The 121,896-nt window shown below is 37.1% G+C and overlaps 5 protein-coding genes across 8 annotated transcripts; 3 read left to right on the top strand and 2 right to left on the bottom strand.

The window, feature by feature from the left end:
* The first annotated feature begins 7,145 nt into the window (after positions 1 to 7,145).
* On the top strand, positions 7,146 to 32,954 carry Eb1 (microtubule-associated protein RP/EB family member 1). 3 transcript variants are annotated; one of them, XM_071587228.1, is made up of 7 exons: positions 7,146 to 7,264; positions 8,609 to 8,790; positions 8,873 to 8,979; positions 23,476 to 23,779; positions 25,619 to 25,707; positions 25,795 to 25,953; positions 31,491 to 32,954. In XM_071587228.1, exons 2-7 carry the CDS (start codon positions 8,628 to 8,630, stop codon positions 31,557 to 31,559), a joined length of 891 nt encoding a protein of 296 aa, XP_071443329.1. In that variant the 5' UTR covers positions 7,146 to 7,264; positions 8,609 to 8,627; the 3' UTR covers positions 31,560 to 32,954. The 3 variants fall into 3 exon arrangements, with proteins under 3 accessions (XP_071443329.1, XP_071443327.1, XP_071443328.1); XM_071587226.1 differs by lacking the exon at positions 23,476 to 23,779 and adding an exon at positions 15,634 to 15,946; XM_071587227.1 differs by lacking the exons at positions 7,146 to 7,264; positions 23,476 to 23,779 and adding exons at positions 7,392 to 7,433; positions 15,634 to 15,946.
* A 3,433-nt stretch (positions 32,955 to 36,387) lies between these two features.
* Positions 36,388 to 45,632, bottom strand: LOC139690377 (ribosome assembly protein METTL17, mitochondrial). The gene is made up of 10 exons (XM_071587807.1): positions 45,522 to 45,632; positions 45,196 to 45,340; positions 41,805 to 41,936; positions 41,418 to 41,688; positions 40,720 to 40,882; positions 40,473 to 40,616; positions 38,518 to 38,604; positions 37,095 to 37,230; positions 36,831 to 36,969; positions 36,388 to 36,604 (listed from the first exon to the last, which is right to left on the bottom strand). Exons 1-10 carry the CDS (start codon positions 45,603 to 45,605, stop codon positions 36,523 to 36,525), a joined length of 1,383 nt encoding a protein of 460 aa, XP_071443908.1. The 5' UTR covers positions 45,606 to 45,632; the 3' UTR covers positions 36,388 to 36,522.
* Positions 45,633 to 45,660: 28 nt separating this feature from the next.
* Positions 45,661 to 61,188, top strand: Mvd (mevalonate diphosphate decarboxylase). Its single transcript, XM_071587808.1, has 10 exons — positions 45,661 to 45,869; positions 45,970 to 46,040; positions 48,853 to 48,920; positions 55,187 to 55,236; positions 55,319 to 55,453; positions 55,765 to 55,973; positions 57,733 to 57,855; positions 60,150 to 60,320; positions 60,395 to 60,550; positions 60,679 to 61,188. Exons 1-10 carry the CDS (start codon positions 45,818 to 45,820, stop codon positions 60,817 to 60,819), a joined length of 1,176 nt encoding a protein of 391 aa, XP_071443909.1. The 5' UTR covers positions 45,661 to 45,817; the 3' UTR covers positions 60,820 to 61,188.
* A 5-nt stretch (positions 61,189 to 61,193) lies between these two features.
* On the bottom strand, positions 61,194 to 62,591 carry LOC139690379 (protein stunted-like). Of its 2 annotated transcripts, XM_071587809.1 has the most exons (4): positions 62,467 to 62,591; positions 62,255 to 62,385; positions 62,078 to 62,152; positions 61,194 to 61,302 (listed from the first exon to the last, which is right to left on the bottom strand). In XM_071587809.1, exons 1-3 carry the CDS (start codon positions 62,493 to 62,495, stop codon positions 62,124 to 62,126), a joined length of 189 nt encoding a protein of 62 aa, XP_071443910.1. In that variant the 5' UTR covers positions 62,496 to 62,591; the 3' UTR covers positions 61,194 to 61,302; positions 62,078 to 62,123. The 2 variants fall into 2 exon arrangements, with proteins under 2 accessions (XP_071443910.1, XP_071443911.1); XM_071587810.1 differs by lacking the exon at positions 62,078 to 62,152.
* Positions 62,592 to 86,629: 24,038 nt separating this feature from the next.
* LOC139690422 (UNC93-like protein) lies at positions 86,630 to 108,715 on the top strand. The gene is made up of 5 exons (XM_071587872.1): positions 86,630 to 87,575; positions 96,227 to 96,461; positions 100,163 to 100,328; positions 103,662 to 103,929; positions 108,306 to 108,715. Exons 1-5 carry the CDS (start codon positions 86,630 to 86,632, stop codon positions 108,713 to 108,715), a joined length of 2,025 nt encoding a protein of 674 aa, XP_071443973.1.
* The last annotated feature ends 13,181 nt before the right edge of the window (positions 108,716 to 121,896 follow it).

Below are 121,896 nucleotides of genomic sequence, written 5' to 3'. Positions count from 1 at the left end.
TAGCCATGTCCATCCAAAACCTACCTTAACGGGTAGATTGCAGATAAATTGTAATAATAATTCAATGTAGCTTTTTAGAATGTTCTTAAGTTGATTTGAATAAAGCAACGCTCATATATGTTTTATCTAATAGTTCGGTGTTTGTCAGAGGATCACGGTGTAATAGTGGAAGCGAAATGCTACAAGGCATACATATCTAATCTAATCAAACGCCAATAACATACGGAAAGGAATATTAAATAAAATTTCAGCTTTTGAGGCAACGTCATAATCACAGAAGTGCTCCGCGGAAATCAAAAGCATCGTCATTTGTTGACGGGAAAAAACATCCGAAAAGCATTAACAACAGTAGGGGCTGCATCTGTTTTGCAAGTTTTTTAAATTCATTTTGTGCTCAAATGTTTTTCAATTCAGGTTGTGAAAAAATTTGTGGTTGTACATTATGCAAAATAACCATTGCTGTCGGCCCAGAAACAAAATCTCAATTTCTACTAATACTGTTCCAGTAGCGTGGTGGTCCAGTCTTAGAGCCCTAGGCTGCTAGTTGAAAGGTTTAATTCCAGGTGATGCCTCGGTGCCCCTAAGTTGTGTGAAATTTCGGGTAGAGGATCATCCATAGGCGGCGCAGGGGAGACCTCCCTATCCCGATGTGTGAAATTCACACGTCGTTGCGCTTAGAAATAGGTGAGCTCTACCCACAACCTATTAAACCAACCTTCGGGTTGAATACTCTGACAATGGAAAATAATTGCTGTACAGGGATGCAATTAAGGAAGTTTGTGAACCCTCCAGATTAAAAGCGTCGCTGCAACATGTTTAACGATTAGACCCCTTTGTAAGCATATTTGGCAATAAAACTGACCCCTCCTGCCCATGAATCTCATAAAAACCAGCATACAATAAATTAGTCATCACCAAGGAATGTAGCCACTATTCTTCCCATTTCTTTCTCATATTTTCTCTTAAGACATTTAATTTTCTCCGATTTATTTTGCCGTCGGAGCCACGTTGTACTTCTATTATTCCTAGTTGCATCCGTATATTAGGGTTTGGTACCGGTACATAGATATCGAGAAATGGCCAGGAGTATTGCCCTAGGTTCCAGGACCGTTAACCAATGGTCTTTCTCTGTGTGCCAATCCCGTGTTTGTGCAGTCATTTATCCGTCCACTTATTTTCCACTTGTTGGAGAACTTGTAGGACGTTGCGGTATCCTTGTGGGTGCAGTGTTCGGCCACTTATCGAAGGACCTAGAGGTTGTCTCATGAATCTGGTAATCCCTCTGGACGCTCCCTTGACTCCCCGAATCGTGGTTTTTCTTAGCACCAAAACTTTATGTGATATCCCAAAAAGGAACGGAATTTCACACACATCGCAGTGGGGCTTCGGACCACTTGAGTTCTACCCTCAAGTAGTATTGATTGAGGAGTTTGATGGTACGGAGGAAAATTTAATTTTGATGTCTACATGAGAGACCTACCTTCCTGATCACGTCAGTATTCATTTTCTCATGATGGTGCAAATCTTTTTCCTGTGGCATATCCAATGATAGGGATTTTGTTTTCATTCCGAGAGTAAAGTTAATTTATCGTCGAAAGATCTGAAATGTAATTTTAATGAAAATGCCACCTTAAGATATTTATCTGGGGGTGTTGTGTTGTGATGTTATTGAATGTTGTCTTGAGACTGTGCGGTGTATCGCAAACCATTCAGTTGCTGGTACGAAAGCCAACCCCAATCCTGGCAGACAGTCTGCCAGGAAAATATCCCAGACTCCCTCGACGTCTCGTAGTGAAAAGAACCTTCGGCGCATGTGACACTGAATTCTTTGCTCATCAGCCGGATTTACACCAAACGCCTTCGGTTATATGCTGTGGAGTATGACGGAAGGTAGTCGACCGCAATCAATTCCCGGCGTAATTGCCTCCTGCTGCTATCACACCACCCAAATGGCTTCCAAGTCACGCACTTTCTGGCGTTCGTTTTCACATTCGCTTTGAGCTGAAAATTTTCTTTCTGCATGCCTGGAAAACCCAATATTGAGTAGCAGTGATTAAATCGTTTTATCAGCTCGGAATCCAACGGAGAAAGTGTAACTTCCAATTGGGAATTTTGTGAGCTCGCGTTATTGATTATGGATAATTTTCTATGCCCTATAATCAATTCTTGAATTGAAATAAATTGACAATATTGCAGTCACATTCATTTCGTAATACTAGTGTAAATATGTTGGGCTACGTAAATATTATATTAAATAAAATGATGAAATGTGCGCGTTGCATTTACCGAAGAAAGTACTAAAAGGAAACACGTTTCACATAAGTGAAATAATGAATCCTATAGATTCGATTGTTGGTTTCATTTTAAATATAATACATGGAATTTTAATCGAATTAATGTAGAATCGTATCGATTGGGCCAGTATTCTCATGGATATTAATGGATATCTTTAAGAATTTAATGTTTTTTTCATACCAAGATCGTGTTATATTCCGACCTTTCTGCCTCAGTGTTCTACCAATCAATGCCGACGTTTTAGTAGGTGAAGAACCTTGCGTGTTTGGGCAGTTCTTGTCCTATATATGTGAATTACCATTAGGGATTCAGGTCAAGTTGTCGATCGGCCCGATTGAGCAGGGGCAATGGTCTCACAGTTTTCAGAAGTTAGTTCCTGGAATACCATTCCCTTAAAAGTTTAAACTAATATTCATCTCTGCGTAAACGCGTATTTAGCCATGAAACACCCACGAACCAACCTAAAATGGTATTTTTTCCACCTACGCGCAAAGGTTGCATGGGCATGCGAATAATAAGGGAAGTTATTAGCGGCAACGTTTTTATGAACTCATTACTCTGCCAATCCTCTGAAATTTAACCGTCGCCAGCGAAATATAACGGTTTACTCGGAGCTTGGTTCTGCTCGAAAACGCTTGGGTGGCATATAACGGGTTTCATTGGCTCTTAGTGGTGGGAGACGTCGCTCCTAGTTCAGTGATTCCAAGATGCGTTTTCCGAAAATCTTCCTTCAGTCCAGCGCGTGAGCAACCCGCAGTTCGCTGGCGGATAATTTTTTTTAGAAACTCGAATCACCCCCCCACTCCATTGACCTTCGATTCAGAGGTGTTCTCTCCTTATTAGACGTCAAGCTGTAGGGCATTTTTTTATTTTCTTTTCGGCGAGTTTGCTCTTCATTTCGTTCGTGTAATTTTGCCTAATCACATTTGGGTGAACTATCTGACTGCAAGGCTGACGTTCGACGGTGCAATAGTTGGAGACAACTCATCGTGGCATTCGCGCAGCCAAGATTTCATTCCGATATAAATAGACAGAGCGAAGAACAGATAGGTACACGTACAACTTGCGAACTATTACTTTTTTAAATTTAAGGACCCGAGAGAAATTACGTTTTATTGATGACTCCCCTGGATAATGAGCAAGGAATTATAGTTGATGACACGTTAATTTAGGTTCTTCAAATTATCAAGAAACTGATTTAGTGCTGCCCTTTTGATTAGAAGAAAATTATCATAAGTGTATCTTAATATTTGGCTTGTTTCCCCAACTAAAAGTATTTTTGTTGGAATGAATATAATGTGCATATAATCTCTTGAAAGTTTTCTATGTTCAACGACCTTTATAGCCTTCTCTTGATAACGTTTCTGTTCTTGATCCAGGATACTCTTTAGGTCTATTTTTCAACGAAGATTCTACCGGAGGCATGGAATGAAAAATTCAAGAAAACACCTCAAACGCGGAGGAACATCAGGAAACTAATTGCAATCCAGCTATGAAACTAGCCGACGTCCAAATACCCACACCGCTGGTGGAACTTAAAAAGAGTACTATACACGTTTATCTGCCAGGTGAATTGTAATGAGAGTGATGTGAGCTTTGTTCCGGTCTTCCTCATGCTTCTATCATCCTTCAAATATTCTTTTTCACATTTTCACTTTGGGCATCACCTTATCTCACAAATTAAATGAGAATATTCAAATCAAGGAATCATTTTCTTCTAGGATAGTGGTCCTATTCTTAGCCTCATTCTTATATGCAGTTATTTGCGAAGACGGTCGACAGCTTAAGTCATTTGCGCCATCCGAATATGTGGGACATTGGTTAGTAGTGTCAGTTTAACGTACAATCCAACGGCCAGAGTACTCCACTCGAAGTGCTCCCCACATACATGTAGCTCCTCAAGTAGGAATCAGGGTACCACAGAAAAATCCTACCTCCTCCTGGATTCGAACCCAGGCCCTCATGGGTCAAATGGGGTGGCAGAATTGAGTCATTCACTCGACACATCCACCCTCTTCCCATTCCCTACCCAAATTACCACTCTTGGGTGTTCCATGGGCACGTGGCTTCACTGTAAAGGCCTAGATTAAAGCGACAATTATCAAGTTATATAACGAATAGGACTTCAAAAATGATGATCACGAACCCGTGACCTCTGGACCATCAGATGAGCGTACTAGAAAACTGACAAAACTCATGTCATAAGGTCATGTGTTTTTTAATTTAAAGCAATTATCGGTTTAAAAAAGTAAGCAGTAAGTAATTGCTGTCGTCTTTCGTAGAAGCGACTAAGCTTTCTATTGAAGTCTGTCAAGTCTGCAAAGATACTGTTACTCCAATGCCAGAAAAGTTTTAATGGATTCTTCTTGAATCTTAACGTTAGAGGAAATGCACATTCAGAAAAAACCATCTACAGAAGATCATGGAGGTAAGAGGATTACAAAACTAAAGCATGCGTGCACATCCAAATATATATGCAATTTCGCCTTCTCTTGTACCATTTCCTCCACGTAGACTATCCATGCCTCTTTTAAAAGAGGTATGGGTAGCCAATTTTGATACATCGAACATCTAAGGAGAAGGTGATTAGGTACGTGTGCCATATTTCATTACGTGATAAAAAAAGGCGGTATATGTGCATGCATCCTCAGCGTTTTATATTTCTTTGACACCCCACCGTGAACCCCAGGGACACCTGAGCCATTATGTCCCTCCTGATACGCGAATACACCAAGAAGTAACAACCATGATCTTTTCATCATTCGGAAACGCAGCTTATCCTGGCTGTGCCAATGTACACTAGTAATAGTTATCAGTAGCTGCTGGATTTAAGTGCAGTATTTTCGGATTATCCAGTTCGTTCACTGCCGACCGGACAGAATGGATCTTGCTGGATTTGACCAATATATAGTATATCACCATTCTCAATCCGCCTTCCTGATGCAACGAATTAAATGAAAAACCTTGAAACTTAATGAAATTCCACCTGCTCTGTGAGTTTGTATTACACGAGGCTCACATTCCCGACCTGAATGTAAAAGTACAATGGCGTAAGGCTTACAATATTTTTTAGTTAGAAGGTTCGTACCATCAGCATCAACAGCGTGTCTTTTGTCATCTTGAGGAATCAATCTCTAACTATACCGTCAAGTATGATGCGGACGCCTTTTCCTGCAACATTTGAAGCAGAATCATTATCATCGTGGGAATAAACCTTCATGAGGCGTTTTTGTGGGAGTAAAAAATATTCTCCATGTCCTACGAAAAAGAAAAATTAAGAATTCACGGAGCATATATTCGCGATCCCTTGTCATGTAGACTGTTTAAATTCGGAATTCTATCATGGATATAGGAGACACCATTAAGTGGATAGATTTCCGTCGTGACAGCAGCAGAGATGAAGGTCCAAAATATGCGATACGTACATTAATTTCCGATCGCAATGATTTGCATCTTGGATGTGAAACATAATTGGATTCGTGAGTATGGTGGGATTTAACCCTGTCCATTTTTTCCGTGCTCGGAACTATAGGCAATCGAGAAAAAGGGCCAATTGGACTCAGGTTCATATGCGTGCGCCTTCACATCCCAACTATTTTTCTCTCGGTGTGGGTGGGATCGGTGGCTACCGGCTTCCCAACCTGAGTCTCCGGGTTGGAATTCGGGCGATGGCAGAATATTTTTTAAATAATTTTGTAGTGGCTGTTCACCTTAAATTATTTAGCTTTTTAAGCCTTATCCAGGCTTTAGTGGGCTAATTAAGTTCGACTTTTACTACTTCTAAAATTACCCTCTATTAATGATTAAATATTTGATAATCTATAACCATCAAGTCTTAAAGAGCCCCAGAAAGCGATTATTATTAAATAAGACGAATTTACTATCAGACGAAGGTATAATCAAGCAAGCGGATGAGTGGGTTTCTTTTGGCTCTAATCGAATAACTTAGTTCCAAGAGCAAATGATAATATGTGATTTGCCATAGCCTTAGATAGGCACCATTACATAAGACTTAGGATAAAAAATAATTTAACTTTATATTTCTAAGAAATAGATGTACTTCTACATACCGATATTTAGAGATTACGGCGATTTTTCAGAGGGTACGGATACAATCGGCTTTGCTACAGGATATTAGCCAATGTTCATGAGCATGGCAAATATTAAACAATAAAACGAAATAATTATTAATATACTGGGAAAATAAACTTAGTGAAATTAATTCATCAGGGCTTCATGATATGATAAATGAAAATGAATTCGAGAAGAAAAGCACAAATATAATATTTGCTTAGTAGAATTATTTCAATTTATGTAGGTAATTTAGATTTGATTTGAAAAATGGGGAATAACGGGAAAAAAGTTAAGATAGATATTATTCGCGTTACTGTTGGTTTGCTGGGCCTCTGTACTTTTTTGACATAGGCGCTCCAGTCGTTTGAAAAATGTATGAAAAACATAATGGTAGAGTGTTCACTACTAAAGATAAGCGTATTATTAATTTACTCTGTCGTAGGATCTAATTGTTTCTCTATGTATCATAAAGTGAACTTTGTAATGATATTCATTTTAAATTGATTCTAAATTTTAACTTACGTTACATTCATAACGCAACTATTTGCATTATGTACTTTAATACTCCTCTTTTGCGCCTTGCCCCATTGTTCTTTATATTTTTCATACTTAAGTATTATATTGCTTCCTTTCGTTTCATTCGGATAACTATATTGATACTTTTTCATGATAGAATAATTAATTTAAATATTTTATAAATATTTATTTGGGGTCAATGAGGTAATTTCAGGGCAAATAAATCTACAGTGGGCGCCGTAGCTGTACTACACCCATCGGCATGCATGCATGGTTCACCATGGGCCAATAGGAATTAAGGATTTTTCATACCAGTTGCTCCGGTACGACTGGTCGTCTTTGTCTACGTTAATTGCGAAAGGAAAACGTTAGCTAGCAGGTATGATTACTTATTATAACAAGAAGTTCTTTGTTACATTAATAATTAAAATGGCTAATATTATTGGATACGATCGAGAAACGGTATGTGTTGTTTTACATGTAGTCGTTTTCCACTGTTCAAATGTGCTTGACGGAAGTGATTGGTGGTTTGGAGATTAGTTTAAATAGTAGATATCCTCTAAAAATGAACTTATTTCATGTTAATTTATTTGTTTTTTGGGATATTTTTGTTATTTATAAATATTGTAAATTGTATAATTTTACTAACATCGACATGTAGTATTACGAGGTGATTGGTATCGGCAATTTGAACCATGCTAATATTAATATTAGAAGTGGTTGCAACGTAGTTATTGGACATAATCCATATCTAATGTTATGAATTGTCAGTTAGAGCTGAACTAATGCATAAGAAACCGTTATTAGTTGCATTTCTCTCTCTCAATACCGTTATAGATAGTCAATTTTTCCTTAAGTAGGTTAACAACATGTTCTTCACATTCTACCCTGGGTGACTATATTAGGCTAAATGAATGAGTTCAATGCAATGTGAAAACTCTACATTATATTTTGAGGCATGCATACATTTCATTCAACTTCCCAAGGTTTAACGGTTTCCTGGCAATAAGATTTTTATTTATTTTTATAGTTGGATATACCTGTGTTTCAAGATAGACTTGCAGGAAAAAATATTTAATGAAAAAACTACGTCTATTGGTAATTTGTGTTAGTGTTGTCGAGGGTGAGTTAGTTAGTGTAGATTTCACCCAGCGTCATCGTTACTGCTTTTTGAATGTAAGAAGTTAACATCCATTGAACCATTATTTTAATAAATCAAATGGAAATAGCCACAGATTGACAATATTGAATGATTTGGCCGATTAAGTAGTACTAATAATTACCTTTTTGATTTTAGGCGTGTCTAGTGCGTATGAAAGATACGACACTTGACAATAGTACTGATTAAACCAAATAATCGAACGTCATTGTGTTAATAGGTTTAACTATTTGAAATGAATGCATGGAAACTATTATAGTGGTTGTACCCCACTGAGAAATGCAAGCACTGCCAGTTATAAGCTAGGTGACATTTCACAAGTACTCTTGGATTACTTGTACGACGTAATGAGAAAACGTCCGTCGGAAAATAATTGGCCGCCTTTTTTATAGCATGTGGCCAAGAAATTATTTTCTTGATTTATGAAATCATTTTCAGATGACTCTTAAACCAACCAGTAGCTTGGAACTAAGCTGATGAGAACTCACGATTGTAATGAGAGTTGTGATTGTGTCTTGTAGGGTAATCGTAATGTGCTATAGTGTTAAATATTTTTAATTTCAGATAATTAGTGTCTCCCACAATGCAAGCTGTAAATGTTTATTCAACTAATGTCACGTCAGAAAACCTTAGCAGGCATGACATGCTGGCATGGGTTAATGACTGCTTGCAGTCTAATTTCGGAAAAATAGAGGAGCTGTGTACCGGTGCCGCATATTGCCAGTTCATGGATATGTTATTCACAGGTAGGGCATTTGTTTTGATTTAACATACAATATCGTAGTTGAAATCCATTTTACACCCACTGACATTTTTTTTAAATTTTAGGCAGCATAAATCTGAAGAAGGTGAAATTTAAAACAAACCTGGAACACGAATATATACAGAACTTCAAAATTCTTCAGGCCTCATTTAAAAAGATGGGAGTTGATAAGGTAAACATCTGTCTCCTTGGTTTAGCTGCAGACATTTATCTAATGTCTGCAAGAATTAAAATATAGATAGCTAGGTATTCTTTACAATAAGTTATTATTACTGAGATTCGTCTCAGCGGATACATTTATTTTACTCGGAGTAATTAAATGAAATGCTGCAGTTGGTGTGATGACAAGTACTTTTTTGCTCTAGTTACTTCTGCGGTGCACATACCTCGTTATCATACCAGTGTGATACTTTTGGCACCCTTATTTCAAGACCCGGAAGCACCTTTGTAATATTTTTCTTAGAGCAGAATGGATAATAGCTAACAGTACAATCTCCAAAAGTCAACATGGCATTTGAGTTATGTTCTTTGAAAAATTGTTTCCAGCCATGCCCTGGCACTACAACAGTCATATTTGATGAATGATTAAATGAACTAAATTATAGGTCCGTAATATGTAATACCATCAATTTTAATTGACCTTTCATTGATTGGTTGGAATGGATGTGAAGGTTTCCATAGTGAAGATCTGGGGTAAATACCAAATTTCCAAATTGTCATATTGTTGAGAAGCATTTTAAGACTTTAAAAATGGAAAATCTAGCAATAATGAGAGAGAGGTTATTTCACAAAAGGGTCTGATAGGAATGGAAAAGTTAGTACTGTGACATGCTTTAGTGATGGAGGTTCCAAAGAAATTTTAGTTGTGCCTCTAAGCTGATTGGGGATTTATAGGCCAGCACAGATGAAGCAGGACCATTATTTCATCAGCATTAGACAATTGACATGGAAATCCGAATTCCAAGCAAAAATATAACCGAATCGTGGTGAAATGTCTTTCTAGCAAAACTATTACTTCTCTTTGCAATTTCCAAGGTATTTTTGGGAAATCTATTATATGATCCAGCCCTTCGCCCTTCACTATGAAGAAGTGGTTCAGAGGGGTAAAATTATAGAATGGTTAAACCTTAAGGGAAGCAAGAGCCCTTCATAAACAAGTAATCTTGTTGGATTGCAGGTACAACAAACTAAGTGGAGTGAGGAGGTGGTAATACCACCCATTCCTTACTGCTACCATAAGTGTTATGCAAATTTTTACTCAATTTTTTCCAATTATTCTCTAACAAAATATTATTGTTGATACATATTGCAGTTATTTTTACAAACCTTAGTTTGTAGCATCTTGTTCTTGTGAAATCATTGTTAAATTGAAGTAAGTAATTTTTGTTTGTATTTTTATTATCTTGTAATGATTCAATTTACATCTTAAACATTTGTAATTTAATAGATTCATCATATAGTTGAATTTCCTTGAGAAAGTGATAATTGTACAGCTTGTCTGTCGGCAACATCATTTGAAATCATCTGTTGCAGTATGTAGTGGGTGGAAATCTATGATAGTCTTTGATGTAATACCTGTAAATGATAGCCTGTGATGCAGTTAGAATAATATCAATGTATTTGGTTTAGGGGTTTTTCTTTAAATATGTGCATTCATGAAAATAAATTCCTGGAAGAACCCTGGGATGATTATTGGCCACTGACCCAATAGCCTGGTTTCAAATCTGTCTAGTACCTCTTGACATCTTAAGCTTCATTTGAGCTTGAATTTTTTGGCACCAGGTTCTTCCTGGGTTCCCCCTACCTGGATGTATAAATTTCACATAACACTTCTTAAATATGAGGCGAGATCTACTATCGATTATCAAACCACTTTTCTGGTTTATTATTGTGAGAGAAAGGTTCCGCAATTAATATCCCAGAAAAATGTTTTATCTTGAAGTCATCATCTCAGCTGTCACAAATGCAATTGGCAGCATAGGTTCACCAATGAGAAGCTGTGTAGTGGTCCCTTAACAAAGTTCACCTAGGGAGAGTAGCATAGTTGCAAATATGCTCATTATTTCTCTCTTTCTCTCTGCCCATTGAGCATCTACAAGTGGACTTTGTGAGCTCATACTTGAATACACGTATGTTGTTTTTGAGATTGTACTGTGGTTGGTTTCACTGTTGTGAAATCCATTGTGGTCTTGCCGTATGATATGAAGTTGATAGTGAAGTTCTGTTAAGTGGGACAGTCATAAAAACCCATTTTGATTTTTTGGCTCCGTATAACTGTGCCGTCAGGTGCAATAATCATGATTAATCACATTGATTGCTTGGTCATTGAATTTTAGTTTAACTACGGATCTTAAAGCGGTTAATACCCTTTCGCAGTGAATTAAAGCCAGATTTTATGAGACTGCAATTTTTCATGCTGCTTAGAGCTCAATTAATTTACCTAGTTTGAAGGGTGCTCTCAGTTCTTGATTATTACTTCATTTCCCTTTAATTTTCAATCCTTTTCACTTATCCAAAACTTATTAATTACTGATTGTAGCTCCTGGTTTGATGTTATTTTTGTGACTTGCCAGTTAGCAGAAATGAGTGAACATGACATGCACCCTCATAGGCTTGTGAGAGATTTGCTATTGTAATATTTTATCTGAACAGACAGGGTTGTTAATTTAATAGATAATTAGTTAGAAAATGTTTCAAGTTGTTTTTGGCCCATGTTTTCTTCAAATGACATTGATTTTATGATCTCACTCCAAACACTTAACTGGTTTTACTGGATTTTTGTCATTATTTCAAGTGCTAAATTATAATTGATGCACATTAAAATTTTACAAAATTAAATTTTCCACAATATTGCCTTGGAGTCTCCAGTTAAAATTCTCTAGTTTTAATGGAAAAATTCACTGTAAAAGATAATTCAATGGTTAATTGATGTACAAAATGTATTAAATATAATCATTTTCATTTCAGAATTATTTGTTTTAAGTTTTATTAAGTACATATTTATGTTTATGTAAACAAAATATCATGCATGAAGTGCTCAATATTGAAATATATTGTCCCATTTTTAATAAAAATGTACCTGATATTTGTTTATGCCTGTAATGGGAAATGTTTTAGTACCATCTGGTTAGGGCTTCGTTTTTTATGCACTATAATAATTTTATCAGCATTGAAAAAATGTAAAAGTTTCATCTTCAGGTAAATTACACCAAGTGTTTCTTCTGTTCTATTCCTTTGAAGTAGCAAAAAACATTATGCCACATACTGTTTATAATTGAATTAAAATTAGAAACAATATGTTATTGGAGCCTCTTCTGGAGAAATAGTTTGATTTTGTCAGTTTTCACTTTGTCAGCCGTAGTTTACTGGGAAGGCATCAGAAAGGTAAAAAATGTTAATAAAGTATGGATGCTATATAAAGGTAATTAATAGTATGCAGCATCAAAATTTTTCATCGCACCTTGAAGTTATTTTGACATCTAATACATGAAATTGATAGATTTGAATTGCAATTGAAATCATGGATTTTCAAAATATTGGAGAGAATGAAAAGAGATGTCTTGGTGAAGGAATTGGTAGGATTGGTAGAATTAGCAGGCAAAAGAATATTCAACTACTAAGTTAAGTAGAAAATGGGGAGAGTGTGTATTTTAGATTACACCAAGGACATTTGGAAAATTGAGTGACAACAGACAAGTAAATTTTGTGGCTTAATTCTTATTTGGTTGAAATAATCTGATTTATTCAAGTTAATATATCATTAAGGAATCAAATGATTGTGGAAAAACTTCATTACCAAAAAGTGAGCTGGGATACTTATTGGAGATTAATATTATTCAAATGGGCCAGGTTACGGTAGATTTCAACTGATGGATTTAAAAATTTATGAATATGTTGTAAAGGACATCATGTAAGGGTAATGTAAAATCTTCTTGTTGAAAAGTTGAATCAGCGTTTAGTCACTCCTTTTAAGGATAGCATTAAATAGAAAGTCACAAAGTATTGTGTATTCCAACATGGTATAGTTTTCCACTTAGACGTTCATAAGTTAAGTTGTATGAAAAAGGAAATTCAATTAAATGACTGGAGTGAATATGTTCTTAACTTTTCTATAGTTGAAGTGATGTGTAATAAAGATGCTTTTTGCCTTTATAAGAATCGCTGATGCTGAAATAGATTTTGCATATGGGTTAAGTAGGTAAAGAGGATCTCAGGCTTACCTAATTAGTACTTTCATCTGCTTGTCATCAGACAAAATAGTATCCAATAGTATTCATATTGCCTTTATTTGTGCTGATTGGACTTGTGTGGTAGAATTTTAGGAAATTTTCAGTCTGCTATAGTATACCTACCTTAATTTCTCTATCAATTTTAGTTTTATCTCAAGATAGTTTGAAGGCATAAATGACTTTATAAAATTATGTAATTGATGAAAGTTTTCATAAAAATTTACTGGAATTAATACTTACTGTGATTGATATGCAAATATATTTTACCATTTGGTTTCAGTAAAATTTGTAAACTGAAAATGACTATACAAGAACCTTTGCTAGTAGTTCAATTTTAGCTTCATGTCAGTAGCTATTTGAGATATCCTCTGAATGGTTAATTTAATTTTTTTAAATAGTAGCAAAGGACATAATGAAGGACTGTGTGTCAATCAAATTTTAATTTATTTTTAAATTAAAATTTTCCTTTAAGTTGATAATCAACTATAGCTTTATATACTATTGAAATCAATAATTGCTATTCCATTGCCGAGTACTAATGGTTAAAGCAAAAGGTTTTTTGCACTTTCAATTCATGCGTGTGTACAAACAAGCTATAGCGTGTGATTTTTTTATATTTGGGCAGAGAATTAGTGAATATGAAGTTAAACAAATATGTGATCGTAATTTTAGTCAAACTCCATTAGCAGGATTTTAGGTAGTTAATTGTGTATATGTTATGCATAGTCATGCTTGGTAGTTAGTATCTTATATTGCTATAAATATATTTGTAGATACCACAGTGCCGTAGTTAATTTTGTTTGAAGATTTTTGCTGGAGCCTTTTTTTTAGTTAGGGTGAAAATATATATTTGTTTAACTCATAGGTGGTGTTTCTGGGAGCTTGGGCTTAAGGTAAATTGAGTTTCTGGATGAAGTAGTTGTGTTATAGGAAGGAAATGTGAGCCCTAGGTTCTGCCAAGTGACTGGTTAATCCTCTTGGAGTGATTTTGCTGAATTTGATATTGTTCATCAGGATGTAGCCTTGCTTGTCAAAAGCAAAATTTCAAGTTAAAAAAAAAGTGCTGAAGATTTAAACCTAGCAAGTTGATAAGGTGACTGGAGTGAATAATTGACAAAACTGCCATAAATATGGAATTTTCACTACAGTCTGACAATTTGACCTCTTCAATTTAGGTAATAAGATTTAATCATTTTAAAACAAATTGCCGAATTGCTTGTCAAAAGTGCTGATTAGTTACAATGAAATTTGAATCACCCCTGTGATGTTGAAATCTATTCCTATAGCAACTAATTATTCTGAGATCATATACAGGTATACATTAATTTAGGGTTATTTTAAAATGGAAAGCCTGGAACATTATGGTTATCCTTGAAATATGTTTGCATTGAATCTTATAATTGAAAATATAAATTTGTTGCTAAGAAACAGTAATTTCCAATATTTCTGAGCAAAGACATTTCCAATGATTTGTTCATTTCATGTGATGGAACCAATGAGACAAATGTTGTGGACAAATGAGTTTTTCCATTTTTATGATGTTGATATTATAAGTTTTTCTATAAAAATGATGAATATATTGCAAATATATAAAGGTAAAGGTTAGTAAAAAATATATTTTTTCTTAATGTAAACTTTCCTTTTATGAGAGGCAGTGCACAGTTCAGTTGTTTTGTCTCTCCAGAAATATAGAATTCATATATTTTGGTGTCTGGCCAAATTCATGTTTCTAATGGTTTTTTTCAGTTTCTTTCGTCGTCTCTTGTCATTGTGGTATGGAGTTCCTTACTATTTAATTTCAATAAAATTACTTTCAAGAGCACAAGTTTTGCTCAGTACATCTTAATGGTTTTTTATGCTATTGTTAGCTTACTCTAAAAAATTGAGTTCAAACTCCTCATAAAAAATAGCGTAAGCAAACAGGCTTCTGAATAAATGGTGCCAAATGGTCATAAGGAACAACATTTATTCTGCAAAGTCTGTTAGTTATAAATGGCAATGTTAGTTATAAATGGCAAAGTCTGTTAGTTATAAATGAAAAATGCTTTGCTGAAGATTTATTTAGATAATGATTTTGAAGATTTTGTTTTATCACTTTTTAAGAAGTTTTATTTATTAACTATAGTGTATTAAAAATCTTATTTAATTGCATGGTATCAATATTTTCGGTGATCATACAATTTTTTTCAATCACTCTTCATTAGAGTGGGGAAATATGTAAAAATACGCTGTAATAATAAAATTTAATTGTTTTTTATTGTGTGCATTTAGGTTCAGTATCAGTGAGTGAAGTACCATCTTTGGTCTGGGATTCTTTGTGCAGTTTAAAAACAATTTTTCCAAGGTTAAAGAATGGTATTAATCTGCAAAATACTTTTTATCCACGTATTATATTAAGTTTAGAGTAAATAATTTCTATGCTAGGCTTGACCCAGCACTGATACCCTTGTCTTTTTTACCTTAAGCACAGTGTGTTCATTATTGACAATATACACTTCTTTTTTAATGCTGGTTGCCTCTGTTCGACTTCCTCTGGCTTCTTTATTCCATTTGCAATGCACGCTGGTGCTCTACCTCGCACCTGATCAACACTGTAGGTTATACCTGTGGATAAACTGATCAAGGGGCGCTTCCAAGACAACTTTGAGTTCCTGCAATGGTTTAAGAAGTTCTTTGATGCCAACTATGATGGACGTGATTATGAGGCATATGAATGTCGTGGGGGTCTACAACTGGGGCAGGGTGCTCATCAGCACCTCCAGGCATCGGCACTCCCATCGTCAACGACTACCAGGAAGCCAATGCCAACTGCCCCCGCAACATATGCACCCATTCAAGTGCCCCCCACAACTGTGGTGCAGCCAGTGTCCTTGCCTCCTGTGGCACGAACTGCACCCATAAGGCAGGCTGGTAAATGACCCAAGACTTCATTGCCATTCACATATTGCTTCCAGTTACTTGTTTTTGACTGTTGTCACTCATAGTGGTCTTTGAAAGTTTTTATGTGGCATAAGTGGAAAAATGTTTTACCTGTTATGAGATTGATGGGAATGGATGTTGGTGCCCATTTGCAAGTTAGGCATGTTTTATGTGATCCTAATGATATCTAATAAGAGAGAGTGTTTCATGTGTTTCTTTGACCAACTACTTAGAGGCTATTTGAATTTTTTAGGATATTGTTTATACTCAGCAAATCATTCATTTAATAGAGTTAAACTTGGTAATTAAATCAAGTGAAAATTACGAACGTCGGAAAAGATTGAGCTACCGTTCTTGTAGAATGTTTTATAATTTACAAGAAATTTTAGTTGTTTTGTTAACTCAAGTATCAAGAAATTTTATTTTTTCGGAAATTTTTAAATTTTCTAAAAAAATCTAGTGTTAACTCATTTAACTTACATTGATATTATAGTTTAAAAGTGAATGATTCCGAAGCCATTGTAAAAAAAATTACTTGTTGTAATTGACTAATATCGTGAATTAGCTCGGTAATATAATTTTGTAATTCTTATCATATTTTATGCATAATTATAATTTTATATGGTAAATAATTTATCACAATTGGTAAATTTTGAATATGATAATAAGGTTATAGTGTACACAGTGAGTATATGAGCTACTTGTTTGCCGTCGAAAAACCTACTTGTTTTATATAATACCCATGTTGTTTTATGTGTCAATGTATAGTTCACAATTGCGGGCAGTTAGTATAAGTATTCTTATGCATTTGTGCCATTTAGGTGTTGTTTTCTGTAAATTTCTAATGGTTGATTGATGAAGTCAGCACCAACACACAGTTGCCTAACTAAACGTTGACTTCATCCGACGGCATCTTTGCAGTGAATTAGTGAACTTTTTCTTTGGTCTAGCCTCTTGCTTATTTCAAAAGGTATTTGGTCAACTCTCTCACTGCTTAAGGGCCACTTATATTTCTGTAACAAGAAGTTCAAACAAAAGATATCATGGTGCTGCTCAGTGAATGCAACCTGTTAAATATTGCAGGCAGTCTTACAGGTACCTCCTTTCAATGAGATAATTTACTGCTGAGAAATTAAGATGTCGATGTTCACAGTATCCCAATTTTTCATTCCTTAGCCTAAAACTTAGCCAATGTTTGCACCAAAATTCATTTTGTTAAAAATTCAGACTAATAATGCATGCTGCTGTTCAGATGGGATATTATCACTGTTCTTCACAACAACCAATGATAAGACTCAGCAAACTGAATGTTTTAAATCTTGAGGATAAATGTATTACTATGAAGATAAATGGAAAGTGGGAAATGATTTATTGTTGTAGGATTGTATGTTGTTAAAGTCATAAGTTCATTTCAGGAATTGATTTATTCTTGCAGTGATGAGTTTTCAGAAAGGACTGGTACTATATGGGACTTGGGGGAGTGGCTGTTTAGTGGAATTTACAACTCAACCCATTACTGTCATTACTTTTGGGTGCATAGGTAGAGTTTAAAAATTCTTAAGTCTGAAAATAGCCAACCAAATGGGTTTGAAATCTTATTTGCAAATCTCATAGTCAAATTTTGTTTGCTACATCCATGCCCCTCATGCTTGACTTAAAGATGGCTGTTTTTGTATTCCCAGGTGGACTAATTGGTTTCTCAGCATTCCATAATTCAATTCTTACTAAACTAGTCATAAATTGGAAATGTTCAATTAGGTTTCCTGCTTAGTGAATTCTTGATGACAATTAATGTTTTTTCTCAGCTTTTACGAAGACTTGAGTGATGAAAGAAGATACTTGGCATTACTTTTCCACATAAAAAGTTATTTACGACCTAGGTGTCATTACAGGGCCACATCTTCTGGTATGCTGTAGTGAAACATAGGTCGTAAATAAACTAAATGTGGGAAAGTCAAGTGTCTTCGTGAAGGATTTCCACCATGTTATGCTAGGAATTATTAAGTGATGGCTGAGAGTTTTTCATGCAGCTATGTTAAATGATTGGTGGAAACATCCAACTGCATTGTTGAAAATTTGTATTTACATATTTGCAGGTATTAGGATATCCATTATAAATGTCTAAGTGGTCGTGTGCACCCTTCGTCTTAATATGCTACTCAAGCAATTCTTAAATGGGATCTTCCTGAAACAGGAACTTTGAGTGAACGTTTTTCAATTTGAATTCTATAGAAAGTATTAGATTCAGTATTCTGCACAGAAGTGAGTAGTACTTGGTCTGTAGTTAGTCGTGAATCCCTGCCAATTACCACAAATTTTATTTGGCGTTTTGTTGCAAGTAATTTCCTTACTGTGTTGTGGATCTATTATCGATGGAATGGCTCCAAATTTGTGCTTGTGAATTTAGGAAACTCGAAAAATAAATTTTTTCATCAAGCTATGAAATTTTGGTGTTGCCAGAAGGTTTTCATCATTCAACTGCACTACATATTTGGTGTTAATGATTTATTTGAAAGTATTGTGGATAAAACTTTCATGACATTTAATAAATTAGAACTTATGACTGGAATTTGGTAGCATATAATTCACATTTTTTGAATTTCCCCCACGTCTAGGTTGGCTATTTTCAAGTTTAGTGAATCTCATCACACACACTTATTTTGCATGAAGTGTTGTTTACCACTTTTTTTTAATTTGAGTGTTCATGAAAAATAAAAATTAATAGTCCTTTCTAATTAGTCTTAAGTCAAAAATTTGTTTTAAGGGGAGTGGAAGAGTTAGTTCTAGCTGTAGCAATTACTGTTCTTAATAAATTAATGTTTAGCCGTATTTAAGGGATTTTCACATGTTCTCCTCATAATTTCATTATTTATCAACTATCATATGCTGTTAACACTTGGCAATACATTTTTTACCTCATCATTTTATCTCTGTTCCTTTTCCTTAATTATATTCAAAACTTGGTCCACAACAAGGTCCACATGTTTTTTATATCCTTTTTCGAAATTTTTCTCCTTCTAACTGCAGTACTAATTTTTTTATGAATGTACATCTTCTTCAGTGATGCCCAGTTAATATCTATCAAAAACTTGCCTTTAAGTGTAGACTACTGATGATAAGAATATCTTCTATTGCTCAAACACTAATTTTATCTGTTACTCCATCATACTCTCTCTAGCACCTCGACTTTTTTCTTTGGCTTTTCTACCTATTAATGATTCTTCAAAGTTCTTATCACTCATTTATGCTCATTGATCATTTCTTCATTAACAAATTGTGGAGGTTGGCGCTGGAAAAAATGTAGCATTCTTTTCTTCCATACCAGTTCCTAGTAGTTTTGTTTGAGATTTTCCTATCTAGTTACTAGTAATGACCTATAGATATCATTTTTGACCCTGGTACCAGTATTTTCTTAAATTTGATTTGTTTTGGGCCATTATTACACAACCATTTGTAATACATATTATCAATATATTTTACATTCACTACCCTGCAGCTTAATATTCTTCCTGTTCTGGTATGCAGGATTCCTGACCTGGTAAGATAACTATTTTTGTTTCCATTACTTCAGTGAACATACCTAGAATTAATGGTCTAGTTGATGATAACTAGGTATATTTAACTGAAAATGTGATTAATGACATCTTTGTCAGTTCCACTGATTTTTATTTTAAAAAACAACTGGTTTCATTGAATGGTCGACATCTTCAGGTACAATATACAGGACCATTTGACAGTTATATATGCATGGATGTAGTAAGAGGGGGTTTTGGGTGGATGGTAGGTGTGGTGAATAGGTGGGGTGAGGATAGTGACCAACCAAGAAAGTGGGAGGAATGGGAGAGGGAATAGATTGAAGTGTATAGAGCAGCAGCCATGACCGGTTGAGATGACTCACTGTGAGGGGTTGATGGTGATGCTAGGTAGAGGAGAGGTGAATAAGAGATGAGGGGGGCCAATGAATTTGATGGCTTTCAGCTTTCAGGTTAGGTGGTTCAGAAAATTAACCTCCACAGACCAAGTAATCCACTACAGTTCACATAATCACATCTTTCAGAAGCTAGTTGCCGTTCATTCAGTGATAAGGAGACTGATAAACATCCCCCTCTCTGTGAACATTACAATCGGAAATTTAAAGACTTAACTAAAACCATGAAAATCATTGCATCCAACATCATCTACATACCTGAACTCTTAGACGTTTTACACAAAAAGGGCACTTTGTACACACATTCAATTATTTATAACGGGGGTGGATACGGAGAAAAAAAGGAAACAAAATGGTGTTAACTGACATTTTTAGAGGAAATTTCCCATTGAGTGGCCAGTGCTTTTCCTAAGGATCAGTGTGCAGTGGCTTTATACAACAAAAGAAATTTGAAGAATTTACTAACCAAAACAAAAGACCCAGTTAAACAAAATGAAAAAAGTTGTTTATAAATTGAAATGTAAAGACTGAAACACTATTTGTACAGGACAGAGGGAAGATCATTTAAGGTTATAAGTGAAGACCACAAAGTGTTTCCTCAAGGCAAATATTTCACAATCCTACTTTGCCGAACACTTGTGGGAAGGGGAGGATACATGAGTGATTTTACCCCCCCCCCCCCGAAGTCCTCCATAATGAAAGCAAGGGCTGAAGAATGATGTATCAGAACAACTGGAGATGAGGAAAAACTGAAATGGGATTCCTGGTCAATAATAATGTTTTCCCCTTACATCCCCTCTCCTTGATGTTCCTTAAACCTAGTGTGTTTTCCCAAATGTCTCGCCCCCCCCCCTCTCATCTCCTGTTCATCTCCCCTCTACCTAGCACCACCATCAACCACCTGCAGAGGGTCAACTCAACCGTTTGTTGCTGCCGCTCTACTCTTCATCTATTCCCATTCCCCCCCACTTCCTTGGTTGGTCACTATCCTCCCCCCCACCTCTTTACCACACCTACCATCCACCCAAAACCCCCTCTTACTACATCCATGCATATATTAATGTCAAATAGTCCGGTATATTGCACCTGAAGATGTTGACCATTTGATGAAACCAGTTGTTTTTAAATTAAAAATCAGTGAAACTTGCAAAATTGTTATTATTCACTTTTCATCATGAGTGAATCAAGTTGAGTCGCAAACCATGGAGTATATTTAACTAGTTGTCATGTTCTAGGTACCAATCACTGTCAAAGTCATCTGCTGGGTACCTCTTGCAAACTGCTGTTTGAAGTACTTTTTTCACCATATTATTATAAACATTGTATCTTCTGTCTAATAACATCTCCATTAGGCTTTGTTGATAATTAATTCCAAGCAATGTGTTCAGCATAGCTAGGCCTTATTGGGAACAGAGTCCTAGTAGTCATTTGTTCTGCTTACTCAATCCATATTTTCTCATCTCTTCTTCTTGTTATTCACTCTAATTCCAATCTCTTTGAATGACATTTTATTCTCTTTTGATTTTCTTTACCATTTCTGCTATTCATTTGAAAGAATCCACCAATTCATTCCCATCATAGCCTCATGTACTGCTATTCTAATCATACAAAGCATAGATAAAAATCCCGTTTCCTGCAGATAGTATTTGCTATCTTTTTCATAATTTCTTTGCTTTTTAAATTTTTGTGTTGGTATGGTAACTCGATGAAACTGAATATTGCAGGCTGGTGTGTACTGAAGCAAATTGGGGCAGTGCTTCTGAATATCCTTGAGTTCTATAATTAGTCTTCTGGATGTAATATTTTTTAAGTTACGGACAGGATGGAATGGAATTAAGTATATTCTACTCTGTTTTCCTTTGGGTCATACATATTCTCTTTTATGAGATTACTAATATGGCAAGCCTAAATGGTTTTTGTATGCAAGATGCCGACATTAACCTATATTGAAACGTGTGGGTGCAGTTTGTAGTCTGTAATTCAAGGCATTCTGCCAAAAAAATTGTCCATAGGATGCTACCTTTAACCTCTACCTTCAAATCAGTTTTCCCATACTCTATTTGAAAATATCTGAACTTTGGATGTTCATATATTAAATATAATTCATGTAAAGAGAAGTTTTTCCCAAACCAAATAATTCTCCTTGTTGCCTCTCCAGAAAGTATTCATCTTCAGAAAACTTAATTGTTAAGTTCAGAATGGTACAGAAGTTAGGTATTTTCCTGGCTTAATATGATAAGGGAATAGGCTCGAACTCGGGAAGTGCCATATTTTTCAGATGTGATTGAGATGTGGTTGTCTGTGGGTAACCTTAAAATGTGGGATTCAAGGCACCTTTGATTAAAATTAGGCCAATACCAATGTCAAGGTTCTTTCTACCCTTAGCATATATAATAAGTATTCTAGTGGTACAACCTGGTGAAATGTCCCCCATGGTCTTAGAATTGCTTGTGAATTAATGTCTTATTTATATATTTGAATGTTTCAATTCATTAGGTGAGTTCTGCCTCTTTTATCTAGTAAAAAAAAAATCCTACAAATTTTGCAAGTTTTGTTTATTGGAAAAGTGTGTTTTGAATGGCAAAGGCTGTGTAAAATTTTACAGCAAGGTCTTCCACTCCCAATGATGGTTATGGTATTTTTGTTATGGTACAGCATAGTTCCCCTGTGCTATAAGTTAGTATATGTTTTTTACTCATTTCAATGTGTGGTGGATTATTGGATATTATGTTTTATTGTATATAATGACAGCATAAAACTTCAAATGTCTCACTTCAAACTATTGACAATTACACTAACTGCTCCCAGTTGCACTGGAATTGTTTGATTTTGACAACACACGACTAGGAGTGAATTAATAATAGTGCATTTCAGCTGTGATTGCACAATTATTGCCTTTGTCATGCATACACTATATTGTTTTGTGCACACATTTAGTGTGTGCTGTATTTTCTTTTACCGAGGCACAGTAGAACCCATGTTGCCAGTGGCAATCACCGTTTTTGTTCACCTTTTTTGCATTTAGGCATTTGTGGAATTGTTATGCTGTATTTTAATGCAAAGTTTCATAGTAATTACTACTTTGAAAGCTATGGCTTGATGTCTGCTTGGTGAAAACATCAAAAACCTTCATTTTTTTAGCCTGCTTAGTAAAATATATTGTATGCATCTAGTGTGGGCTGTGTTTGGTGATAAGATTTGTATGTAATCCTGTTGTCAGGGATGTATTAATTTTTCCCCCTACCTGTTATATGTTTTTGTGTGTATATATATTTATATATACAACTTGTATTTTCTTCAGCTTGGTTCTTATATTTTTTGTGATTTTTATTCATAATCTCTTATATTGTTAGACACCTTACGTAATCCCAGTGTTTACAGTTATTACCATTGTGCTCTCCTGATGTCATTTGTAAATATTTCAATATTTCTGTATTGTTGATTGGTTATGTCCATGGCTTTTAATTATTTTGTTTATTTCATGAATTTTTTAATTGGTGGCATATTTGCATGGAAGATTTGGTGCACTGATTATTCTCTTGCTTTGAAACACCATGCCTGACCCCTCCCCTCCTGTCATATCACCTCTCAGATAGTGCCAATTGACCGGCTGGTGAAAGGGCGTTTCCAAGACAACTTTGAGTTCCTTCAGTGGTTCAAGAAGTTCTTTGATGCCAACTACAGCGGAGTGGATTATGATGCAATGGCGATGCGAAACAGTGAGATTCTAGGGGGAGGTGGGGCATCGGCTCCCAAAGGCCATAATCATTCTGGTGTCAAGAAAGCATTGGCTTCAGGGAACAGGGAGACCAACTCAACCTTCAGTTGTGGTTCAGTTACTTCTGCAGGAAATGTTGCCACCGTGCCACCCATGTCACGTCCAACATCACGAGCGGGTGAATTTTCATGATATATATATATATATTTGAAAGTATTATTGTTTTGGGGATAATTTGTTTGGAGTAATTTAGTTTGATTCTGTAATATTCCTAAGAAGGGTTTATTAATGCTATAGGTTGAGGTGTCCAATCTTGATTGAGATGATATTTGCATCTTGGTTTCTACTCTTAATTTGCAGAAAATATTTTCAGTATCTTGCACTTTAATGTGCTAGTAATGTGTTGCTTACTCATTGACTTCATTTAATGAACTTTTGTTTTTAAATTGGAGTATTTTATTTGAATGACAGGATACTCCAGCTCAGTAATCCCACTGAATTTGATTCATAAGAGTAAATAGGTTAATTGTGCTCCAATTGAGATAATCTTCATACTCCGCATATTTTGGAGAAATTAATTATTCTGGAATGTTAACTAAATGTCAATTTCATAGAATTACTCATTCTCTTAAAAGTCTCATGACTGATAAAAAAACTGCATGATTTTAAATGGATGTATGCATAGAGCTAGTTTATGAAAAAATATTATTATTAAACTTTACTAAAAAGCTTCTGAGCAGTTTTATGATACTTTTTAGAATACTTGTTGCTTTTGTCTGCATATATTATCCTAATCACATCTTTTTCTGATATATGATGGTTCATGTCCTTTCTGCTATTTAAGAATTATACTAAATTGCAGGAGTACATGACATTTTTGTCATTTTTTATTATCATTGTAATTATATTTGCTGAGGAATATTAATGTATGGTTTTAGCAAAAAATGCTGCAAGTGCTCTTAAGATGGCACTGTAAGAAGGGAGGTTAAGGGTGAAATAAACATTAAACTCTGTGGTATGTCTTAGGATAACAATTATTATACGAATATGATGAAAAGTAACCATGATGGTTAATTTCTTAACCATTAGTAAAGTAAATTACCAGGCTCTTTTAATTTCCTTTAAGTTCTGTTATATTATTGCATCATGCTTATTTTGCTGTTCATGGAAAAACAGAAATAATGAAGGCAAATCAGTTTTAGACTTGTAAAATTTGTGTTTGGGGATATTAATGATATATTATTTCTCTATGGTCTGTATAAAGTCAGTCGTGCCCATCTTAACCTAATCAGTTTGTTCTGATTTTATGTCCGCAAGGAGTGCCTTTTCTGGTGAAAGTGTATATTTTAAAATTGCTGGACTTCATTCGAATGATTTTTGTTATTCTGTGCTGCCAATTTTGACTCCTTTAAATTTCATATAAAGTTTAATGCAGCAACTGTGAAGTTAATTTGCCTAAAGTAGTGGTTATTGCTACTTTTTACTGCTTATTGTGCGTGGAAGGCCTAAGAATTAGTTATCCTAAAGTAATGTGGGTTAATAATTTATATCTGTGGAGGAATTAATGCTCTCCTTTAGTGGTTACGTAAGCCTTAATGCATATGATTCAATTTAATGGTTGCTTGCTATTAAGCAAAGGTCAGCAAGTGCTTGATGGAAATGTTTTGCCATTTGGCTATGTTCCCAGCATTTATTTTATTAGTGATAGGTTTGCCATTGTTGTAGTGGAGCATTACTTGTTGCATGTGAAGCACTAACATTGCATGTACGTGATGAATGTGATAAGTCAATAATTTTTTAATTACATTCATTTCAATTTTCACCTGGGGTTTTGTGCTAAACATTCCCGTGAGAATTATTGTGGGGTGATCGTTTGAAGTTTATGCTGAATATTTCATGGTGATCAGTTTATGCTAAATATTACCAAATATTTGTATCTCACAACTGTTAACTATCTTAATTCACAGGTACTGACACATTCATGTATTCAATTGCATTTCTTTCCATTTTAATGTAGTACCAAAGGCACAGGCAAATCCTCGAGCTAACCCCATGCGATCCAACCAGAAGGGAGATAATGGGAGAGTGGAAGAATTGGCAGCCGAGGTAAAAAATAAAAATACTGTTGATGCAAAAAATATTTCTTCTCGACCTTATGTTTATTTTGTCGCAAAATATCCATTTCTCTTTCAGCTGCTGGATATGAAGCTGACTGTTGAAGGCTTAGAAAAGGAAAGAGATTTTTATTTCGGTAAGCTGAGAGACATAGAAGTTATGTGCCAGGAGAGTGAAGTGCAAGGAGCTGATAATGGATTGGTGGCAAAGATTCTTGATATTCTTTATGCAACTGAAGTAAGTAGTACAACTGCTTATTTTGAAAATGGTTGATGCAGTTATAATGTGCTTTTTCACAACAGTCTTGTGTTCAGAAAATTAGGTCATCGTTAATTCATTCATTCTTCATATTTTCATTGCATCATATTATTTTTAGTCATGACATCTTAATTTCCTAAGGTTACTAATTTTATCAATAAAGTGGTGATTGCATGAATAACTAATTTGAGTAAATAATATTCAGTAATAGTAACTTGAATGAAGTTAAAAAGTTGCTTATAAAAGACATTGCCCATTTTACTACCAAAAAAATACTTGAGTACATGCATTCATGTAGACATAAAATTTAAAATGTTGTTTATTTCTTATGAAGACTGCTCAGTTGGATTGAAAAAATACAAATGTCAAATATTGCTATTTTATATAACTCTTGCTTTGTCCAATAGGTACAGAGAAACCTCAAGTGTACAGACCCCAAGTTTACTTAATACTCTAGTTTACTTAATTTTTTTAAGGATTCGGAGAGATCTCCAAATCAGTACCATTAAAACCTCAAATTTAACCTGTATACTCCTAAAACCTTGAAATTACCTGAAATCTCCGTACTCCAAAGAGTGGAGCAAATTTTCACTAGTTTTTTCTCAGTTTTCATTTTAATGTTTGCTTTTATTATTTTTCTTTTTTATATTGATTCTTTAAAATAGTTTACTTAAATTTACCAATGTGGTATAACTCTCTATTTTTGAAATGACCAGTCTGCTGGCTGGCTGGCACAGTGATCTGAACCATTCAAAGGTGAGGCTTTTCCTTTTCCAACAACATCAGGTTTTGTAACACACTCAAAATAACATCACAGCTATTGAGTTGACCGTGGTTACGTGTTATTTAATTATAATATTGATTATTTTTATTTTGAAAAGGTTGAAAGAAAATTTAAAAATTGAAAATAAAGCAGGAGCTGGAAATTCTTTCAAAAATTACACGGGTCATGCAATAAGTCCTTAGGAGAAAATTCAGTAACGTTTTTTTGGGTAGATTATTTTTATTTTTCAACATAATCTTCTTTTAGCCCAATACACTTTTCCCAGCGATCTCCAGCTTTTTTAGGCCACCCAGTAAGTACAATTTTAGAAGATCCTCATTATAGGCATCTGTGTTGGCAATGACCTTGTTGGCTGTGAATTACATTGGACCATTTTTTCATGTTTGGAAAGAAAAGTAGTACTTGGGGCGAGCAAGTCAGGTATAAACAGTGGATGTTGTATTGATGCAAACTTTAATTCCATAATTTTTGCCATCGAAACTTAGCAGATATGTCTTAATGGAAGAGAATGTTTTCCTTTGCTAAATGAGGACTTTTTCTTGATTTTTTAGTTCATCCAATGCAATAAAAATACGTAATACTCTGCATTTATTGTTTGCCCTTTTTGCAAGTTGTCAATGTAGGTGATAGTATTAAGTTATTTGTTTAGAGATTTGGTGTATATTCATGCACACAAATATAGAACGCAACCAGTGTGTAAATTATATTTTTTTAAAATTGCAAAATATGTGTATACATTTAGATACATTTACGTACATACAACCATATACATACTATATTAACATATTGTCAAATTTGGTTTAGTTTGAATTGATGTGGAGTGACAATATCAGAAATCCATTTACAGAATAGAACGGGTTATTTTTTAATAGTTTGAACCGAGTTTTCTTAAAAATGTATTTTTGTTTCATATTTGATTTCATGGGGAATTAATTGAACAACCTTAAACCCATAGCTTTGGGCTTGTGAGCAGCATTGAGTGTTGTGACAAATGGCCGTTGTAGGTCATTGCTGGTCGTTGTGTTGGACCTCTACTGAGAGATTTTACCCTTTCCCATGCAAGATGACAGAAAAATATATACAGGGTACGGCAGTTAAATCCAGGCAAAGGAAACTTTTGTTTGAAGGCTAATGTATTTAATAAAATGCAAATGAAAATCCTATTACATACAAGTAGTCGTATCTGTCAGGAGTGACATGACTCAATTTAAACTCCTTCAGCTGCAATGACCGCCTCCAATCTGGTCCTGAATCGATCGCACCCACTCTTTAAAACAGAGCTGTCCTTATTCGCGAATGCTGCTACGATAGCGGTGCGTAGATAAGTGGCATTAGGGTGCTTCGTCTTATTGGTAACTCTTTCACCTGTGCTGCAAACATAATAGTTGAGGGGGTTCAAGTCCGGGCTATTCCGGGGCCAGAACTCCTTTGACTAGAACATGTCAATGTTATCCGAAAGCCAGTTTTGGACTAAATGGCTGGTATGAGCTGGTGCACCGTCCTGTTGAAAGAAATATTGTCTCCCCAAGGCCACAGTTACCATCCACAGTTTCATGACATTCTTCAAAATTTGCAAATTCGCAACATTTTGCAAAATTCCTCTGAAATCATCACCTGAGTGTTTCCTCGAATGACATTTCCTCACCGGGTCTGCGAAACCTGCCTCAGACTTCTCCAAAGCATTATACTTAGCCATAATATTGTAAACAGCTGATCTGGGGTACCCAAAGAATTGAACTATTTCACTGGGTGAACGCTCAGCGCGAACACTTTCAATAATACTGGCTCTTCAATTGTATACAACACTTGTGCATAACATCTCGGCCATTTTGAGGTTATAACTGTTTACTAGATGCCTATTGCTTTTAAGAAGGCCAATCGCGACCTCCAGGGGAACTGCGACACGGCAGGAAATTCAAATTGATATTTGTTTGGTGATAACTTCACCACCCTGTATCTAAGGTACTGGTAATAAACCATGTCATTTGAAAAGAGGTCTACATGTTTTATCACAAGGGACATTGCGCTTAACATATTTTCACATGGCGAGAGGAACCCCAAAAGAGAATATTAAAAGTAACACGAGAATAAAATTCAGTGAGATAAATGGATGAAAGGACCTCAGAATGCATAGAATGTCTAATATTTCTTATATTGAAGTCGAGGGAACCTGTGTTCCTACCAAGACATGTTTTTGTGCAGGTTAACACTAAGGAAGTGGGTACTGGAATTCTGGGGAATGCGTTTACACCTACTGCATCCATTAAGATTGCAACAGAAACTTTGTTTTTATTAGTGAAGGAATGAAGTAATCGGAAAGGCTAACTTTATTTATGAAAGCATAATAGAATCCAAATAAATAGTTTATTATTTATGATAGTTACCTAATTCCTTTTTTCTAGAAAACTATCTAGAGGCATTTATTTTCGCTATCACTTCAATATTTTGTAAAAATGTGACTGAATTGTCATTAAATAAATTTCTGGCATGCATCACCACTTCCTTATTTGGGTGATTCTTCATGTGCATGGTATGATGCAACAGCCTCCTGTGATCTCCATATCGCATTTAGCTTGCTGTTTTGGACTTGACACTTCTAGAAGGCTCATTAATTTTCTGAATAACAAACAAGTAAGGGTTTAATTTCCATATCACTTCCTGCATATTTGCAAAATAGTAGCATGAGATGGCCTTTCGTTGGCTTGTGACAAGATCTCCTGCTGCAGAGAGTTCTTCTACATGACTTTTATTGCATTGTAAAATGACATTAAGGGGTAGAGGTGTAGCATTGATTGAGGGGGTAGCACACTGACTTTTTGAGATCAGAATATCCTGCACTACTAAGTTTAAACTGACCGGAGTTTGGTTTTTCAGAAGCAAAATCTTTCTCGGGGTTGAGTTTTACAGTAATAGCAAAATTAGATATTCCCTTCCATAGATTAACCTTTTTTGCTGTGAGAGAATCTTTTAAAATTAATATTTCCTGTTTTAGAACCTCGATATTAGATGCCATGTCTGGGTAGTGTGAATTACTTGGCACTGCAGGAAAAGTGTTTTAAAAAAAATATACCTGCATTCAAATATGGCTTTTAAGAATGGATCATTCAGATTATTGCATTTAGAATGAAAAATGCGTGGACATAATTCTCAATTAACTTGTTCTGTAGGATTAAAGGAAGTATTACAGGAGCTACACTGGCTTGTACAATAACTGGCCACCTTCTTGTAGTATGACTCCATGTGCATCCCTAAAAACCATGGCCATCACTTTGTTGGCTGATTTCACCGTATTCACCTTCTTCAGAATTGGATAACCTTTTATAAACTCACTGTTTTGACTCACTCTTTGTCTTTGCAGTGTGGTAGTGTATCACTGTTTGTCCACAGCTATGTATTGATGCAGCGACTTGTCATAATTGTGATGATAAAGTGCCAAAACAGCCTATTGCAATATTGGCCACACTATTGCCTTTATTTTCCACTGAGAGCAAACAGTGCTTATCTTGCCGAGATTGTTGCGCAGTCAATTTTGTGTTCTCAATATTGTACAGTTTCTTGTACAATATTGAGAACACTGTACTTTGTGATATACCTTGTGCATTAACTATTTTTCAAACTTTGATTCGTTGATCACTCAAAACCATGCTGTGTCATTTGTCAATCATTTCCAAGAAAGTCACTTCCACTGGATGTTTCTAGCAATGTTCATCATTTGTGAATGCACAACCATGTTTAAACTCATTTGCCCAATTGTAAACAGTTGCAAACACAGGAGCAGATGTGCCATGAACTACCAACATCCAATTCAGCTTTGATCTCTTTCAATGTTAAGCTTTTTAAATGCATTGTTTGTCCACCACAGGTAAACAATTTTTCTTTTCATTTTTTTAATTGAACAAGTATTAGTTGTTTCAATTGACTATTAAATTAAACCACACAATGGATGTAGCTGAAACTTGAACAGCAGTCTATTAGGAGTTGAGGCTTACTAAAAGCAAACCTTTTCTGATGCTGCAAATGCCATCTCTTGGATTCTCTAAGGAGTAGTTGAAAGACCCACTTTATGCAAGTATGGGAAACCTTAGGGTTTATAAGTCTTCATATGAAGAATTTTAACTTCAAAAGTTTCCATGGTTGGCCTTTTTCATTTACATTTATAAACCTGATTGTGTTAAAATTGTTGTTCATATGATTTATTTTATTGTAATCCTGCAAGGTATTTCAGGAAAGATTTAAAAAAACACAAATGTAAACTTTTAATGTATCCTAACCTGAAGCCTCACTTTTAAAGGCTTCATGTGTACATTGTGGAAGAGTACCAATATATTTAAATTACTCTTGTACTTCCAAATTTGCTGACTGCGTCTACTTAACTGGATAAACTTGCGAGACCACTTTCCATGTAAAACTGCATATTTACTGGAAGTACCCAATACATCGTCAAACTCGAAGAAGTAGACACAAATGGTTGTCTTGTTTGCTTTGTCAAGATGTGGAAGGCAATGAAGTCAATTTTTTCACTAGTTTCAATGTGTGTTCAATCTTTAACAAAAATAGGGATGTTTCAATTTGGACCTAGTGTGCGCTTGCTCATGTAGATCATTCTAAAACTTCCTACCAGAAAAGCATTGCAACGGCATATGCAGCTGATGCTGCAAATTAATAATTCATATGTATATCATGCTTAGTATTTTGTTTGGTACATTAGTAAATAATGGAATCTTCCTTCCAGGATGGATTTGCTGCACCCGAGGACGATGTTGATGTGGCGAATCAACCAAATGATGAAGAGGAGTATTGAAATATCTGCAAGCTGTAAAAAATTGTTCATTATGAGCTCTCTCTTCTCCAGCCCATGTCCACTCCACACCTGAGTGGTGTCAAGAAAAGGAAAGATTTCAGAAATTCTGCCCAGTGGGAAGATGGGCAGTTGCTTCTGTTATGAGTTATTGTGATGCACACCATTCACTAATTACTTGTGCTGCAAAGACCACCTTTTAACACAAAGATATAACCTGTAGATGAGCATTCATTTTAATATTTTAATGCCTTCTTTGTTCACATTCCGGGCTTTCTATGTTCGTGAGGAAGTTCAGTCACTAATGGTTAATTGAAAGGTTTAGTTTCATTGAATTTTGTTTTACCACATGGTCCTAGTTACAGAAGGTCCATCTGTTTAAAATATTTATAACTATCTCCTATATCATAATTCAGTATGCACCCAATTATTACTTTCCTTTGACACATTTGCTCTCCCCTCTTTTTGTGTATTAACAAAATTGATATGCATCTTGATAATTATGGAGAACATGGGTATACATCTTTCTGTACTCTTTTTAATCTCCATTAGTATTAAGAATTAAGGTAAGGTTTGTTTCTTGCTGTGCTGAATATATTATTCAAGATATTTTATTTAAGCCTTGTGTGCTAAGAAGTTGTACATTTTGAACCACAATTCGAAACATATGGTGCAGTGTTAAGTGCATATGTACTTTTTGTGACAAATATAGTGATTAATTTTTATAGTGTTGCAAATGTTATTATGATGGAGTTAATTGTTATTGACTATTATGTTCCCTCCAGTTTGCTACTAAATTTGAGACTGGCTACAGTGAAGTGTAGCAGTATGGATGATTTATAATTTAACGAGTTTGAAAATATTTATCATTATCAAGATTGTGTGAAATTTTTCTTTGTTTTTAAAAGCTGTGCGCTTCAATAATATTTGCTTATTATTCCTAGGGTTTAGACTTTCTGCATTTTAACCAAACCTTTGCATTCATTAGGTTTTTATCTTTGCATGGAAATGCCTATCATTGATATAACATTTAGTGTAAAACATTTTTATCCTGCGATATTTTTTATTTTAGTATTGCTTAAGATGAAGTATTCCTGAAAATGGTATATGAAAGCATCCAACTTGTAATGTTAAAATGCTAATATTTATTTACCATTGCTATACTTGGACCCAGAGATGATTTACCCTTCAAATGAGTCAACTATCTTGTATTAATGAAATTCCTCATGATAGAAAAATTATTAGTTAAAACATTGAAGTATTGTAACCTGTCATTTTTACTTAATTTTACCCTGAAAGATGTTGCAATAATTTGTCAGCTCAAAACAGTGTAAATAACAACAAAAATGTTTATTATAAGCTTGCAGTAATTTAAATAAAAAAATTTCAATTTGGAAATACAGCATTTTTAATAGCATCTTCTGACCATTCACCATGCTGTTTCTTCCCACTTTCCTGATTGTCCACGTTTCATGAATAATAAACGATTTGATGCAATTTCTCTAGTCTCTAGGATTATATAGTTATTAACTAATAAGTTCTTGTTATGCCAGGACTATTCTTATCTTGATCACATATTTTTGTTAATAATTCTTACTCCCTGGGTAAAAATTTTCAAACTAATCCAAGGGAGTGTCTATTTTTGTCAGTTTTGACATTTTCACTATATTTTCTATTACCATTCTTTAGTTTTTCTGTTGATTTTGGTTCGGTTAAAACTCTTCTAGGTCTTTGTTCAGTATTTTGAGCATTTTTATTTGTATTCTCCAAAATCTTTTGGATAACCATCACAGAGTTACTAAATATTTTTAATTAATTGAGGCTATTGGAAAGTATTCTAGCACACTTTCATAAGTGCACAAGAGAATTAAGGGTGTAACATTTTACTTAGGGTAAAATGTAGTCTTTCTATAATTGTAAGGGAATGGATATATTTAACTGATAGTGACAAAATGATGGAATTTGTGAAATATGTAAATAGCTGAAGGAATTCAGCCTTTCTAGAGCTCCAAGATTCAGACCAATTCTTCATTGATTTTTGAAGAAATGATTTTTGTAGGTTCAAACGGGAAATGAAACTTGGTATTGTACGTACATTAATGAGCAACTTGTGACAGTGTGTGCACAGACCGCTCAGTCTTTAAGCGCATCTATATTTTAATATAAGTAGGGATTATATTTATTGATATTCTACTGTTTAAGGTAGGTGTTTGATGTACACAAACTATATAATGATACCTTTCTTTGCCTCTTTGTCAAAATAGAACTTGATATCTGATACTACAAAACCACTACTTTGACTTTCTTCCTTCCTCTCTACATGCCTCTCCTATTCCTACCCCTTCCTTCCTTGCTTGACATCCTCTATTCCTCTCTATCCAATTCACCCTATTCTCAATGTCAAAGTTTTAATGTCTTTTCTTAACATTGCCTAACAGTTATTTGTCCATCATACTTTGACACTCTTAGTCCAAATAATTTCCAAGAAAAGTTAACTTCCACTTGCTGTAGTTATAATCCATTTAAATATTTAAGTTAGATTTTCTCCTTGAATATCATATAACCTTTGTGTTGTTAACATTGATTCTCATCCCATACCTATCGCATTGACTTTTAAAGTGTTCAGAAATGTTAGCAACATCTTGACTGGCAAACTGATTTTATAGATTATCTCATGAATTTCATTCCTTTTCCTGTTCGTCCATGCCTATTATACTATTTCTTCCATATATATACTAAAAAGCTCTTATTCCTCTTCTAACACTGACTATCCTGACAGCCCATCTTGTTCTACAGATGTGAACTAACACTTATGTAACAATCTTCTGGCCAAATTCTTCCATCATTCATTCATAAATGTTACATATTTGTCCATAAAAACTCTACCTTCCATGTTTTCTCAATGCATTAAACAGTACAAACGGAATGTTATCTATCCCAATGGCCTTATTTTATTTCAATTCCCTTAATGCCTTCAAGTATTTATGGACCTAAGCTATAGTAATGGATGTTACATAAGCTATTGTAATTGATGTCTAAGGTTTATGGTCGACTTGAACACCCAGATACTAAGTATATTCTTTCCTAGTTAAATTAATACTTTTCCTAATGTATCTTTGGTAGATTGCACATATTTTCCTTTATTACTTCCAGGCAGTGATTTCACCTCCCTGTTCTGTGTACCATATGACCCCTTCCTTTGTAAACGTTCTGTATCTTCTCGCTGCTTCTTTTGCCTTATTAATTTCCTGCCTCAGATTATTATTCAAGTCCTTATACTTCTTTCTACCAAAATCTGTATTTAAACTCTTCCATTTCCTTCTCTTGTAAATCTTTCTAATCATCTCATCTGTGACCCATGGTTTCCCATCCTTTTCCTATTTACTTTTTCAACACTTATTTCATGGCTTTCAATATCCATTTTTGGTATGTTCTCATTTTTCTTCTATTGTTCTCATCCCCTTTCCTAACTTCCTCTACAGCCTGCTGATGCTCCTTTCTTATTGTTTCGGGTGTATGCTTCTTTCTATATTCTATTTCCTCAATTGTCTTCTCTATTTTATCCTCTTGCATTTGACTGCACACTTCATGAGCACTAAATTATGATCTGAATTCACTTCAGCTTCCATGAAAATGTGAATTAATCATGCTTTTCCTAAGTCTGTGCCTAACTAGAATTTTGTAACATATCTTTCTGAATCCCTGGGCATTTTCCATTTATACATATATGTCCTTTGCTATGTAAACCAAATGCTCGTTATAATTAAATACTTTCTCCTGCAGATCTCAATCACCTTCTCCCCTTGGTCATTCTTTGCTCCTAAACCATAATCCCATACCTCACTACCATCCTCTCCCTTCCTGATGTTGGATTCCAACCCCATGACACCATCAAATACTTTTCCAGTACAAATACCTTCCAGTACCCAATATAAGTTTATTTCTCCTAATTTATCATGTATCCTATCATCAACTTCCTCCTTCCTATGATTGCTTGTGAAATGTGAACCTGAACAATGACCCAGTTCATTGATTCAACTTTTACCTCTACTAATAATATTTTATCACTCGCTTAATCTATTTTTACTATGCTTTTTCGAACCTTTTTGTTCAATGATGTTGCCACTACTTGCCATCTCTCTTCCCCTCCATTACATAGTACTCCAGTATTCCCCACTATCCTCCTATCTCACCTCACACAGCCCTAAAAATATCTATATTTCCTCTATATTTCTTGCTACATATTTTCTAATTTCTCTGTCCTTAACATGTTTCTGACTTTCCAAGTTCCTATTCTAACTGGTTAGGTCGTCTTCTGTGATGCTGCTGTTTATTTCTCCTTGCAAGCATTAGGTGAGATGACAACCACGCAAACCTTGCCACTCTCACTGTCAGGGCTGCCATGCAACCTATTAGGCCAAATCTCATGGTAGCCTGAACTTATACTCTGGTCTATGTCTGTCCTTCTAGCATGGAATAATAATGGAGTTGTTTTTTTGTTGCCTTCCTCAATTGTGCTCTTAAAGTGATACCACACTACTACTCAAATGGCTGTCCCATAGGGATCAGATACCCGAGTGAACTATCTTTCATCTGGACCCTACCCTTGAGTCTATCTTGCCTGGATGACCCTACCAGGAGAAATTATCATTGCTCTTGCCAATACAGCTCTAGGAGTCATCAGAATGCACATTGCGTTTTACTTTATCAAGGTTGTAGTCCATGGAGAATTGCAGTCATGAGATATGATTATAGTGTTACATACAAAATTCCCATGTTTTGGGCAGTTGCTTTACGCATACAGGAACATTTAGTATTGCAGTGATCTCATTTCAGTATCTAAACAAATTTTCATGTATTGATCCAAGTTTATTTACAAATCATAGGGCGAGACAAAAAATTCTTTGAATCAAATCAAAACTAGTTGGACTGCCAAGACAAGATTTATCGTTCATTATTTACAGCTTTACTCTTCTGATGTACTATCGGACAACTTAACTGGTAACAAATCACCCCAATGGCTAGCACGAGCACAGTGGTAAGTAAACCTGGAAAGAGAAATTCACATAAAACATTAGTTCACATTTTCCAATTCATATGCCTAAAAGCAAGTGATAAAATAGTCCAAATAAAACAGACTGTGGGGACATCTTAGTTTCACATGTTTAATTTTCATCCAACTTGACTGATTGATCATATATAACTGACAGTTCAACACTACTTAATGGCAATATACAATGCAAATCAAGTAATCCAAAATTCAGGCAAACATACTTTCCATGTTTTGAAGAAGTGAAGATAATTTCTTCAATTTGCCCATTGGAGCAGCACAATCTGCAGATGGTATGCTTTGACCTTGTCAGAACGGGTTGCACTAGCCTTGGCCAATCTAAGCTGTCCTCAGATCTTACCCCTATGAAAGAAATCTTGACATGTGAATATGGGTCAATTGTTTTCATTTTAATTTACATTCTGTACATGCATTCCAGGATAATGATAACAAATATTTTAATGAAAAATATATATTGAGAAAAATACCCTTTTTCAGCACTACATAGGAGTATAATGCTGTCCTAGACTCTTCTCTACCTTCCAGTGGAATCGTTAAATATTTGACTGGAAAACTGCATGGTTTTTTGGTTTTAATCTTAGGACAGGGAAGGTCATGCGGACACTGAAAAATGATGCATAAGATTTGAGAATAGGAGAATTTACACGTTGCCTTAAAATGAATGAATGTCTTAACAATCTAGTACACTACTAATTAATCAATAAAAACTATGAGAATAGCAAAAACAGCTACTTCAATGTCATCCGCTGATGTGCCCTGAAAAGTGAGAATTTATTGTATAACTAGACCTTCATTACCTTTAGCTAAATACTTGTTTAATACAAGCATAATGAGAAATTTCAGACTGCTGAATTACCCATGCAATTTAAAATTCAATCTAAATTCATTCATTTTATCTCAATATCTAAATATGAATTTCATCGATTTTTCATACTGATGACCTTTAATGATGAAAGCAAGTTTATGGTAGAAAAGGCTTAGATTTTGCAAGCCTGGGCACCATCCATATTTCACTCAGGTCTAATGTTCATTTGCACAAATGGTGAAGGAATTTGGTGGTCTACCAGGGTTGCTCACAAGTTACAGAGACAGGTAATATTTAGAGATCTTCCTAAAAACAGCTGCTGACTAATGTCCAGGGTACCTCTATCATAGAGGGCTGATAAAAATATTCTTGAGACATTTTTATTCCATTAATTTTAGCAAATTTAAACTGGTATCAGGATTTCAGTTGAATGTTGATACATAGTTGCAGTTGTCATTAGTACACTTAAATACAGAGATTATCAATGAACAAGCCTGAAAATTGTTGCCTCAATGCAGGGATTGAATCATCACTATCCCAATGCTAGCTACACTAGCTTGGAAAATAATTCGGTAATTAAAAGCTTGCACACATTCACAATAAGGAGAAAACTGTTATCAGGGCCCTGATTTCCCTCAGAATCTTGGAAAATTTCTGTGCTAACAGATATGAGGCCTGTAAGGTGCATGATAATGACCAAAAGCAGTCATGTAATGCCATTCATCCCTCTATTTAAACCATAAAGAAGCTTTTGTAAAAAATGTTCAAACAGTAAGTGTGCTATCCTAAAAATCCATATAATATGAACACTGTAAATTGTGGACCCAATGCAAAATATTGAGGTTTATTTGCATTTCCATGGTATTTTCAAACTATTGTTTCTGCTGATTTTTCTCTAACACATCATCATCTAAATGACCTCATGCTGAACAGTACAGTTTGACCACCTTGTAGAATGTTAGCAGTTAAAGAGAGGGATTATACTTTTAACTACATTGCCAAATGAAGTGCTCGAATTATAAATTTCATGGGCTCATTTTCCATAAAATCTAAGTATTAGTCAAATCTTAAAATGTCAAACTTACAGGGGCAACAACATGAGCTGCAACATTTGCAATATTCTTTGAACTACTGCCAAACTCCAAAATGAAATCACGAGCTTCATTCAGCACCTTGAATAAAAGAAACAACTTCATTATAATTTGGATTTTTAAGGAGGTATTTGAATTATTAACCCAAATAAGATCCGTGTGAATTTATTTCATATTAACATGAAAATGTAGACAAAATATACTACATGCATTGACTAATAATTTCCCATTATTGCATTTCATGGGAAACGTTTTGGATAAGGTTCAGGGAATGACTAGGCTGATTTTTAAATAAATGGACCACCAAAAATTAGCAACATTTGGCCATATATCTATGCTCAGATTTTATACCAAATGCAATACATGAGTATGCTCATTGTTATTCCATTATGGGTCGTGATAGTCAAGGGGTAGAGCGTTGGACTACTGACTGGAGGGCCCAGGTTCAATCACTGGGCCAGCCTCCCAGGGCACCATCAGCTCAACCCAAGCTATGTGATTTTTCGAGTACCAGATCTTCCTGGGAAACCATAACCGGCACAGGGAAAGGAACTGGCCCCCCTACCCTGAAGTGTGAATTTCACATGCCACCAGGCTTAGTACTGGGTGAACTCTACTATCACCTACCAAACCGACCTTCGGTATTGGCATTGGATTTGGCAGGCATAAAAAACCATAAACACAGTAATCACTGTGTTTATGGTTATTCCATTATGTGTCCATTATATTTTCTGGGATAACTTATTAAGGTACTTTCCCATTGCTATCCCCAATTGTGCTTTTAAAATGAAAACAACACTGACATGTGGCCAGATGGGTCACATGTCCTTGCAGCAGCCTCACTGAGGAACAGCTGTGTGGACTTCCTCTCTTCTGGCTCCTACCCTTTGACCTATCTGGCTTGGGTGACCCTACTAGGAGTAACAACTGCGAGCACAGCTCCAGGAGTCACCAGAATGCACAAGCCCTTACATCACATCAGTAGTAATCCATGGGAAGGCCATTAAGGGTATTGAAATCAAATAAGGCCATGGAGATTGGTAACATTCCCAAGGAGATTTCATGCAAGGAAGAGCTTTTATGGACTGATTCATAGCATTCATGAGGGAGGAATTTAGGCAGAAGATTTTGTTAGGTCAGTGTTAGTTCCCATCCCAGTATGCAAAGGTAGCCCACATGTGAGGACTATAGAACAATAAGTTTGATTTCACATGCAGTTAAAGTGGCACTTAGGATCATTAATAGAAGGATGAAAAAATAAATTTTTAAATGAATTACTTAAAATACTGAAATGGGATGTCTGACTAAAAGCTATGGAAGTTTAACTACGCAGACTTGAAATCACTTAAAGTCCAACAGTTCTAATACATATGAGTCTAATCTGAAGGATTATCTGGTAGATACAGACAGCACTTAATATGAACTGAGTGTTTGAAGAAGTATTTCAGAATGATGGTAAAACTACAAATACAGCTAGAGAAGGCACAGGGAAGTCAATATAACTAGTGACTGCACTATAATGAAATATGATTCCAATTTATTTGAGTTAACAAAATTGCAAAAGGACATCATTAAAAAGGGTTTAAAATGAGTAACAACAGGTGAAAAAAGAGTGGGCATTATGGACCAAAGTCTTATTCCATGAAGATTAAGTACATAAGACTAATTCATTAGTTATTTTTACTGGCTGAAGTTACATGAATTTTGCCAAATATTTGTAACCTATACAGACCTCTTTGGGTATGTTTCTTTTTTAAAGAATAGGAAATTAATTTTCACAGTAAATTCGGGACTCCCAAGTGGATAAATTGATTTTGTTGCACATGGTGACTAGTGAAAACAAATGGAGAAATTCATTACAATCATGAACAAGACTTGAATTCATAGAACCAGCAGGCACTGAATGACTGGATCTTGTCCATGCATATTTAATTTACATTAATTCTTACCTTATAACCAGCTAATGTGCCATCTTCAATTAAAACTAAATAGCCGCTGGTTTTGTTCCATAAGTTCATAATTGTTTGTAGCCTATTTTGTGATGTAGGAAGGTCCACAAGAGAAAAGGCACTGACAACTAGGTCATATTTTAACTGGAAAAGATAAATTACTTGTGAAAGTCTTAATATCTGCAATAGTAAATGGATCACCATAGGTCACTAAAATAAATGACTAGATAAAAGATAAGAACCTTACAGTTTGGGCAGATGGCAGAAACTGCCGAAAAAAATATCCAGGAGAAGGAAGTTCATTGTTTATGTTTCCATCTCGAAGAATTAAATCTGCCAGATCATTCATATGACTAGATTTATCTACACAAAAATATTCTATGACTTTATCCCATGAGTTTCTAACAGCCCTAAAAAGTAAAATGGAACACAAAAGCATTATTTTCCCCATTCCTGATTTTTAGGATTCAATTTCAGAGGTTTTTGTCATCAAGGGTGTCAGTTCACTATCTTTTGCACTTTTCCCACAAATGCATATATCTTTTCATTATCTACCCAATTTTTTATTCCCAATGTGCATTTTGATGTTTTTGAATTTCATATTTTCCCATAATCACTGAAAAAACTTTCCCTCTCTTAGTCGTAATGATTGGTTGAAGACGTTTTATTATTATCAATAATGATGATTTAGATCTTCCCCAAAGAAAACACTTTTAATTTTTAACCATACACTTGATTCATTAATAAAATATGAAATAATTATTGGATGAAATGATTTTTCTTTCAATTTTATTATGTAAAAGGAAAATGTTTTTATCTCACAGTTAGAGGAAAAAATAACTACAGGTCTTCTGAATTCAGGTATTCTGAATCAAATTAACTCAAGCTCAATGACAGTTAACTAATTAAATGTGAGGGAAGAAACTTACAAATATACTTCCTCACCATATCACTGTTCCTACTCCTGAGCCAAAATCAAGTAATGTTTTAGGAGAGAAAGTGGGGTCCTTTATTTTCAATTCATTAAAAACTTTCATGAGAACGGCATAATTTGATGCACTTCTTGCAAGTAGATATACTTTGGATTTATATTCATCATAATCAATACTTTTCCAACAGTATATTCTTTGGCCAATTAAACTTTTCAATTTTGCTGCTCTCACTTCCATCAAATGACTTCTTTCTTCCTCACCCAATAAATTTTCATCAATTCCATCTGCAATGAAATAATTAAAGGTTTCAATGAGTTCATGAGAAAAGATAACTTTTTCAGTCAGTTGAAAAAAAGGCAAATTTAGCTATTTGCATTAAAAATCTTTTTTTATTACTAACCTTCTGATCGTATTTGTTTTTCCAACTCGGATACACGTGCTTTCATTTCCAATGATTCAATTGGTGCATGGCGAGAATGCAAATATTGCCTTAACATTTTAGCATCTTTTACCAGAGTTTTGATCGGCTGATCTAGAGAACATAAAAAATTATAATAATTGAACAAAAAGGAATGATAAAAATAGTAGAATAATGAATGTGCATGATGGAAATCAAACAAGCTCCTGGAATGGTAAAGGTTTACACCCCATTTTAACTAATCAAACCGCTGTGTTCAACCCGAAGTTTGGTTTGACATATATGAATAGCTCACCTCATATCAACTGTAAGCCCTACCCTGCGCGAAACCCATACATTAAAGGAGGAATAGATTAGCTCATTTTTCCTGAGCAACCTGCCTTTTCCCAGGAAGATGTAGATCCCAAAATAAATCCAGACCCTCCAGACCATAGCCAAACTCTCAACCCACTATATCTCAGGCTACCATGCCCCTCCTTATCATTCCAGGGAATTCGTTTATGTAAAGAAAGAGAACTTTAGAAATACAAAGACTTTAAAGCCTGGAAACCTTTATTCTATACTAAGATTTTCCCATCATCATCAGTGCCATGCACCATGGCTCTATGCATAAAATACAAAATCCATATACTCCATAAATACTCTAAAAACAACTTTTCAATGCCCAAAGATCAAAGTCTTTGGAGATTACAAGCATGCAATCACATTATCAAATGTGTATACAACATTTTTCAAGCATAATAAAATATAAAAAATATACCTAGTATTAAGGAAAAAGTTCCTTCGCAGAGTGGTACCAGAGGCCTCTGACATACTTGTTCTGTGATGATTTATGTGTGCTACAGGAATAGATATCACTCTAATAATAACTTAAAATTATTAAATAAAACAGTTTCTGGCGTGATTTGGTGGAAAATTTTCATATTGAAATTGAAAAATAAACAACTAGGCTTTTCCACATAAAAATTTTCATTTATGACCTAGGTCTCGTCATTTCATGGCATAAAATTTTCAGGTAAACCTGAAAATTTCATTCATGGCATAACATTTTCAGGTAAACCTGAAAATTTCATTTCATGGCATAAAATTTTCAGGTAAACCTGAAAATTTTCTACCATGTTAATATAAAACCAATATAAAATGTTATATAAAATATTTGTAAAGGCTATGTATATGCAAATAGTGTTTTATTTTGAAAAGAATTTCTTACTCTCCAATTCTTAGCATTGATTTAGATCTGAAAGATCTACAATGACTGCCATTTATTAGACAATTGACAGCATACTTAACTCATTGAATGCGTACCACAAAACTCATGGAACGTTTTTTGATTTGTCAAAGGATTTTGATCATGCTAACCCAGATAGACTTCTAATTAAACCAAATAGAATAGTAATTAGAGGCATCCCTTTAAATTGGATGAAATCTTATCTCCAAGATCAAACTAAGAAGGTAATACTCTCAGTAGATGGGTTAAGACTTTCATCCTAAGTATGCCATGTTTCCAAAGGCATACCTCAAGCTTTAATCCTGGGGCCACTCATTTTTCTGGTATACGTTCATGACCTACCTAACTACTTATAGGGTTATGAAGCAATAGTACCAGTTTTGTATGCTGATGACACTAATGTAATATTATCAACAAACAGTCATTCCAGCCTTGTGGAAATCTCAAGGTCTGTTACAATTTCAATAAACAAGTGGCGTACTGATAACTATCTAAACTTGAATGTATGTTCAATGGTGTACTTTTCACGCAATAAGTCTGGTGGTAAAAATTAATGACCAATCAATTGAGCAAGAGATGGAATGTAAATTTTTCGGTATTTCCTTCCATGTAAATATTCTTGTGATACACATGTAAAAGCCCCAGAGCACAAGCTAGGTTCCACTTGCTATTTATTATTAATACATCTGCACGAGACTTCAAGTAAAACAGAACTTAATATATATTATAGGGAAATCTATTCAAATATAACCTATAGTATAATAATTTGGAGCTCAGCTGCCATTTCTCGAGCCATATTTATAATGCAAAAGAAAGCCATCAGAATAATCACTGGGAACATCATAATCCTTCATTGAGGCCAATATTCCAGGAATTAAATCAACTATTACTTCCATGTATATGTATATTTTGATTTTAATTCTGTATTTAAAAAACAACAGCAGCAACTATTCCCTTAACTCCGAATATTATCATCATTACACCAGAGAAAGACACAACATCCATTATGGCATAATTAGAACTAAAGCATTAATTTGAACAATAGGAAATGGGCATCAGATTACATAACAAATTAACAAAAAGTATAAAGGAAACTAATGGAACTACCACTTTCATACATATATAAATAACAGTTCTACTCTGTAGATGAATATCTCAATATTCCTGATCATTTAGCCCCTACTCCCTACTTTTAGTTGATAGCAATGTTCTTAGTCTAGTTTACATTACTGCTCTTCGATTTTCATGGATATTGTTGACTATGTTACTTTTAATGTGTGTGCGAGCTATATTTAATGTCACTGTTGGGGATATATTTTGTATCCTAATTGAGCATGTATGCACTGTACTCCATTACTTTGACATGCCTTATATTATGTACATACACCAGCCACCATGTATTTTTGTAAGATGATCTTTGGCCAAAAAAATGTATTTTTATTTCATGGAAACCAAATCATTATTTAAGAGCCATATGCTTTAAAATATGGCTAATATATAAGTTATGAATCATAAGACTTAACAAAATTGGATTACCTCAAAGGAGAATTATAATTGTGAGATTAAGTTATCTGTAGCCTTCTGTAACCATAGCATATACACCAAATGATTTGATAAAATGAGAAAATTTAATCTTAAAGTTTGAATTCAATTGCAGGTTGTATTCACATCAAGGCAAGCTGACACTTCTGGCAGCAAGTAGAAGACAGTTGTACATGCATATAATTACTTTGCAACCCAACTTAAGATAAAATTTTCCAGTGAAGATGCAAAAGGACACCACCATCAACAAAATGCGAGGATATTAGATGATTAAAATTACTCCAAAATATGTGTTTTGCGCCTTTCCTTAACAATAACTAATTTTTCCACGATATACCTGTCGAATATTTAAGTAAAATGATGGCTTACCTAAGTTGGGAAACATTCTGGATCTGAGATCATTATCATTGCAACGGGTTAACAATTAGAAACTAAAAAACTGAGCTCGTCTCAGGAGGAGAAGAAAGTTGTTTTTCAATATATGGGGGATAGTTTCGACAAATTATGTGAAACAACTTAGAGGGCGAATTAAGTCAATTTATCACCTTCGAAGTAATGAAACAAAAATTTGAAGATTATTGCTCGAACAGGCGCTTTACTCACCTTTTAATACACTACTTATTGTATTTATGAGTTTCTTCGGCAATGCTACAGAGGGGAATTTAAAAATGCCTGGATGATGCTTTGGGTTGATATCTTCTTTCACTCTCTCGTCCAAAACTGCCTTAACTTTCGTTTCTGACGCAAACTAAAATAAACATTAGGTGATAGAGGAGGGTCATGAGTCAGTTTCATTGGTACATAACTGTCTCGTTAGTTTTTTCATTGAGATCTATGGAAGCATGCAAGGCAATTACTTAAATTAATTACGCACGCAAAATGTCAAGCGGTCACAAAGTACTTGTTCAGTGCATCTAAATAGGTCATACCTTTTTCAGGATTTCCAAATAAATAACTTGTTTCACTTTTACATTCTTTCGGTGACATAATAGTATTCTTCTCAGGGTACCCATTTTTCTGTGACTTTTTTGAATCGTTGCGCTTGCTGCTTTCGGTCTAAAAAAACAAGCATTTTCACTAGCGCAATGTTCAAATCGTTTAAATTTTGTTTGGGTACATTTATGAACTCCTGAAACGGTTGAAACTTTTCCTTCATTTTCCGACAGAAGTTCGGGTAGCGTTGTTTATTGGATTGGCAATCAATATCGAGTGAAAATATTTGAACATGAATATCGTGACGTGCATTGCCCCTGTAAATATTGCTGTCATCAAGTATTGTGAGTTTTCAGTAATGATTTCCGGGTATTTAAATTTGTTTAAATTGTGTATGAAAATTCACTTTATCATTTGATTTTTATTTTGAAACCATTTACGCAGGGGGAAAGCGAAATGAAGATCTCATACTGCCGCTGAATGATTCTATAAGTGCTACACTTAGTATGGACCAGGTAATAGAAACTCCACGAAAGAATACATAATGAATTACCTACCAAATTCAAAGAATTAACATTGAAGTTTAACACTGAATATTGAAGGATGATATGTATAATGTTATCCACCGATATATTCGTAGTTTACGTGGATGTTAGTAAAATGCTAATTATATATATTGTTTACATTGCCAAGTTGGCAGTTTTCGTGTTAGGGGAATTACTGCAGTGTGATTTAAAGGATGGCTGTCGATGTTAGCATGCCACATTAATGGAGATATTGAAAGTATTGCCTGCAATGGCGAGCCTGTTCGTTTTTTTATGGAAAGAGGAGAAATATCCTAAATTATTTTTGGTTTTGTCAGAATTTGCATAAGGAATTCAAAATGGAGCTGGGCTCGGCTCCCTACGTAAATATTCGTATCCTTATTTCCACTACTGTAAATAGCTATGTAAATGAAATGATGACCTCGAAATGGTAGCAGGTAAATTAACGGTAGAGTTGCAACTTCAGCTAAATACCTCCATTGCGTTGCTGGATTGTATTGCACGAGATATATTTTAACTATACAGTATTTACGGAACGTCATGCACATTTGCCTATCAATACAAGATATTTTTGTCGCTGAATCTTTGAAAATTCTTTATTTACTCTTGAAGCAAGTTTTATTGCTGTCGTTTGTATAATCATATAGGAATGGAATTTATTGAAAATGTTTTAAAAATTTTTTTTGCCAGATAAGACTTTAATTCCAATGTCAATGAGAAATGGAAAGTTTATTGGGAGTATTTCATGAGAAAATATTCAGAAGTCTCCTCTTTTCCATATTTTGGAGATTTTAATTCTGTGCTTGATTGGTGAGCCCTGAAAAGTTTTTGATAAAGGTATATAAATCAAGAAACCATATTATTGGCAACCTTTTTCTGGTGATAGGTGTAGAGCAAATACATGCATGGGCCTCCTTTTTATTGAAGCTAATAATTACCTGAACCAATCTGGCTCTTTTTTCTCTCCTTGACTCGGTTCTTAAAAAAAACCTGCAATTGATAACTTAATTCTGTGAAGGCTGAGCCTGTAACATCAATCCTCTCTGGCAGGATACTAACACAACAGCGCCCACTACAGTGGTGCGAATCAAACCTGAAACGTTTAAGATGTAAAGAATGTTGGATTTACAACTCATAACTCTTGGGCTCCCTTCATCTTTGAACTCTAGTTGTATTCTCCTTTTGATCACAGCGGTTAGAATTATTCCAGACCTCTGTCACCCTTGGCGCACATCTGGAATAATTTTGCTTAATTATGGCCCTTGCGACTGACGTAGATCCTGATTGTGCTTTTTACTTGCCATCATGAGCTTTGACAGCTGTATTGTCTGCATGTATTGCCTGAGCTAAACTATAAGTGAGCAGTGAATATCAGGCACTGCTAGTGCTAGCTTATGTCCAGGTAGGCTAATTTGGCTGGCCATTTTGAGTAATTCAATAATTCAATGTCTAATATTTAATTAGGTAAAATTTGCAGTGAGAGGTTAAAATAGTGCATATGCATGGAGAATTTGTAGTTAATTGCAATTAATTAAAACGAGTTAATGAGGAACTATGAAACAGGACTTATACAACAATTTGAATAAAATGAAAATATTAAGTAAATATGGTGATAGTCAATACATTTAATCACAGAGCTTAGAATAAAGTAAATTCGATCTAGTTGCATTCTGTTAATAGTAGAAAGATGTGTAAATTGAATTATCTACCAATACAGAACTAGGATCAGAAGTTCGGTCATTTACGGAATCCCTTTTATCTACTTCCAGTACCCCTCATGATATAATTTCCGTTAGTATATGCCTTATGTCATTTGTTCAATGTAATTTGAATTATGGTGTTGAGTTATGGGGTCATTCCCCACACGTTAAACAAATTTTTCTACTACAAAAGAGAGCTATTCGCTCTCTTGCTAATATACCACCACATGATTCCGGCAAACCTTTTTCATTAGGTATGGAATCATGACTATATTTAGTTTATTTATCTTTAAGGCTCTGATTCATGTGAAAGTAAATCTAGAAACTTACCAATTAAGATCTAACATCCATAACTACCATACAAGAGGTAAATCAAATCTTAATACTACTTATTGTAGATTGCCATCAACTTAAAACACATTTCATAATATGAACATACGACTGTATAACTATCTGCCTACTCAGTTGAAATGAGACGGTATCCAGAGCTTCAAGAATAGGGTATATACCTGGTTACTTGCTTACCCACTTTACTCATTGGATGAATTCTTTTGTGATAATCTTCTTCGCATTTAAGAACTTATTTTTATATGTTAAATAATATTGATATTGACAACATTTAATATGGTTGTACCATTTTTCAAAATGAATAAAGTATTATTATTTTTATGAGTTAAAGTGATGCTTTTAGTATCATCTGCCCATGAGCATATATTTCAGAGAGCTCCAGGAAATAGATAACATACAAATACAGTTTGCCTACGTCAAAAGTGCTAATTTTAAGAAGGAATTCTTCAAATGAGTAATCCTATCACCTAGTCAATTTTGGCTAGGTTGATTATCTCTCATTCAGGTAATGTGATAGTATCTCAGTCAACTCAAAGTTAGTCAAGTGGAATGGTTGCTACATTGCCATTTTAGATTAAAATATACATTTAATGTGGGCCATTTAAGCAGTTCTAAAACAGGAGCACTTTTAATGTGTGTTCTAAGTATAATATGCTTTTCTTTATAATGCAGGTAAAATGTTTCCATCATGTGGAGTTTGATATTTGAACATTGCAAACTTTTACATGTTTCAGATGCGGGCCACTACTACAGTAATGGCAAGTCCAGATTTTGCTGAAGACAAGATTTGGCTGAATGGAAAGTAAGCTTAAATTTCTCCATTAAAACTAATTTAATTTTGCTCCACTTAAATTTATCCTAAACTGAGAGAAATTAAGGTTTTTTTTCTGGGGAATTAGTAAAAGTAATATAATTAATAGATACATACAAGTGCACTTTCTATATATGGAGTTCATAACTTTGCACTGATGGTTTATGTGTCATTCATGGGTTGGTGGCTGTTGTTGAGGAATCACTACATTTTCTCGACATCATTTTTATGTGGAAGAAGTCTCTCATGTGTGCCTCTATGTGTAGATTTTCTACAGCATAATTTAGAATGTTGGAGGTAAAACCGTTAATGATAGTGCAACATTCTAAAAGTGAAGTTCCAGGTTATGATTTGGGTACATCCTGAAAAGTTAAGATTTCTAACCAGCCTGGAAAAAAAATTTTATGGTTCATGACATTTGAAATGCAGTTTCACCATGGTGAGTTTAAGGGGAGAGTTTCAGGTTGGCACCCAAACAACTATGGGCATAGATCAGAAATTGTACGATGGAATTTGACTGTGGTAAGGACATTTGCCCCATGGGCTCTGGAGAGATAGTATGACTAAAAAATTGCGCTGTGTCCAGTAATTGCCAAAATACTATCATTTACTAGCCATGAGGAATAAGGAATCTTCAAGGAGAAATTTGCTGATGATTTGTGTTTACTATCAAGTTGGCTTGCATGCTGGAACACTTAGTTTGGAATTTTTGAAAAACGAAACCAGAGACAGTTTGTAGTGTGCTCTTAGTTAGGCTTTGAAGTACTTAGTAATGCCATAATCCTCACTGAAGTGATTTCTTTTCCCTGTCACCGATGGTTTCCCAGAAAATTTCGCATCCTAAAAATCACTCTCCAGCTTTTCAAATACGTCCATTTTGCATCCTTTTCCAAAATAGTGTAGGATTTCGGGGGTGAAGTCACTTGTGTGTCCCTCCTCTAGCAGATGGTTCGAAAAGTGGGAGTGGGATGGCTTCCTGTGAAGGAAAATTCTCCTGTGTTTCGTCACTCTCGTTTGGAAGGATCTCCCAATCTTCCCCACATCCCCTCGTACATTCCGGCTCTCAGCATCACAATCATTATATTTCAGCTTGTTCAATCCTCTTTTTTCGAATCTTATCAGTCCTATCTTTTGTTCCGTTAAAAATAAATCTTAGATTTTTTATACATATTGTAGTAGGCAACCCTAAGTTGTTCTTTTGGAAAGACTTTTCCTATTTTTAGGGAAATCTCTCAGTTGAGCAGTAATTTGCACCACTTTTGGGATGTATCCATCTCTTCAGTAGGGTGGTAAAGGAGTGAACTGTTTTTTTCCTCAATTTTTTCTAGCATTGAGTCTATAAACCTGCTGTTGTATCCATTTAAAAAAAAATCCATGTTATGGTATTAAGTTTGCAGATGTAATTGTCTCTAGAGAGTGGTATATTGAGAAGCCAGTTCAACATAATATGAAATGTGAACATTTTCTGTGAAAATTGATGGCAGGAGTTAAGTATGATGTGATCTGTAGCAGTATCTTTGCAGAATATTGAAATTTAAAAACCTATAGTTCATTTTAAAATCAGCCCTATGAAGCGGATTACTATGGTTAAGCAAGGGCCCACTGTATGCTTTTTCAAAGTTGTTTTATGTTGCCATATTGGAGTTTAGTCCATGTATAACATATTCTAGAATGTTTAACCTTATTTTTGTTGCGATTTAAAATTTTGTCATGGGAAACTTCAAGGTATTGAGGTATAAAAACTGAGGTACTCTGTCATTTATTTTTTCTTGTTCCTTTTAGCTTTGCAGCTATTTTTTTTTTAAGGTAATCTACCGGTTAAGATAGGTTTTTGGATGGACACAACTACCAAACAAATATTTTATTACTCCTACAAAACACAAAATCCATCATCCTACCCTATAGCAGGTCCCTCTTCATCTCTGAGTACTTTCTTCCTCCCTTCATCCCGTCCAACATCCCTATCCTGTTCCTTCCCTTTCCTCTTTTGCCCAACATTCTTCCCTCTATCACAGTCTTCAACATCCCACTGCCGGTCAGCACCCCCTTCATCCACTTTTCCTGCCTCCATAGGATTGCTCCCAACAAACCCCTCTCTTCGCCCACCATACCAAGTACTTCCTCGTTTGTTTTCTTTTCTGTCCATTTCACCTTCTCCATTTTTCTCCACACCCACATTTCAAAAGCCTCCAATCTACGTCTATCCTCCTGCTTCAATGACCACGTTTCCGCACCGTACATAGCTACGCTCCATATCAAAGTTTTTACGAGTCTTTTCTTAACATCCTTACTCAAAGTCCCTGTCATCAACTCCCTCCTCCTTGTGAAGGCCTCTTTGCCTAGCGCAATTCTTCTCCTTACGTCCCTACTACTTTGACCGTGTTGGTCCAAAACACTACCGAGATACGTAAACTGTTCTACCTGCTCTAGTTTTTGCCCTCCTACTTTAATGTTAAGCTTAGCCTTTTTCTTTCTAGAACATCGCATAACCTTTGTTTTATTAATATTGATTCTCATCCCATACCTGTCACACTGAATTTCCAATTCACTCAGCAATGCTTGCAGCCCCTTGGCTGACTGACAAACTAAAGCTTGGTCATCAGCAAACCTAACTGATTTTATGAATTCCCCGCCCACTTTCATTCCTACCTCCAGTTCTTCCCATGCCTCTTTAATCATTTCCTCTGCATACAGGTTGAACAGCAATGGTGATAATGGGCAACCCTGCCTTACACCTCTTCCTAAGACTTCCCAACCGGACTCCCCGTTCCCCACTCGCACCTGAGCAGTCTGAGACATGTACAGGTTGCGGATTAGCCTCCTTTCCCTCCAATCTATTCCTATTTTCTGCAGAATACTCATTAGTTTTTCCCAATTCACTCTATCAAACGCTTTTTCGAAATCTACGAAACAGGCAAATACCTCCTGGTTGTGTTCTATATTCCTCTCGATTAATAATCTCATTACTGCAATGGCATCACGTGTACCTCTCCCCTTCCTGGACCCAAACTGATCATCCCCTAAGTAATCATTTGCCCTACTCTCTATCCTTTTGTTTATGATCCTGAGAACAACTTTAGGTGCGTAGGATATCAAACTTATCTTCCTGTAGTCCTCACATGATGTAGCCTTTACCTTTTTCGGAATAGTAACTAAAACTGATCTCACAAAGTCTTCCGGCCAGATTCCCTCCTCATAAATACTACGGATCAGCCCATATAGCCTCTTCCTCCCACATTTTCCTAAGCATTTTAAAAGTTCCACGGGAATGTTATCTACCCCCATGGCCTTATTTTGTTTCATCTCCCTTAATGCCCTTTCTATCTCATTGTCTAGTATGCCTGGACCTAAGTTGTCCTCCTCTACGTCATTTTCTTTTTCAATGTTTAACTTTGTTGGTCTGAGTTCTTTACCATACAGCTCTTCTATATACTCCTTCCATCTCTCTTGGATCTTTCCTGCGTCAACTATTACCTTACCCGCCATATCTCTAACTGTTAGCATAGCTCTTCCTTTCTTACTTCCCGATAACGATTTAACTTTGCTGTACAGCGCACCAATTTCACCCTTCCTCTTCAGACTTTCCATATCCTCGCACTGCGTCTTCCACCATGCTTCTTTTGCTTTATTTGTTGCCCGCCTCAATTTATTGTTCAATTCTTTGTACTTCATTTTGCCTAATTCTGTATTTATATTCTTCCATTTTCGCCGTTCATCCATCTTTGTAATCATCTCATCCGTGATCCATGGTTTCCTAGTCCTTTTAGCGTTAACGGTTCCAATAGTGTCTTTTGCGGCTTTAGACAACCCTTTCTTGATCATTTCCCATTTTTCTTCGATAGTACTAAGCCCTTTACCATCCTCCATGATTTTCTCTACCACCTGTTTGTATTCCTTCCTTTTCAACCCATTTAATGCTTCTACATTCCATTTTCTAACTCGCCGCCCCTGCCTTATCTTTTTGAAACGTACGCTACATTTCATAACAACTAAATTGTGGTCTGAGTCCGCATCCGCTCCCGGGAAGCTGTGGGAATTTATCACACTGTTCCTAAACCTGTGTCTAACCAGGATATAATCTAGCTGATATCTTCCTGAGTCACCTGGCATTTTCCATGTATACCTGTGTCTTTTGTGGTGTCTAAACCAAGTGTTGGTGATGACTAGCCCCTGTCTCCTGCAGAACTCAACTACTTTCTCCCCGCAGTCATTCCTCGTGCCTAAACCGTAGTCCCCGACCTCGTCACCATCTCTTCCTTCGCCTACCGTCGCATTCCAATCCCCCATCACTATGAAATGTTTCCCTGCAGGAACACATGCGATTATGTCCTCTAACTGATCGTACATCCTATCGACCTCTTCTTCCTTATGGTTGCTCGGTGGCATGTATACCTGAATAATAACTAAGTTCATCGCTTCTGCTTTTATCTCTACTAGTAGTATTCTATCTGTTACCTGCTCTATGTTGACTACGCTTCTTCCTACCTCTTCATTTAATACTATGGCAAGCCCTCATTGGCTCTCGTCCCCACCGCTGTATATTATTCTATACTTATCACTCCAGTAATCCCCGCTATCTTTCCATCTCACCTCGCATAGACCTAAAATATCTATATTTCCCCTTTCCATCTCTCGCTTAACATTCTCCAATTTCCCTGTCCTCATCATTGTCCTAACATTCCACGTTCCTATTCTAACTAATGTGGTCTTCTTCTCCTGCGTCTTCTGCCCTGCTGCTGCTGGTTTTCCCTTGCAAGGGTTTCGTTGGATGACGACTGCGGAAGCCTTGCCTCCCCCGCTGCCGGGCACGACATACGGCCGATTGGGCCGAGCCCCGTAGTTGCCAGGACTCCAAATATCTGTATAGTCCATCATATTTTTCTTGGGAATGATAATTGAGGTGGTTTCCCGTTGCCTTCCTCAATAGTGTTTTTAACGTGACACCATCACTTACTGGCCGCCCCACTGGGGTCAGATGCCATTGCAGCCGCCTCACTGAGGAACAGACGCTGCGTGGACTACCTTTCATCTGGCTCCTAACCTGCGACCTATCTGGCATGGGTGACCCTACCAGGAGCAATTTTTATTGCTCCCGCCAGCACAGCTCTAGGGGTCATCGGAACGCACAAGCCCTTCCACCACGTCAAGGTTGTAGTCCGGGGAGGGTTTGCAGCTATATGAGCTTTTAAATGAGGCAGTATCAGAGTAGAGAAAGTAAACCTGAAAAATATTATTTTGGTTGGGTTAAATTAAGGATCTTTTCATCTAAGTTAAATTGAATGTTACAGCCTAAATAAATTAATTTTAATATGTTAAATCAGAAGTAACTTTTTAGTTAATTGTAGACTGAATTTAACAAAATGATTTTTACTCCCATGATTACTCATGTGAACAATTGTGTCAATTTGCAAAATCAAACAATGGATCGTCATTGATGATGAACAGTTGCATTTCTGTGAATATGGCAAAGGTGCCATGTTCAAGTCCTTGTTCTCTCTCCCTCCTTTTTCCTCACATTGGTATTGACCCAAAATAATTGTTATGAGGATTCCCTTTCAACTGAGGAGTTCATGTCTATTTTTTGTAATGAAATAAATGCATCATGTCCAAAATTTATAGGAAAATAAATTATTTAGTGTAATGAGTTTCTAAAAAATTGACTTTTTAACTTAACATATGACTGTTTAATGTATTACCATCCAAGTCTGCGCACTAATTCATGTGAATTTTGATTATTTTGAAATGGTCAAAATTTCAACCAAGCACCAGCTCATGGCCTTATGTGGTGGTACTTAGCTTGAGGAACATGAGGAAACCCTAGTCTCTTAGACATTTAAACTGGGCATTCAGTCATGAGCTGAAGACATTTTTAAGGGCCAGCTGGGCTCCATCGAATTAAACATATGAAATAATTTTACTCTGTACCATAAGGAAGTGATTGAGGCATCCTTTCCTTGAAAATTAAATCAAAGAGAATACTTCTGGTATTTTTCCATGCAAAAAAGATATTTCTCATCAGGCCACCTTTCCAAAATTACATTTTAGGGAAATGTTCTGATTTCCATACAGTCAGCTGTAAAACTGACCTTTGAACTCAGCTTTGGTCAAATGATGTTCAAGAATTCCCTCCCATAGACTTTCTGTATATATTTTATGTGGTAACAATATGTATTTATTTCGTTTTACATAATTGTACATATGTTGCATACCACTTTAGATTATTGCAATTAATCAATATTAATTGACTATCTTTTCAGACAGGAAGCATTTTCTACAAACATCAGGCTAATTAATTGTGTTAGAGAAAGTGAGTCACTCAACTGTGATTGCATATTAGTATATATTTGGTATTTGTTTCCCTACTGTCTTATAATGAATTTTCATTGCAGTAAAGAAAAGAGCAAAAAGTAATGGAGGAGATGGGGAAAATAAAATCTTAGATTGGCACATTCACATATGCTCTGAGAATAATTTTCCAACTGCTGCAGGGCTGGCATCCTCTGCAGCTGGTTATGCTTGTTTGGGTGAGTTTCTCAGAAATGTTAACTTGCTTATGACTTTATTGCTATTCCTGTAATCTGTTCTGGGCATGAGAAGGGCATTAGTCCCAAGCCTACCAACTTATCATATCAAGAGGTACTACTGATTTCGATATCGAACTTTAACTAATTGCCATATATATGCAGTGTGCAAATCACCGAATTTTAAATGTAAATTACTCAAAATATTTGTAAATTTTTTCTCCAGTATTCTCAATTAATTAATGCTAATTTATCATAAGATAGGGACTTGAAATTCTGATTTGGCCATGATCTTTTACATTTTCATCCACCAGTGTATGCTTTGGCACAATTGTATGGAGTAAAAGGTGACATATCTAACTTGGCACGTCAAGGATCTGGAAGTGCATGCCGAAGTGTTTATGGAGGTTTTGTTCAGTGGCATCGTGGAATCGAAGGTGATACTGAAGAAACTAGAGGTTCTGTGGCTGAGCAGCTTGTGAATGAATTTCATTGGCCTGAACTTAGGATAGTAATTTTAGTTGTAAGTTAACATGAACCCAGCCTAAATTAATTATTCCTTGGACATTGCATGCCTTTCACTTGTGCTATTGTTTCTTGCCTTTGAAAGAGCTTGCAAATATCTTCCTTTATCATGTATGAAAATCTTTTTCTCGAAACTCTTCTGGATGGAATTTTTTTTCTTGTCCCTGTAGTGAAATATCACAGAAAAGCACTTGGGTTAATTTTGTGTTTTTGCTGTGCTCAAATAGCTACTAATTAATGATCAATCAATTATGTGTAGTCATTGGATTTCAAACCAAACCAAATCTGGAAACCTATTCCAAGCCACCCAGTTCTGCAAACTCAGATGATGAATCCTTTGCTTTGAATCCAAACTAGTTTAAAAATCTGTCCTGCATTCTTGAAATATGGGTATCTCAGTGTATGATGCCCACAGCTTAAATGTGTATTCTAGGGGTCACCGTCAGTTAATTAGGTAGTTCAAATGAGCATGGTACAGTTTACATCTGGTTGCCAAGAAAATGCTCTGCAATCGCTAAGTGTATGTTGTGTTTGATGAAGTAGGTATGAGTTTATTAGAATGAGATTGTATGTGGCTGATGCAGGAAGGAAACACTTGGTTGCACCCATCACATGATGAGGATTGTTTGCCATTGATCAGAGATCCCACGCCTGACATTATTATTATTGAGATTACTAGAAAGAGCATCACAGTGTCTTTCTTTATTTACATCTCAATAAGATGATTGCGCAATCAGCAAATAAATTGATGTTGCTGGTTACTAGTTGCATTTAATGTCAATGATGTGAATTAGAGAAAGGAGGAGACTGATATAGCTTCCCTGACAGAAGCCAAAGGCTAATTTCACGACATTTGAACTGTGACCCAATTAATTATTACTTTTAGTTTTTGCACCCCAATAGATAGTTGATAACATTACCCTTTTGTCATTAATTCCTCTTAATGAAGTTGAGAATGTATTGGTTTCACAGACTTATATAAATTGGCTATCTTGTGGTGAAGTACTCATGTGATTATTTGTGTTTTAAGCTGAACCACAAGTTTCACTTACAGCTCATGATCACATTTGTTATGAAATGAAAGTTTCATTTGATTGAGCAACAGATGAAGTTTGGTTATTCAGATATGCTAGCATTTTAGACTGATACTGAATTTTCATGGTGTGAGCTTATATTTTTAAGGAAAGCATCTGAAAATATTTGAAGCGAATAATAAAATTCAAGCCCTCAAGTGAAAAATAGAATTTTAAACATCTTTCTCGAAGCATGAGCTTGATATATTCTGAATACACTCTAAAAATGCTGTTCTTATGAGATCAGTGAGGTAGTTGATTAATATGACTTGTCAATGCTGCATCATAAAATCATTCAACGTGTTGTTTTTGTGCCATGTAAAAATGTGTATAAATATCCCAAATTAATTGGAAAAGGTTCCTCCTTCCATAAACTTCATGGATATAGCAAGCATTGCTCTAAGCACAAGATGAATGAAGATTACCTTAGCACAAATACGATGATCTCGAATTTGTCTTGTTTGGCAATTATGAAACCCACATTCAAATAAGGTCACTTGTACCAGCAAGACCATTTTCATCAAAACAGTCCTTAAGTTATCGCTTATGATGTGATATGAAGTTTGTCTTTGAGTGGATATTTGTTGAAAAGTTTGAATAGATGTTTATGTTGGACTAGCCAATATATATAACATTAATAATTACTCTGGAAACCTGAATTGAAATGTATGACTGCTTTTTTAGGTGAATGATGTGAAGAAGAAGACAAGCAGTTCCATAGGAATGAAGAGAAGTATGGATACAAGTGAGCTACTCAAATACCGGGTGCAAATATGTGTTCCACGTAGGGTGGAGGCTATGAAGAAGGTAAAAGACTTAAATTTAATCAGCTCTTGATCAAATAAAACAGTATACTAGTGTTCATTTAGTAAATATAGTTACTGGGAATGAACAACTGGAATGAATCAATGTGTATTAACTGGTTCCTTTATTTTAATTACCTATGCTGGCTTCCTCTCTTTTCCCTCCCTTTGGGCCCCTTCTTCCATCCCTATGTCTCGGCATTTGAAATTCACAGTAAGTGCAATTATGCATGCATCATCATGGAACATTAAGGATATTGTATCTTTTTAGATACTGAGTAGCCCTAATGTTTTATTATAGCTTAATGAATATATTCATTAGGTTATGTAATCTAGTCCACTTTTTGTTGAAATACTGCCTGTAGTTACATATTTAATGAGTACGTCATCTGCTTATATTTTAAATTACACATATGAAGTCTCACAACCATCCCTAGTGGATCTCAATGCATGCTGAATATCCTCTCTCTAAGATGCACAATGTATACCCTGCAGAGGTTGCACAGCTGTCATTTCTGATCACATTCTCTCTCCGTCTAATAGATGTTGTTCACCGTACAGATTTCTTCTTAAAGTGTCAGATTGAATGTCTGAATTAACTCATTCACAGGCCATATTAGTGGTCTTTTCAATTGATGGGTAATGAGTGAAATGGCAGACATGTATTGTCTAAATTCCACCATAAATATATGCCTTTCAAGTTGAATATAATGAGGTTGTACAATTTAATTACAACGTTTTTGGTTTATGAATCTGAAATAGTTCAATAACTGATGCCCTGGTCTATCGATGCAACATCAAGTGCTAAACATAACTCTTCATTAACTTTCAGAGTACACAAATATGTGGAGTATCATGTCTTCATCTCATCACTGAATGGTTACACCCATTTGACCAGTCACTTGTCATGATTGCTGTGTGTGTCATAACCCAAATCTGCTCAAACCACTGCAATCATTTTAATGCAGGTCCTCAAAGGGCAAAAATTACCCACTGAAAATAAGCTTAATGCAACAAATAATGTAACTGTGTAACCTAATTTTACATAACATTTTGACAAGGGGCTTGGTGGCAGAAGGGACTATTGCAGTTTTAATCTTACTGCTGAATGGACAATCACTAAAAAATTCACTGACGTAGTAATTACAATAATTTTTTCTTGAATGAAATGGCAATCTCACTGCTGGCTGTGAGGACAAGTATCGCATAAAGACTGGACATATGGGTCAGACATACTGGTAGAAGACATGTATTTTATGTGAGAAATAAATGAAATTCTCTAAGTGGCACAACAGATTTTAATCTCACATCATGTAAGGTTGATATCATGTGACTGGTGCTACTTGTGAGTGTTCCATTCCTTTGATAGGAGCATATGTTGTCGTTTTTCGTAATTAGTTTTATGGGGCTTATTTTTTGATGGCCACCATCCATTCTTCCTCAAAAAGTGTTAACATTTCCTTATACCATTACCAATTTGTACAAAAGGTATTATTCTCTAAATCACTATAGATCTTTCAAAAAGTTCACTTGGATACCCATGCAAATCAATGTATTTACATTAGAAGTGCTGCCACCTTTCTCATATTAAAGAAACTGCAGTTGATACATTGACAGTAACTTTTAGGAGTTATCTCCTAATGTGCATTACAATAATTTAAAATTAGTGCAATCATTTATGTTGACTTGAATTAAAATTCGAATTTTTGTCAAGACAGATTTTTACTCTTTGAAATTGTTGCATTGTACCTTTCTTATTTCTTTAGTGTAATTATATTGCTCATTGGAACAATGCCGATATTTTCACTATCAAAAAACAATTTCAAGTGCTCAAGCAGAATTGTAAAAAGAAGTACTAATAATACTTTATTATTCACAATATTGCATGCCATAGCTTAGAATTTGATGTAGAAGAAATAGACCAGGATACCTGTACATAAATTTGAGCTTTGCATGTAGAATCATACAATGTATTTATCAATATTGAGTCTTGTTCATAGAATAACCTTAAAATTTCATTTTGAATATCAGAGATCTTTTAAACCAGGGCGGCAATTTCATTTATGATTTTCTTCAACTACAAACCTGGATCCATAGGGGATTAATCAATAAATGACATTGCGGTTAGCACTTGGCTTTTATTTTGATAGAAAGTTAAGGTCATAAAATAAGCACGTGTGCATATTATTTGCTCTCCTATCAGTATCAATGCTAGATTGGCATCTAAGCTTTGCCTTTAATGACTTAATATTTGGCATTACCTGTAGAATGGACATTTGTAATTTTTTCCTTTGGCAGGCAATTGCAGAGAAGGACTTCGAAACCTTTGGTGAGATAACCATAAAAGACAGTAACCAGTTCCATGCAGTCTGCCTTGATACCTATCCTCCCGTTGTTTACATGAATGAAGTATCAAACAGCATCATAGAGCTGGTTCACTCATACAACTCATTCCATGGAAAAATGAAGGTAAGTCCTTGGATATCATCCTGCTGTTAGTCACAACTTTCTACTCATAAGCTTAAATTATTAAAAATTTACAGGTTGCATACACATTTGATGCTGGGCCAAATGCATGTTTATTTTTGATGGAAGAAAATTTGAATGAAATGATTTCATTAATAAACTATGCATTTCCATTCTCCCATGGAGATAGTTATTTTAGAGGATTGCCACTTATATCTGGACCTGCTCCACAGGTGAGTTGCAATGAAATATATTACTTACCGATGAAATCATTATCACCACAAGAAAACTACAAAAATTTGGCATTATAGTGCGATTCCTAGCTAAATGAATCATTGGCTATCTGTATTGGTATTTACAGCACATTTGTTCATCAATAAACATTAAACCCCACTCAAGAGACCTCCTGAAATACATTATACATACTAAGTTAGGACCAGGACCAAGGCAGCTTGGGGAACAAGATGACCATCTTTTAAACAGTGCAGGGGAACCTGTCTGAATGTAAAATTGTTTTAAAACTGACACCATCTAAGTGTGTGGCTTTTTTGCCGGGCTTAAAAATTATGAAAGGTGGTGGGTTTTAAGAATAGGCATTGAGTTAATTAATATTTGCCTTATATTCTTATGCATATAAACCAACTATCTTTTAACTTGAAGATATTATGCTGAATCTTCTGAGTTAAAGTGGAGGTAGTGACATGAGATTACTCGGGTGTATTTCAAGGTAACTAAAAATTCCTACATGGGAAATAAAATCCTAGCTGGAGTATGTTTTGCATTTTTATATAATACTAAATGGATTTTTTAATGATGGCCCAAAAATGTGGCGTAGTTGGGTCTGTAACGGGTATATGCCTAGAAATAAAATACCACTTTAACAATTTAAAGGTTTATTATTTTACATACAATAAGACCAAGTTAACACTTGCGTGGAATACATTCAACTACGATACTTATGACCACCATACTTCTTAGACAGCCTCTGAAATAAAAATAAGTGAAGTTAATTCAACGTCTCTAACAAAAATATAAATTGAATGCATTAATAACATAAATCAGACATTGGTTTTATCAACTTCAGCAGTGTTATATAAGTTATGGCGCTATTGCAAAAGTGCATGCCAAAACGGGCGAAACAATTCCACCACTATAATGATAATTTATTTGAGGCTTATTAAAATACACAAAAATTATCTCAGGTTAAGATCAATTACATGATAAACTAAAAATGTATTAGTTTCCAGTAAACACACGTGAAACATTTAACTCACATTAAATTGTTCGAAATCCACACTAAGACTTCACAATCGTGCAGTTTTACACAAAAATTTTACCTTTGACACGGTGAACAGGGCGATGGAATACTTATACCTGACAACGCTCCAAACGTGAACAAAATTTGTCTGAAATTAAACTTCGCTGCTAGGTCAACTATTAGACAGTGCAAGGGCATGAAATTGGTAGCGAATACCAACATGAAGAACGTGGGAAATAAAATTCTAAGATTTTACACTATATTCAAAGAAACAACGTGCAAACGACTGCAATAATTTCTTTCAAATGCAACAGCACTGAAAATGACTGCGCTGTAACAATATCGTTATTACTACCTATTTTAGGTGCAGTTTGAGCCCCGAGAAACCCGAGACTCGAATACCATGAATGGAATATGAATTAAATTTGATAATTCATATCACTTGGAGGGCTGTAAACGAAAAGAATTATTTATTCCCCAGCCATTGAAGTTATTTCATTACCTGCTTCAGGGATCAATGACCAGCAGGTTCAGAATGACGTCAAATTTTATGCAGACACGGACACGGGCTTGGATCCTTTTGTGAGAGTACATACATTAGTACAAACGCACTGAACAGTTAAGGCAAATTTCATTTTAGTATATTATTAATGGCATGCAAACTCGGCTAGAGGCTCACTGTCAGGCTTTCCGTCTTTCCATTCCGTGAACTTAATGGTCGATTCTTCACGTTTAGCAGCTTCGGCCCTGAATTCAGGTTTCAAAGCCTGCCGAACAAGTCTAGCAGCTATACTGGAGTACCTGATGTAGCTTTAGATATAGAGGAAAGTACGTGGTAAAAATTAGTTAGATATACGGTTAATACACTCACTATTATGAAGAGTTTCGTACTTGAGACCGGCCTGCCTCCAGTTCGACATTTTAATGTTCTATTGAATACCGATTCACCACCAGAATTACTTCTCCATCAGATGTTACAGCGGGGAGGAAGAAACTACGTTAATGAAAAACAGTATACATAAACTAAGATCATAATATAGTATCACTATTTTAATATGAATCCAAAATAAATAAAAATTATTTATATGCCCATTTATTAAGAGTATCAAAGGAATATATAAGGTATTTAACATATGATACCAAGCATATATTGACTAATTAATAGGATTCTATCCTATGCACTGCTGCCATCTTTTGCCCTGGTTAGCATACGTTTGGCGCCTTCCTCAACCGATCATTCGGGCTGTGAATACAAATAAGCTTGTAATTTTTTATAACAATGGCAGTCACATTGCCTTTACGAAACAAAGAGGCATAGTTAAGATAAGTTCAAGTGAAATTCGACGGGAAGTTATATATATTTTGATCAAATGACGACTCGACTTGTGCATCGCTGTAAAATACTAAGCGGTGGCTTACTAGAAGTTGAATTGTCTCTCGCAAATTCAAGTTCTCCTATATTAGCACATACAAAGGGTATAATGTCTGAAGGGAAATTATGCTTTATTAGAGGCATATTATACTTGATCAAAAGGTAATGTTGCAGCTTTATATACAGTTAATTCTTAAAAAAAACTAAGCATGTAAATTCTGTCTATGCTCTACATATTTAATGCAATGGGTGCTTGCTATAATTTGATTAAATGCAACATTTTTGCTTTCCGTTTTCCAGGTGACTGCAAATTTATTAACGGATACTTAAAACACTGACAATCACTTCATGAGGATCAAGAGTAAATCTATTAAAATCCATGCCATGGCTGGTCCCGAATAAAAGACCCTAAGGACTATCGATATTTCGACGCCAAGGTAAATAAATATATATTATTGATGCTATATATTTTTTACAAATGTATTTTTAGTAGTTGGAATTCATTCGAACTAGATAGAAATTCTATCGAAATTTTTCGAAAACTTCAAAGATGGGGTGAATACATTTTTGAAAAGAGTCTTTTTCTTATCGCTTGGCTGTTACAATTTAATCATTTGTGAAACCCTCTAAGCTAATCTGCGGTACGTTAAAATTTATGAACAATCACACTCCTAGGTGATTCTGTTTAAGGAGTTATGATTTTGGTCTTTGGCGTACCCTGTAAACGGGTCCGGGCCCACGTGCATCCAATGCTTAAATACATGACTTATTTATGTGTTTACTTTGAATGTATCAAAATTCTTAAAGGGCAGCAATGGCGCAGCCCAAATATGTGATTCGTCCGTCCCATAATTTTGAAAAATAGAAGCTGTCATCCTGGCTAGTCAGCATCATAAACCAATCAAAAACTGAATTTACTTAAGAAACAATTCGTTGAACAGCGTGGTAGTCTCATGGATTAAGGTGGCAAATTCTGGTTGTTGATCGCACGGCCTTAGGTTCAAATATGGGTTTCGACCATATACGTCAGCTGTTAAACCTAGGTTGTGTGGTTTGTGGACGCCATAATCGGTGTCGGTATCTCTCATTAGTCCCTATGTAAATCCACGGACGAACAATGATTTTGGCAACAATTCAGGAATCGAAGACTTGCCAGTGATTGACATATGATTCATGCCGGAAGAGTGGATATGACTCACGAAAACTTCATCGTATTAGAAAATGATTTATTAACTTTTTCAAATTTAGAGATTCGAAATGTCTCTATTTTCCGTATTTTTTTCTGAGATTTCAAGAGTAGTTGGGAGAGTTAGTGTCGAGAGAGATTTGAAAGTGACCATTGCAATTTCTTCGCCAGAACTCGTAACAATGATATTTTCATTTAAATAAACGTAATAGTAGTTAATGATGCAGATGTATTAAACCTTTAACATAAGTCAGATTTTCTCAAGTTAATTTTCTTTTAAAACATTTCGAATAGGAGAAAGTATAAAGGTTAAACCGATCATATTGAGGATATATTTAATTCTATCTCAACCTCCATCCGATCATATCAACCAGAAGGTTGTGTTTGATATGTGAAGTAGTAATTGTAAGTAGTTCATATTAGTTAAAGTCCCACAGCGTGTGAAATTAATATTCAGGGTAGTGGAGCCATATATCTCATTTCCCTTCCAATACAGGGTTTGAGAACCTTGAAGCTCCTTTCAATGGCTACTTGTAGGTTTACTGTTTAGTTCTCGTAAATGGAAATACGAATGATTCCTCTTGGGGTGTCAAAAGGCTTTGATTTTTCTGCTTAAAAAGTAAAACAGGCGAATAATGCAGTGAGAATCTAAAAGAGTATACATATCTCCTTATGTTGGTTATTGGTACCTTTACTGGAATCGTGATATTTATTAGCATCTCTTGCAAAATGACAAAAGTGAGGTAGCTTACTGTCCATGGCCGCCTATTTATCAAGTGCATTCGCTTTTTTCAGCTACCCTCTAAATGTAGAGTTCGGCCTACAGCCAGCAACCCGATAAGAGGACTCGGAGGCGTGGTCGTGAACTAATTCACATTCCCGAACTGAAATGAAATGGGCATGCGGGGAAGGAGATGGCATGGGCATGCCGGGAAAAGGTATCTATCTATCAATCTATATATATATATATATATATATATATATATATATATATATATATATATATATATATATATATATGCCACAATCAGGTTGAAACGAAGAAGATATGGATTAGATTTATAACACTGCATCAAAATATTGGCAAAGGATAACAAGTGAGAAATTCAACGATAGTAGATTGACACAGTGTGGTAGGAAATAAGGATTAAATGTTTGATTATACTGTTTGGGAAAAATAAGAAGAAAACTATTGGAATTATTAAAGTCACTCAATATTTGAATCCCCAGTGATTAATTAAATTACAATGAGGAAGCCTCTTATCGCGGCAAAGTTAGAAACAAATATCTAATATATATATCATTTAAAAATAATTAAAGATTCAAGAACAGTACTGAAACATAGATATCTCTCCCCGGAGCAGATACCGACAGAGACCGTAATGTGCTTATAGCAACAATATAACGGATTTTGTTGGCCAATGAGATCCGGAAAGCAAAAAGAGACAAACGTGAGGAAGCAGATGAGAAACCACCGGACTCCAATCAGGGTATAGATATGATAGAAGAATGGACGCCTATAAAGGTAGCGACATTGAAGGTTGCGGACAATGACAAGGTCAGAGAGGTGGTAGTAAAAAGGGATGGTTCAAACAAAATATGATGGGAGGATAGAACGGAGAAACTTAACAAAATGATAATTCCGAAATGCACAATAAAATGAGCAGCGACGTAAAAAGAATATCCGACAAATCTAGTTAGCAGTGAATGGAAAAGCAGTGCAACACAATATAACTGGAAAAACGGTCTTAACACGAATAAATGTATAGGTTAGTAAATGGTTATTATCAACAAAGCACCAGAAAACAGCAATTACAATGACATAATGCTTGATTAAACCAGTGTACTGTTTATCAAGTCCCTGAATGAATAATGAAACTAGGTATTTTTTGAACAGCTCATTGCAACGTCCATGTATCTATCTAATGAATGTTTTTTTGCATTTTGTTTTATCTCTTTTGCCATCCGGTCGTTTTTATTTCCTTCTTGGGAATATCACGTTATTAATATATTGTATGGAATTCTCAGTAATTCAGTTTAAACGATTTTGTGACCAAGTTTCTAGCCAAGTTATTGAAAATTATTTATTGCCGTTTACCGTAACCTTAAAAATTCCTTATTTTAAAAGATTATTGCCACTCTTTTTCTCCCAATATAAGGTCATCAGAATGGCATTGATCCACCAGGTGGCTCAGAAGAATGTTTTCACGAAGTAGACGAGTTAAACTGTTTCCAAGAAATAAATTTGAACCTCTTGTAGTGAAGTGTACATTTGGGATAGTCGATTTTGGCTCCAGAAAATGAGACGTGAAGAGAAAAACGATGTTAACTTGTTTCGTGTCCGAAAAGGTCGTAGTCTCACAGGAGTGACAAAATTACTCTTTTTCTCACATAAACATATGAAGAACCTGACTTTTACATTGAGTTCGAGTGTAAAGAGCAAATTAAAAACTGAAAGAATTTCGATTTCCGTATGTTTTCCATGGCCATTATGAATTGTTCATTTCTACAAAAATACCCAAAGAAATGGAGCTATTAGCAATTATCAATGCTACAAAGGCAAGTGGAAAGATCCGGTGTTCGAGTCCCGGTTGAGGAAATATTTTTACTCTTGTGATCCGTTCGATTCCGCCTTCCCCACCTCTATTGTGTTCGTCCTTTATATGTGTTCCTATCCCTTTTCCTTATATCTGTTTCTGTATATATGAGTATTTATTCGCCGTTTGGCGGGATTTCGTGTTTGAATGTGTATTTGGCCAATGTGGCTCATCTCTTTCTTCTGGCTATGCGTGCCACGAAACGCACTGTTCCTTTCCTGTATGATGTTGTATGAATTCTAACCCACTGTCCTTTCCTTTCCTTGTGTATTGTCTATTTCTCCTTTGGTGGGTGAAACAGCCCCCTGACGCCATCTCTTGGCTGAAAGAATCGGGGCGCTTGGCGACATATTAGACCCACGGATCTCAGGGTAAATTGACTATCCTCGATAGCTCAAGTGGTTAAGAGCATCCGCCCGGCAAGTGGAAAGATCCGGTGTTCGAGTCCCGGTTGAGGAGATATTTTTACTCTTGTGATCCGTTCGATTCCGCCTTCCCCACCTCTATTGTGTTCGTCCTTTATATGTGTTCCTATCCCTTTTCCTTATATCTGTTTCTGTATATATGAGTATTTATTCGCCGTTTGGCGGGATTTCGTGTTTGAATGTATATATATATATATATATATATATATATATATATATATATATATATATATATATATATATATATATATATGCGTGTGTGTGTGTGTATTCTCGACTCAATCCTTAGAATCTGCTGAATATAATATTTCCATTCGTAAAAAGAAAAAGAGCACAACGGTAGACTCTAGTTCACTTAATCAGGATCCTAACGTATTACATGAAAATAACTCAAGGTGGAAGTTTTGCCAATAGGAGAAAATGTTACGCTTCTTGAGTTCTTTCACTTTAAAAACAAGAAAACCTGGGATGGGAAGAAAAGGACGAATATTAATAACAACCCAGCGGAAAAAGTCATTCATGAAAAAAACAATACTTTGTTCAAAGCCTTTGTGTCTGAAATCAAGATAGCTCCTTTTGAAAACTTTTTTTGGAGTTTCTCTCTTCGCGCAAAAGAAACATACAATTGGATGGTGGACCAAAGCAGAGGAGAAGTTTTCAAAAGGCGGTGTGGGGATGATTGGTGAAGTGGAAGGGCGAAGTGGGACGTAATGAGGCATTCAGAAGAGTTGAATATGCCATTGAACACCCTGTGTATGAGAGGAAGATAAGCTGGATATAGATGGGCCGTGATGGCATTTCGTGAGTGGGAGGTGAAATTCAATTAAAGATTGAAAGAAACCTACCGGATGGAAGAGTAGGGAGGGGAAAGAACTGGAACTAGGTCGTATTAAGATGGATCCAAGAGGGCGCTACGGGAGGAAAGAACCGCTGCCACTTGGGAGAAATCGAGAAGAAAGAATGCTGCACCAGAGTTATTATCACTGAATATGTTATTAATGGATTGGTTTATTCCCTGAATATTCACGTGCAATATATATTTTGCGGCGACCTTAGCTATTTAGAACCTGAAGCTAAGTACTCATTGAACTCAGAAATATTCGCAAATTTCATGTAGGACTACGAATTTAACGAAACGCACAAATAGATAACTTAAAATGACTATATGAAATAATGTTTCCAAGCCGTAAAGGATTTTGACGCTTTGATTATTATTTTATATAGTCATTGTTAAAGAGGCCTTAAAAACTCAATTCCACCATTATAAATAATATGAGGAAATAAGTCCGTACGGTTTAACTGTGAGCGAGGGGATTTAAATCGCCCTTGAACCCAGAAGTTACACGTGCATATGGGTACTTTACTATTACAATGAATTTTCACAATTTTTAAAGGTGATCCTCATAGATATTCTCCCGTGGATTTCTACGTTTTTCATGATCTCCGAAAGCTAATTAATCTAATTAGTAATTTGCGGAGTAAAAAGAATCAATGACATTACTCCTGCAATACTGCATTATTTGACACTTGATAATGTTTCTTCAAATTGCCCACCTGAAAATGATATTTTTCGCAAATTCCTCCTGCCAGAACGAGAAGACGTGTGTAAACGATGAATTAAGATAAAAAGTTTAAGTGCATTCACTGAATCGTCGAGATGATACCCTTGGGAAAAAATGTTTCTCTTGAAAATAAAGCATTTTCAAGGTGAACGGTTTCTTATGATTTCGACGCCTTTCTGTGCGTGTACAAATTCTGTTCAATTTAATATCGCCGGTTGACCTCATTGCTCAGAGATGGTGGATGGGCTTATGAATAAAGGTAATTAATATATAGACACCTCTGTCAATTATTGAAGAAGAACAGCACTGAAAAAATGCCAATCTGAAGTAAATCAGTTCTTTCTTCTCTCTGCCTGTATGTTATGGTGTATCAAAATGAGTCATTGATCAATATAAATGTGAAGAAGCCCTGGTTACTTGTTGGATTCGCCGCTGTGGCCCTTTGTCCCGGAGGTATCTTTTTGAAACGATGAACATACGCGTTAGGGTTATCAGAATTTCAGATTCAACCGGTTGCCGATTTGGCATTAGAAACCACCTGACTTATGGTGAAGATATGGGGGAGCCCCCCTGTGCCGGTTATGGTTTCCCAGGAAGATCTGGTACGCGAAAAATCACATAGCTTGGGTGGAGCTGCAGGTGCCCAGAGTGCCTTGCCCGGGAATCGAACCCGGGCCCCTCCGGTCAGCAGTCCAACGCTCTACCCCCTGAACAACCGCGACCTACATATTGATTAACTGGTTTCGCCGCAACTGTAGGATCTTTAAGGCATAGTCTTGGCATCAATTATCTCTAAGATCTAGTAAAAGTTGAAAAAAATGGTAATGTGATGATATGAAATTAATTATTATTATTATTATTATTAAAAATACACATGTGCTGATAGACATTGTCAGGTGGCACACAAGTCCCAAATTATATATATATATATATATATATATATATATATATATATATATATATATATATATATATATGTATATATATATATATATATATATATCACGAGAGCAATATAACGGCACAATAGAACACAAAATAAAACAGATAACACATAGAGGACACTCGCATTGTAGATTGTTTGAGATGTCGGCCTTCTCCGAGGCCTTCTTCAAGTAAGTCTAAGTACTTGAAGAAGGCCTCGGAGAAGGCCAAAAGCTCAAACAATCTACAATGTGAGTGTCCTCTTTGTGTTACGTGTTACCTGTTTTAATTTGTGTTCTATTGTGCCGTTATATATATCTTAGTATGCAGTTTTTTAGTATGCAGATTTTGAATTGAGTCGGTGTCAAACTATAGATTAAGTGAAACCACTTTTGGCTAGCAAGGTTTGATAAGATAGAATTGCCTTCCGATTGAGAGCTAGCGTGTTTGCTGCCTTCGAAGTAACGGAGATAAGTCGCAGCTTGAGCTTCGGAACCATCATTTCCTCTTTATTTTATCCTACTTCACTGTGAAAGGTAAGTTAAAATTAAAGTCATTTGAAATATTCGAATTCAAAAATACCTCACCTCTCCTACTACTACTCTCTCCACGATACTACTCTCGATACGATAAGCCTTTGCCACCAATAGCATCAGTAATTCATAGTTGGGAATAAAATGTTTCGAAAGCGGTCGTTTGAATGTTTTTCACATTGAGGGAAGATGCTGGCTAGAGACCCTATGGCAGCATGTCAAAAACACATGACCAGGAAATAACTCACGTTTCCTGCGTGCTTATTGGTCATGGAAACGAGAGTGGGGCACGGGACACTGGAGAGCTTTTCCTAGAATTGGATGTGATACGCATGTATCTGTAATTAATTGAAAGGAAGCCACCTTAAGATATTTTTCTAAAATCGAAGCAAAAACCTACCGAGGACGGTTTGGAAAACATAGGTGAAATGGTAATCAAATCTTCCATAAACAAATCTTCTTATGCCACGGACGAATGGGATGAGATAATTTGTTTTCCCAAACTAACCAGCTGTTAAAATTCATGACTCACATGGACCTCGGGGTCTGAGCATGGATGCATCCACGCGACGGTAAACAACTAATAGACGTGAGGTCCTCTTCGCTGGTGATGAATTCTTAAGAGCACCGTTGCGAAGTGGTTGCTTTGTCGCGATTATTGCTTAATCATTCTGTGCATATCCTCAGAGTATTTTTTCATGGAAGAAAGAATTCTCTATTTGTTAGAAATCCTTTTTTCTCTACCGCTTTTCAACCCGTGGATGAATTGTTCTTTGTACGCCAACGTTTACTAAACAACTTGTGGACATAAGCGTTGGAATATCCAGCGTCAACGCAGAAAAATTGTAAAATATTAAAGAAAATAGAATTCGGGCAACCTTCGAATTTTCACCCAATTTTCTTGAAAAAAATTAATCCAAAATGGTCGATTTTATTAAGTCATGATGGTTCTAAATACTGATTAAGACACCTATAATTGTTGATTAACCATAGGAATTATTAACCCTAAGGTTGATTTGATAGGTAAGGATAGAGCTCCCCTTGTACTAAGCCCTACGGTGTGTTAAATTCACACATCAGGGTAGGGGGGATCCCTTTTACTGTATTATTGTTTATGGATATATTTAAATATTTTCCGTTAGTGAAATGAACCGCCAAAAAAATAAACATTCAAAATCAATGTATCTAACTGTAAAACACTGTATTTATATCAATTTCAATTACCGTTCGTGGGTTAACATTTTCTAAAAAGAATTAAAATAAAATATTTTAAAACATTGTATGAAAAAATAAAAAAAATATATTTGCTAAAACTCTTGCTGCTGTCCACAAGATAAACCTCTCTCGCTGTGTCTAACTAGTATCAATCGGTCCGAACGAAATTCTATATTCTTTCCATTAACTATTAATTGGACTATTAAAATTTCATTAACTCGGTTCGCCGACGTGTTCCAACGAAGCTATATTTCAAGACTTTCGGAGCAGACTTGTAGTCGCACTCCGATTCTCTCCTATTATTCATTCAGGAGCAGAGAGGGGCGGACGAGCGGTGTTTCTTTTCGCATTAGTTTTGGCGCAAGGGACGGTACTCCATTCTCAAACGTCCTTTGATTTCTTCGCCTGCCATTGTCAACACCTTCCGTTTTCCTTTCGAGTTCCATTATCATCATTCAGAAGGAAGGACAGCCGAAGGAAATAAACAGCCTAAGTCTCTCCTCCAGCTTAAGTCGATTTAGTTTTTAACCGGAAAATAACCCATGAGAGAATTTTTACTGTTAAACAGAGCTCAACCTTATGAATGGTGGAAATGCTCCAGAATTCCATTGCCGTCGAATCCGTATGTAAATTTTGTCTTACGCGAATCGTTACCCCGTTAATCAGCATTATAAGGAAACCGTTTCAGTTTTCATAGGAAAAATTAAAGGGAGGGCTTGATTCTAATACCTCTAGGTGCATTCTATTTAGAAAAATATAATCTCCGATATGACTGCATTACTGTGACTTATGGAAGGCGTTTTATATGATTTTCAAAACAATTACTACCATTGCTCTAAAAATGTCTGGAGGGCTATTAACCGGATAAAACCACCAATCAGGCAAATTATTGTTCATGGGATTATGCATGCCCACTTAATTTTCCCTCTCATCCGCTTTTCCATTGGGCGCGTTGAAACTGGTGGATTTAGCTACATACGGACGATCCCGTTAGGCGTTCGATTGGAAGCATACGAACCATTTATTTATTTAATTTCTTACTCGTATTTTTCTTAGTAATTCTTCACTCTTTCGTTTTAATTTAATAAATCGCGTACCACATTCTGATGTCCCGAGAATTAATTTAACGCTGGTTACATTATTCTTTGTAATTCATCATTCCACACTATTTTCTTGCACGATGCTGTAGCATACTCTAACGAAGGGGTTCTACTATCCCCCGTCCCACGAGACTCCAATCATTTATCCATACCTTTTCCCTGCGATCCACCCTCCTTCCCCGCATGCCCATTTCATTTCAGTTCGGGAATGTGAATTAGTTCACGACCACGCCTCCGAGTCCTCTTATCGGGTTGCTGACTGTAGGTCGAACTCTACATTTAGAGGGTAGCTGAAAAAAGCGAATGCACTTGATAAATAAGCGGCCATGGACAGTAAGCTGCCTCACTTTTACCATTTTGCAAGATATGCTAATAAATATCACGATTCCAGTAAAGGTACCGTGACTTTGTCGATGACGTCTTCCTGCAAATAGACCAACCAATAACCCTCTGTGGGACTACTGGCAGGTTTAATTTGTGGAAAGAATTATTACATTCATGTTCTTGTTTGAAATACTTCGCGCATTAGAAATGGGACAGCCGGAGGGGTTCAAATCTATTAATAATAAGTGTAGCCCGATATTCATACCCTACTTGCATCATTACATACAGGTAATAGGGTAATGTTTGTTTCTTATCTAATGGTTAGAGATATCTTTATACAGCCGATAAAAATTCTATGAAGATCGTTCATCTCCTTGTCGCAATAGTAGATTTTTTGGTGTGATCAGTGTACAATCCATTTTTTGATGCCATATAGTATGTTGAAAGGGGTAAGCGAGGTAGGACTTAAAAAGAGAATAAGGAAAAGCATCAGGCAGGTTTCAAATGAAAATACCAAGGTTTGCACTGCTTTTTTCTCCGACTGGCATGCGATACGAAGCCCTTGAAGTATCCACGCCAAGATGAAAATCTCCAAGTTCTGACACCAAAGGGAACCATTCCACGGCCGAGCCTCATGATCACAAATTTCTATGACCTTGATAACCCTACTGTTGACAAGTCTTCTGAGCGTTTAAAGTTTCAATTTCTACCGCACCCGTCGCGAACTTCGGTGAAATATTTGCTAGAAAATTTTCAATTGGTATCAATCATTTCAGGATTTAATTTTTCTAACTTTATTTATAAACGAAATCATGAGTAAATAATGATATTTTGAAATCGTTTTCAGTAACCCAGTCTGGTTGGGTAATTACTACTTTTGTATCTACCAAGCCATGGGTGGAACGTTTTTGAAATTTGCGACAACCTATTGGTCAAATGATGACGTGCAACTTAGGAAGGACGTGGCAAAGCGGACATTTTCAAGATAAAAATGTAAAAAAAAGCAAGACAATGCACTCTCTAACTTCTCATTGTCCGCTTGTCCATTATGACGTCTCAGTTAATATGCGTAATGAAATAATTCTCTTTGCGATGCTTTGGATGATTTTTTCAATGCTGAGAATGTCAAACCATTTGCGATTAGAGAGTCGAAAAACGAAGGTGAAAACTCCCGGTGGTTGGAAATAAATCAATTGCGGTGACTTTCTCCTTCTCTCATCGTTCACTTGAGTGTCCGCACATGCTCTAATGAGGTCTTATCGGAGGTAGATCGTTGTTGTCTGGAGAAAGGATAGGATCGAACTGGAGCAATGAGATAAATACGAGGAGAGAAGGAAAGAGACCCGTTTAAAGGGAGACTATCATTACGCGTTGTAGATTTATACGGTTTTTGCGTGACCGGACGCCTGGTGGGATCCGCAGGAAATCAGGCTTTACTGTTTTTTCTTGACTATCTTGGACTAAAAATTTAATATGCACTTCGAGCATTGCGACACCCTAGCTCAGGGTCTATTGCCCTATCGAGTTTCCCGCCCTCGGCCCCGCTGAGCTAACTAAGAAAGCTGTCGCGAATGTCAAAATTTGTTTTTTTTTCCGCATCACGTTGTCGCCGCCCCAAAAATGAGGGGGGAGGGGGTGGTGTGGCTTGTCTCGTAAAATGGGTGGACCTTGCCCACACAATCGAATCTACACGAGGCCCACACAATCGAACCTACCAGCGGCCGAGAGAACACCACGGATGAGGGAAATAGTTCTGGGAAACCCTTTTGAGGGCCTCGCTCCGCCAAAACTTCGCCCTGGGGAAGAGTGGGGGGGCGGAAGGGAGGGTTGCCAAAGTTGCCATTGAAGGAGAGGTGCGGGATGGCTAAGGGAGGAAGGACGGGAGAGCGCCACCCACCTTCTTGAGGACCGGCGAGCGCAGACGCCGGGGGCCGGGAAGACCCGAGTAACTCCGAGGCGTTCGACAGGTCCGGCCATGTGGCAGGGGAGGGTCGGAAGGATTGGCAGAATGGACTCCCCATTTTAATCTCTTCCCCAGAGCAGTGTGGGGGGGGGTAGAGTGGGGTGGAGAAAGGGTGAGAAGAAGATTAGAGAGAGGGGAAGAGAGTAGGGGGCGGCCGCGCGGAAGGTATACTCAAGGGGCGAGATCATGTTGATGTTGGAAGGACGAGGAACGAGGAAAGGTTATGGAAAAAGGGGGAAGGAAGGAGGGTAGAACACCGGCTTGTTTCTGGATTGTTCCGGTGACCGCGTGAGCGAGTGAGACAAGATTATTTCCCTCTGGAGGTCACCGCCTATGGGGGTGGGGAGAATGAGAGGGAGGGAGAGGGTTTCACACACGGCGTTCACCCCACGCACAAATATGCACGGGTGACCCCTCGGACACATAAGCGCACCGACGCAGTGGGAACTTTCCCTCCCGACTGGAAGCACGACAGCGATACCATTTCCTGGGGTTCATTCATTTACCATTTTAAAAGGCGAGGTGATCACAGCGAGCGAGACACAGAGAGAAGCCCGCACTCACCGCGACGTCCGGAAGTACAGACGCACTCGGAAGGACCCTTAATATTTTTCTCCCGGCGCCCTAAGATTCCGCTGGGAAACGTGCAGCTCTATTTAAAATACATAAGTGAGGAGGAGAAGTTGGGAAGGAAAGGAAAGGAGAAGAAGGCTTCTATTAAAGGGTGGAGTACAGTGGGGATAATAATTGTAATTGCTACATTCACGAACCCCGGAAACATTCCATATCGCCGCTGGTGGGAAGGAATCGGTGAATTGACCCGGTCGCTTTTGGGACCCCATTGGATTTCCGATTGAAACCTTTTCCTTAATTCAACGCCTCACCAGGAGAAGCCGGGTCAAGAGGAGCGGAAAGCAGCATCGAAGGAATCCGGTTCATTAGACGGGTGAGTTCTATTTGTTGTCTCGTTATAATGTCGTGCTCCATTATAATATCGGATCGGTCGAGAGTGTTGGTTCGGTATCAAGTCACATATTCTTGACCAAAGGACTCTGTGGTGAGGCTCAGCAAAATTATTGTCAAATATGTATTTAATGGAGTAGCAACACTTTACCAATTGGTTGAATTGGACTGAAATGGATGACTTTTCGCGCGAAAGGTACGTCTACTTCGGAAAATCAGACGCCCTATATATACACGCGTACATATGCTTATATATTTATATGCACATACCATTAAAAGTAATTTTAATTTTCATTTGGAAACCCGATCTTTGTTTTAAGCAGTGGACGATATGGAAACGCTGCATCAATCTTCTTGTACTTCCCTCTTGAGGGGACGTAAGGTGAAGTTAGATCTCGTATGTATTCGTTGTTTTCGAGTGACATGTATATTTCACTCAAATGTCTTTACATAAGGGGATCTAAAATAACGAAATATTGTGCAAAAGTTAGTGTTTTTTACTATCGACAGTAAAGAGTTTCCTGTCGATACTGATTATTAGGTCATTAGTAGAAGTTAGGAGTTTAAAAACATCTTCTTCATAATGCCCGGTGATTTCATGAAATAATTGTCAACTTTGTTTCCTGCATCTTTTGTTTTTAGAAATCTTCCATAGATTTCATACCTTGGATGGAGATTTACATCAAAACACTGAGAACGTTGGAAGGTTAGGACAAAACCTTACAAATATGATGTAGCAAGAGAAATCTCATGCCTAACGTGAGACGGAAGGCCGCAGAGTGAATTAAAAATATTGAAATAAGTTGGAGAAATCTGAATGTTGCGGAAATATTGTGAAAATAGAAAATAGCCTTCACAATGAACTGTAAACAAACATTGTTTTTTCATAATCTCATTTAAGTTTATCTTAATTTATTTTTCCCATGGAAAAATAACTTCCATTTACTTTTCCACATTTGGAAGAATGCGTCACAGTCGTCAGATAAACTTATTTAGGCCAGTTTTGAAGGCAAGATCAAAAACTGGCGTCTTGGAAAGCGCCAGGGAGCTGATGAAATATTGGGCATATTTGTTTGTTTTTACAAGCAACCGATAAAGGTGATTCGTAAAAAAAGAACTATTATTGGTCGCTCTGTGATGCTCAAGGCCCGACATCAACACTCGGATGATCAGTCTTGAACGGAAGTTTCCGCATGAAGCACGGAAGAAAAACGTTCGCGAGGTAAGAATTCTTTTGTTTCTCTCACGAGGGACCACGGAATCGACTCCGCACCAATTAGAACAAAGGGTCCTTGGGATAAATATTACCTGTTTGCTAATTTATACTCGGTCTCTAATTATTATTCACTTAAGCGTTCCGTGACCTTGTTTAAAAGCTTGCTTTTTCAAGCATTGCATTCGCTAATTACCTGTATTACTTTTTTTGTAGAGAAGCAATGATAAATAATTTTTCAGTAGCCCAGTGTTGCGTTTGGATGAAATTTCCTATTTCAATATCCTTATCTTTTCGCATATGGTATTCTATGATGTTCATTTGAAAATATGATTTGTCGTCAGCAGGTGTGGAGGAAAATACTTTGTTTTTTCGCATTATTGAAATGGAAAAGTCACCGTTGAAAATAGGCGCTCAGAATATTAATAACCTAGATTGTTCTAATATGAAGCTCTATGAAATACCTTCATCGTGTTTTCTAACTATAATGAAATGGCTGTAGAAACACATCATTAATATAATATTACGACCGATATACTCTTAGGAGGAATTTTAAATTCCCGTTTTATTAAATGAGTTCTATAGCATGCGAATTCTATGCAGGGTGGCAAGGATGCCTCTGTTAGTTGATCTGCCATAGGTTCACAGTTAAATATCTTAATTACGGAAAAAAGGAAATTTTTTTAATTGGAAAAAGTATTTTTTTCATACCTAGATAGGCCATACGAATATCAAGTATTGTCAGGTATTTTTTCATTCAGAACTGCCAAATTGCTTGAAGTCTTCGCTTGAAATTCTCGCGTTGAAATTTTCCCGAACGGATTTATAAAAATAAATCCAATGCTTATTTTACAAAAGTTAAACTTAGCATGCGATGCGATGTATTATGTGTGATGTCGTCATTAATTTGGGTAACAGTAAATTAACTGTAACAGTTTTCTTTCATCGTGAGTTCCAACGAGCTTGCCCCGCTGTAAAGAAGCATGATCCCAATAATTGCATACCATTGAGAGAAAAAATACAAATAAAATTTATTAAATCTGCCCTTAAGTAATTAAGATTGGAATTATTTCCTACGAATAATGATTCTTGACGTTATTCGGATAAGTTGGCTGGTTGGTAAGAGACCACTAAACACCGAAAATTGCGACCGAGTGATTAACTTTAAATTTGAATGAAGACTTATTTTCCTAACCTCTTCCCCCTTCTTAATCGCGGCCCGTCCTCTCTTTTTACGGCGTCTTCCTGCTCCCACGATATCGATGATATCAGCGAAGAAACCAGTCCCCTCACTTCAACGGCTTATCCCCTAGAATGAGCCTTGGGAAATGAAAAATTCGGCATTGGCCACGACCTTAACCTGCTTACGTTTTCATGTGTGTTATATCTGCGACACTACCCTCACTCTCCGAAAACCCTTGGTGATGTTGATAGCCCCGAGGTACGTCATTAAAATCGGCGCAGCCCCACTCTTCCTCATGTTCTTTTGGACGGGGACAAGTGGAAGGAAGTCCCGGAAAACAGCTATAAAACTAACTCTTTTTGCAGCTACGTAAAATCGCCTCTTCGTCACTCTTGAGGCCGGTGCTTATGTCTTTCAGCTCCTTCAGAGGTCCAGGCGACCTCAAAGCCGTCCAGTAAGGTACCATCGCCATAGGCAGGCTCCACCTGCCAGACACAGGGAAGTATAGGAAGGAATGAAAGATATGTGAAAGGTTGAGCGATGACAGTGCGGATTTATTCCCGGAGGGGTCAGCTAATGCGATGGTGGGCAAGAACTCGGCTAATGGTCAACGGGGTGACGCGTTCGACAGATAACAGTTAATTCTCTCTTTTACCCCTCAGATGAAGTCTCGAAAAAGAAAATGAAGGCAAGTAGGAAATCGCGATTGAATTGGCTGTAGAGAATGTCAGTTTTGATTTTGAAAAGTGAGTTTTTAAGATTGGGCTGACGTCGGAGAATTGGGTGCTGGAAGTTTGACGTTTAGACTTCTCGCTCGAACTACGGAGGTTTGAATCATGGCGGAGAAAAATTAATACGGTAAAAAATGAAATATCATTTCTTTCGGTTTCCATAAAAGTTTGTTTAATTAATCTAGTTCTGTGACTTGTTTTGATGAAACTAAGTCAGCAGTCTTCTGATTATCATAGTCGCTAATCTTTTAAGCGCAAAACGTCTCTTTCAGCAGAAGCTGCAGCAGGCAAATTTGGCTTAGCTCCTCCAGAATATTTGAAGCAGTCTCTCTTTCGCTAAAATTCTCGGTTTACCTTAGTTAGGGGCGGGTTTCTGAGCTCCGCGTCTCTACGTTGCAAGATTAATGAAATGAAGTAAGATAATCGCAAAATGTAAAGGAACATATAAATTATTTCTGCATGCCCGACTTGATTACCTGTTTTACTCGTTTAATACATTTAAGTCTGGATCATAAGATATCAAGATAATTAACTAAATAAAACTTAATCGGTGAGTGTATTTTGTTATTAATTTATTACAAATATTGTTTTTCTACTTGTAATTTTGACATTGAACATACACAAACAACGGTGGAGCAAGTTCATATCTCAAATCCATCTTGTGGCCATCTAAAAATGCATGCAAAATTGTTTTGATTCCTCGTTTTTTTTACTGAATCGTTTCATTTAGTGCCGAGCGAAACTTTTTCTTACAAATCCTCTCGCAGTTTAGTTATTTTTCAACGTGTCGAACGAAAATTTAAGACGGCTGCATATTTATGCTTATCTTGTAGAATAAATAATTCAAAGCTGATGCATGCTTGTATTGAAAGGTACCTAATACCTCGTATGTCCAAATTACACGTATGTATGATCTGTAAAATGAACAGACGGTAGGTATTCCACCAGTTCAGTATTTTACCAATGGCGAGGTTAACGTTTATTTTCACAATCCGCGCCAGAAATCCAAGATGGATGTATGGTTACCCTTAGTTCACAAATATAATGAAGTCTCGTGCAAGGGAAGTAGGATATATTGTGTCGGACAATATTTTTCCTTCGTGTAATTTTTGTCTTTTTATGTATTAGAACAAGGGGCCGCAAAAGTATGGGAAAATACGCGTCATTAATATTTTAAAGCATTGGTCTACACGCTTGACTTTCGCCGCTGGCAGTTTAGACGTAGGAGTATTTTCCCGCGTCGTTTGGCTTATAATTTCAGAACAAGAAGAAACGGTAATTAATAGAGCGAAATTCAAATTATCGCAACTAGCCAGGTGTGCATGGGTAAAACGAAAGGTGAATGAACGTGAAGATAAGTATTTTCAGTGTTTGGTATTCAGCACCATATCTAAAATTACCACGAAAAGGAATAATCGAAGACGTCAAAAATTTATGGGTCATTAATCGTTCAGTTGCTAAAACCACGTCGACAGCACTAACGCAGAAACTTTTATTTTTTCTTCAGCTCATATTAATGACTGAAGCATTATTTAGTACAGTTATAATTCTCCTTGGATATTAAATGACGATGAGAGAATTTGCCTTGGCCTTTACGGCAACTAAACCTTATTGGGAAAAATTTAGTGCATTAACTAAGAAGGCATCTTCTTATCGGAGGAGTTCCTCCAGTCTCTTCAGCTTACGTCGAAATCTTGCACTCTTGCAATAATTCATAACAGATGGATCGATTCCTCTGAACGAGTAAAATTTTCCGAAAGAATGAACCTAATGTATAAAGCAATGGTGTGGGTTTCTAGAGGACTCAATCGTCGTTCCGCCATTTATATGGGTCTAAAAACGATTCATTAATTATGTTCGAAAGAAAATCATAGTGAAAATAAAGGGATGACGATACGATTTAAAATCATAAATTTAGTGATTGGGACACAATGTCGCATTAATCTATGTTGCAGTGACAAGCGATTCAGCGTCAAATTCGAGGGTTGCATTTGATGAAAAATAAATACATCCATATAATCAATATTATAAATTTAAAAAAAGGTTTTTGAGTCGATTCCTTCTTAGGGTGTGACACTCTATGACTGCGATTGCTGTCCAAATTAACGCACAGTCCTTCGTAAAGGAATTTCGAGAGTTTTTCTCTTATTTAATCTGTGTCAGGTGAGATATATATTATCCCCCTGCACTCAGGACACGTTCGAGCTCCGACGCCAACATTTTTCACGGTAGCAGCAATACGATGGAATTCCACGATAACTTTCGGAAGGTATTCTTGAAGGAATAACTCCTCCAGACGCTATAGCCTTTGAGCCGGTTCATACCGGGCGTGACACATGAGCAATCAGACAGCAATCCAAACAACCGCCACAAACGGTGGTCCAGTCTCGTCGACGATGACGAATGGCGGTCATCAATAGGCGGGATGGACGCCGAGGGGAGAGGAGGAAGCAAGAGAGAGAGAGAGAAAGAGAGAAAGGGATACAGAGAGCGGCGTACAATGCGAGAGTTCGCGAGGTGGAGGGGGAGAACGTGTTTGTGGAGGGTGGCGATTGGGGGAGGGATATCACAGCGGGGAGCGCCATCATTGAGTCCGAAGGACTTGGGTGCCGTGAGTGGGCACCGGATCAGGAAGAAATACATGCACTGGAAGGACACCCCCCCGAGAGACGCCACGAGTTTTTAAGGGGCGAGCGGGAGGGTGGGAGATGACGCCCGGTTCTACGATCCTCCGAGGGCCGGAATGCTGAATAGAATACGTCCGCAAAAATCCCACGGATCAATTCCTAGCTCCCTTCAGGAAATGCTCGGAAATATAGAGAGATCCTTTCGAATCTGGAGACTTAATTTACTCCCAAATTATCCAAAAGCAAACGACTATCGGGTTCGACGTTGGATACTGGATTACCCATGAAAGAAGTTCCTTACAATGTGAGAACATTGCATACTTGACCAGAGTACTGTATATTAATTAGGGAGGAATGCATTAAACCCTGATATAATATTCCAGTTGAGGATAATTAGGACGATTACCAACAAGATTCGTTATGGGAACTCCTATCCATTACTTGAAATTATTTAATTTGCCTAGTGGTAATATGACTGTTGTTTCTGAAAGTGATCATAGTTACAATTCACGCATTAAGCACGATATTTTGCTCCCAAAGCCGAATCTTACTTTGAATAAGAGAGCCTTTTTGAACATGGGACCAAAAGAGTACATCTGTATGCCATATTACAGTTTTAAGACCAGAATTAGGGACAGTTTGTTTTTAATTTCAAAGGAATAGATGCTTGCTAATAAAAATAGCGATATTTAATTCTAGAATGCCGAATGCCGGCATAGTTTAGGTTAAACAATTTATATTGAACAATGTACCTGAAATAACGTATGTCAAATATTGTGTGCCAATTAATAAATTTTACTCGCTGTATGGTGGATTATATTTGATAGTAAATGTTGGATTTGCGTTTTCCATCTTGAAACTTCAGATCATGTTACGAAAATTTGTAGACTCGATCAAGTTGGAATGATTAAAGAAGATAATATCATTGTATATAAAGGCGGACAATGCGATATATTTAGGTTGAAATTGTTAGATTGTCATTTGTGATTTTTTTTCCAGTAACAATGCATTGAATGCTCGGATGGCAGCCTCCCCACGGGTCTGAGATCTTTTAGGTTCCATAAAGCTCCAAAATATAAGTAATTTATATTGTGTTTGTGTAATAAAATTATATTACTTCACATATTACAAGCGTTTTATGTGGATGCCAACGCGAGCGCTTTCAAAATCTTCGGTTTACCGGTGTGAATTTTCAGCTTCGCAATGAGCAGTATATTCTTAGCTATTCATCAAATGTATTTGGAATGCAAGCATCTCATCTTCTTTGTGGCATATATGGAGAATATATAGATTATTAGTCGGCATATATGCAGATTATTGGTCGTCAGGTTGGCCCAAAAATGCTTATCTAATTCATGCAACACTTGGAGAAGATTTTAGACTTGGTCCATCTCCCTCACATTAAAAAAGATTGTTGGACATTTAAAAAAATATTTAAATCAAACGGTATTTTTTAATGATATGAATTCCCAAATTCGTATTGAATTTAAATTAAAGTTGGGCAATTTAAATATAACTCACGTTATCCCACAGTTCATTTTTGTATTACACCTTCCAAAAATAAATTCCATATGGAAAAATTGTAGTTCGCTGTTTGTAGCAACATGAGAGTTCTTTGATGTCTAAGAGACATTTTATTAATGGCTAATGACTGACATTGTTTGAAGTCGTAAATTTTTCAGTCTAGAGGAGTTACTAGGAGGAGGAGAGGAATGGAAACGGAACTGTATTTCTATTGTTGGATGCGGAAAACTTGCAAGCGGGAAGTGAGAAAACATATTGCCTTCATTTCATTATTCCAGCATAAACCACCGTGAAGTGGATGAGTCTGACTAATTTTCCTGTTATCCGCGTGGGAAGAAAATCGAAATAGGCGGCCACAGGTCAACCTTAACAAGGCCTGTGTTGGTAAGTTCCACACCGGCAGCTAGAAAGTTTCCAGGGCAAGTGATGGGGAAACCACGTTGACGTCCAAACTTACTTCAAAGAGAAAGAATTCGGTGTAGCCGTGAGTCACATTCGTCGTTTAATGGGCAAAGGAAGAAAATTACACTGGAAACTTTCCTTATTTATTTTGATTTTAGAGATACAAAGGACGTGATTTCCTCAAGGTCAAGGAAGGCAAAAAGTTCGACAAACTTCAAAGAATTATGGTATTATAACGAATACCTCAGAGGCAAGAGAAAACCGTGGCCATTATAAAGTGAAATTGGATTATGCGCGTAAATTAGTGTAAATACGAGTTCTCTCCAAGACCCGAGCCATATCACGTTAAATCCAATCGTGAGTGACTTGTTAACGTGAACGATGACTTAATTTGAAGATTACTGACAAATCTGATGGTATAAACAAATACGATTGCTTAATAGTGAATGTAAACATTGAAACCATAGTGACATCATCTCTCAGTTATTGCGCTGTTTAACGGTCGATCGGATTTGAACTTAAATAGTGGTCATAAAACTGAGTACTATTGGCCATTGAGTACTATTGGCCACTGAAAACTATTGGCCATAAATGAGGTCAAAGTTTCAGTTTAACAAGAAATTATAAAAATTATGTGTATCATGAGCTAGGTGATCAACATTTACCGTGTAAACATAATAATCATTGAGCTAGATGACATACCAAGCCGTTATTACTGCTTCGTTTTGTATTTTTTCCTTGTGTCATACTCGTGAGAATGACCTTAGGAAGCTAAGTACTTGTTATATTTTTGGAATGACAGATGTATATAAAAATTGATACCCACGAATATTATGGCGAACCGCATGTTAGTAGTCAACGTTGATAGTAAAATCCAAAACTCCTTCGAGGTGAGATAAAATATAAAAATGAATTCGTGGTTCCTGCAATACAGAGAAAACTTTAATCAGACTTAGGGTTTGAAGAGAACAAATCGTTAAATGAATTAGACGGTATATCTCAAAAGATGTCAGAAAAATGTCAAACGGATAATACTCCTGGAACACTGAGCACATTTAGAGAAAGATAGATAAATGAATTGAGTCGTTGCCTAGTGAGGAATTAGAGGGATTTTGATGTCTTTGGATTGAAAGTTAATATCATGGCTGGTGTAACGTTTAAAAATGTTTGCTTTAAATCAGCAATCAATAATTACGAACGACAACAATTACATAAATACTTTCACGGCCGTGGGAACAAAAAAATTATGAGCAAAAGAAAATAGTAACAAAATGAAACATTCTTATCTCTTTATCCCAAACGGAGGACGTGGAATATAGTACGCATTTCGTCCTCCACGAAGTTTTGACGCGATTATGTATCGCGTCCAAGATTGAGGTTGTAAAATTTTCGGTGGGCGAATAGCACTAAGAACCTTCCATTCTTCCAACGCCACGGTGTAGTATACCAATTAGTCAAGGCCGATTGAATTATAATTTATTGCAAGCTCAATTATAACCTAGTCTCTAACCTTGCAGAATTCGGGGAAAATCGTCTTTTAAAGTTTGACTAGTTGCGTAACAGTCGACCTGGCAACCCGAAAGTCGCTGGTTCAAATACCGCCTAGGGCATATTATTTATGTTACTGTATTTGACAAAGTGTTGGTAAATGAGGAAATACCTTAGCCGCTCGAGCACCTAAAACTGAAATCTACCGATATCAGACGAATTGCCGTCACAAGAAATGTGTAAATGTTATTGGGTTAAGAATCTCATTCTGCAAGCCTCTCCCGCCAATTTCTCAACCAGTGTTTATCTGCCCGAGTTTGGCAGTTTTTCGTTTTGGTGGAACTATACTTCTCATTCTGGAAAATTGTATCACTTTTTGAGATAAATGAGGCTTCCTCTTTACAATCTGAGCTTCCGTCATGGAAGTAGGCCAAAGACGCAGTCTTTTTCTTTGTCATCGGTTATGACACAATTGCCTTGAGGAATTGAATAGAAAGAAATGGGCTGGAAAGGACGCTTAAAACCTGTGTGCCGTCTTTCCTTCCCGTCCTTCCCAAGGTCATCGGACGAGCAGGTGGAGGCGAGGTTAGGGTTGAAAGAAATATGAAACGAATAGGGAAAGGGTCCAATGAAACCTTTGTCAAAAGACTCCCTGAAACTGCTTTGACACGTGCCATTGGTATGGTGGCTCATTGGTACCATTTACATGATACGTGGGAGCTCTTGTTCGAAGAACAGTTTCATGCATTCTGTTGGTATTTTCTTATCAATATGATTAATAAGCCGATTGGGCATGGAAAGGAAAATTTTTACGAAACTTCTCACAAGGCCTACGAGGCTTCGTAGAAATGTGCAATTTTTGTACAAATAGAATGAAGACCAATCGTTGGGAGAAACTTAAAAAATATTTATTGGAAGTAATTTCTTTTTGATAGGAACTAACGAAATATTCCTTTAATAAAATCACGCAATGATATTTTATTTCTTGAAGGTTTTCCCTCTGGTATTCTCAAAGAAATTTATTTCAGTAATTTATCTACGAGTATGTTGTGGGACTTAAGGTTCATTAAATCAGTTAATACTACAGTTTTGTATTTTTTGAAAGCAAAATTATGAGTTACACTTTAATTTATATTATACAACCTCGCAGTGTTTTTAAAATAAATTTTTTTAATGGCTGAAAAATGAGCTAAAATAATTTTAAATTCGACATTTTTTGTTTTTGCGTCAAAAAATGGGCACTTGATTTCGAAGCAGAATTATTGTATTTTAGGCAGAATGTATAAAAATCGCTAATTTTTGAATTAACTCTGGACACTTCTCAGATTTTTGGTTATTTTGCAAAAATATTGAAACTAACAGTTTTGTATCTCGTTACCACATCTAACATTTCAACGTACTAACTCATACCAAATTCATGATCCATTTATAGAAGTAGACAACTATTTTATTCACCTGGCGAACTGATACTCCTGAGAAGTTTCCACAGTGAATTTAAATGTTAAAGAAGACTATTTAATGGAATTACCGGGATTGAAAGAGGAGAAATCGAGGACAGCCTTTCACTTTCATTGATATCAAAGTACAATGCATGAAGATATAATATTTTCTGGGCTGAATAAACATATCTTACGAGTCTAGTTTGCAAAAAAAATTTTCTTGCACTAACTTAAGATATTTTCTCTTTGTATATTCCAGGAGGACAGCAGTTTCCGCGACACAATGAAGGTCTCTCAGGAAGATGACGTAGTTTTGGTAGAAGTTGATAGTTCGGGATGCGACAACCTCGCATTCCTGGAGCAATTGGCAGCAAGTCATTCGATTAATCTGGACCAACCGCCCACCTATGCACAGATTCCGAGGCAAACCAATCACCTAAAACCAAAACAAACCTTATCTGAACCATCCGCTAATACTCATTACACATCATCGACCTACGAGAAAGGACATTTCACTTCCTCGAACGATGTAAAGACGAAGAACACGTCATACAGAAAAGATCTACTGGAAGAATCAATGGCAAATAAAAATGTCGAGCCGAAAAACTTATCCGTTATGGGATCCACTGAAGGAAAGAGCGACAAGGACTATGAAAATACGCTCACCGTTTGCATGAATAACACTGTCTCATTCGAAGGTGACAAGTCAGTTCCTTCTCCGGGGGTAACCACGCTCAGTTTCTCCCCGAAGGAGAAGTGGAGGATCTTGAAGAACGTGACCGTCGTCAGCGTAGCCTTTATGTTCCAGTTTACCGCTTTCCAGGGCACGGCAAATCTTCAGAGTTCCATCAACGCCAAAGACGGTCTCGGGACCGTATCCTTGTCGGCAATTTACGCGGCTCTGGTTGCTTCTTGCGTGTTGGTGCCGACTCTCCTCATCCGAAGATTGACTGTCAAGTGGACGTTGAGCCTCTCGATGCTATGCTACGCTCCATATATTGCGGCTCAGTTCTATCCTCAGTTCTTCACGCTGGTGCCCACAGCTGTGATTGTGGGTCTAGGGGCTGCTCCAATGTGGGCCTCGAAAGCAACTTATCTCACTCAGGTTGGAGGAGTTTATGCGAAATTGACAAACCAACCCGTGGACGCCATTGTGGTGAGGTTCTTCGGCTTCTTCTTCTTGGCCTGGCAGACGGCGGAACTTTGGGGAAACCTCATCTCTTCTGTGGGTAAGTTATGTGTGTTGAATATGACATGCAGAATGTGATTGTTTCTAAACTCGCGGAGAAAAGTTTTCCAAAGCTCGGCAGATAATTATCGTAGTAAAAATTCATTTCACGGATTTTTATTTCATCTATAAATTCTACCTTTATGGTGAAATTAATTATTACCGGCATCTCTTTGTTTTCAAACCTTCAGGATGTACTACTTATTTGTTGAATATTATTTAGTTTTCACAGGCCATCTCTTGAATTTTATTGCTGTTATTAACCGTAACATGAAATCTAGATTATTGATATCCTGTGCACCATAAATTTAAAGCAATAAGTATTTTAATGCTTTAAAATATAAACGATTGTTATATAAGTATTTTTAAATTTTAACAGTCTCTCCTACACTAAGTAAAATATAGGTAAATCATTCAAACAATTAATTAAAATAGAATATTGGGTCGCATTTATGGCTCTCCTGGGCTACATGCGTCGCGTGGGCTGGTCACCGATGTTCTAAAGTATATAGTATAGAGGCGAGCGAACGCCTTCGCTCGTTAAAATCTCCGTATCGAGGCAGTGAATGAGGTATGTCTGTCGTATATCAGTCTCTGGTTAGCGCTCTTCCTTGCCTTTCATATTCCTCTGTCACTGTATTAATAATCAATGAAGTCTTCAGCACATGTTCGTTGTCGTGAAAACCGGTGTGATGGATTGGTAATAGGCTATTGAAGAAGTCTTTTGGGATTTATGAGCGAGGGAGAAATTTAATCGTACTTTATCGGTTCAAGGTTGATGCAATTGTACTCTTTGATAACTGGTCATTGATTTCTGTTTGCGGTCTTCTATTGGTATGTTGCCATCAAGAAAAGCTAAGAAGCTCAGCATGTATCATTGGTTTTCAAGTCACTTTACTGCATACTACTCTTTTGGTCACGATTTTTCCAAAGTTAAAATGGAGATTTCGATTACGCGTGCTATTATGGTACATTGGTTTTTTCTTTGACAATTATATTTTAATTTAATTTTTTTGCTGTTTTTAGGCATAAATAGTGGCTTTCTTAAATATTTTAATTGTCCACTGCTAAGCCAAAAGTACTTTCAGTCATGCGAATAGGAAATAGATGGGTTCATCGGGCAGACTATAGGAGCGATTGCACGCAACTTAATCAGATGTGAGAGGAAGGACAAGATCCCAGCCTTCTACTTATATGAAAAACTAATTTATTCATACTGTAAAATTAGTAAAAATGATCTGAAAAGTTGGCAGGCATCTTATTTCTGTGAAAATATCTTAGTATTTTAAAAGAATCCCATTTTTTTGATCCAATTGATCATATAAAATAACAATGGAATATGGATGTCTTTGTAACAGTGAAAAAAAATAACCCAACAGCTTAGGAATGTAAAAATCGTGAAGCTATAAAGTCCACGTTGACAATTTATATTTTCCTTGAATTTTTACTTTCGCTTTGCTGAAGTGTTACATTTAATGAGCCGAGTTTTTCCGTGCGTAGAACCTGGTTGAAGAACTACCAATTGCGTAAAAAAACACTAATCGGATTAGAGTCAATCCCCTATCATTAATTAATTCATATTTATTCATTAGAGATTACTTTGCTAATTCTGAAAACCGATGATTCGACTTTATTTTATCATTAGTGTGCTAAACGTACAGTTAAAATTCGGTTTAATTAAGTAAAAATGAAACAGAATTTTTATCTAGTAAGAAAAACAATGTTTTTCATGCTGAACCATCTGTGCGTTTTTAAACGTCATGGCCAAGAAATATATAGTTTTCTCTGATTTTTTCAAATAATAAATATTTCTTACTGTATAATTTTGTGGGCGTTCACCACTAGTTGTGGTGCCGTAAAAAAATCGATGCAACTGATCCGAGTTTTAGCATGAATATCGTAGGTGTAAGTGCACGTTTACGCTTTGCATAAATGTGCTTATATTATCTGAAAAATTCCCTATCCACAGAAAATATCTGAAATATCACATTTTTAGATCGACCCTTGTAATGTGTATTCGTAGACAAGTAAGAAGAAATATTATTGATAATTCATTCAAGTTTTTTGAATGATTGTCGGTATTTAAAAAATATAATTTACATTTTTAAATTTTGATATACACTTTTAACATATCATTTACTTCGACAAGTTATTGCAAGAATTTAGAAAAACGTCTTTTAAGTAGACATTATTTCTTCCTATGTAAATTTATAGTAATGATAATGAAATGCTGTAATTACTTATTTTTAATATGGCCAACATTTTGCATTAAACTTAAAAAAAAATTTAAACTTCAAAGTTGGATGACATTTTTGTTTCTTCTTGAAAATAAAAATTCCAATGCATGTGTCTGAACTCAAACGGTTTAGTTAGTGAAAAATAATGAACGAACTGGAATGAAGTTAACTTTTGCCCATGATTAGTATAGATTTCGTCGTACAAAATTACTTTTGAAAATCAAGCCAATTTACTAATTTGTAGTGAAAATATATCCTTTCGGTCATTAAGGCATGGAAAACGAACGAAATAAAATAAATGCTCATACAATTTTAGCATTCCGATTTACATATTAGTGTCGAGCAATCATGAGGAGGAAGAAGTCGATAGGATATGCGATCAGTTAGGATATTTGATAGTGGTTGGGATTGGAATGCGACAGTAGGGAAAGGAAGAGACGGTGATGTGGGGGTTTTGGTACGAGGAATGACCGCGGGGAGAAAGCGATTGATTTCTGTAGGAGACTGAGGTTCACCAGCACCTGGTTTAGACACCACAAAAGGCATAGGTATATATGAATAATGCCAGGTGACTCAAAAATGTATCAGTTAGTTTATATTCCGGTTATGCACAGGTTTCGGTAGTGTGATCAATTCGCACAGCTTCCCAGGAGCGGATGCGGACTCTGACCACAATTTAGATGTTAAGAAGTGTAGCGTCCGTTTCAAAAAGACAAGGCAGGGGCAGCGGGTTAGGAAATGGAATGTAGAAGCATTAAATGGATTAACAAAGCATGAGCGAGGGAAAAGTGCTGCGTACTATCGAGGAAAAATGGGAATACTTCAAGAAAGGGATATCAAAAGCCGCAAAAGACACAATAGGACCCGTTAATGGGAAAAGGAAACCATGGATCACGGATGAGATGATAACAAGGATAGATGAGAAAGAATGTAAACACAGAGCTAGGCAGAAGGACGTACAATGAGTTAAATAATAAATTGAGACGGGCAACAAATAAAGCAAAAGAAGCATGGGGGAAGACGCGGTGCGAGGATATGGAAAATTTGCAGAGGAAGGGTGAAATTGGTGCGCTATGCAGCATGCAAGGTTAGATCGCTATCGGGAAGTAAAAAGGGAAGATCTGTACTAACAGTTAGAGATAATTATGAAAAACAAATTTGCTCTTTTCCTCAGATTTATTGTAACGTACAACGCATTTCAGTTCATTAAACCATCTTAAGGTACAAGAAGCAGGATTTTGTACCTGAAGATGGTTCAATGAACTGAAAAGCGTTGTACGTTACAATAAATCTATGGAAAAATGCAAATTTGTTTCTCATAATGACGAACTTTCACTACATCTCGCCTGAATCTGTTGAATATAGTTAGAGATAAGTCGGTTAAGACAATAGTTGGTCCAGGAAAGATCAAAGAGAGATCCAGAACAATAAGTTTGATTTCCCATGCAGCAAAAGTTTTTCTCAGGATCATCAACAAAAGAATGGAAAGTAAGGCAAATGATTACTTAGGGAATGATTAGTTTGGGTTTAGGAAGGGGAAAGGTACGCGTGATGCCATTGCAGTAATGATATTATTAATCGAGAGGAATATAGAACACAACCAGGAGGTATTTGCCTGTTTCGTAGGTTTCTAAAAAGCGTTTGATAGAGTGAATTGGGAAAAACTAATGAGTATTCTGCAGAAAATAGGAATAGATTAGAGGGAAAGGAGGCTAATCCGCAACCTGTACATGTCTCAGACTGCTCAGGTACGAGTGGGGAACGGAGAGTCCGGGTGGGCAGTGTAAGGAAGAGGTATAAGGCAGGGTTGCCCATTTTCACCGTTGCTGTTCAACGTATATAGTATGTGGAGGAAATGATTAAAGAGGCATTGTAAGAACTGGAGGTGGGAATGAAAGTGGGCGGGGAATTCGTAAAATCAGTTAGGTTCGCTGATGACCAAGCTCAAGTTTGTCAGTCAGCCAAGGGTTTGCAAGCATTGCTGGATGAATTGGAAATTCAGTGCGATAGATATGAAATGAGAATCAATTTAAATAAAACAAAAGTTACGCGATTTTCCAGAAATAAAAAGGCTAAGCTAAACATTAAAACAGGAGGGCAAAAACTAGAGCAGGTAGAACAGTTCACGTTTCTCGGAAGTGTTTTGGACCAAAACGGTGAAAGTAGTAGGGATGTAAGGAGAAGAATTGCGCTAGGCAAAGAGGCTTTCACAAGGAGGAGGGAGTTGATAACAGGGACGTTGAGTAATGATGTTGAGAAACGACTTGACAAAACTTTGATATGGAACATGGTTATGTTCGACGCGGAAACGTGGTCACTGAAGAAGGATGATAGAAGTAGATTGGAGGCTTTTGAAATGTGGGTGTGGAGAAGGATGGAAGGTGAAATGGACGGAAACGAAAGCAAATGTGGAAGTACTAGGCATGGTGGGGGAGGAGAGGGGTTTGTTTAGAGAAGTCATAAGGAGGCAGGAAAAATGGATGAAGGGCGTATTGATCTGCAGTGGGATGTTGAAGACCGTAATAGGGGGAGAATGTTAGCCAAACGAGGAAAAGGTATGAACAGGATAGGGGTGTTGGACGGGATGAAGGGAAGAAGGAAGTACGCAGAGATGAAGAGGGACCTGATGTAGAGTAGGTTGCTGGATTGCGTTTTGTTAGGAGCCACAAAATATTTATTTAGTAGCTGTGTCCATCCAAAACCTCAACCGGTAGATTACTTAATAATAATAATAATATTGTATTGGATTTCTCAAACGATGCGTCAAAGAGTTCGAGCCGAGGCGATGCTGAAATGACTACTTGGCTGAGTGACCATTAATCTACAGGTGTATCCTGTATCTCACCTCTCGATCTTCCCCTCTCGCCTTAAGAAATATAGCTTGGCCACGCCACGTCCATCGACCCTCACGTGGCCTTGCTCGATCCCTGCACTCCTTCATGCCTTCGCCTTCTATCACGGCCGCCATTTCATTTTCTTCATGTGAAGAATGTGAAGATTGAATGAAGACGCCAGAGTTATCGTTTTATGGGTGTCCTTCGCAATTAAAAATCGGCTAGCCTTTATAAAGGTCAAATTCAATCCTTCAGAAAGTAGCCTGACTACTACCGGTCAACGTTCATTGGGTGGATTATTTGAAACGCGGAACCAAATGAGCTTGCCGAGGTTAATAAAGAAAGTGAAAAAAATTTCGATGCATGTCAAATCATGCCCTTTTCTTATGAATCATTCGATGACATTACTTTCGGAAAGGATGAATCTTCAGTCTGCGATTTCAAAAAGGTTTGTAAGCACACAAGAGAAAGTTTTCGGAAAAATTAAATTGAAATATAAATTGAAAACAATTTTCTTGCATAATTTCCTCTTTATCGGCTCCAGTAGTATCATGATATTAATAAAATTTTAGGGTGTCCGATAAGTCACTAGATTTTGCAGTTTCACTGTAGGACATGATTTTTTTAAATCATGCCTACGATCGAGACTAAACAATGCCAAGCCTCACCGCCACCTAGTTTTTATTCCCAATGCACCTGATATTTTGAAATTATGTAATTATGCACCTTATGCGCATCATTGCAGTTTAAAATTTTAATGACGAATCACCTCGGGCATCAATTCGAAGGTTGGTTTGATACGCGAGAATAGAGCTCACCTAAACCTTAGCCCAACGGCGTGTGAAATTCACACACCAGTGTAAAAAGAGGGAATCCAGATCCTTACCCAGTGCCAACTATTGTTCTCTAACATAATCTGGCAACCGAAAATCACAGAGCTTGGGTGAAGCTGAGGGTTTCCAATGGAATCGAACGCGGAGCCCAGCGCTTTACCCACTGGACTACCTCGCCATCTAATTTATACCAAAGGTGTGTATTTTTCAGTAGTTAATATTGCATTGTTTTTCACTGAAGTTATAAGAATTCCGTAATTTATTCTCACATATTACAAATTAAGTCCTCTAAATATCTCCGAAATTATACATCGGCAATACCTATTGGAGATGAGACCCAAAAAAATCGATTAAGATAACGCGCGGGTACGTGCAACGTGATATCAAAACCGTTCAAGCAGAGGAGCTCTTTAGAAATTCCATTCAGAGCTGACGTATTTTCCATCCTTCATTTGATAGAAACACGCACCCCATTGGGTTTCTTGTCCTTCAGCTTTCTCGCCTTCATCGCAATCGAAAATAAAGGCGCATTTGTAAAATTTGCGAGGTCGGAAGGACGGAACCGTTTCTTTTTCAATTGACTCAGTTGGCGATTCTCGTCTCCTCGGCACTGTTTTCACCATCGTCCTCCACGCAACCTTCGCGAGTATTTCCCCCGCTACCAATTCGCTTCTCCGTCGCCGGGGCGTTACTGGGTAGGTACTAGTGCGATTTATGGGTTTTCGCCCCGGGTCACGGTTATTCCAGAGCCGATACCCTTTATCTTACGTTCTCTTCCCCATCCCCTCCCGCCTCATCCCTCTTCTCGCCCCGCGTTGGCTGACGCCGCGGCCGCCAGAACTCTACCGTCGGTATATTCCGCGGCGCGGTCAAGGGCCAGCCTACGACAGTGTCCAACGCAGCCTTCTGATCCTATTATTACATACGACGGATTCCCTCGGTGAGGGAAATTAGAGGAATGAAAGAAAAGAAATGAAGGAGGAGTGATATTTCTTTCCTAGTTACATTTTTCATTTTCGAAAGATGGAGGTGATCTCAAGTGGAATCGGAATTTAAGTGAGGATGAAGAGATTTCCTTCATTCAAATGCCGGTATAAGAAAATAGTTTAATGTTGTTGTGGCTTGAAGTGATCGGTTCTTTTCCAATTTTACACTGTGCCCACTAATAATGGCGGCAATACCATTTATAGCTCTGCCTCTATTTCAGAAGTGACGGTACCGTTGGCTTGGTGGGATAACAATCAGCGTCGAGCTTGTTGATTCATGTAATTAGAGGGGCGTGTAAGTTTTAATGATAAGCGCGCCTAGAACCCGAAACCTTAACTTTGGCATCCTCTTTGTCTTTCGATTATGATTTTTAACTCAATAAATAACTACCAAGGAGTAAGAAACAAAAAAGGATGCAACAGGAATAATTGAAGTTTGGTTTTTGACGGCGATTCACGAGGGGAAATACGCTAATTTTTTCATGTTTATTTTAGTAATTTGCAGAAGTAGTACACTTGAATTAGTGGTGTCGCATTGTGCCAGTTGCGTCATGCTGTTCGCGCCTTGTCATTTAGAAGAATATATTTATGCCATTGTAAAGACTACTCTTAATTCTCCAACCCACCCTAGATTAAAGTAAAGCTGTGACTTTTGTCCTTAATCCATATAATGATATTTAGCAACGTAAAGCTCTATCAATCAAGGAGGTTTTTCGGAGAGGAAATATAATACCACCCTCATATAAAACCTAATCCCCTGAATACAAATTTATCTACAGGAATTTTAAGTTATCATTTTTTTAATTGTCATGTAGTTATTTTTTTGCATCATTTATTCGCCATTACAAGGCCAATGTAAAGAAAAATTTGTGTTTTTTCATATGTATATATTCCATTCAGCCACAGGTTAATAACGTTGACTGTTGAGACAATGCCCCATCACTTAGAAGTGATAGCAACAAATTTACCTTTTTCACTAATAAAGCTGAGTTCCGATGCATCAGAAGTATCAGTGGGTAAGATCGAGACTAAAACGTTCGTTTTTCTCTAATAAATGCATTCCTTTTTTGTCAAACAAAGTATTATATAATTTAATATTCACCTTACCTTTATTATGACGGAAGAGCTCTGAATCTCATAAACTTTCTTACCCACACGTTTCCTCAAAGATCTTTCGCAGATCGGGTTGAAGGGCTTGCCGGCGTTTGGTGCGGTACTACTGCTCAAAGTACCTAATGATTTTATTCTCCATACCACATGCTTTTTTTAGTGAATATGAGGATGTCCCTCTACTGCTCAACCGTGGGAGCCGAAACTTCATATACGGACCTATGGTTAAGTAAGGTCTATGGTTTTATCTACATAGTGGTTTTCTTATCAGTGTGTCTTGGTGATCCAAGTGATGTCTTTGAATAGCCTTGGCAAATCCTTGTCTTCTCATTTCTGGTACTATAGTAGGACGAATCAGGCAAATAAATATGCTGTCAGCCAATATGCCTAATTTTACTTGCTCTAAGGATTTTTGTCTTTTCCCCTTCTCGCCTCCTGAAACTGTAGTTCGGATTCATATTTATGGAGGAGAATATGAAGTCCTAAATTTTCATTTTGTGGAACGCATCCAAAGAGCTTTTAATATAAAAACACATTCCATACTTGTTGTGTAGATGGACTTGAATTGTTTTATGGGACGAGAATGCAAACTATTTCGATTTCTAAGCGTTACTTTGAGAATGTTGTGATTTTTCTAAACATTTCGTTCCAGTTCTTTCTTCCGGAGGGCATGGTGGCGGTGGTGACCTGCGTAGCGTTACCACGAACCAGACGCCGGATACTCTTCACCTCTGCGGGGCCAACTTCTGCGTCTCGGCTGCCACCGAGTCCAACGACAACCTAGAACGACCACCCGACTCGGAGATATTCGAAATTAGCGCCATCTACCTGACATGCGTCGTGATTGCAGTGGCGATTATTGCCATCTTCCTCGATCCACTCTCCAGGTACACCATGCCAATATTCCCCGTTTAATAATTTTGGAGTTGATTTCCTTAGAATTTCCGGAAACAGTTATTGCGATAGAATCTTAGGGCCGTGATTTATAGTTGTCTCCGAAGGTTTGGGAGACTTTAACGGGTCTCCTACGTCAACACTTCCCATGATTTTCCCAAAAGAATCTTAACGCTGGGATATAACATGGGAGTTTTTGTTGCGGAAGACCCCTGAGGATCACCTGGGGCGGGTTGCGACTATAAATACGGGCTTTGGTTACGTATTTGTAACGTTATTCTTAGTGATATTTCTTTTTGCACCTGCATTGAACAACTAGTTACGGATGAAATACTGTGGACATATGAGGTTCATTAAATGCCTGTTGAGTTTTAATTTCCTCCACCCTCATGAGCGCATTAATCTTCGTGTTGTGTAAGAGATATTAAGATTGGGAAGCTTTTTTTCTCTTGTCTATTGCAATAATTCAAGGGGTTCGCATTTCTGCACTTTACTTTTGCAATGCGTGCCATTTTTACTTAGTACGTATGGACCCATTATTAGGATGGCAGAGCGGTAATAGGGATAATCTTACTTGAGACACAATAAATCTGTCTAAATTGAGAGTCTCTATGGTGGTAAGTCTTCCCGATAAACATTTTTGAAAAGAGTGTCGGTAATTTAATGCGGGATGAATGTAAACATGATTCATAGTTGTCTCCGAAGGTTTGGGAGACTGTAAAGGGTCTCTTACGTCAACATTTCCCATGATTTTTCCAAAAAACTCTCAATGTCACGCGAAACGATCGGGTCTTGATGGTCCCCCTATTTTTAAACATCTCCGCCGATCGCCTTCAGTTGTCAGGCGTCCGTTCCGCGCGAGTGAATTGCCGGGAGATAATTGATTCCCCAAGCACGCCGGCAGTAAAAAAAAGAGAAGACTAAGGAAATACGAACAAATTCGTCCATCTCGCGGTCGAAATGAGTCTGGAATCAAATTGAGGTCAAGAGCTAAAAGTTAGATAGCCAACATAATCCGGGGGAAGCTATCGGGCGATTCCGAGAACGATGAAATGGCCCTTAAAAGAGTCCGGGATGGTTTTTAGGTGAGTACTTATGCATGGCAACGAGTGATGGGGAGAGAGTTTTCGCGGGAAGGGAGGGAAGAAGAGGAGGGTATCTTGGGTGGGGGGTTGTGGGAAAGGAGAAGAAATGGCTCGTGCGCGAGATCCTCGGTTAGAACTAGTTAAGCAGAGTGGGATACGTTTCCGCGTGCTCACGTGGTAATCTTGTGTCCTAGACCCAGGAGTACTCTCCGAGAATGGGCGTCGAGGTCAGGTCTAGCGAGGGGATAAAGAGGGAAAAAGTCACGCGTTTGACAGCACGCACGCGGCACGCCTTCTCTTGCCGTGCGACCGCACCCCTGCGCACAGGAGGTGACAAGGCGATACGAGCCATGGCTCTCACGTCCTCGCCTAATATCCTCATTTCTTATCATCGCCGCCGCCTTTCGGATAGCCCTCGGACCGATCTGGGATTTACGGGGCTGTTTTCAACGCTCTTGAAGGTATGGGCCACCCGTTCTTAAGTCGATTGAAAGAAACCTCGCCCATGCAGAGCCATACTGAAAGGCGAGGGCGCTTCTGGAACGATACGGCGTGCTCATACGTAGCCTCAGTGGCCGAGAACCTGATTGAATGGAGTTAGCCGTAGATCGCGGGCGAGCGATAAGCTCGGAGCGTATGATATATTTTTTTTAAAGCGATGACACATCAGTTGTATTCGAATTGAAACGAGATGGGTGATAAGCGGAATGCACAAGTCATGTGAATAATAATTTAATTCGCATATTCTTTCTTGCGGTCCGTGGGCGCCAATGCTAGTTGCAGGTTTTAAGACAGTCGGTATATGGAAATTTATATGCATCTTCGTTGACGATCAATTTTATTTATGAAGATATTTAGATAGGGGAGAAATTATGAATGATTTTGCGCCAGAAGTACGATGGGCGCTGCATCAGCTCTCAAATTTTAGTTATACTTATAGTTATTCCGCGTAAAAGGAATTTATAATTGCAGAAAATATTTTTCATCCAACAGTTATTAGACAAGGAAAAGAGAACTTGCATTATTTTAACTTGGAAAACGCATTTACCTATTACTTACGGCTGGAATACACTACTTGGATGAAAGTCTAACGCTGAATGGGGCAAACATTGAATAGTTTTTGGATAACGGAAAGATTTTATCATCTTATTCGTTGAGGTTGGTCAGCTGAAGATAGGAGATGTAAAAATATGGCAGTATATATTAACGAAAATATCATTGGATTGTCTTCGATAAAACCGGTTATCACTGTCGAATCCAGTTATCTCCGATATTATCTCTTTCTCCTTTGAACTAGTGTTAACTGGTAGTGAATTTTGATCTGTATTGTGTAACGCTTTCATTTTGCCAGAGCTTCCCATTACAACGGTCCACTTGAGTAAATAAACTGATTAGATATAATTGAAAGACTATGTTTTTTAAAGTAAAGAAGTGGGAGGGTTCTAAATAATCCATGTTTGTATAGAAGTGTGTGTAAACACCAAAAGGAATATTTCCATCACAACAGGAAGAAATGATGAGGGTTAAAAAAAGAGGAAATGAAATGAAAACTGTCAATAAAAATATGGTGTTGTAAGGGTGCATAATGGTGGTATCCACTAATCTATTTATCAACGCACGTACAGATTAAATAATTCAATAAAACTCACCTGGCGAATTAACTAAACTCATTGGCTAAGCACCAGGCACATGTGGGCAAGAGGTAACCAAAGACCATTTACCATAATAGTTAAGGAATATTTAATTACTATGATCATTCGCATGGTCAACCATTGAGAATTTTCTTCTAATACGACAAGTTGTAGATTTGTGGCATTACAATCCGATTATCCGTATCTTTTTCGGTAGAAAATGTTCGAAAGAGGTTTTCTTGCCAACTCTTGTATACGCTGCTATTTTAAATGCATGCTGTCACACGCCGCTAATTAAATTTTATAAATTATATGCTTGTTGCAAATGTATGATGAAAAATCATGACTATATTTTAATTTAATCAAATCATTCAATTTTGTGATTGTCACACAAAATCCTCAAAATGATGTTGGCCAAGATATTTGAATTTAATTTCCGAAGTAACTACGGGAGATGCCGCAACAGTAACTTTTAACGGAGTCATCCGCTAATGTGCATTTCAATGCAACAATTTCAGAGTGTTAAAACCATTCGCCTTGACTGGGATACGAACCCAGATCCCTCAATATCCGGTGGAGTGCTTTAGCCTAAAGGACACGACCGGATATGGAGGGATCTGGGTTCGAATCCCAGTCAAGGCGAAAGATTTTTACTCTCTGAAATTGTTGCATTGAATTTTAATTTGTTTTTGATTTTAACATAATTTTAATTTATTCGAAGAAAAATTAAAACGGATCAATAAAAATTATGATAAATGAATATTTTAAAATTGTGGAATAGGAATACTCAACTTCCACGCAATAAGGCGTAAAACAGTCGAGTTTATTAATTTGATCAAACTTCCTAAAAATGGATATCTTATTTAGTAATACCACTTTTTCGAACGCTTTTAAGGTTGCTCCATAACTCAGTTTGCTTCATGTATAATAATTTTATTTCTTGATACTTGATTGGAAAGTGTTACGTCAATTCCGTAGGTACGGCGAGAAACAACGGAGCAAAGACCCAGCTGGAGAAATGACGGGGCTACAACTGATGGCAGCCACGGCCTTTCAACTCAAGAATCCGTATCAAATGCTGCTAATTCCTATTACTGTGTGGATTGGAATGGAACAGGCCTTCATCGGAGCTGATTTCACGCAGGTAAAATAATAATAATCAACCTTTGTGGGATGATCTCGCCTTTCTGACCAAGGTGTCTGCTAGTTGCATGATAGTTTAATAGTTGATACCCTCTGTTTGGTGTAACCGTATCAGATGCATCTATGTTGTGTAAGAATTACACTTGCTGCTTTTCATTTGATACCGGTGAAAAGTGTAGTGAACGTTTAAACAAGGGAATACGTATGGAGCTAGAAATATGTGTGTTGACGAGAATAATTGAGACTGCTGCATGGTGATTTGTTTTAATGTGCTTCCATGAATAATGTCATTAAAATACTCATAATTGCAAAACAATTTTGGTACTCGATCTGTAAAGTTTTGCTAATTTGACGTAAATACAAATTATAGTTACTCTGGTGATGGGTTGCGTTTTCGCCATGAGCATGGCTATTTTTGTGGGGAATACTTATCAACTCTGATTTAAAGCTCCCCTTCTCCCAGTTGGGCCAAAACGAAAGGCATTATGGAGTATACTTTTGTTGAAAAAATGTCGTACCATGGCGAAGTGAAGTCAAAAATCTATTCTTTTCGGGGAAAACAGTCGATGTTTATAGTTAGAATTTATTTGGAATAACGGTCCACATGACGCTTAACTACATACATGTGTAGGAGTTTCGATTTTCTTTCTCGGTATATCGTCTAGATTTGATTTTTGCCTGCGAGCCATTCACGGTGCGGGGCGTCAGGAATAATTTGAGAGATCGTAAACTTCAAGTGTGGTACTGGCGGAAAACCTGAGCGCGGGAGTGACTTAGAAAATCGGGATTATGTCGGGTAAGATGAACACACTCCGAATTTAATATCTGAGCGATTTGCAAAGCATACGGGAGTGCCTCGCTATCAGTCATCCCGTCGTTTCGTGCTATGCAAACGGTCGTGTTTTCGTCCGAGAAATGGTCGTAATCTGTTTCTCTCTCTCGCTCCCTCAACCTTAGTAGAATAAACAATCATGGCGCCATTACTAAGCTTGGAATATAATAATTCACTGATGGGTGACAAAATATATTCGGTGCCCTCGTCGGCTGAAAAATTGGTAAATTATGCGGTGATTCTTTGCGAAAACTGCCCAACCCGCCGAACGAGGTCCCACCTCGGGACTCTGCGTCGAGACTGCACAGAGGGAGACCGAGGAAATGGGCTGAATATTTTTGCTGTTGCAAATTGAAAGCTTTTCGTAACATGTCACAAAACAGTTACCACTTCCTTTTCAATCAAATCACATTGCATTTACCCTTCTTTTCTACCTACGCTCGGACGTTTTGAGCTTTGTAGTCAGCTTCGTTTTGAAGATGTCATTGAGAAGAAATATTCCTTAAACGTCACGTTTCCTTCGCAAAACAAATGATTTCTTTTAACTACGGGTAACTATCAGCTCTTGATTCACCAATGGTGCGGCGATTAATGGATGGAAATTTTCTTGCATCGGGGATGTGATATCCAAGTCAAGATCTCCAAACCTTTCTGTTTTTTGAGTGGATTATTATGAATAGCCACTGATCTTACTTAATGGAAAATTTGCCTTTCATTAGTTATTAATTAGGAGAGTATATGTTTGATCTAGTGACAACCATACCAAGTTTTCAATTTTATTATTTGTGCCCGGGAAGGCAAACTTTCTCTGCGCATCTGACAAAAATCTTGGATATATTGTATAAATTAATTAGAGAGAATATATTTTTGCTTTAATAATGGATTACGGCTGTTTAAGTTGTTTAATACGGCTCCGATAGACTCGATACAACCGTTCGAACGATCTCTTCGCACGAATGTGTTCTACACGGGCACGAACTAAAGTGAAACTTGAATTTAGTGTGAATTTTATGGAGATGTGTCAAACTTTTATGTCCGAAAAGCGAATTTCCAACGAAATAAATATAAAATCATTGATGAAAACGGGAAAGTTTCAGAGAAAGTCAGACGGTCTCACTTCACGAGAGTACTACATTCGAGTTTAAATGCAAAATTTTTGAATTTGTATTTGGCCATACGGAATATCAAAATGCATACATGAATAGAATAAAATTAAACTCAAAAGAGACGAGGAAACTGAAAGAGTCCCTCATTCAAGTGCTACGTACCGAGAATGCCCCGGGTGTCTTAGAATGTGGGTCACCGATAACTCTCAAGACTTGATTTCATTCGGCACCCTTCAATCACACCAACGGACCTCGAACCCCCAGGACTAGGCGGAGTATATTGCGTGAGGACTGAGCGACGGTTGCATGTTTCTCATCTCTGCAATTCCCCTTCAAGAACATGATAAGCTCGTGTTCCCCAACTCTTATAAAATATTTACCCTGTGGCGAGGACATTATGAGGGCTTTGGGGGATATATTCTGAAGGTTTTAGAGGGTTGGAAAATAAGTATCAGACGCGAGAACTCAGAGAGTGAAAGCCTTGAAAAATACCGGCTAAATCGAGTCGGGAGATTGTGAGAACTATGCATTCAAAACATTTTCTAATTTATTGAGAGTAGTTAATTATTTACTTTTATAATATATCATTTTATAAATTATTTTGAATCATTTTACATGATTAGTATTTTAAAATATTCAGTGATTATAATTTTTTAAATAATAACAATGAGTTAAAAATATTTTGTGAGATAAAAACGAATATGCCAAGTTGAATGGATTTATTACTTTAAAACCCATATATTTGTAAGTGTCCTTTGTGATAATTTTTCCAATTTAATATAAAATCATCTAAATCCGACCTTCGCCACTGTTTTGATGTTCCTCTCTACTTTTTAAATTATAAATAATTTCCCTTGACAATGATAATTGTTTATGAGCATCATTTATCAACTGCACTAAAAGAGTACTAAACAATAATATAAGGAATTAACGAAACGTAAAATGATTTAGATGAGGACGTCCTGCAAGCAATATTTATTTACAAAATGCTGAAATATGTATAATAATTTAAAGACAATTTCGAATGGTATACCTGAATCCCGCGAGCTGAATAGCCTTTTGGCTTGCTAAATTTACTCCTTATAGAATGTCGGGAGACGAATTAATTACAGTTTGAAGTGTTTTCAAAGCTGTGCAGGCTGATAAGGGTTGCAAATGTCTCTAGTAAAAAGGAAATGAAAACCCTCTGATAGAGTGAGGTAAGTTTAATTTGTGAACTACAAACCGTCCGCAGTGATGCCATCCCTAAAACACAAATCTACATTTTGGACTTTATTTCCCGAATCCCACACAAAATGCGATACCCTCCCCCCCCCCGGATTTTCAACAGTTATCGAAGAGTAGAAGAAAGCAACCCAAATTCGCATGATAATATTTTAATTTTTTTCCGCATTAGGCGTACGTATCCTGTGCGTTGGGCATCCCTCAAGTGGGCTACGTCATGATGTGCTTCGGCGTCGTGAACGCCATCTGCTCGGTGCTCTTCGGCTCGGCGATGAAATTCGTGGGGCGCAGTCCTCTGATGGGCCTGGGTGCTATGGCCCACGCCTCCCTCTTGGCCGTGCTGTTCCTGTGGCGACCGCACCCGGACGCGCCCTACGTCTTCTTCGCCATTTCGGGACTCTGGGGTATCGGAGACGCCGTGTGGCAGACGCAGGTCAACGGTGAGTGCACACGAGCGAAGGGAAATATTTCTGTTCAAGACAATGACGATATTCACTTTGGAAAAAAAACTTAGTTTGTCCCGCATTATGAGACCGCAACACGACGCGTCTCAGTATACAATAGCATAATCGTGAGATGTGACGGAAAATGATGATAATATGCTCATGATTATGCCATAGTGTAATGGGATTGAGTGTTGTACTCACATGATAAAATTGTTAATAATACCGAGGTCGTTTCCACTAAGAATATCCTAAATTTCCAAGAAGTAACGCCTAAATTTGTTAGTTTTATCAGATTCGATTGTTTCTCGTTGCCTGTATTTACTTTTTTTACTCCGGCGGTCATTGAGTTATTTAATTCACGGAGTATGCTCTCGAGATAACTATTGGAATATTTTAGCCTTAAACATGGTGGTAAATGTTTTCAGTATGTCATAGGCTAAGGAAAAGGTTCACATTGATAGCACCCCGGAGAGCAAAAATGGAAACTGTTTGGTAACCAAATTGGCCACCTCTTGGAATAGATTGAATCTAGGTACTTCGGTCAACCTAATGTTTTTATGTATTGTAAGTATGATAAAAGAGAATTAAGTCTATGACCGTGAAGCCTATTTTATCCGTCATCTTCCTAAAAGCTAACAAACCCTTAATTCACCCAGAGAAAGTCTTGTGAGCTATTATGCAGACGGGGTGCGCTTATTCAGGATAATGGGACGTAAAACATGTTTCACGTACCCATCACCATTTGATGTCTCCGGTGCATTTTGTATAGCTTCTAATGCCCACTTTAGAACTCAAATATATGTATACACTATTTATCGAATCGGTCCCTAGAATTTAAGTAGAAACCATATCTTGTGAAGCACCAGATGCTTCAAACTGTACTAATTGGATGCAAAAAACATTTAGGTGAAATATAGTGATCACTAATTCAGTGAATCCTGATATGATACCGGTCCATGTGCCAAGAGCTTTTCACATGATCAAAAAATTCACACCGCGTCACTCAATAGCACAGATCGCCCACTTTTCTTTCTTAGGGAGTGTTTTTCAGGCCATACAGATTCGCATTTCTCTATTTTTTTCCTATTAAATGTGCGTTAATGGGTGAGTAATTATGGAGAATTAGTTGTAAACCAGTCAATTTTACTGATGCGTTGTCCAACACATTGCATTATATCAGCGTACCCTAACTTACATAGGTGCGTCGTTCCAAAAAGGGACGAATTACGATATTAAATGGCTTTTACTGAACTTTAATAAACTGTTCTCGTACGCTGGTCAATACCCTTAGACCCTATTATTCAGGTTGGTTTGAATTTCAGTCGTAGCCCTAGAAGCTTTGTATTAAATCTGAATACCATTTCTAATCTCTAGGTATTGACTTATAAAACTGGGAAATGAAGATTGGAGTCGATGAACTTAACTCTTTTGAAAAATCGTTACCGATTGATAAATTAGCCTCTCTCAGGTTTTACATGGTGGAATTCCGTCATGATAAAGGACAAATAAACGACAATTCCACAATAATATTCAACAAAACACGATGGTGGTTTCACTGATAGGCATCATCATTAGGTGACCTTGCATGCTAACAGAAGACATTGGGGAAATATCCATTTCTTCAGGCTTCCCGCTCAGTCTGCTTCTAACGTATACATGGACATTATTTTTGGATTTTTAAACCTCATGATGATGATGAATACAATGGCGGATTAATGTTCTGTTATTATGAGTTTGCTGTTTCTTCTTCCTCTATTGTCATGGACATTACGAGAGCGGATCATAAGGTTTTAATTATTACTAAAAAATAATCTAGATAGAAAATTAATTTTTATTTGTTACTCTTACTACTTCTCTACATTCTCACCATCACCAGCAGAGTTATACATATCTCCTAACGATTCTTAAACATTCGAAATTCGCCATTGTAGAACTCAGTAGATTGTGCCAAAGATCATTTTTCTTCCACCTCTTGAATGACGTCATTTGTGTCGTCAAATCTCCAACCCCGCAATGGTTTTTGGCTATTGGTAATACGAAAGTCGCTTGCGGAGAGATTGAGAGAATAAGGCGGGTGTCGCAAAATTTCAAAGCCAGATCGCTTTGATTGTCGGTCGCGCTTGCAAGTCGCGAGATTGAAAGGGTTTGCTTTTGAAAAGGAATCAGTACTCGTGGAACCCGGCGTGCTGATACCTTTGACATGTACAGTTCTTCGTGAATAATTTTCCGCATACTTAAGTAACTAAGATCTGTATCATTCATGATATTTTGGGTGGTACCTCTTCGGTCTAATAGGATTAAGTCCTTCACTTTCTTCACTGTGGCAGCATCATCCGTGAGTGGTGGTCTTCCATTTCTTGGATCGTCTATGAAGGATGTGTAGCCAGTTTGTAAATTCTTTTTCCACCTCATAGTTGCGGTATATGACGGATTGTCGTTTCCACAAACAGCCATCATTTCGTTGCGGATTGGGCGGACACTGTAACCTTTCAAATGTAGGAATTGAATGAATCTGCGAGCCTTTATCTTCTCCATACTGCCAGTTATTTCAGTCTACGGCTACCTGAAGCGAAACAAATCAAAAATAATATCTGTAATTTACAAAATTATGCACATAAGGATTAATCAGTATGTGCAATAAATTTTATCCAGATATTTCGATTATTTCTTAGTAATATTCACTTAAAAAATGATACCCCCACGTATTTTACTCATCGGCTGGCTGGTGTACCTATTGAGTTTTCCTTAGCACTTATTCCTTTTTAAAATAGTCGCCGAAATGTCCATTTTATTGATTTCTCACAATCCAAAACCACTTATAGTAAATCTAATCAAAGCGTCAAAGTTATTTGTCCCGAATGCTAAGCATTTGCGTGGGAAGTACGTCAAGAGGGATATAAAAGCTTACACCCGAATAAAATTGGTGAGGCACCTTGATCATAAGATACCGTGATAATTTATTTTGATTTATTAAGAGAGTGAGCTGACAGCTATTTATTAACACGATAAAATGAGTATCAAATTGGTCCTTGCGTTATAACTCTCTCGTATATTGTGACACTGCTTCTGAGAAACCGGTTTTCGCCCATCCACTTCTGACGCCCGGCATTCTATTAGACGACGTGCCCACTGACTGTGAGCGTTCATGTCTCTCTTGTTACAATAATCAAATTACATCATAATGAGGACTTAATGGGCGTCCTGATTATGTGGATGTGTTCATCAGTTATCCGTGACATTTCAGATTTTTATCATTCCCTTGTTTGCTTCTTTATATTTTAATCAAAAAGGCATATACCTTTCCTCTGAAAAATGAAACACCACATTCGGGATACCCATGATAACGGTGTTACACTCTTTATTGTAATGAATTGTAATCATAGACTGGAGCAAATCTTACCAATGCGTCTCCATTATTATAGGCGAAGAGAGAAAAGTACCATGTTGGAAAAATTGTTGTTTTATTGAACCTCTCAAATTAAATTAACTTAGAACAGATATGGAGCCGGATTACCTAAAAATCTAGAACGCCGCGAAGTGATAACTGCGGACGCTATCAGTACCTCTATTGTTAATTTTAAATAAATATTCAGCAGGTGACTTTAGAACAACTCTTTTCTTATTATGCAACCGTACGTTTTTCCGAGGGACAATACCGCGCATTTCTGAATTGGTTGGGACAATGACGTAACTCATTAAAAAATAATATTTTCCTTTCTCACAAAGTATTTTATAATTTACAGCTTAAATTGAAATCTTAGAATCCTGCATGATTTGCATCAGGTTTTACCTCGGTTAGAAAAAAGTCGGTTTTCACAAAGCGAAAATATTCTTATTCATTAAGTTATTTATTTTAAGCAGTTACATATCCAGGGAGGATTTGAAGGTACATATGTATATGTTCTGTTGATCCCAATGAACCCTAAATTTTCACTGTGGTATTCATGAATATATGAGCAAAAATATTTTTTTGAAACATATCGTATTGGAAATGGACAGGGTTCGCTGGGATCGTTCAAAATGCTAAAAATACAAACATCCAAGCTGACAAAATTAAATCCTGGATGCGTCACTGTGTTCAGGAGTATATGTTTTACTAATTATTATTGGTTTACGTTGCAGTGGAAAAAGTACATCTTCAGCTATGATTTCGATGAAATTCTCTCATTTTCTGTGGAAATCTTTTAGAGGTAACACGGAATAACCATTCTAAGTGGGTGTTACAGAGGACAAAATAAGCCTATTGTTTCCTTAGCCTTCGAAAATAATTGTGGTGGTTCTCGGGCTGTATGTTGGTCTGATTTGCCCATCCTCGCGTGCTTTTCGTCGTATTTTTCTCAATATTATTTCTCCCAACCCTAAAACGACAGGACTTTACGGGACCCTCTTCAGGCGGAACAAGGAGGCCGCCTTCAGCAACTTCCGCCTGTGGGAATCCGCAGGGTTCGTCGTCGCCTACGCATACTCCACTCACCTCTGCGCCCGGATGAAGCTCTACGTGATGATGGTCGTCCTCAGTCTGGGCATCGCGGGCTACGTGGCCGTCGAGGCCCTGCACCGGCGGCGGCTAAGGAGGCGAGCCCTGAAGGAGGCGCTGACAGCCGCCCTGAACGCTTCCGCCGCGGCCGTCAGAGGCGGACTCGAGGAGGACAAAGAGATCAAGGCCGCCAGGACTCTGGCCGCCGCCGCTGCGGAGGCGGCGGGGGCGACAGGGGAGGCGGTGGTGCCCGAGTGGGAGAACGACGACCTCGACGATGACCTAATCGTCACCCATCTTTGAGCGCGAATGAGGAGTGACGGGACTCGTCCCCGGTGAAAAAAGAGGGAACAGTTTTCATCATCATATCACCGACCATTATTTTATTTATCGTCATATTTCGCCTCATTTCGATAGACTAGATTATTTATTCGTTCGCAGTGGAAATCAAACGTTCGCGCTTCGGACGGCTTGATCTCGCGATTTCAAGTGACAACGAACAGAGTTCGAACGGGGATTCGGGGCATTAATTTATTATACATAAAAAATCTCACCGTTCTCTCTATCGTCCAACCGGAGAAAATTCACCAAGATCTCTGTACTTTGTTGTTTCCGCTGCGAAAGTGGCCATATTTCAGAACAATGGAACGATTTTTATGAGGTTAAACAACAGTTATGCAAATTCATTTAAGCGTCTTTGTTCGCGTGAAGATTACGCGATCTTACTCAAAGGTCCATCGATGAAGTTTACCTAGCAATGTATACAATGGCACGTTGGAGTTAAAAAAGTCAGTGCAATAGGACTGAAGAGATAATTTCACACCCAAGTGAACGATGAGCATCAAAGGACAATATTACAGTTGATTTTAGCCAAGAATAACCCTTTTGACACAAATTTCCTTGAATGAATTTTCTACCAATTCAAGGTACCGGCTCAGTTACTTCTCTAACGTGATTGCAACGTTGGATGTCCTTTCAAGGGAAATCTAAGGTGCTGCAGTGTCTTCCATGGAGTAGAAACCAACTGTACAGGAGTTCAGCATCAAGCCGCTTATTCTGATGATTTTTTCTTAGAAACAGTTCGGCGATGGGATAAGGAAGAAAAACACGGTAGGTAACCATGTAAGGGCACGCTAAGTACGTGGGTAGGTAAAGTGGCTCGCCGTTTTTTTCTAACTGAAATCCATGCTGGCATTACCCGATAAGTTTTGCGGAAGAGGAAAGTCTCTGTGGAGAAACTATCGAGATTTAAATCAAGGATATGGACTTGCCTATCAATCTCCCCGTCTCTCAAGGGTGGGAGACAAGAATAAAAGAACTTCTTTCTAATCTTCACTTGGAGTAATTTGTTTCTCAGCGATTAATCACCATTTATTAGTCTAGTACTGTTGAGATAGTAAATAATTCGTTTCCAATGAATATAACTAGGAGTTAAACGGCACTTTTACAAAAATATCCTCACCTCATCGTCCGCATCCATCGATGAAACAGTGATATCATATAGACTTAAAGGATTGAAGTAATGGACAAATAGAAACATTGACCTATTTCACGACATTACGTTCCTCAAATTATAAGACGGACCTCTGAACGGAAATATTTTAATGGAAGTGCCAAAATGAAGTGCAGCCTAATTGTATCAATTCAAAAGAATAAGAGAAGTCATTGATATCGATGATACTAATGTTTTTTTTCCAATTTATGTTCAAAATAAAGCTATGTACAACTTTTAACTGTGTCAATGCAACTTCAAGAACATACATACAGTAAGTAGGTAAGTACATTTCCCGCTCATCCAGGACAGTTGTCTTTGACAATGCAATTTACCGGTGAAAAATTAAGCCTGCAAGATGTCTTCTTCCGAAACTTGGCTGTGTTTGTGGAATGTCGGAACCTGTCGGAATTACTTCGTGAATAATATTGAGTTACCATTTTAATGTGGCAATGCTTAATTTCTTAAAAAAATGATAATTGTAAAGTAAAATAGATCGTAAAATTATTAAGGAATTATAGCTCGAATGATACTGCCAACATGCAGATCTGTATTTTCTGTAATTTAATGCTAAATTAAAAAGTTACCAATGGAAATGTGTGTGTAATTTGAAAACCAATCAGCACGAGTGAGCAACGCGACCAATGCATATATTTTGTTTCAATGAAAAATAATTTGCCTTTAATGGATTGGAATGAAATTTATCATCTTTAAATAGCATATATCATAAGTACAGAGTTTGTTAAATTGTTATTCCACTATCTTGAGCTCAATCAGTGTACAAGGCTCATGAAAGAGAGTGGTGCTCTGATCATTCCAAGTGTTGAAGATGAGTGATCGAATAAGCAGAGGTACGCAAAGCTTTCACAAACCTTGGCATAACATGGACTGAATTTACGATGGATAAAATGCACACTGAAGGTGAGTATAATCACGCCGAAATGACAAAAATGTACGGGTTAGAAAACTACTCTTATAATTAGCTTAAATATGGAGGAAAGCACTGATAATAATATTGAACGAAATATATTGAATTATAAAGTCATGAATTCAATGAAATGGGGAAAATATTAATACTTGTGATGGCAGATATTTTTGAGGAGAATTGTTTTCACTCTGTAAAATGACGAAATTTTCTTCGTGATTTTATTAAAAGAGTTTTTATCTTGACATAAATTATTCGTGGGGGTGATTAGATAATGCAAAGGATTCCCTGACTACGTTTCACGCTCGAAATTAATGGTGAACTCGAGTAAATTTATTAACTCGGTTTGGGCGGAAATGGGACAAACAAAGATAAGAATCTTTTGAGATGAAGGTTTGGGGAGGGGTAGGAAATGTAAGTTGGATAGAGAGAAGCCAAAGGTATACGTATTAGATAAGGTGGGGAAAGAGGGTTATCGGTCGAAGAAAGTAGAAAAAAAAGGAACGATAGAGACCTTGAGACGTAAAGGGATGTTGAAGCTGCTGCATAAGGTTGCGCTGAAGAATGGGAAGTGATGAAATTTTGGACCAAAGAAAGAGGGTGTAATACGAGGGTCATCCGGAAAGTAGTACCCGTTCGTGAAATAAAGACACAAAAGTAAATATTAACAAACATAAAAAATTTTATTTGAAAGAGGATACTTTAAACTACTTCTCAACATAATCTCCAAGCAAATTAAGGCATTTGTCATAACGTGTGACAAGTTTCTGTATTCCTGCTGCATAGTCCTTCGCCGCCAGCTCATTGAGATACGCGAGGGACCCATCTTGCACAAATTTTTGCATAATGCAGATGGTGTTTAACAATTTCATGAACAATTGTTCGAGAAACATTGGGAAAATGCTCACAGATGTCATCAATTGTGACGCGCCGATCGTTCCTCACGAATTCGTCAACTGAGCTCACCAGTTGGTCTGTAATGACAGACGGTCTCCCCGAACGCTCATCGTCGTGTGTGTTCCCCCTCCCCATGTTGAAGTTGCGACACCACCGCCGAACAGACGACTCGTCCATTACATTGTCTCCATACACCTCCTTTAATTGGCGATGAATATCACATGGGCGAACGTTTCTTGCATTGAGGAATTTAATCACTGCCCTCACTTCACAACTGGCGGCGTTCTCAATTTTTTTAAACATTGTAAACAATCACAGAAACAACACAGGCAATGCTAGCGTCACGCAACTTGGCTCAGAGAAGGCAGACAAGCCACTGAAGCTATCTGACCTCGTCCAGCGGCTACTCGCGTCGTCAGCACTTCATGCGGCACGAACGGGTACTACTTTCCGGATGACCCTCGTAATATGAGAATCCGAAAGAGGCATTCATTTGGGAAAAATTAAATATTCGTTTGAAAACATTAGAAGCCATGAAGGACGTATACGAGTTTCCGGAGGCTGTTTGTCACATTGCAGTGGATCAAATCATAAAAGTAACGTAAGAAATAATAAAATAAAAATAAAAAGGCATTTATTTTTATATATATTTAATTGCGACTAATGATTGTAGGATTGATAGTCTCGTTAGAAAAGTTAAGGACATGTTGCATGGTGTATGGATTTACGTGGTCCCCCTAAAGCTGTGGTTCCCAATTCTCAATCTCACTCCAGTTTTGGCCGCGAATGCTTTAATTGGGTCACAGCACCTTCCCCTTTACGATACTGAGGTTGGTAACGTGGGCTGTAAGTCAATTAATCTTATCGACTTTCGGCAGCAGATGAAAAAATTGAGGAGCTCTTGCGCCAGAGTAATAAGGCCTATCATTTATACAGTTCTCGTTACGTGACTGCACTGGGTAACTATGGGCCAAACAAACCCTAGCAACCAATTAACTTGTTGAAGCAATGGGGTTATGACGCTTATGAGTACTTCTGACCTGTTTGAATACGAAGAAGAGTTGTTTTATTATGAAATACTGCATTTAGTTCAGTTTATATAGAGAAACTTATTTCCAGGAAAAATGGTATGTATATTTCGTTCGAGGACCCTTATTTCTAGTAGAATAGAAAGATAGCGCTGCAATTTCTTTAGGAATGCGAACTATACTGTCCAAAAAAGCTATTAAAAGTTATTCTTATGTTACCCACTAGGCATTATGGAAACGATGGCATAACTGCTTTTTTCCTGGTAATAAGGAAAAAGAATGTGGAAGGAAAAACGAAATAATTACCATATTTAAATTTACAAACGAGAAAGTTCACTCCAAGAAATAACTCCCAACCTTAAAAAGTAAGTATAGTTGCAGAAAATATATATAATCTGTGGCTTTCCTAGTTAGTTGCATTGTCCATTCCGGCATATTTTCTAATAGTGCTTATAATGATGGATTGGCGGTTTAAATTGATTTCACCGTTAGATAATCTTTCTAGATGTGAAGTCGTTTTGGAAGACCAAGTGAAACACTTTCATTTGTTTAAGATAGGAAGAAATGATTATGATGGAAACATATACTGGGAAATACTGACTGCTTCTCATCCTGATCAGAAGCTGGAGCTTTTACGGAAGCATTCCCCGGCATTCATAGTATACCACTAGAAGTAACTGGAAAGACTGGTGAGGCAGTACCAAAAATGCCTGTAGATAATACAGGTATTTTTTAGAATTTAGCATTAATGGGCATCAGGACTTAACCAAGTATAACACAATTACTGTTAAGAGAAAAGTTTTGATTTTAGTATACATAGAAAGATGAATCCTCAGATACAACTGTCAATTAGAGAGAACTATTTATATTTTCAGTGAGCCTTAAATCCTTATCTATTACGAAAATACTTCATCATTATGTTAAAAAGTAAATCGCCAGCTACGCTTATTGCTTGAAAATTAAGTTAGCTAATTCAATTTTCTTCTCTTCTTGAGTGTAGATTTTGCTAGTATAAACATTTTATTGCTTTCGTCAAAAACGCCACATACCCAAAAATATTCGTGAGACATCATTTATTGTCGTTGCATTCTAGTTAATTTTTTGCAGCGGATCAAATAAAATTTTATTATAAGGAAAGACAGGAACATTTATATGCGTATAAATTATTGCAATCGAACTAAAAATATAAAATGTACCTTATTTTTCTGTGCTTTTTTCTTTTGATTTTCAACATCACTGCATACTTAAAAGTTTTGAGAATCATTTCAACTCCTATCCTTCTCGTTCTTACACATTGGAAAGATTTCAATTGAAAATTTTGCTACCCTTGAAAGAATATAAAAAACTCGAGTCGGCATGTTTCCCATGAGAGAGGTTGTTTCAAAGTTCATAAAAAATAGGTAATTTTACTAACAGAAAGAATTCATACAGGGCAATGACACTTAGGCAAGATTTTTATTGTCTTACTAAATCCAATCGCTAATTTACGTGAATTTAAACTTAACTAGAAGATTAACGACAAATCCGATTTTATAAACAAATAGTATCACTCATTAGAGAATGTGAACGTTGTAACCGTAGCAACACCGTCTGTCAGTAATTGATCAGCTAAACGGTCGGTTCTGAACTTAACTAGTGGTAGGTAAACTTATTTTTGGTCTTCAATGGAGGTTAACGTTAACGTTCAGTTCAGCTTAACAAGACATTATAAAACCTGGTCTTAACTTCGAAAACATTGCGAGATATATTTTGCAGTTGCCATGAGAATGCCTAAACTTCACCGAATATCCAAATTCCTCTTTATCAAACATCCCCTTGAGGCGTCTAGAAGGCTTGCGCAGATGCGTGGAGCACTGCTTAAAGAGCTAAAAACTCGAGCATCAGTTTAAAAACTATCGTGCGTGTGTGAGGGGGGATAGACGTTCTGGACTTAAACTGGAGGTATATGTACTTGTTTCGGATTTAACAGGTACGTATAACGAATGGAGAGTCGGGATGAGCAGTGGTAGGCCGAGGAGTAAGTATCACCTTTTCTTTTCAATATATATGCGGAGGAAATGCTAAGCAAAGCATGGTAAGGGTTGAAGCTGGGGCGAAAGTAGATGCGAAACTCCTGAAATCAACTTTGAGATGATCAAGAGTTAGTGTGCCAGTAAGGCAAAGGCTCACCATTATTGCTTAGCGTATTGCATAATCAGTGTGATAGGTGATAAATAATCATTAGACAACGACGGTAATGAGATTCTTAAGAGGTGGAAAGACTACAACAAACATTTAAGTCGGGAGATATGTAATAGAACAGTTCAGCTATTTAGGAAATGTTTTAGAGGAGGGTGGGCAAAGTAGTAGGGGGCATGAGAAGCTGCTTTTGTTAAAAACGTTTACGAAGAGACGGGTGTTCCTGGCATTCACCTTACGTACGGACGTTAAGAAAAGATTAGTGAACTTTGTTATATGGAGCGTACTTTTGTATGGCTCGGAAACTTGATCGTTGAGGCAAATGGATAAGCGTTAATTGGAGACTTTTTAGAAGTGGATGTGTAGAAGAATGAAGAAAATAAAACTGACGGGAAGGAGAGCCAGCGATGAAGTTCTCAGGAGAGGATACAGGAGAGAATAAGGGGCAATAGACGCTGAAGACTGTAATAGTGGGGGAGAATGCTGGGAAAGCTGGGTAAAGAGAGGAAAAGAAAAGCCATTTTGGGTGGGATTATGGTGGTATAAAGCATGCAGAGCTAAAGAATGAGTCGATGCATATGCAGTAGGGGGTACACAGATTTTTGTGTTTTGTTAGTTTAGGATACTTGTAGTGTAATGTGCAGTGCCCGAGTCCACCACAAACTTAACTAAGCCCCTAGAAGGTAAGGCTACTGCCAATAAAATAATATATCAACTCTGAAGCAATGCCCTTCTGGACTTGAGGATGGGCCACACAAATAAAACTTTTTCAGACAAGATTTGACGCACGTTATTTGCACACGTAGTATGTTGCTATAAGTACATATTATTCATGCATAATTTGTTCCAAATCGGACCACATTTAATTCTTCCACCAGAACACTAAAGTTTACGTTTTTAGGTGAATTGATATGACCAGAAGATGAAATGTCGATTTTGAATCTAGCTTCAGCTATTTTTCATACACACCAGAATACACGTTACATGATTACTTGATGCGAATGTCGGATTTCGCATGAGGCAATACTTGTGTTCTTAATGGTTTGAGAGTTTTTAAGGTGAAATTTGGCAAATAGAGTTCAATATAGCCGATACGCCAGATTTTGGTAAAACCCTGAAGTATTCACTGATCGTGTGGAATGACGCATTCGTCAATCTTGATTAAATTAAATTCTAACCAGAAGCTGTCCATGATAACAAAGGGGTCCTGTAACGTCAATACGCGAGACTCCAGTGTTATTTGACTGAGATTACAGGAATGCTAGGCTACCTATTTTTATTTTTTTGATTTTGCTATAGAATGGATGACCTCGAGGTGTATGGTCAGGGATGGATAGCTTGCGGCATGGGATGCATTTATATTACCCCGGACGCGAATCCTGCTTTTTGTTCATTCCGATCGCGTCGCTCAATCACCGTCACGTGGTTGCCTTACCGGGTGATGTCACGTGTGGACGGGAAATGCGTTCCTTAGGTTTTCACACCGCGGCGCGAATTGAAGAACTACCACAAGGCATCCGGGCATTGAGGCAGTCAAGCGGGGGAGGGGAGGGCGAACTTGCGGGTGGGGAAGAATGGGAGGGATTTCAGCAGCTGTTGTTCCCTCTGCAAGAAGCCAAGAAATCCCTTGAGCAAGACTGTCGTCTTCGCCTCGGAAGCTGTTTTGCGGTTTTTCAGTTTCTTCCTGCCTGCGTTAAGGATTAAACGTGGTGTTCGGGGGAGTCGGTCGACTTTGACCATGGGCGTGCTGCAAGGCGCTGGCGGTGGGCTCGGAATCAAGCGGGTGAGTGCCTTGGCTGACTTTTTGCGGACGCAAAGTCAAAAGGATTGACTTCACGGAGGATGTGAGTCTTTGATGTTTTCCGGTAGTTCTTTTTGTTAGATCTGCCGGATTTTTGAACCTCTCCAGCACCTCTTTGGCTTTGCAACCCACGTCACGTAACTCTTCTTGTCTGCTCAGTTGATCCTCATAGATTTCATTCGTAGCAACTCTCCCTTATAATTTCGCTGTCCGCAAATGTTGTTATTTCTCCAGAGTTCCCTGCGCTTACCTGTGATTTGCAAAGCCTTAAGAGTTTCACTCAGGTGTGACCATATGAGCTGTCACTCTTCCACCTTTTCTTGTTGCTATTTGAAATATTTTCGAATTTTAACACCCAAGTATGCCTTGTTTATTCTCAATGGCAATTGCTCCTTTTTTCTCCGAGATTCTTATTTGTCGTCAATTTACTTCCCTTTTTATCACTGCAGATCAATTAGGCTAGTCCTACATTTCATTCACCAATAAAGCGCTCTCCCAATAAAACTCTTTCTAAATGAATAGTTTGGTATGAGGCGTCACTTTGTGGAAACGATTCATATCGGAAAAGAAATACTTAGTTATTCCACGTATATTTTGTAAGTCGAAACCTAGCTCGTGTATAATAAAATATATGTGGAATAAATAAGTATTTCTTTTCCGATACTCTCTAAATGATGTGAACTTATGCGTTACCCCTGATCAAGTCGAAGGCGAAACATATTCAAGTAATCCTTCTATTCGTAGTTGTAGTAGTTTTTAGGGAAGGCGACCGACAACTGAGGTGATTTGCGCCATTAGGGATGGATGGGAAAGGAGTAAGAGTGGAGAGAAACCCGGCGTCGGCTTTAGCCTACTCTTAACGAAAGGCGCCAAGGGTTCCGCAGTTTAACGTCCCATCCGACGGACGGCTTGCTTACTCAAAGTGCTCTCTACGAAGCACCTCAAGTAGGGATCGGGATATCACTGAAAAATATCTACCGTCTCCCGGATTCGACCTTCTATTCGTACACGTATGGCACTCCTGGGTATGAAACCACCCATATTGCCTCTCCCTTTCCTACTTAACGGATAACCTACTGCAAAATCTAAATTAACATCAAAACATTGGTGGAATTTTGTGGGGCCAAAACAACATTTTGTTTCGATCTAATGATGACCAAATTCACATATCGAGGTTACGATAATGGAAAAAACAATTTAAAAGAGTCGACTCAGATAACATTATGGGCGATAAGGTTACTTTACAGTCAATAAACCGTCAAGACGTAATTAAAACGATAAACTATAATAACTTTTCCCGTGATGGTGCCATGAAAAAGCAATAAACATGCTTCAATATTTTCCATTCTTCACCAGGATATTGGCCTTCACTATCATCATGATCAGACTTGACGTTAATGGGCGTAAATATCATGGGCGCGGAAGGAATACCTGAACTTTCTTTAAATTTTCTTGGAATCTTCTTTTTTTGCCGTGAATTTTTTGCTGTTTGCTGATTCTATTGCGGTGCATAGGTTTGCAGGGACGCCCTTCCTCTTTAGATGAATAATCAAGCTGCCCATTGGATGAGGGCGACACGAGAGAGTGCGGAAATGCGAGTATAAGCTGACCTCGCTAGCGTTGCGTTGACCCCACTTTTCTATTTAATGCAAATTTTCTGTCGAATAATAGTGGACAGAGAGGAGTGGGGTGTCATTTGTGGTATTATTTATCAATTTTTTATTAGGTAATATTGTTTCACGTGGAAGTGCCCCGGTCAAAATAGGCTGATAAATTACGTTACCGTCAGCTATTTCAAAGGCCTGGTTCGAATCCCACTAAGAGTAAGGACGCGTATCCGAATGTTAATTTTTCTAGAAAGAATTCATATTGCGAAATGCCGTGAAGGCAACATAATTCAGGACTTCTGAGATTATTCCTACAATCAGTAACATTTTTGTTAGTACTCTATGGACCAGTGCCAAGATGTTGGATCTTTTAATGTAATTAGAATTTTTTGAAGCTTAGTTTTAAACGCAATTAATTTAATGTATTATACCATCCATCTTTAATTAACAATAAAGCTGTCCACGTTTTACAGCGTCAAATATAAATTTAATTTGAAAATTTCTCGGAATGGAATAGAAATAAGCGATTTACCTCAGTAAAACTTTTTTATTTTTACATGTAGCCTCGCTGTACACAAATGGTCCAGCCATGTTCCAATATCTTGATCTCATCTCGAAAATAAGATTCCTTCAGTCCTGAAAAATGCCCGTTTACTTCGGCTGTTAGTTCTTTATTTGAATAGAATCTCCGTCCACCGAGGAAAATGTTGAGCTTGGGGAAGAGATGGAAATTTGATGGAGCCAAATCAGGTGAATAAGGTGGATGTGGCAGCAATACTTATCTTAGGTCACGTATTTTTTCCATGGCAACGACACTTGTGTATAGGCGTGCATTGCCTTATTGAAAGATAACTTTCTTCATTGCTAAACCTGGCATTTTTTCGTGTAGTTTATGCTGTACTTGGTCCAGCAGGTTAGCGAAGTATTGCCCAGTAATTATTTGACCAGTCAGTGGAAGATAATCTGTCAACATAATCCTTTTCGCATCCCAGAAAACTGAAGCCATCACCTTTCCGATCGACTGTTTTGCCTTTGTTTTCTTCAGTGGTGGTGAATCAACATGTTTCCACTGCTGTTTTGTCTCTGGGGTATTTTAGTGGACCCAATTTTCCTCTGTGGTAAAAAAAATCGGCGCAGAAAACCTTGCTGGTTGCTTTTAAAACAGGTCAAACATTGCTCGGGAATTTCCATTCTGATGCGTTTGTGATCCTGCGTCAAGAGTCGTGGCACTCATCTAGCAGATAATATTCTCATATCTAATTCCACTGTTAAAATGTGATATGCCGTTCAGATGGCATTCCTATAGATTCTGCAATTTCTCTCACTTTCAGTCAGCGGTCCACCATGACCGTTTTATGCACTTTTGCAATAATGTTTGGGGTGATGGCACATATTGGCCTAACTAATTCGCGGATCATCATCTAAACTGTCCCGACCAAGCTTAAACTCGTTTGTCCAATCAACAACAAGTGAATATGAAAGAGCAGAGTCTCCTAGAGCGTTCTCAAAATCGGCATGAATTTCCTTTGCTTTTATTCCTTTCTTTACGTATTTTATCACTGCTAGAATCAATTCTTTCCATTTTCACAAATCACTGCTCGGGAACAACAAAGAGGCGTCTGCACCACAAATCTCTTCCCAGAGCACTGACGCGTTACGTATTTACTCATGGAGGATTACCTCCTACTATGCGGGAAACTCGTTGCGCTAGCGCTGACATCTAATGGTGATTCCGAGAACCTTTAGAACTACCCTCGCATAACTAATGAATTTACAAGCTTGATATTTCGTGGTTGGAATGTTTTTTTGAACATAATCGAAGTTTGAAAATTAAACATGACTGCCTTTAAATACAAAAGTAAAGCTTCAGGTTGTAATTGCCTAGTTAAATTGGGTATGTAAATAAATCTGTATTAATTTCTGAAGTTATCAAGTAAGAATACGTTTATTATTTAAATAACCAGCTGTTTGTATTCAACTCTAAATGAAAAATCGTTTCTTTTATTTTGAGGGGAAATATGCTCATAAAAATCAGGATTCAGGTGTATTGAGGACGATTTCCTTGTTAACCGTTTCAAGCAATGACAAAGCTTTTCTACATTGTGATGATCCCGATTCTGGCTGTCATATGTCATACTAGTGACCTGAGAATGTATCAAAGTTATTCTATACGCAAATTGAAAGATACCCAGATTCGTCAAATAAAATTTTAAGAGAAACAAATATTCAGAGATTGCATTACTTTCTGCGCCATTTATGACTACGAGGGCGATTCAATAAGTACCCGGGTTTGAAGACAAAGGGCATTCATGAGTAAAGTTTATGTTATCATCGTGCGCTGCCATCTATCAAACGACGGTGAAACAAATTTCAGACTGATTCAAAGATTAGTTTGGATTTGGCAGCCATTCGAGCAAAACGTGTTTGGTGATTTTCGCTAAGATGGAAAAAGAGCAGTATCGTTCGGTAATTCGCTTTTTGTTTTTGGATGGGAAGAAATGCGAGGAGATAAAAGCAAAGTTGGATGCTGTTTATGGGGACACTTCGCCATCTATGACCACAGTTAGATGTTGGTTCAACGAATTTAAACGTGGGCGAACATCTGTTTTTGATGAGGAGCGACCAGGACGCCCGGCAGACGTGGTTACCCAGTAAATCATTCAAAAAGTCCACGCCATGATTCTCGCTGATCGACGAACGAAAGTGCCCGAAGTAGCAGAGGCCGTGGGTGTGTCGACCCGAACGGTAATTAATCTTTTACATGATAAGTTGGCGATGAAAAAATTATCGGCCCGATGGGTTCCGCGATTCCTCACGGTGGATAAGAAGCTGATCCGGCATTCAACTTCGAAAACTGCATGAATACGTTATGAATTGCTGCCGCACCTCCCGTATTCACCCGATCTGGCTCCCTGCGACCTTTTCTTATTCCCTAACATGAAGAAATGGCTCGCGGGAAAAAAAGTTAGCTCAAACGAGAAAGTTTTTGCCGAGAAAGAGGCGTATTTTGGAGAGTTCGACAAATCCTATTTTTTGGAGGGGTTAAAAAAATGGCCGGAACGTTGGGAGAAGTGTATCTCTTTAAAAGGGGAATATATTGAATAAAAAATGTTTTTGAAAAAATAGTTTCTTCATTTCTAACACGGGTACTTATTGAACCGCCCTCGTAATTCCCTCTGTATTTCCCAATCTTCGTGGTATCCCAGCTTTGCTAAAAGCCAAAGCACTCAACGCTGTTGCGAGTAGTGGATAGTCGTAAATATTCAATGGTCAGAGTGTTTAGTTGCCACTTTCTCACAGAAAAGCATATTGTGTGTCGTGTTTTTATTTTGATTCACAATTATTTCACTTGACATTGATAATTTCGGAGGAACGGCTGTTTCAGTCGAGTTGCCATTCAGATGTGAACCTCGGAGACACTTCAAACTACCCTTAGGATGAAGGCTGTTTCATTGGGCTCGGATACCATGTTCTTCACAGTATAAATTCAAATAGACGAGTTGAATAAATAGACGAATGGAGTGGATTTGTTTACAAGTGATGAGCGATGATTCTT

The sequence above is a fragment of the Hetaerina americana genome, unplaced genomic scaffold, assembly GCF_022747635.1.
Source record: "Hetaerina americana unplaced genomic scaffold, ioHetAmer1.1.p SCAF_3, whole genome shotgun sequence".
In the NCBI taxonomy this organism is placed as follows: domain Eukaryota; kingdom Metazoa; phylum Arthropoda; class Insecta; order Odonata; family Calopterygidae; genus Hetaerina; species Hetaerina americana.
This window is presented reverse-complemented; position numbering and strand designations above follow the sequence as displayed.

Excerpts from the sequence above, each read along its gene's own strand:
- LOC139690379 (XM_071587809.1), bottom strand. The coding sequence starts at position 62,495 with ATGTCGAACTGGAGGCAGGCCGGTCTCAA. Across the intron at positions 62,386-62,466 it reads TGGAGGCAGGCCGGTCTCAA|CTACATCAGGTACTCCAGTA; the intron begins GTACGAAACTCT and ends CTATATCTAAAG. Across the intron at positions 62,153-62,254 it reads GAAAGACGGAAAGCCTGACA|GATCCAAGCCCGTGTCCGTG; the intron begins GTGAGCCTCTAG and ends CTCTCACAAAAG.
- Mvd (XM_071587808.1), top strand. The coding sequence starts at position 45,818 with ATGAATATCGTGACGTGCATTGCCCCTGTAAATATTGCTGTCATCAAG. Across the intron at positions 55,454-55,764 it reads AGCTGGTTATGCTTGTTTGG|TGTATGCTTTGGCACAATTG; the intron begins GTGAGTTTCTCA and ends TTCATCCACCAG. Across the intron at positions 60,551-60,678 it reads TATCTGGACCTGCTCCACAG|CACATTTGTTCATCAATAAA; the intron begins GTGAGTTGCAAT and ends TGGTATTTACAG.
- LOC139690377 (XM_071587807.1), bottom strand. The coding sequence starts at position 45,605 with ATGGGTACCCTGAGAAGAATACTATTATGTCACCGAAAGAATGTAAAA. Across the intron at positions 38,605-40,472 it reads GCACATTAGCTGGTTATAAG|GTGCTGAATGAAGCTCGTGA; the intron begins GTAAGAATTAAT and ends CTTTTATTCAAG. Across the intron at positions 37,231-38,517 it reads CAGCTCATGTTGTTGCCCCT|TGTCCGCATGACCTTCCCTG; the intron begins GTAAGTTTGACA and ends ATCATTTTTCAG.
- Eb1 (XM_071587226.1), top strand. The coding sequence starts at position 8,628 with ATGCAAGCTGTAAATGTTTATTCAACTAATGTCACGTCAGAAAACCTT. Across the intron at positions 8,980-15,633 it reads AAAAGATGGGAGTTGATAAG|GTTATACCTGTGGATAAACT; the intron begins GTAAACATCTGT and ends TCAACACTGTAG. Across the intron at positions 25,954-31,490 it reads ATATTCTTTATGCAACTGAA|GATGGATTTGCTGCACCCGA; the intron begins GTAAGTAGTACA and ends TCTTCCTTCCAG.
- LOC139690422 (XM_071587872.1), top strand. The coding sequence starts at position 86,630 with ATGAAGGTCTCTCAGGAAGATGACGTAGTTTTGGTAGAAGTTGATAGT. Across the intron at positions 87,576-96,226 it reads AAACCTCATCTCTTCTGTGG|TTCTTTCTTCCGGAGGGCAT; the intron begins GTAAGTTATGTG and ends ATTTCGTTCCAG. Across the intron at positions 100,329-103,661 it reads TCGGAGCTGATTTCACGCAG|GCGTACGTATCCTGTGCGTT; the intron begins GTAAAATAATAA and ends TTTCCGCATTAG.